Source organism: Chionomys nivalis, chromosome 12 (genome assembly GCF_950005125.1).
Source record: "Chionomys nivalis chromosome 12, mChiNiv1.1, whole genome shotgun sequence".
NCBI classification, from domain to species: Eukaryota; Metazoa; Chordata; class Mammalia; order Rodentia; family Cricetidae; genus Chionomys; species Chionomys nivalis.
The window spans coordinates 26921327-27065505 of record NC_080097.1 but is presented as its reverse complement, the minus strand read 5'-3'; positions in this window follow the sequence as shown (position 1 = coordinate 27065505).

Sequence of the window (144179 nt, the reverse complement as noted above, 5' to 3'; positions counted from 1 at the left end):
CTCTGATATACACATCAAAATCCAACAAGGGATTTGACATAAATTAAATTAATAATATGTACAATTAAACTTTATATTTTCTTTTTGCTGTAGAAAATATGTGGCATAGAAAACTACCTTCAGAGCACCAATAAACCTTAATTTACCAAACCAGAGTGTCATATTTTTTAGATAAATGACACATGATAGCAAATTAATGTCAAAAATATGAGATTTGTAGGAATATATGAATATTTAGAACAAACACAGTATGAATTTATGATATAATGTTCAAACACAAACAATGATCAAGAATTAAACAAAGGAAAATATCTGAATATATGACAAATATATATATATATATATGAATGGTATTTTATCAAAATTTAACAATAACAATATATGATATCATTAAATTATTTGAGATTTTTAAAGATAATAAAATAGAGTATTTGGGGTATTATGTACTGGCATATTTATGAATGCAATAAAAAATAATCAATCATGAATGGGAGAAGGTAGAAAGGGAGGGGAATGGAGAAAAATATAGCTCAATAAAAACAATAAAAAAAGAAAGTCATAAAAAATGCTAATAAGCATCTTTACGTCATTGCCTGTGCTTCAGTTCTTGTCTACAAGTAGTCTTTCTGACATAATTTCCCTGCATGATTGATTCTGAGACATATGATAAAAAATCTTTTTTTTTCATATGTAGTTTTAGTCATGATATTTATCATAGCAATAGAAAGCCAAATAGCATACAAATGATAATAGCAATAAAATAGATTGTTTTTAAAAAATTGATGAAAATATACAATTATTTAATAACTTTCAAGGGCAAATCATGTCAGAGTTAGTAAATTTTATTCCTTGATGTATGTGGGTTGTTAAATTAATAGATCTTTAATAAAATAAAATCATTTCACAATATGTTTCATAACTCATATGGAAGAAATACTTTCTAAACTGAAAAATGATGAAAATTGTGACTGTGTCCAGCTATCTTAAATGACAAGTACAATTTATTGTTGTCTGTTCTTTTATTTTAATTTTATAAACTTTTTAATTGAAAGAATACCTCCTCTATATATTCCCTGTCAAGTACTCTATCACAGACCATAAGCACAGAATGATGAATGAGGGACAAAAAAACAAGCAAAGAACAATCATTGAAGATACTTGATAAAATCTGAAAGGACTATACTATTTTATATTTATATATAAATACAGTTCCTATAATTTTTAATGAAGTTATAGTATTTTGTCTGAGAATGCTACTCGCAAGAGCGACACACTAGCTTACAAAAAAAATCACAATACCATGAAGTCAAATCTTCACGTACATTGTCTTTCAGAGAAGCAAAAGTGACTTTCAAAACAATCTAGACTCTTGCTCCTGATTTGGTTAAATTTCAGAATTTTGAGCTGAGTCTGTATTGACAAAGACACTCTTAGTATACATAGTACAGGACACTCAAATGAGCAAACCAAGATCTAAGCCTAAAATCTCCTTCTTGTAGCCTAACTTGAATAGTAGAAGAAAGTACTAAGGAAGCTGTCAACACAGAGAAGCAATCAATAATCCTACCCAACTTAGACATCATTAGACCTAACACCGAAGAGTACAACAGTATATACCTAAATGTATTTAGTAGCACTAATATTTTTGGTAAGAATCAACAAACTTCTAATAGTATTTAAGACCCTCTTGTCAGGTAAAATAAAATGGTTTCTAGCATTAGAAAATTTGACAACAACCTGGAGGTAGTGAATTGGTGGATTTCAGAAGACAATCTACTACTATCACTTTATTAGATCGCCATAATTTCCATGTATATTTTAAAGAAAAATTTACATTTATAGAAAAGTATATCTCTTATTTTTTGCCAAACGAGTTTCTCTTCACATTAAATAAAGACTATTTCAAAAGCCACAAGCGTACACAGTAAAATCAACAGAATTTTCCACTTCACGTTTATTAGATACATCTTGAACACATTTACAGCACATAAGGTTCAGGGGCCATAGACAAAGAGGACTATAAGAGTCAGAGGACCAGTAAGTCTGAGGTAGACAGTGTCTTTTACAAATGTATTCCTTAATAAAATCTGAAAACTAACATTACTATTATTAGACTTACTAAGATGGAAATGAGGAAATCTCAGGAAGATCCAATCATAGACAGTGGATGGCAGACAAGTCAAGACTGCTGAGTGGTTAAAATTTACCCTGTTCTAGTGATACATATCTGGCTGAGTGTCTGATATAAAGTGTTTAGGTCTGAAATCATATACATACAAACAATAAATATGGATTTATTGATTTATATTTAGATTTTTATATACATAATGCTGAATATATTATCAAAACATATATTTAAATTCTAATGTAATTACTACATTTTTCTCTACCATACCCTTTCCACCATCTATATCATATATACTTCAATTGAATGATCACATATATGCATACATAGACACACATACACGTATATATATATATATATCAGTTCTTCCATATGAATTCAAAGATATGACATTTTCCCCTTTAATTTACACATTTAAAGCATACCTAAAAAGCGTATGATTTTATTTTTGTTATGGGGATGAATCACTTAAAATTTTATTTTAACAGGAAGCAAATAAATAAATACTCATGATATTCTCTTTTGTTTGGCCAGCAATTCTGAATATCTATGATTCTACCCAAATTTTCAATGAATAATAAAAATGATGCATTATTCATCTTTGTAACCTCTGAAGCATTCACTGAAGAATCTTCATAACCACAATTCCACTTGCTTAAAACAGAAACATGTCACAGACAGTTTTATGATATATGACAGTCATCAAAATAATAACCAGAGTAATAGCAGCAGAGGAAGCAGAGAAACAAAGGGAAGCCTTGTGAATCCTATTTCTACAGATGTAGAAAGTTAGTTGTTCTAAAGAATGGAAATGTGTTCTCTAAAATAAACATAAAATTTTGTTATAAATTATACTTTTACTTTTTTTTTTTTTTTTTTTTTTTTTGGTTTTTCGAGACAGGGTTTCTCTGTGGTTTTGGAGCCTGTCTTGGAACTAGCTCTTGTAGACCAGGCTGGTCTCGAACTCACAGAGATCTGCCTGCCTCTGCCTCCCGAGTGCTGGGATTAAAGGCGTGCGCCACCACCGCCCGGCTTAAATTATACTTTTAGGTAACTTCTTTTGTTTTACATTATATATATGTTTGGGTTTTTATTATTCCTACTTTTGAATTTCTGTTCACCTATTTATATTTTATTAAAACTTGGCAATTTCATTTATCTCCCTTTTCTCCTCTGAGACTCTTTCCCCATTTTCATATTAGTTTAACTTTGAGCTGTCTTTTATATTTCCAAATTTATTTGTTCTATTTTTTGAGATTATTATGTATTTGCTACTTTTCTACTTCCCTTTTCTTCTCCAAACCCCAATTAGCTCAAATTTCTTGCTTTGAAATTCATGACCTCATTTTTCATTAAACATTTGTTTTCTTGATTTATTTTATTTTATTTATTTTGTGTTTCTGTGTGTATTCCAAATCACATAAGTACAACCCTATCAGTCTGAATGATGCTACTCAACTCACCAGTCCAATAAATGCAGCTAGTATACTCTCGGGTGCATGGCCATCCACTGGACCATTTTAGAATGCTCTTAAAGAAAATAATCTCCCAGAAAGTACCAGTTACCTCTAAGTCCTTGCCTAAGGCTGGTATTTCATTATATATGATAGTATATATTGTATTGAATGGGCTTTGTAATAATGTTTAGTGCCAGTTAAATAGAATCATCTTCTTAAGAGTTTAGTTGAATTTAATTGTTTTCATATAGTCCTTTGAAGAAAATTTAATAAATTATTAATTCACATTCCATTTTGCCACAGTGGGTCTTATAAATAAAACAGAAAAAATGAACAAATGGCAGTGGATTGCTCAAACCAACTGGTAATGAAAAAAAAAATTAAGAAGCAAAGTTTGATAGCACAAATGCAATTTCCCCACTAACTTAAGGCTTTACCACTGTACTAATAAAAAGCTTGATAGAATGCTGCACATAAACCTTATGAAGCCCTAAATCTATCCACTATACCACTCTAATTGAAAACAATACTCAGCAATGCCATTAAGACAATTAGAATCTCCATTGTAAATGAATAACTTTTAAAAAACTCATTTCCCAGAGAGGACTGCAAGATGATGCAGGCGAATATGTAGCTAATCATTGCAATTTTGAAAGTATGCTTATTCTCCGAAGAAGCATTTAAGATGCAACATTTTCTAATCGTTCCTAACTTTCAATTAACTTTTTCAATAGGTGAGGATTCTTTCCCTCTTAATAAAATCACACCGACATGAGAAGACCTAATTATTCTTTTGGTAAGTTTCTAATTTTATCATTGATTTTAAAAAAGGCTGTTATGTTTTGAGTTTGACATATTTTTTATATTTCACATACTAGACCCAGCTCCCCCTTGCTCCTGTTCTTCTACCTTCTCCCATCCACGTCTCAGAGAAGGTAGGGCCTCCCTTGGGAAGTTAACAAAATTTGGTATATCGAGTTGAGCCAGGACCAAGCCACACCCTCGTATCAATGCTGAGCAACTTATCTCACCATATGGAATGGGATACAAATACCAAGTTCATGCACCCAGGATATTTTATGGTGAAATGAAATCACAAATATAAAGGAAAGAAAGGATCCATAATTAATAGTTTAAGAAATATATTCATGAAACAAATTTATACAGTCTAGAAGCAGTGTTTAATTGACAATTCAAGTAATATATCAGAGGGTAAACCTTGGATCTTAATAGTCAGAATTTGCAATGTTTTATTTACAATGTTACCATGCTCTTTTTTGTCATATTTTATCAAGTACAAATAAGAATATTTTGGGTTATTTACTGTTAATGTACAATTCATGAAAATTAAAATGGGATATGTAAATTTTGCTTTTATATACATTTGCATGTAGCATCAATCACTATTTTCTCTTAAAATAAAAAATATGCTGGAACATGTGATATAGAAGAAAAAAATGATTTTAAAGTTCAAATAGACCTTGCCATCCTCTCCTGCATTGTTCCATATGGTTCCTCAGATAGAACCCCCAATAAATACATTCATAACTAATCAGCAACTTCTGTTATGGTCGGTATGTCTTCATTTACACTGATAAGTTCTGCCTTATGGACAAATATATCTGACCCATTTAACAGTAATTTGCACATGATACAAAATAATACACATGGTGCATTCAGGTACAAATATGTGTGGATGTATATAAACAGACTCACAGAATTTATATTTATTCATTCATATAGCTAGTCTGATTTGATACACTGAGGATTTTATATGAAAATTTTACATGTTCTTGTAATTCCTTAAAAATTACTTAATATGAAGAGAAAGTCAGGCATAAGGACACAAGTCAGGAATCCCACATGGAGAAATGACTCAAAATCATGGTGATTACAAAGTAAGTTTGGGGCTGACAAAAGAAAATAAAAGAGATAATCCATATACATACCCATAAATAAAGAATCACAAATTTTTATTTCTTTGCCAATGCACCTGAAAGAACAGCTTAGAAGGGTATTTCCACAGTGTAGCTCATTGTTTAAGCAGGTACAAAACATCAGTGTGGGGAAAGCATCTCAGGTGTGTTTAAAGTAGAAAGTAGAGAAAGGGGAAAGATGATACTCAGAAATTTTTATAATAATCAAAATGCTCTTTTTACATTTAGGTGAATGAAATCTTTTCTAGGTTGTTATAAACAAAAGTTCAAAGCAAGTGAAAATGAGCAAACTATATTTTCATCCTACTTGAGAAAATATACCATAAATAATCAAAATATGGGATGCTTTTTTTTTTTTTTTTTTTTTTTTTTTTTTTTTGATTTTTCGAGACAGGGTTTCTCTGTGGTTTTGGAGCCTGTCCTGGAACTAGCTCTTGTAGACCAGGCTGGTCTCGAACTCACAGAGATCCGCCTGCCTCTGCCTCCCAAGTGCTGGGATTAAAGGCGTGCGCCACCACCGCCCGGCAAAATATGGGATGCTTAAAATTTTTGCTACCTATCTACTGTCACATTACCAACCAATTTATGAATTTTCTATCATTTATCAGTGTGCATAAAGAAAATATATCTTCTCCTAATTCTTGAAATTTTTATATATTTTATTTTTTAAAAGCTATCTTTTTTTATTTTACGTACCTATCACAGTTCCCACTCCCTCCCCTCTTCCTGTTCCCTCCATTTTTCTTCTCCCACCCCCAATCCACTCCTCTGAGAGGTTAAGGCACACAGGTCCTCCCAACTATATCTAGGCTGAGCAAGGAATTCCTCCAAAGAGAATGGGTTCCAAAAACTATTATGAGCAGCAGGGATAAATGCTGGTTCAACTGCCTGTAGTCCTGTAGTCTGCTCCAGCCGTACAGCTGTCCTCCCCATTCAGAGGGTCTAGTTTGGTCTTTTGCTGGTTCCTTTCTTGTCCCGCTGGAGTTGGTGGGCTCCCAGTAAACTGTTCCAGTGTGTATTCCCATCATGATCTTGACCTCTTTGTTCATTCTTCGACTGGGCTTGGGTAGTGCTCTGCTGTGGATCTCTGCCTCTATTGCTTAATAAAGATTCTATGGTGACATTTAAGATAGGCATCAATCTGATTACAGGGCAAGGCCTGTTCCAACATCTCCATTATTACGTAACATCTTAGTTGGGGTCATCCTTGTGGATTCCTGGAAATTTCTGTAGTTCCACGTTTCTTACTAGCCCCGTAATGGCTCCCTCAATCAAGATATCGGCTTCCTTGCTCTCTGTCTCTGTCCTTTCCCCATCTCGACTATGCTGTTTTCCTCAAGTTCTCTTCCCCCTTCACCGGTCATCCTTCTCTTCCACCCTCTCTTCTCCCCTCAACCTCATGCTTCAAATTTTCTCAAGAGTTCTTATCTATTGCCCCTTTCCAGGGACTTCTATATATATCTGTTTCTCTCAGGGTTCATCTTGTTACTTAGCTTCTTTGGCGTCGTGGACTATAGGCCTGCTATCCTTTTCTTTCCAGCTAGTATCCACTTATGAGTGAGTACACACCATGCTCATTTTTCTGGGACTGGGTTTTCACACTCAGGGTGGGTTTTTCTAGTTCCATGTATCTGCATGCAAATTTCAAGATATTGTTTTTGTTTTTGTTTTTTCCTGATGAGAAGTACTCCACTGTGTAAATGTACTACATTTTCTTTATTCATTCTTCAGCTGAGTGGCATTTAACCAAAGCATGCTCAATCATACTACAAGGACATTTGTTCAACTATGTTCATAGCAGCATTATTTGTAACAGCCAGATCCTGGAAATCAGTAGAGCGGTTTCACAGAAAATTGAGATTTGACCTACTTCAACATCCAGTGTTCAGGAAGGACATTGGTCTGTAATTTTTCTTTTTTGGTTGATTCTTTGCATTTATTCAGTATCAGAGTAAGTGTAAAAAGGAGTTTTGCAATGTTCCTTCTGTTTCTATTATGTGGAACAATTTGAGGAGTATAGATATTAGCTCTTCTTTGAAGTTCTAGTAGATTTCTGCACTAAAACCATCCAGCCCTGGGCTTCCTTTGATTGTGAGGTTTTTGATGACTGCTTCTATTTCATTGCAGGTTATAGGTCTATTTAAATTGTTCTCCTGGTCTTAACTTAATTTTGATATGTTGTACCTATCCAGAAAATTGTTCATTTTTTTTACATTTTCCAATTTTGTTGAGTACATGTTTTTGTAGTATGACCTAATGATTCTCCTGATTTCTTATTTCTTTGCTATATTTTTGTTATATCTCTATATCTCCACTTTCTTTTTTTTTTTTTTTTTTTTTTTTTTACAGGGTTTCTCTGTAGCTTTGGTGCCCGTCCCGGAACTAGCTCTTGTAAACCAGGTTGGCCTCGAACTCCCAGAGATCTGCTTGCCTCTGCCTCCCGAGTGCTGGGATTAAAGGCATGCGCCACCACCGCCCGGTTCATTTCTGATTTTGTTAATTTTAATGTTCTCTCTGTGTCTTTTGGTTAGTTTAGGTAAGGGTGTGTCTATCTTGTTGATTTTCTCAAAGAACCAGATCTTTGTATTTTTCTATTCTTTTTATTGTTTTTATTTTATTAATTTCAGCCCTCAATTTGATTATTTCTTGTCATCTACTCTTCCTGTCTGAGTCTGTTTCTTTTTGTTCTAGAGCTTTCAAGTGTGCTGTAAAATTATTAGTGTGAACTTTATCCACTTTATTTATGTATGCACTTAGTGCTATGTACTTTCCTCTTATACTGCTTTCAAACAAGAATTTGGTCTTTAATATACAAAACCATCCATAAAACTTAGAATTGGACATATTTTATACTCATTGACTTTTCTCATAGTTATGCAAGTTTGATATCTATTATAATGTAAGGTAATAATTTTAGTTTTAGTACAACCACTAAATTACTTTGGTTTTCATTGTTAGCCAAAATCATATATTATAACTTTAATTTTTTGTACGATGGTTGATTTGATGTCAGGCTAACTTAACTTTGAAAGAAAATTCAATGACCTTATAAGAAAAAAGGATGGAGAATACTTTTAAAATGTATGTATGATGATTGAAAGTGTGTGTGTGTGTGTGTGTGTGTATGTATTGTTTTCTGACATGGAATGACTTTGTTTTATTGATTTAGAATGTAGTAAAAGTACATGCACAAATGAGAACAAGTTTTTTAGCTGGAACAAAAGATGTCTCAGCAGTTAATGTAACATGCCGTTTTACCAAAAGATCATAGTTGAATTCCTAACACTAACTTCAGGTGGCACATAGCAACCTGTCACTCTGGGGATCATGAGATACCTCGGGCTTCTGTGGCAATCTAAACTCATGTTGATAGAAAACAAACACAGACACAGACATAAACATAAATACATACACACACACACACACACACAGGAAGAGAGAGAAAGAATGAGAGGCAGAGAGAGAGATCAACAGATAGAAAGACAGTACTACTATATTTATTTAATAGAATAACACTTCATCAAGTGTAACATAAAACATACTACCACCACCATCCTTGTAACATCTGGGTCCAGTTAATACTTAATTGTTACAGAGCACAACTATTTACTTATGAAATGAAGATGAATATTTCAGTGATCAATTTCTATGGCTTTAGTCTCTGTTTGTTTTTGATTAAATACATTTATCCACATTATTGGAGCCTTAGAATACACATAAATCCCATCAGGTCAATGTATTAGAAATTAAAATTTTAATAGCCCTGCTATATTCTCTGTTCATCTCTGTACAACTTGTAGCATCATTATATATCTCCTGTATAATTTATAAATTTCTTTAGCAATTATACGTCTATTTAATTTGCTTATCTAGTTTTGATTTAATTTTGGTAAGTAATATTTATCCAGAAAATTTTTCATTTCCTTTAAGTTTTCCAATTTTGTGAAGCACAGGTTTTTGAAACATGACCTGATGATTTTGTAGATTTCCTGTGTGTCTGTTATGTCCCCCTTTTCATTTCTGATTTTGTCAATTTGGATATTCTCTGTCTGCCTTTTAGTTAGTTTGGATACAGGTTTGTCTATTTTATTGATTTTTCTCAATGAATCAACGCTTTGTCCCATTTAAAAAAAAAAAAGATATAGTAATTTAAGTAATGCAACATGAATCCAAAATGAGAGTGAAAGTAAAAAATAATGAAATTTAAAATAAAATATTTCTTTCATAACATGTAAAGTCATAATTCCTAGGCATACCTCACAAATAACAACAATCATTGACATTACCGGTACCCAGAGATCTGAGACATTCTTTCTTAGTGCCCTTGTTCACAATTATCCTGGGTTTCTCTCCTGTGTTTCCAGGACTTACATTCTAATTATTTCTCTTCTCTGGAACAGTTTTCTCTTGGGACACAACAGCAGAATATAGAATAGAGCTGTTGCCTCAGATGTAGACAGAGATGTGAATATAAATCATAGTAAGAATGAGGCCTTGTGTCCAAGAGTCATGCTCCTCTCTGATGAATGATTACGAATCCTCAAGAGTATGTTAACTTTTTTGCCACACATTAGAAAAGCCATGGCTTGTCACTGATTTATAAAACTCTATAGCCTCAACATGCTTTGAATTACCAATGACCCTGAACATGTTCAAGAGGCATTACATACCACTGTGACCTGCTATGAACTCATTGACTAAATTAGAATTAATTACTCAAAGTTGTTTTCCCCAGAAGATAAATTCTGTTAAAGTACATGCAGTAGTGCACTGACTGATAAGCAAATCTTTTGGAATTATGTGAATATCTTTTATCAGACAAAGATAAATTGATTAGGACACTGAATACAGTATGCTAGACCCAAACTTAGAAGATCTGGTAGGTTTATGTGTCATTTTAAATACAATGATACTGCAATAGAAACTAATTTTTTCTCTTGAAACTTAGTGAACTTAGGTGCTTTATTGTTTCATAGACTTTTAAAAAAAATTTTAATAGTAATTTGAAGTGATTGGAACATCTCAGAAGCTGATTCTAACAGCTAAAGGACAAATTGGCAAAATTGGAATGTTATTGTTAAGAACTAGTTCCAATAAGAATAAATAATCTAAATAAATCATACATAAATTTTCACATTTCATATTTAGATATTGGGGATGCCAATGTAGATTGTTTAAAAATAAGGAAAGGTTTGCAGATGAAATATAGCTTGGTGGTAGAAAAATGTCTTACTATGTAAAAGTTTTTTCCTTAGGATAAAAAAAAAAATAACTGTGCAGGAGGAAAAATAGAAGGCAACAGAGGCTTGATATAAAGAGGAAACAATCAAATACATTGTCTGGCATTTTCTTTTCTTTCCAGAGTATGTCATCCATTGTAAAATTCTCCATGTTCATAGACACTTCAACAGCACACTTTTTCTATTCCCATGTGAAAGTATGTATTTAGATTTGCTTCATAATGTGTTTATTATACTTCTGATAATCAGAATAATAAGATTACCTACAGAGGCGGTAAGTTCAATAATACCTCAACTCACAGTCTTGACTTACTGGTAATTTCTTGGTGTGTTTTACATAAAGATAAATGATTTTATCTGATCATGACAAAACAAAACTTAGAGTTTCATTAAAAATCAAACTATGTAACAATGAGTTATATAAGTTGGATTGGATAATAATAAAAATATTTGAAATGATGAGAGGCTATAAACTACATGATTTTACACAAATAATATAACAATGATTTTATGTATTAAATCATATTCATTGCTAAACAATTTGGAAAACTGAGATAATGTAAGAAGCTGGTTTTAGAATGTTTATAATACATTAATCTAAAATTTCCTCAAAAGACCAAAAAGAAAAAAGAAAAATTTTCAAGACATGGATTCTTTCAATGTCCTCATCAGACAAACAACCATCAATAAGCACTGGATTTTTTTTCTTTTATTAAACACAAATTTTATTCTCATACAATATATTCTCAATACAATCAGGATAACAAAAATTGAAGAAACAATCTTAGTATGCAGTAAAATAAACATTATAAATGAGAAATACATCCTATAGTAGCAGTTGTGTGTATATGCAATGATTATACCCTTAGGGTAGCATTCTGGGAAAGATATGAGAGCATACATAAAAGCATGTAAAAGCAGCTTATCCCATCCAATCCATTAGTAAAAAATCACATACTAGTATAAGAATGTATTAAATTAAAGGTCATTAAGAATAATCACATACACTACAACTATTTCAGATTCAGGTTCTAAAATAAATAATAAAGTTTCAAAGTTCTATTTGAATACAGGTTTAAAATAATTGGAATTTTTGAATAATTAGCAATTTTATCAAAGTATTAAATTTAGAAATCCGAAATTAAATCTTTGAGACATGATTTCTATAATGAACATAATGGTGTTACTATTAACTCCACTGAACCATCAAGTGATCATAAAATATGTAAATATTATTTACTTACTTTGAATTTTCAAGAAATTGTTTCAAGTGACAGCTTAACAAAACTCTTGAGATATTCTACAAATGTTCTATTTATTTTATAGTTCTATAAAGTTACCTAATGATTTTGTAGAAAGAAGTATTCAAATATGTTTGAAAAATAGAGAATTTTTTTAAAAAACATATTTTGTACAAAACTGCTTATTGTAATGAATATAAGTTTAAATCAGAAAAATATTGTCTAACCCCCAAATACCATATATTTAAACCTTAATGTTTTAATGTACTTATCTACTCTAACCGATAATACTTATAATCATCCCTGATCGCTACGACAATTACTTTAGATCCATTGTTTGGAACTATGGAAATTTATTCCTCAACTTTAAAACTAGGAATTCAAGTTATTGATCATCTCTTGCTGCATTATACTATGTGGTAATTATTTCCACGGCTTAACCAAAGTATAATATCTCATTTGCCTTAAGTACCCACAAATTCCATCATTGGGTTTCCAGCATCTTCAATTAATTTAAATGCAATGATCACAGGGAACTATCTCCAATACTACCATTTTGCTTGTTAATGCTTTAACGTTTTAATCTTGTAAGTAGAAAACTTATTTTGTAACAATACCAACTTTCTTTATTTACAACGTTTTATTTCATTTTTTTAAAAAAGAAAAAAAACTATATTTTTCCATTTTCCGCACTAGTCCCAGTTCTCACTACCTCCTCTCCTTCCATTCCTTCCACACACACACACACACCCCGCCCCGCCCAATCCACTCCTCAGAGTAAGGTACAATGCTTTAGGGAAGGTTCAAGGCCCTCTCTACTATTTCTAGGCTGAGCAAGAAATCTATCCAAAGAGAATGGGTTCCAAAAATCCCGTAGAAGCTGTAGGGATAATTCCTGGTGCTACTGTCAGTGGCCCTGTAGTCTGACCCAGCCATACATCTGTCACTCACGTTCAGAGGGTCTAGTTTGGTCCTATGCCGGTTCCTTTGTTGTTCAGTTGGAGTTGGTGAGCTCCCATTAGCTCAGGTAAACTGGAGGGAAAGAGGAAGGGAGAAGGGGAGTGGGAAGGAGAACTTGATGGAACGGGGTTGTCGAGATGGAAGAAGGATAAACATGAGAGCAAGGGAAGAGATATTTTGATTGAAGGAGCCATTTTGGGGCCAGCAAGAAATCTGAAACTAGATATCCCCTAGGGGGAATGGCTGAGTGGTGACTCTCATCATCCCATTCAGGGAGAGTCTGGTGGTTCTGCCTCTGCCCTGGCTCTTTCTGACAGACAATCTGGTAACTGCATTCTCAATTTATTCAGGGGATCTTGCCTTTTGTAGATTATACTTTTATACAAGTGTTCGAGCATGTGAATAATTAAGCAAAGGGGTATTGCATTCCAGTTGTGAAAAATAGGTCATTAAAAGAAATCAAAGTCCAAGTCTGTTAAAAACTAATCTCATCTACATAGTACCAACATTATGTATTCTCTGAAAACTTTCTCTTTATTTAAAGGTTTTGAGAATTTCATACATGATTATCCAATTTCAGTATTTTACTCCCATATCATACACTAAGTTTATAACTTTCATTTATTTGTTATTACATGTGTGTTTCTGTTTGTGTGTGTGGTAGGGGGTGAATACAAGCCACTGAGGCCATTCATTGTTTGCACTTATATATTTAGTGTTGGACTTTTGTATACCCATTTAGGGTTCACTGCTTAGGATTGTAAAATGCACCAGGTAGTTACCTTGGATTTAGCTGACTCCTGCTCCCTTAGCAGATATTTATTTTCTGTAGCTTTTTTATCTATGGGAGAATCCTCGTGAAATTTCTCTTGTGTTGGTATTTACACTGGTGCTATTCTTATGTATATCATAGATGCAATGTTGCTGAGATATTATGGTTGCAGCTTCTCTGGCGCATTTGAAAGTCACTATCTCACAAAGGAGACCTGGTCCTCTGAATCTTCCAGCTTCTCTGTCTCTTCTTCCACAATGTTCTTAGAAATATAAGTAACATGGTTGTGTTGGAGATTTATCAATCAGGCTGTGCCCCATGAGTCACTTGATCTCTGTGTTTTTAAAGCTATATCCTTTGTTTATTTTAATATTATATTATAGTCACAGCAGTTCTTATTTGCTTTCCTTCTGTAAACCTATCCATATGCTAATCCTTACTCCCTTGTTCTCTGCATCTGGATGAGTTATTCATTTTGACAGTACTCTACTTCAGTTGCTCAGGAAGAAGCTTCTTGTTGAGGCATAAAAGGTACAGTTATCTGGGGTATACAAATATGCATTTAGAATAAAGATAGAAAGTATGTTGGCTTAGAAATATGACATTAATAGATTCTGAAGGATCTATTTCCTTTTTCATTGCTCATATTATGTTGGACAGAATTACAGTATCAGATATGTGTTTATTCCTATTACGTAGAATTGCAAAATTGTAAAGTCATGGTGGAAATCAGTACAGATAATTCTACAAAAAGTTAAAAGTAGGTCTTTCACCATAGCTTCAAATAATACAGAATATCTTAAATTAATGCTCACCAATCAAGCCAAAGGCCTATATTATAAAATTTAAAGTCTTTGAAGGAAAAAACAAACAATAACAGAAGAATAAAAGATCTCCCATACTAATAGATCAGAAGGCATAAAATATTAAAAGTGACTATCCTAACAAAAATCAATCATGTTATTATGTAGAAGAATCAAGTATATCTACGTGCATTAACCTGCATAAACCTAAGTCAAAGTTGATAAAAAAAAAAAAACTCAACATAAAACCGTACACACTGAACCTGATAATAAGGCAACTGGGGAATAACCTTTAACACATTAGCACAGGAGATGACTTTCTGAACTAAAAACCAATTACATAGCCACTAAAACCAACAATACTGAGATTTCATCTTATATGTCTCAGACTGTCTAATAGCACATGTAACAGTTTATGCTGGTGAGGATGTGGATAGAGCAAAGAGAAAATTTATCAATTGCTGTTTGGAGTGTAAACCTGTATAGCCACTATGGAAATCAATATGATCTTTCCCTTTACAAATTAGAATCAATCTACTCATCAATAATATTCTTGGATATATACACAAATGATATTCTATCCTACCACAAGGACACTTGTGCAAGTATGTTCATTGAAGATTTATTTACCATAGCAAAACAAAATGGAACGAACCTAGATATTCCTCAGCAGATGAATGGGTAAAGATATTGGGGTACATTTACATATTTACTAAGATGTTAAAATATGAAATAATGTAATTCTCAGGGAAATGGGTGGAAACAGAAAAAAAATGAATAAGAAAGATAAAAATGATATGTTTTCACTTATAGGTGGACATTAGTCATTAAGTAATTGATAACTAATGTACAATCTGTAGACCCAGAGAAGTTAGGTAAGGAGGGGGTATCTTGAGAGAAAATAGGGATGTCCTTGGGTGGGAGAAATAGAATAAATTTTGTAGGTTAACTGGAAAAAGGGACAGGAGTTGGAAGAATCAAGAGAGGGGTAGCAGTTGAGATAAAGGGAGAGAGCAAGAAGAGACAAAATTGGCAGACATTTAAATAGTGGTGTGGAAAAGCATATAGTGGCAATCTACTGGAATCTATGTAGTTCATCCTATTGAGAACTTCTAATAATGAGGATAATATGACTCAATTGGCATTCTCTTTTAGACAATCATCTTATATTTTGTCATGCTTGGTTGTTCTCTCTCTTTCTCTCTCTCTCTCTCTCTCTCTCTCTCTCTCTCTCTCTCTCTCTCTCCAAGATTTCTTTGAAACTTTGTTGCTTATCCTGGAACTAGCTTATGTAGATCAGACTGGCCTCAAACTCACAGAGATCCACCTGGATCTGTCTCCTGAATTCTGGGATTAAAAGCATGCACCACCCCCACTTGGCCTGTAAATTCATATGAGTATTCCTTATAAATAGTCCGCAGTTGTTTAATAGGGTCTTGTTCTGGTGACTTCCATCCCATCTGTCTCCACAACTCCTTCTGTCTTTTCTGCTGGGTTCCTTAAACTTTGAGTGGAGGAATTTGACATAGCCTTCTCATTTAATACTTTATGTTCCAAGGTCTCTCTCTCTCTCTCTCTCTCTCTCTCTCTGTGTGTGTGTGTGTGTGTGTGTGTGTGTGTGTGTAATGTCTGACTATTGTTTTGTGTATTTATTTCCATCAGAGTGGAAGCCTCTCTGGTGTTGGCAGAATGAGTCACCAATCTATGAGTATAGCAGAATATCATTAGGAGTATATTCATTGTTTCCTTTTAAACAATTAGTATTTAATTTTACCATATGTCTCTGGGTTATATAGCCTTTGGTTTTTGGCCAATCAGGTAATGTCAGGCATGGATTCTTCTCATGGAGTGTACTTTGAGTCAAAACAGATGTTGGTTGGTTATTACCCCAGTGTTTGTGTTACCATTGTCTGAGCAGAATTTTCAACTGGTACATCTGGTAGAACAAAAGGTTTATGTTAGATTGTGTGGTGATTTGAAAGAAAATGTCCCCATAAGAAGTGGCATTATTATGAGATGTGCCTTTGATGGAAGAAATATGGCCTTCTTAGAGGAAGAATGTTCATGAGTGGGCAGGCTTTGAGGTCTTATATTCTCAAGCTACATCAAGTATGGTGGTACACAGTTTACTTCAAGTTGCCTGTGGATCAAGATGTAGAACTCTCAGGTACCTCTCCATCACCATACCTGCATGCATGCTGGCATGCTTCTTGCCATGATAATGATGGACTAAACTTCTGAAATATAAACCATTCAGAATTATTTTTCTTTATAAAGGATCCAGTAGTCATGGTGTCTCCTCCCAGTAAGAGAAACCCTAAAGAGACAGTTGGTGCTTACATATTTTTAGTAGCCTACAGAGTAACTTTGCATGTCAAAGAATCTATAGCATGGAATTAAAGTTTCTATGTAGGTACCAGATGAACATCTCTATTTTCAGTTAGTTGTTTGCATGTTTCCTTCGGCAATGGGTGTTTGTCATCAGTTTGTGGAAAGCAGCCTACTTTTTTGGCCACAGTATGTGTTTTTTGGAGACTTCTTGGTACTCCTCCTAGAACTCAGTTGTATGAAACCTAGTCCCAGTGGTGATGTTTCTTTTGGTGACAAAAGATGGCCATTTGGGGCTCTGTTTTCTCCATTATGTGGCATTTCATTATACCTCGTTCTGGCAAGGATGTAAGCAAAGGGTATATTTATAGCTAGTATTCACTTATGAGTGAGTACATACCATATTCATCTTTTGGGTCTGAGTTACCTCAATGAGACAATGAAGAAAGAGGTCAAGATTATGATGGGTATACCTACTGAAACAGTCTACCTGAGCTAACAGGAGCTCACAAACTCCAGCCGGACTGGGAAGGAACAAGCATAGGACCAAACTTGTCCCTCTGATTGTGACTTACTGTTGCATGGCTGGGACAGACTGGGGGAAAATGGCAGTTGCATCAGGATTTATCCCTATTGCACGTACTGGCTTTTGGGGAACCTATTCTCTTTGAATCAATACCTTGATCCACCTAGATAAAGTAGGGAGGGACTTGGACCTTCCTCAAAGCAATGTTCCTTACCCTCTCTGAGGATTGGATGGGGGTGGGGTGGAAAAGTATGTGGTGAGGAAGGGAGGAGGGGAAGGAGTGGGAACTTAGGCTGGTATGTTAAAGAAAAAAAGAGGTAGTTTGTTTTCTTCTAAAACAAATAAAAAAAGGAAAAAAAGGAAAAAGCAGCAAAACTTCCATAGAACTGTCAAGATATGTAAAGGTTGCCAACAGAGAATTTACAATATACCTTCACATAAAGCAATAGATAAGTCCAATTATGATATATAGATTTAATATGGGAACTTTAGAGGCAGGTAAGCCTGTTCTAGCACATTCCAGCACTGGCAAAAAAATATATTAAGAGCCTGCCACAAATATTAAGTTAATAAATAAGTATAAATAAATAAGTAAATATTGAAATATATTATAAATAAAACAAAAATATATAAATCTGATCCCTCAATAATGTGTAGCAGATGAAGCTATGTAAGACTGGAGAATGATTATATGTCAGAGTAATTATGGTAAGTAATAATTTCAAATGTAATGGTCTTGAAAATTCAAGTGCAGTATTTGATATGTTTTGCTACTTTAGGTGAACATGTATGTGTATTTTATTTACACACCTACTTCCTTTGTAAAAGAAATCTTGAACAATAATGCAGCTTCATAATTTTGTATATAATAGAATCATTCCTTTTAATTATAATTTAAGCATTTGTTACATTTCTCTTTAGTCTTAGAAGTTTTAATATCTGATTTCATGCGTATATTCTTAAATGTTTTATTTATTTAAAATTAATAATACTGAGTGAGGATATGACTTCGTTCCTAGATCTCATTTGTGTCTTTTTAATTTGCTTAAATAGTACATGAAGTAAATAAATAATATTCAAGAATATGATCACAAACTATGATTCACATATTTTATATATTAGAGAATAAGACTGAAAAATTTAGATGCCTTAATGCTACTGAAAATATTTTATTATGGACCAAAGAATAAGAGGAGGAGAAAAGTGAGAAAATCAATATTTTTAACCTCATTTTATATTTTATTTGATCTTCTTTTTAATTTCAAATACCAATTTCAATTTCCCTTCCCTCCTCTTCTGCCTTACCTTACCTATATTCTTTAAATGCTTACCAGGTGATCTGCATTAGATTGTAAATTATTATGTCTCATTGGGGTTTAAAAGGTTGGAATTTTGGAAATTATGATTTTTAATATTCACAAAGCTAAACAGCTATTGAAAAAGGCAATTTATTATTGCCAACTCAAAAATAAATGATAGAATTTAAAAATTTTCTATATACTTGCTGCTACTACTAAATTTTATAATGAACTTTCTATATACAATAAATATGTTTATTTCAATAAATACAAAATGAACCACATTTATTTGTAATATTTAACTTCATAATGCCTCTAGAAAATCAATTTACTTCTATTCTTATATCGAAAATTTAAAGAAATGCTTTGTTATTTTTATTACTGAGTTAATTTAAGTAGGGCAATTTTTTTTTTTTTTTTTTTTTTTTTTTTTTTTTTTTTTTGGTTTTTCGAGACAGGAGTTCTCTGTGGTTTTGGAGCCTGTCCTGGAACTAGCTCTTGTAGACCAGGCTGGTCTCGAACTCACAGAGATCCGCCTGCCTCCGCCTCCCAAGTGCTGGCATTAAAGGCGTGTGCCACCACCGCCCGGCCTAAGTAGGGCATTTTAAAGCAGGAAAATTTAATACTGATTTTGTATAGATTATTGAATATATACCTCATAATTTATTACTCAGAAAAACATAGTAATAGAATTTCTATAAAATCCAATTATCTGAACTTATTGTTTTTGTACCAGGAATAGTCTAATGCAGACTATCTTTATGTATTTTATACTGATAGCATGGAAATTTTATATACCCATCATAGAAGGCTCATGAATCATGAGCAAAGTGGTTAAGTTCTTGAAAGCAGGAAGTAGAAGATTTGCACATCCTCTTTCACATGTCAAGTCAAATACAATTTCCACTAGATTACAGCTGTCTTGGTGATGATAGTTTTTTTCTCTATATATGAAACAAAAAATATGTGACTGAGCAATATTTTCAGTGCACTCCCGGTCTCGCGTTTCATCTTTGATCCATTGTAAAACTGCTCTTCACACTGATTTACTATCCACTAGGTTTGACTGGTTGGAAGCAGATGCAGATGAAAATATGGAAATAGCAGTTCCCTTCGGGGATTAAGGCTAGAGCTACTTAAAGAGACAGCTTAGGAGGGAGAAGAAATAATGTACCTCAGAAATTTTCGTAAAGAAAATGATTTGTATTGTTCTTTTATAAGTAATGTGTTATGGCAAATATTTTAAAAAACATAAGCTTAAAACATATTTTATACAATATTTATACAATAAACACTTGACATCAGAAAAAATGACATAGTTGAATCCTTTCATAAAGTTTAAGTAAAGTCCTTGCCAGCTGGAATATCTAGAAATATAGGAACTATATAGTCACTCAATGTGTTTTTTATTTTTGGTTAGGAACGAAGCATTTGTAAATACACTACCACTAATAAATGATAAAATAAATATATGCAAAACTTTCAGAAATATTTGAATATTTTTATATATTTTATTTATTTTTATTACAAATTTCTACCTCCTCCCCACCTCCCATTTTCCTCCCCCTCCCTCACTCCCCTCCCCCTCCCTCTCCAGTCCAAAGAGCAGCCAGGGTTCCCTGCCCTATGGGAAGTCCAAGGTCCTCCCCCCTCCATCCAGGTCTAGGAAGGTGAGCATCCAAACAGCCTAGGCTCCAACAAAGTCAGTACATGCAGTAGGATCAAAATCTAATGCCATTTTCCTTGGCTTCTCAGTCAGTCCTTATTGACCGGCTAGTTCAGAGAGTCCGTTTTGATCCCATGTTTTTCAGACCCAGTCGAGCTGGCCTTGGAGAGCCCCATTAGATCAGCCCCACTGTCTCAGTGGGTGGGTGCACCCCTAGTGGTCCTGACTTCCTTGCTCATGTTCTCCCTCCTTCTGCTCCTCATTTGGACCTTGGGAGCTCAGTACAGTGCTCCAATGTGGGTCTCTGTCTCTATCTGCATCCATCACCAGATGAAAGTTCTATGGTGATATGCAAGATATTTATCAGTATGGCTATAGGATCGGGCCATTTCAGGCTCCCTCTCCTCAGCTGCCCAAGGAACTATCTGGGGACATCTCCATGGATACCTGGGAACCCCTCTAGAGTCAAGTCTCTTGCCAACCCTCAAATGGCTCCCTTAATTAAGATATATACTTCCCTGCTCCCATATCCACTCTTCCTTTATCCAAATCATCCCATTCCCCCAAGCTCTCCCCATCCTCCCCTTCTCACTTTTTTCTCCCCATCTCCCCTTACCCCCATCTTACCCCCACCCCCAAGTTCCCAATTTTTGCCCGGCAATCTTGTCTACTTCCAATATCCAGGAGGATAACTATATGTTTTTCTTTGGGTTCACCTTCATATTTAGCTTCTCTAGGATCAAAATTATAGGCTCAATGTCCTTTATTTATGGCTAGAAACCAATTATGAGTGAGTATATCCCATGTTCATCTTTTTGGGTCTGGGTTACCTCATTCAGGATAGTGTTTTCTATTTCCATCCATTTGCATGCAAAATTCAAGATATTATTGTTTTTTACCGCTGAGTAGTACTCTAATATGTATATATTCCACACTTTCTTTATCCATTCTTCCATTGAAGGACATCTAGCTTGTTTCCAGGTTCTGGCTATTAACATAGTTGAACAAATGCTTTTGTAATATGATAGGACATCTCTTGGGTATATTCCCAGGAGTGGTATTGCTGGATCCAGGGGTAGGTTGATCCCGAATTTCCTGAGAAACTGCCACATTGAATTCCAAAGTGGTTACACAAGTTTGCATTCCCACCAGTAATGGATGAGTGTACCCCTTACTCCACATCCTCTCCAGCAAAGACTATCATAGGTGTTTTTTTTTTTTTTTTCCTAATATTTTATCATAGGTGTTTTTTATTTTAGCCATTCTGACAGGCATAAGATGGTATCTCAAAGTTGTTTTGATTTGCATTTCCCTGATCGCTAAGGAGGTTGAGCATGACCTTAAGTGTCTATTTTTTTATTTTATTCTCTTTATTTTATTCTTTTTTAATTAAGATTCCGCCTCCTCCCCGTTTCCCATTTCCCTCGCCCTCCACCCACACATCGCCCCCTCCCCCTACTCCCCTCCCCCTCCCCCATTCCATTCCCCCTCCCTCCAGAGACTGAAGAGCAGTCCAAATTCCCTGTCCTGTGGGAAGATCGAAGTCCTCCCACTTCTATCTAGGTCCAGGAAGGTGAGCATCCAAACAGGCTAGGCTCCCATAAAGCCAGTTCATGTATTAGGATGGAAACCTAGTGCCATTGTCCTTGGCTTCTCATCAGCCTTCATTGTCCACCATGTTCAGAGAGTCCGGTTCATCCCATGCTTATTCAGTCCCAGTCCAGCTGGCCTTGGTGAGCTCCTAATTGATCAATTCCACTGTTACAGTGGGTGGGGGCACCCCTCGTGGTCCTGACTTCCTTGCTCATGTTCTCCCTCCTTCTGCTCCTCATTTGGACCTTAAGAGCTCAGTCCGTTGCTCCAATTTGGGTCTCTGTCTCTATCTAGATCCATCGCCAGATGAAGGTTCTAAGGTGATATGCAAGATATTCATCAGTATGGCTATAGGATAGGGTCATTTCAGGTTCCCTCTCCTCAGTTGCCCAAGGTACTAGCTGGGAACATCTCCCTGGATACCTGTGAGCCCCTCTAAAGTCAAGTCTCTTGCTAACCCTAAGATGGCTCCCTTAATTAGGATATATATTTCTCTGCTCCCGTATCAACCCTTCCTTTGCCAAATTCCTTTTATGAAGCTGCAGTTACTCTGATACCAAAACCACACAAAGACTCAACCAAGAAAGAGAACTACAGGCCAATCTCACTCATGAACATCAATGTGAAAATCCTCAATAAAATACTGACAAACCGAATCCAAGAACACATTAGAAAAATTATCCATTATGATCAAGTAGGCTTCATCCCAGAGATGCAGGGCTGGATCAACATATGAAAATCTATCAATGTAATCAATCATATAAATAAACTGAGAGAAAAAAACCATATGATCATTTCATTAGATGCTGAAAAAGCATTTGACAAAATTCAACATCCCTTTATGATAAAGTTCTTAGAGAGATTAGGGATACAAGGGTCATACCTAACTATAATAAAAACTATTGATAGCAAGCTGACAGCTAACATCAAATTAAATGGAGAGAAATTCAAAGCTATCCCACTAAAATCAGGAACATGACAAGGCTGTCCACTCTCCCCATTCCTCTTCAATATTAAGACCTTAAGTGTCTTTTGGTCATTTGAACTTCTTCTGTTGAGAGTTCTATGTTCAGTTCAGTGCCCCATTTTTTAATTGGGTTCATTAGCATTTTAAAGTCTAGTTTCTTGAGTTCTTTATATATTTTCAAGATCAGACCTTTGTCTGTTGCAGGGTTGGTGAAGATCTTCTCCCAGTCAGTAGGTTGCCTTTTTGTCTTAGTGACAGTGTCCTTTGCTTTACAGAAGCTTCTCAGTTTCAGCATGTCCCATTTATTCAATGTTGCCCTTAATGTCTGTGCTGCTGGGGTTATATGTAGGAAGTGGTCTCCTGTGCCCATGTGTTGTAGAGTACTTCCCACTTTCTCTTCTATCAGTGTCAATGTGTTCAGATTGATATTGAGGTCTTTAATCCATTCGGACTTGAGTTTTGTGCATGGTGATAGATATGGATCTATTTTCATTCTTCTACAGGATGACAACCAGTTCTGTCAACACCAGTTGTTTAAGATGCTTTCTTTCTTCTATTGTATACTTTTAGCTCCTTTATCAAAAATCAGGTGTTCATAGGTTTGTGGGTTAAAATCCGGGTCTTCTATTCAATTCCATTGGTCAACTTCTCTGTTTTTATGTCAATACCAAGCTGTTTTCAATACTGTAGCTCTGTAATAGAGTTTGAAGTCAGGGATGGTAAATACCTCCAGAAGTTCCTTTATTATATATGATTGTTTTGGCTATCCTGGGTTTTTTGTTTTTCCATATAAAGTTGATTATTTTTCTCTCAAGGTCTGTGAAGAATTTTGATGGGATTTTGATGGGGATTGCATTGAATCTATAGATTGCTTTTGGTAGAATTGCCATTTTTACTATGTTCATCTTCCCAATCCAAGAGCAAGGGAGATCCTTCCATTTTCTGGTATCTTCTTCAATTTCTTTCTTCAAAGACTTAAAGTTCTTGTCAAATAGATCTTTCACTTCCTTGGTTAGAGTTACCCCAAGATATTTCATGCTATTTTTAGCTCTCGTGAAAGGTGATGCTTCTCTGATTTCCCTCTCTGCTTCCTTATCCTTTGTTTATAGGAGGGCAACTGATTTTTTTAGAGTTGATCTTGTATCCTGCCACATTACTAAATGTGTTTATCAGCTGTAGGATTTTTTTTGGTAGCGTTTTTGAGACAGGGTTTCTCTGTATCTTTGGAGCCTGTCCTGGGACTAGCTCTTGTAGACCAGTTTGGCCTCCAACTCACAGTGATCTGCATGCCTCTGCCTCCCAAGTGTTGGGATTAAAGGCATGCAACACCACAGCCCAGCTATAAGAAGATATTTAAAACATAAAATTTCTTGAATTTACTTTATGATTATACAAAAAATATTTTAAATTGCATGATATTTTTAGAGAGAAAAATGTAGATAGAGATAGACAGATGATAGAGAGATAGAGATAGACAGATAGACAGACAGACAGACTAGATAGATAGATAGATAGATAGATAGATAGATAGATAGATAGATAGATAGATAGATAATATGAAGTATACAGATGATGGAGAGTCAATGTTTGGGTTATGCATGGATGTATCCATATATATATATATATATATATATATATATATATATATATATATATATGTGTGTGTGTGTGTGTACCAACATAGGTAACCTTAGATGTATTCCTCTAGCACTCTTCATTTCAGTTTATCAAAAACTGCTCCTTCTTCAGCCCAGAGCACTTCAATGGACACCGAATGTTTGTCTCATTAGGAGGGGGATTGCTGTTGACAACGAAGCCTATCAGCTTTCTCCTTGTGTTCTGGGCACCTGATTTCTAACAACCATGTGATAAGGGTTTCCCCTCTGATTGCTGTAAATAACATTGGTTAATAAAGAAGCTGTCTTGGGCGTGCACAGGGACTAGAGTTAGGCAGGAGAAACTGGACTGAATGCTGGAAGAAAGAAGGAGGCATTAGAGAAGAAACCATGTACCTCCGCCAGGAGACAGTTACCAGAACTTTGTTGGTAAGCCACTGCCAAGTGGTGATGCACAGATTAATAGAGATTGGTTAAATTAATATGTAAGAATTAGCCAATTAGAAGCTAGAGCTAATGGACCAAGCAGTGATTTTAATAATATAGTTTCTGTGTGATTATTTCGGGACTGAGCAGCAGGGAACCAACAGGCAGCCTCCTTACAATAAGCATGTTTGTCTAGCACATGTTTATTTGTTTTTTTTTTTTTGCAGTGCTTGTTGTATTTGTGTGTGTGTTTTTAAAGAAAATGTACAGGATAATTTTTATCATAGTTAATTGCTCTAAATTTAAGAAATTTTTTCACTCAAATTTATTGATATTAGCTATATTAATCTTCAGTAAATCATTCTCATGCATTTCTAACCACTAAGTTTAAGAATAGAATAACCGGCCGGGTGATAGTGGTACATGCCTTGAATCCCAGAACTAAAGAGGCAGAGGCAGGCAGATCTCTGTGAGTTCGAGGCCAGCCTGGTCTACAAGAGTTAGTTCCAGGACAGCCTCCAAAGATACAGAGAAACCCTGTCTCAAAAAACTAACTAACTAACTAACTAACTAACTAACTAACTAACTAACTAACTAACCAAATAAATGAATATCTACTTATAATTGTTGTGAAAACATATAAGCATTGTGGAACCAAATGTTTATATATTATTATTTTCTTAATGGAAATGACATGTGCATGCTGCTCTTGTACCTTATGCATGACATTTAGAAGAATAAAATCTAGATATAGCCCTGCACAATGTGTTTTGTATTTCCTGTCAAGATTATCACATGAATATTTTTACTAACATGTATGAGAGAAATAGCTATATCTCCTTGACATCTAAAAATCATTTGAAATAGAATGGCAAATATCTTTTCTTATAATACCTACTTTTTATATAAATACAGTGCTCCAAGAGAAAGATTACAGAATTACCAACTTTGCAATCTTGGAATATATCTCATCACTTCTTCAATATCTCAGAAGAGATAAATGTCTCAGGAGTTTACACATTGTTTGCAATCATTAATCACTTTCCAACTCTTATTTTATGGTAAGTCTCAAGTTTCAATAGGAAGCATCTAGAAAGTTCTAATGAAGAGATGAATGAAACTAATTTTCCTTATAATTACAAAGCACAATTAAAGCACTATTGCCTACAGCGAAGAATGTATGCTTCTGAATAATATTTAATATAATATTATAGGTGAAAATGATCTTAGCAATGCAAGCATTTTATAATGAACATGAACTGAAGATAAAAATAATAGCGATAATATATTCTTATCATAATTAAGAAAATTTATCAATGTTTTCAATTTTGCCCAATGAGAACAGTATTGGTATCTGATGAGACATATGTAAAATATATCACTGACATTTAATTCATCATATACAGGTAAATTAACCCATGAAAATAAAGTGTGAAATGTAAGGCTTAACCTCAATCAGTCAGTGTTCTTTTCTAAGCAAGCAGCTTCTATAAATCTATTAATCAATATAGTCTTCTAGTAGATCCATTGAATTTTAAAGATTATATTAAAAACTGCTTTAAGTAGAAAATAGAGGAGTCACAGAGAGAAAGATAGGTTTGAAAATGTTTAGGAAAGGGAGGGGCAAGAATGGGAGGATCAAGTATGGGACAGGGGGGAAAAGGAGCTGTGGGAACAAATAGAAGGAGAACAACAAAAATTATACTCTCTTTGAGTGTAGTATATAAACTGTATTATAGTAGAAACTTCCTAAAATATATACATATCGGATGACAATTTAATTGGGGAGACTGATTCCCAACTTCTCATCTTTTTTCACTAAATTAAGTTTCCAATAATTATATTAGGCTCTATCTTACTAAGTTATTAGCCAAAAGGGTCTAATGAGAATTCTCAAACAACTAAGACTGTTGGCAAGACTATAGATTGTTCTCTATAAACTGGCAACAAAGCCTCATTGCTGAAATCAAAACACACACCCCATTGAACGTGGAGATGCCTCAGACAGTACCTATACTGAACTTTCACCCCTATGTTCCAGTGATTTTGGAACATAAAAGTATTGTGCATATTAAAAAAAGGAGAAATATAAACACCAAAAAACAGCCATAAAACCTTCATATCATTGTTGTGATAACTACAAGATATGCTAGGACTATGATGGAGCCAAGCTTATTGGAGTAACTAGTCAATAAGTGGTTTGATTAAGGTCAATTCAAGAAAACAAGGCCCTCTAATTCAACATGAGCAAAGCTAGTATGAACTGACAGAGACTGACACGGCAACCTGCTGAAAGGGTTCTGTACTAGGTCTTCAAAGTTTTTATTTTGGGGTACAGACTAGTGGATTTTTGTGGGATTCCTGAGTGTGTGAACAAGTGGGTATCTAATTTCTTTGCCTTGTTTTGGACTCTTTTCTTTCCGTTAGTTTACCTTGTCCAAATTTGAAATGATATTTTGTTTTAAAGACAGAGAAATCTCAGTTACCTAGAGATTTGAAAGGCAAAGAACTCTTCAACTCATAAATAGCTAAGCAAGTAGAATACAGTATATATAAGCATCAAAAATATTTCTTATTAAAAAGAATTGACTGCTCAGTTTGTCACCCATCGTTCATTCCAACTGATGTAACAATGGAGCTAAAGTGTATGCTAATAGTCATTATTCAAAGGAATGCAAGCTTGTCATGTGTTTTTGTCAAAAGGCTACCTTTAAAAGTAAACAAGGTCCCACAAAACTAGAGTCTTAAACTCTCACAGAATCTAGGGAACTTAGTTCTTTAATAATTGCATTTATTTGGAGGAAATGAGTCTTCAATCCTTGAAAAATATTTGCTAGCTTGAAAATTGGAATAATTCAAATCAAGACATATCAAATATGGCTGGGTGACAATAGTTAGCTTTTTTTTTTCCACTCTGACCAGTTATGGTTTTCTGCAATGTTTTTTCAAGCATTAATAAAGAAGCATCTTAGTTTAGGGGTGAGAGTTATGCTTGCATATAAATATAAGAGTTTGCATTTAGAAAGTGGTTATGAATTATACTGGTTTATAAAGTAACAATAGCATATTTTACACTGAGATCCATGACCTCACTAACTATGACAAGTTGATTATATTTACAGTATTATGTATGATTTCTTTCATTTGAACAGATCTTAATTCTGATTGGTTGGTTACTGCAAATACATAAAAACTATAGTTACACATCTATAGCACAATACCTACACTTAAATCTTAGGCACTAGAGTTGAAAATTTCAGAGAAGTACTTTAAGTACCAGAAGACCAGGAATTCTGGTGAAAGATTGGCTCTTCTCAACATAATAGGCAATATATACCAACCAAATATCATAAAAGTGTCTCAGGAATGACAAAAAGTGTTGACGTTCCAGTATGGATATCAGCAACTTAATAAAGAGCTACAGATAATTTATGACTTCTGAGAGGGGGTGAGTTGGTTATGCACAGTGAAGAGACCCAGAAATGATTGTCCAATACCAAACTACCTAAGGTCATTTGCATACAAGCCACACTAAACACACTTAGTAGGCTGAATTTATATATTATTCACAGAGATAGTTAGAGAGGTGACAAAAAAAGATGCCATAAATTTGAGAGTGTTAGGTGGGTCATGGAAGGTACTGGAGGTGAGAAAGAAAGGTTAGACTGGTGTAATTATACTTTAATTAAAATAAAAGAATGTGAGGCATATCGTGGTTCAAAAGGAATAGAAAACATTGTATTTTAATATTGTGTTTTTATATTTTTCACTTATAGCGAAACAATTTAAGAACTAAGAAATCTGTACTTCCTCAATTAAATAAATAAACACATTATTGTTTTATGAACAGATATGATTATATTCTTAATTTTATTTACATGTATTCTAAACTAAACGACCATTAATTTGATCTAAATTCTCTAGGTTCTACTAAATTAAAGAGGTATAATTTTTACCACTTAAAGACACTTTTAAATTATGCGTATACTCTGTTTGTATGAAGATCAGAGCATGTGCCTGTGAGACCGGAATTTCCTGGAGAACACGAGTAGTTCGATACCCAGGAGCAGCGTTATAGGAAGCTGTAAGCCTCCTGACTTAAGTTCCGGGACTGAACTCCGGTCCTTTTCAGGAGCAGGCCTCATTCTCACCAATAGTCATCTCTCTAATTTCTCTGCAGTTTTCTATTAAAAAATTATATTAGTGTATTTCTAACATAAAATTGATCATTATAATTTCCTAATCTTTTAAATGCCAGAATAATAGAGGCATTCTAACACAGCATTAAATCTTCAATCTTGTTCTGTTCCTTAATTTTATATAGATTATCCTGTAATGATTATAATGGACAATGATAGTATTAATTCCTTTTGGGTGTTTATATTGAAATTTCATATTCATTATCAGTAAACAAATGAAAAATGACACTCATATTTCCTGAATCATATATTTTTTGAAAAGTTAACCATAATTATGTATATCTCAGGTTTATGATTTTCACAACTTAGAGATTCTGAACTACTGTATCACATATGAGATGCTGTAAACCTAGCTGCTGCTTACTTTTGGTTCATGAGCTTAAAATATGAATGTCATTATCTATCTGCTTTGTACAATAACTACCACTAATACGAAATTCATTTTAATACAATTTACTTCTGTAATTATATCTAAAATGAAATGATAGCAAGTTTACTATGTATAATACAAATAAATATTTTGGCATTGTAAATAAAACTTATTTGAAAATTAATAGATGCAATGTATTTTATAACAAGAGCCATTTCTCAATGCAATATGTTATATGAATATACAGAAAATGGGAAAATAGAAATGGAAAGTCTTTGAGCTGTCTTTGACCCCTTGCCCTCTTTGGGGATCATTTTCTTCCTTCTTGGTTAGCTTGTTCACCCATGATGAGTGGAGGTATATAATCTTATTTCAAGTTAATATGCCATGCTTGCTTCATATTCCTGGAAGGTATTCCATTTCCTAAAAAGGAGCAGTAATGGCCCTACGGGAGAGGGGAGTAGGGGCACTGGGCAGAAAGGAGGGAAGGAAAACTGTGTTTGGGACACAACATATGAGATAGAAATAAACTAAAACAATACAATTTAATACATAGAATACTGAGTAGTAAATATATTCAGAAGTATATTGTTGAAAATCACTAGCAATACTAGAAACAGACATTTTCAATGAATTACTTTTTAGGTTTATTTTTGCACACAGTATATGTCCAAGATTCAAGAAACTCCAGTTGGATATGGATTCTTCACTGCTGAAGTCATGAAGTTTTTCAGTCTTTATATGCATCAGTATTAAGGTTTTGCTGGAAACTAAATCTAGATATTCACATTTTGTGTATGTATTTGTGTGTAGGGGGGGATAACCAGAAAGAGCCCTCAGTCAGCGTAGCAAAAAATACCTGTGCACCCTTCCTTATTTCAGTACTATTTATAATAGCTAGCCAATAGTTTCTGCCTAAATGTCTATAAATAAGTATGCAAATAAGAGAAAATTTGATCCATATACACAATGGGGTTTAAACATTTACAAAGAATAGAATTGGGTCATCTTAAGGAAAACAGGTGTACTTGAAGAATTATTATTTATAATATAATATGTTATATCATTTATAATATACATATATTTATAATATATAGGTATATGTACATATCAAAATATATAAAGAAATTGAAAACACCACTGTATATCCACTACTATTAAAAATCATTTCTATTAAGAAGTAAAGTGAATATTTGGAATTATATTAGTTAAACAAGTTTCATATTAAAAGATAAATAAAATACTTTAAGGCAGGTCTTTGGTAGGCAAGTGTATGATAAGGGCAGAACCCTTAAAATAGGATTATGTGTTATAAAATTAAGGATTGGGAAGTGCACTTTGTCTGTACTGCTATGCACTGATATAATCAGAAGGTGGTCATTTGAGAAAAATCGTCTGCCCCAAGAACCTGCCCAAGCTGAACTTTCATCTTGGATCTGTAGATGTATCCTTCAGAATTGTGGGTAACACATAATTGTTTATTTTGTTGCAACTTGACTCACAACTTTTGTGTAGCCCTGCTCCTTTTCATGGACCAAAATAGATAATTAATGAAATAATTTTTGCTTACAAGATAACCATATCTGAGGACTTTAAAAGATAAAATAGTAAATTATACTGGTCAAAATCAAGATATTATACCTGTCAAAACTTTATAATACATCAAGTAAAATTGTGTGTGTGTTTGCATTTCTAAAATGATTTGTTATTTTTTAAACAACTAAGTAAGAGAATTTAAAAAGGTGTTTATGCACATATAGATAAACAAGAACTCCATTTGACTTATATGTCAGGTCTCAAAATTATCTAGATCAGTGCTGCAGAAAAACAGCAAACCACAGGGAGAGAGGCAAGGTGCACCCATTGAACCGAGCAGTACGGGAAGTGATGAGTAGAAGCTGATTAGCCGGCTTCAGAAATCTTAGCAAAGCACACCATGGAAATTGTGAAGAGAGCAGATGTTAAAGTTAATGCAGTGCTTCACCTAATGTGTAACTAAACTGATGATTAATCTCTCAGTCTCCCATCTGCTGGTGAATGTGGCTGCTGATTATAATAGTAATGGACAGGAAGGACACTGTGTCCTACACAGAAGGTAACAGAGATGATGTTTAAACACAGTTTTTCCATAGTTGTGATTTGAAATGAAGTACTGAAAACGGAATCTTGTGAACAAGTTTCCTTGCTACAATATCATCACTTAAAAGGTAGTGTTGATCATATGTCTGTGTTATTAAGGGTAGCCTGACCTTTCTGAAGGATCTGTGAAGTGATCAAGTTCCCTTGACAAATTGTCAATACCTAAAATCATGTCACATAGATTATGTCCATTATACTTTTTCTAAAGAGTCCCAATTCTATACCTGTGATGGCACGTCACACATCAACAGATATAAGAGAGTCCAGGACTCCTTGAAGAAAGCAAAATAAAGTCTCTTACACCTGTATCCAAAAGCTAATCAGACTTGAAGAATGAGAATGTAATAAATGTCTGAGAATTGATTATGATAAAGAAAATGTAATCGCTGTTAAAGATACAGAAAAATGATGGAAGAAAAGCATAGGATTAGAAGAGATACACGAAAAACAAAATTGAATTGATTTTCATGACTTAATTCTTACAACTATATCCAGTGTAAGGTTAACTCTATGGTTGTAAGAAATAAGTATTTGTGATGCATTGTATGCATTTGAAATTATTATTGTGAACTCATTAGCAATTGTGGGTATCTATAAATTCTGCCACATTTTGAAAAAAAGAGCAAATGAAATAGCACCCACATACATACACATATACAAACCTAAGTTATTGTGCATTAAATATTTATGAATTTTACAACAAAATTATTATCTCATAAGAGCACACAATAGAAAGAATACACATACACTTAATTATATAGTTCCAAAATGCTAAGATACTAACTGGCAATGCCATAGTTCAACACTAATCTGAATTTGAAATGGGTTTGAGATGAAGAAGTTTTTTTTATTAGCACCATGAACTTATATGCAATAATACTTACTGGATCATAGGGTTAACTCTTCCTCTAATCTTTCATGCTCTTGGAGTCTTATGTGCACATCTGTGTGCATTTGAAAAATCACCATAGTATAAGGCATATATTCCAAAAGTGTATCATTTAATATTTAGTTCCAGGACTGGTGTCAGTCATTGCTTTTAAAAAAAAAAGCCTTGCCAATGATATTTCCTAACATGGATGAGAAGATTTGAATATTTTTTTCAGGATATGATTCATTAATTTTATTGTGTTCTTCAAGTTTTAAAGAAAGAATATAGTGGAAATTGTCATTGTCAAAGGAAATTATCATTGTCAAAGGAAGGACTATTAGGAGATATCCTGAGAAAATGTTGGCAGAGTATTAGAAAGAGTTTCATAACAAAGGCTCACAAAATCTCTGATAAGTATGGTGAATACAATTAATGTTGTTTTACATTGTTCTTGGAAAATGCTGCAAGATGGTTTAAGTATTCTAAATCCCAAAATGATGAATAGATGAGATACTTTTAATCATGTTAATTACTTTACTCTTGCTGTTTTACATTGGTTATATACTCAATGTATCATTCTAGATAAAATACATCTTAAGAAATATGAAGAAAGAAAAAAAAGGATAAAAGTGAACAATGGAGATATAATTGTGATCAAAGTACCTTATTATAAAAATGTCATGATGAACCATACTATTATTATTAATACACCTTAATTATAAAAATTTCATTAGACTAAAAAGGATCTTACATTAACTCATCCTGTCTTTACTGTTCATTGGAGAAATGGACTATAAACTTTATTGTTGAGAAATACCTTTCTGTTAATGTGCTCTTCCTACTTGCTGGGTTTAACATTTAGGTCTTTTCTGATGCTTAAAAATGAGATTAATATTCTAGCTTAAAAAACAAGCTTATGAAAGTTCAGTCAATGATAATGACATCAATCCCTAATATGTTTACACATGAAAAATACCATTATCACGATGCAGTACCACATATTTCAACTTTAAAAAACAAAGAATGAATGACTTTTGCTTTAAATGTGGGTTAGAAATTTTAGACTAATTTAAATATGTCTCCTAATAAAACCATTATTATATTTGCAATTTATAAATCAAAACTATTTAGGAAGAAAGCTAACCGTTATAGAACCAACGAACTTAGTTTGTCTACATTAAAGTAACTATCAAAATAATATTTTATTCAAAAACAATTAGTTATGAAATTACTACTATACCTATAAATTATTTAATTAAAGCATATACAAACATGACATTCATATGATTTGGAAGGAATTTTTGTCTAATAGTTGAAGAAACATCATAGAATGTTGTACTCAAGTTCGAATATTTTGAACATCATTTATTTAATGTTAAGATGAGAGAATGGTAATACACATCTTAATCTTTCTGTATTTTTATAGTTTTATAACATTTCTTGTAAGCTTAAGAACAATTACACTGTGACTTTATATCACATAAAATTTGTATTTGAAATGAAAGACATAGTAAATATATTACTAGAAAAACAAGTAAACAGAAAAGGTTTTGAATTTTGTGTAATTCCTATACAACCCTATATTTACATATTTATACTTAGAAAAAGGTAAAACAAACAAAAGTATGAACAGTTTTTCTCTGTTCCCTCCACAACCATGATTTCATGCTATTTTTCAAGGAAACCTGGTCTTAAATATGTGCTAATTTTCTGTTGGTCATTTATAGCCAACAAAAATTTACACATACTGATGTTTTCCAGTAAATATCATTTTTGTAAGATTTAAAAGGGCAGTTCTAAATTATATGAACTTCATCAAACCTTGAGGTTGGTAAGCAAATTAGACATTCTTGTTCAATATCAGGAAAAACCTTCGAAAATGGCTCAAATTACCTTCAACATTAAATATTCTTACCAGCTGGAAAATTTAAAACAGGCAAGCAACTTATAATCAAAACTAAAATTTGCAAGTTCTCGGCTGTCTTTTTTTCTTCTATAAATGATGAGTAAGATGTTCTTCTGAAAAATTGTTATGCACCTATTGATTTTAACAAGATGTTATTATATGTTAAAGTGGTGACAAAATTCATTGAAAATATATATAGGCAAGTTTTAAGATTCTCTGTAAACTCATGTATAGTGTGATGTCACTGCCAGTAAAAATATGTAGAAAAGGTGATGTCTTCAACAATTGTATTACCATGAATCTGTAAAAGGACACAAGTAGCCTGGCGGTGATGGCGCACGCCTTTAATCCCAGCACTTGGGAGGCAGAGGCAGGCGGATCTCGGTGAGTTCGAGACCAGCCTGGTCTACTAGAGCAAGTTCCAGGACAGGCTCCAAAACCACAGAGAACTCCTGTCTCGAAAAACCAAAAAAAAAAAAAAAAAAAAAAGACACAAGAAGTAACCTTTGCAAGTTTCTGTCATTGCAAATTTCATTTTGTAGCAACGGATAGCCGATTACAGCTTTTCCTCATTGTTTGGTGACTTTAATTTTATGCGAATAAGTGTTTTGCCTTCATGTATGCTTGTGCAATATATATATATGCAATGACCTCAAAGGCAAGAAGAGGGCATCAGATCCTCTGTAACTGGAATTATAGAAAGCTATGAGCTGCCTTGTAAACATTGGGAACTGAACCCAGGTCCTGTGAAAAAGTAACAATTTCTCTTAACCACTGATGATGCCTCCAACCCCTGGTTACTTCATTTAGTCCACCCTTCAGGTATGTATATATTACAGGAAACTTCACTTTCTCTCCCATGCTCCTCAATTTCTTTCCTCTCTATGTGTTGCTCTCACATTTACACCTCCCCTCATAAACAACTCTTCTATTCACCGTCCAAGGATATCCATAATAATCCCACAACTCATCAGTGAAATTGAACTGGTGTACACTGCAGCGCACAACGCCTGTCTGTGCGCTATGTGCTACCATACAGTTCCCGAGCTTCAGGCAAGGGGCTGGAGGTTGAAACACACAAACACACACAGACAGAGAGACAGAGACAGGGACCTCTAGTCACTGGTAAGAAGCCCCTTATTCAATAGCACCATGGAAGCTTATATACCCAACTGTCAAGTGGGCCAACAGGTGAAAACCTTATCCCCTGATCCTCAGGGCCAAGGCAACACGTGCTCGTGAAGCAGAGCTGGTAAACAACTTTGACATGGCTTTCAGTAACTCAAATCAGAAGGAAAGTAAAGATCTCTAGCAGGGAAGAGCAGCTGGAGGCCAGGACTCCAAGTGGTCCCAACAGTACACCTAGAAACCTCATCCATACAGATAAGTGTTTAAGGTCCTGGAAGACACTCTGCATGATACCAAAGGAGAAAGGTAAATAACAACTCATCTACAAACCTTTGAATCTATAAGAGTGATCTGCCTGTAAATATGCAGGCTCAATAGTGGCACACAAAAAAAAATGTGAGTCACCAACCAATATCTTATTTGAGATTTGACCCACTCCATGGAATGTGACCCAGACGAATTGCTGTTTCAGTGGCCAAACACTTGGTAATATATAAGCCAGCACCTAGGGGAAAGTTAAATACTGTTCTGCTAAATGATTATAGCAATATAGAATTAGATTATACCAATAAATTATAGCATTCTGCTTTACTCAGATCAGTGTGATGCTTAGCTATCATCAGAGAAGATTCCGTCTCTAACTAATGGGAAAAAATACAAAGACTCACAACCCAGCAAGAGTCAGACAATGAGAGAATTTGGACCACTAAGAGCTGAAATGGATGTCTCTACAAGGTCTCTTTCTCGGAGTCCAGGGAATTCTGTGGAATGAACAGAAAAATAACTGTAAGAACAAGAGGCGGGTAGAGAACCGAAAGGACACAATTGGGCCCATGAGCATATGAACTCACAGAGACTGTGCCATCATTCTTAGTGTTTGCAAGACTGTGCACCAGGTGGGGTCCTAGAGATGAAAGAAGTGGAATCATGCCCTCACTCCTAAGCCAGAAGTTATTTCCAATTGAAAACCACATTCAGATGAAAAATTAGTTTTCTCAGAAGGATCCCACAGCGAAACAAACGTCTTCCACAGGTAGGCCTGATTGATGATCAGCAATTGATGGGCAACACAAGATGAACTCAATGGCATTTTCAGGGGTTATTTGTCTTGTTTTGCTAAATGTTCTAAAAGTTTAGTCAGGGGTTTAGTTTAAATTCCTACCTTCCAGGCCCGTTGTAAAAATCTGTCTTCCAGAGTTGCGTGTTTTTATAATAGATAACAGTTTGTGCAAACTATATGTGTCTCTTTGTTTATATGTGTTTCTTGCATTTTTCTTTGACCCTTTTACTTCTCTAAGTGTTTTGTACTATTCTGGCTTGCTTTTTTATTTTTATTGTTGTATTAAATTGTACTGCATTATTTTTCCTCTGGTGCCTGTGTGTTTTCTAAGAAGACAGGAGGGAGGAGCAGGATGGAAGGAAAGTGAGGAGAAAGGTGGTGAGGGGAAACTGCAAACAGAATATATTTTATGTTAATTTAATAAGAAAGTATGCTTAAATAGAAATAACTTTGAAATATGAATGCATTTTTTTCTTTTGAAATTGTTAAGTGTCTTATTGCAATAAAAGAACTGCAGCAAATAAAAGAAAAATGTTGATTACTAAGAATAATAATTTTATCAGTTTCAATTAAACAAATTTATTCTTTAGTCTATAAATAGCAATATGCTGCCAGAATCATTTTTTTTAGCATTTTGGAGATTAAATTTTCTGGTACTTTTTGCCATATTTAAAAGTAAAAACTACTATGACACTTAGGGATCAAACAACAAAACTAATTATCTTTTCTAAATCCAAAATTATTAAATGTACCTTACATGTTTAAATCAATGCATCAACACATTTGTAACAGGGCTAATTCTCCCAGGTATTTTCAGCCATGGAGGTTTACTGAACACCTTGGAATTTGCCCATCTACACCTTTTAAAATTGTCAAAGTCAGTAACTTTATGTTGCTCATTCTTGCTTCAATCATGGCATCTCTCTGGTTCATCACTCTTGCGTTGTGGAAGAAAACTGGCGATTAAACTATGATTTCCCAGATAGGTCAAGATCATATTTGCTTGGTAATAAGCTCAATACAATTACATAGTTTTATTATCTTTTTTTGTTAATGCTTCCAGAATAAAATGTCACAGATAGGTTAAATTAAACAATATTAATAAGTTAATTTCATCATTCTGGGGGTTAGAAATTCTAGTCAAAATTTCAGAAAACTTGATTTAATTTAGGTCCTCCATGATTGGCTTGCAGATAGCCACTTTCTCTTTTGGGGCTCACTTACCATTCATCGTCTGTCTCTGTGTGTGTGTGTGTTCCTCATTCTTTCTGTTTGTCTGTCTTTGTCTATTTCTCTCTCTTTCTCTCTGTCTCTGCATATCTCACTATGTGTATCTATCTCTCATCTTTATGCAAATGAAATCCTCTATTATATTAATTGACATATAATAAATAGATTGTGTTAGAGTATGTTATAGTTGTGCTCTTACATTCCTGTAAATGGATATGAATATACTGTACATTTACGGACTAGTGCTCAATTTTAATATTGGCTGATGGAACTTTGAGGAGATTGAGACAAATAAAAATATGTTAAGTAATAGAGAATTTAGTCTTGAAGATATTATCTGGATTCCAGGACTAGTTTTCTTTCTTTACTCTTCAGTTGACCTGACTTGTACAACTTAATTTTCCATTTACAACTTCAATGACAAACTGTCCTAAGAAAGACCTCCAAATCACTGGAACTAAAAGAACATGGATTGAAATTATTGAAATTATGAATCAAAATTAATTACTTTTTTCTATATACTTTATTCACTTCAAATATATATTTACATATAACAATAGCTATCTAACACAGTTCTATGTAACTCTCCTATATCCAATGAAAGCCCTATTCTAAAGCACCGAGAATAAGAGAGCCAGCATTGTTTTTTTCTTAGTGAAGGGCAATATTGAGCTCATAAGAAAGCTCCTGTGTATAAAGGGAGGGGACTCATGCATTTGTGTGAGCACAGTCACACAGAAATTTCCAATCAAATGTGATTGATGTGTGTGCTGTTCATGTTGAGTTTGTTATTGTTTTGAGACATGGACTCTCACCATTCCCAAACTGCTTTATCACATCTAGAATGACTGGCCATCTAGCCTCAGGAACTACTTGGCTCTATCTCCTTAGTGCTGGGATTATGAGTGTGACACTCTGCTCAGGTTCTTTTCTTTTCTTTTTCTTAACATGAGTTTAGAATATAAGACTCAAGTAAGTCCTCAGGATTTCCAGGCAAGCTTTATACCAGCTAGCTATTTCCCTGGGCCTGTCTGTCAGCTATTTTTCCACATAACCATATATTCTAGTGAAAGACCTATAGATACACCTCTGTATGTATATTTCAAGAAAAATGGAGACTTAGAAAATATCTTGATACCTGTTACTTGATAATCCTTCTAAAAGAAGCATACAGTCATTGTGCATTTGAAGCATATTTTATCAAAGAGACTATGCAGCTCGTAGTCAGTTAATTATTTTTTACAACGATTCCAGGATTGAATTCCTAATTGTATCTAGGTTTCTAATTGTTTGATCTCTTCAGTTTGCACTGAGTCATTTTAATTATTATATTATAAATAACCTAGGGGCACAATATAATTTTAAATATTTTAAAAATGAGGACAATTGGATGTAATATTTTTCACATTCATTAACACACAAAGCTCATCAAAATATTGAAATGAATATTTTGTTTATATGACCTTTGGTTTGTAGATGGATTTGTGTTGATATTCAAAGTTGCCTTATTCTTACCTATTTCAACAATTGAAATTAACATATTATCCTTGATTACTCTTTAATTACAACTATATTTCAAGAAATAAGCAATATTTATCACTGCTCTCGATTGTAGCTCTTCTTAATAACATTCAAGTCCAAGTCATTAAATTAATTGTCTTATTTTGTAATCTAATGTAAACACATTGTTACAATAATAAAACAAATATAAATTCTTGTTAATTGTTGAAAATATCTTTCATGAGATGTAGCCACAATAGAATGTGGCTAGATTTTTCTTATTTTTTCTTCCTTCAACATTTTACAATTTCTTTTGAAAGAACACCACACAAAAACTAATGATGAAGATACACTTTAACTCCTGTAAGGACATGGAAAAATTTAAAAACCTTTCAAGAATAAGAACTGGTTAGGACACTGGGTTTGAGTAAAAACCAAATCTTGTCCTAAGATGTTTTTAGCAGTTAACCACATGTTGACACCCAGCTTTGTGCTCTAGACAGAAGCAGAAGCACCTGGTCGGGGAGAGGGCAGGGGGCATGCACAAGAGCAGAAGTAGCGGCTTAAAGGAGAAAGGGTGTATGCAGAAGTGGTCCGTGCCCTGCGTTTAGCAAAACCATTGACCCTAAATGAACCTGGCTTGCAGGTTTTGCCTATATATATCAACCCCAAATGAGAAATGGGAGCTTCCATCTTTCCTGAAAGAATAAGCCTTGCTTTTGTATTCTACACTTGATTGGATTCTAGTGGTCTCTCAGTGGGTCTCAACTTGAGCACAACACTCCATAATAAAACTTCAGTGCATTTCATGGGGATAATGGAATGCCTTTAGATGTTTAAATTTCACATTTCTTGGAAAATGACCATGTCTTATGAGCATCATCTCCAAAAGTATTTCAACTAAATACTTTGCAATTTCTTCTAAAATTTTCATATTAGTTTATTTTTCTTTGCTATTGTGAAACGTTGGGACAAAAAAAGCAACTTATGGAAGCATTTGTTTTGAATTATGGCTACAAAATAAAATGGCATGGTAGATAAGCATAGAAAACTTGCAGGCAGGTCAAAAGGAGTAGTGAGTTGTAAGCTCACTTCTTAAATATAACGTGAAACGAGAGGCAGATAACATGAAGGGCAAGAGACTTTTATCTCCAAGCTGGCCTCCAGTTAATATTTCATCCAGCATGGATGAACATCCTAAAACTCCTTAGACTGGAATTGAAACTGAGGACCCAGTGTTAAAACATCTGAACCTATGGGTGCCATTATCATTCAAACCACTACATTTTAAAAACACATTAGCTTGCTTACATAAATAAATTCAAATACAAGTATGCAATATAATAATAAAGTATAAATCTTCCCAATATTTGTTTTCTCTTTTTCTTTATAATTTTTAAAAATATACATAATTTCATAGTAATTGAAAATGTTATAAAATGCCATTTTCTATTGTGATTCATTTTTGGAAATAGTACTAGAGATCTTTTTCATTTCTTTAAACATGAAATTACCCAGTAATATGTAACAGTTTATAGATTCCTATATTTAAAACCACCTTGAGTTTCCACATTTGTATCATAAGAAGGTAATCCCACAAACGACTCTTGCACTGCTATTGCTCTTACGTTGTCTTTAATTCAAAACCTAGTGTTTTGCAGACTATAAACCAAACCTGCTGATAAAGAGCATAAGCTTTTTCATCGCTTTATGATGGGGTGTTACAACTGAATCAATTGAAATTATCTGGCAGTCTATCATGATTATTATGGATAACAATGTGAGCCAGCAAGCTCTTTTAATATGATTGCTTGTAATAATGAAGAAACAGTAGGTGCCATGGCAGCTATAAGGTTAAGGTAACGTTGCTTCTGGTGTTATACATTTTAGTTCTAAAGTTTACCTTATAAGATAAAATCATTTGAATTGATTATGTTTATATTTTTCCAATGAAATTTCTCTCATAAGTTGAATTATAAATATAACATTAACTAAAATTTCAGTCAGTGTATAACATTTCCAATATTTACTCTTTAAAAATAGTAAAATGGTATTCAATTTCAAATGAAAAAATTGATTTTTTTGATGAAGTCTTACTGGACAAACACATTGTTCTTAAGGGTCAACCACATGTCCAGTTGATGGTCAATAGAAAACTAACTCAGCATTATTTCTGCAGGTTTTTTGTCTCTTACTTTTTTTATTTATTTTTATTCTTTTTTAATTAAAATTTCCACCTGCTCCCCATTTCCCATTTCCCTCCCCTCCTCCCAAATATTGCCCCCTCCCCCCACTCCCCTCCCCCTATCCCCACTCCTCTTCTCCTCCCCCCACACCATTCCCTCCCTCTTGATACTGAAGAGCAGTCCAAATTCTCTGCCCTGTGGGAAGACGAAGGTCTTCTATCTATGTCCAGGAAGGTGAGCGTCTAAACAGGCTAAGCTCCCACAAAGCCAGTTCATGTATTAGGATCGAAACCTAGTGCCATTGTCCTTGGCTTCTCATCAGCCTTCATTGTCCGCCATGCTTAGAGAGTCCAGTTTCAACCCATGCTTATTCAGTCCCAGACCAGCTGGCCTTGGAGAGCTCCCAATAAATCAGATCCACTGTCACAGTGGGTGGGTGCATCCCTCGTGGTCCTGATTTCCTTGCTCATGTTCTCCCTCCTTCTGCTCCTCATTTAGACCTTAAGAGCTCAGACCGTTGCTCCAAATTGAGACTCTGTCTCTACCTCGATCCATCGCCAGATGAAGGTTCTAAGGTGATATGCAAGATATTCATCAGTATAGGATTGGGTCATTTCAGGTTCCCTCTCCTTTGTTGCCCAAGGTACCAGCTGGGGACATCTCCCTGGACACCTGCGAACCCCTCTTGCCAACCCTAAGATGGCTCCCTTAGTTAGGATATATACTTCGCTGCTCCCATATCCTCCCTTCCTATATCCCAACCATCCCAATCCCCCGAGCTCCTCCCATCCTCCCCTTCTCATGTTTCTCATCCCATTTCCCCTTTGCCCCATGCCACCTCACCCGCAGGTTCCGTTTTTGCCCTGCAATCTTGTCTACTTCCCCTCTCCAGGCGGATGACTATATGATTTTCTTTGGGTTGACTTTCTTATTTAGCTTCTCTAGGATCACAAATTATATGCTCAATGTCCTTTATTTATGGCTAGAAACCGATTATGAGTGAGTACATCCTATGTTCCTCTTTTTTGGGTCTGGGATACCTCACTCAGGATAGTGTTTTCAATTTCCATCCATTTGCACGCAAAATTCGAGAAGTCATTGTTTTTTACCGCTGAGTAGTACTCTAATATGTATATATTCCACACTTTCTTCATCCATTCCTCCATTGAAGGGCATCTAGGTTGTTTCCAGGTTTTGGCTATTACAAACAATGCTGCTATGAACATAGTTGAACAGATACTTTTGTCATTTGATGGGGCATCTCTTGGGTATATTCCCAATAGTGGTATTACTGGATCTTGGGGTAGGTTGATCCCAAATTTCCTGAGAAATCGCCACACTGATTTCCAAAGTGGTTGCACAAGTTTGCATTCCCACCAGCAATGAATGAGTGTGCCCCTTTCTCCACAACCTCTCCAGCAAAGGCTATCATTGGTGTTTTTGATTTTAGCCATTCTGACAGGTGTAAGATGGTATCTCAAAGTTGTTTTCATTTGCATTTCCCTTTATCGCTAAGGAGGTTGAGCATGACCTTAAGTGTCTTTTGGCCATTTGAATTTCTTCTGTTGAGAATTCTCTGTTCAGATCAGTGCCCCATTTTTTTTATTGGGTTCATTAGCATTTTAAAGTCTAGTTTCTTGAGTTCTTTATATATTTTGGAGATCAGACCTTTGTCTGTTGCAGGGTTGGTGAAGATCTTCTCCCAGTCAGTGGGTTGCCTTTTTGTCTTAGTGACAGTGTCCTTTGCTTTACAGAAGCTACTCAGTTTCAGGAGGTCCCATTTATTCAATGTTGTCCTTAATGTCTGTGCTGCTGGGGATAAACGTAGGAAGTGATCTCCTGTACCCATATGTTGTAGAGTACTTCCCACTTTTTCTTCTATCAGGTTCAGTGTGTTCAGACTGATATTGAGGTCTTTAATCCATTTGGACTTGAGTTTTGTGCATGGTGATAGATATGGATCTATTTTCATTCTTCTACATGTTGACAACCAGTTCTGCCAGCTGCATTTGTTGAAGATGCTCTCTTTTTTCCATTGAATACTTTTAGCTCCTTTATCAAAAATTAGGTGTTCATATGTTTGTGGGTTAAAATCGGGGTCTTCTACTCGGTTCCATTGATCGACTTCTCTGTTTTTATGCCAATACCAAGCTGTTTTCAATACTGAGGCTCTGTAATAGAGTTTGAGGTCAGGGATGGTAATGCCTCCAGACGATCCTTTATTATATAAGATTGTTTTGGCTATCCTGGGTTTTTTGTTTTTCCATATAAAGTTGATTATTGTCCTCTCAAGATCTGTGAAGAATGTTGATGGGATTTTAATGGGCATTGCATTGAATCTATAAATTGCCCTTGGTAGAATTGCCATTTTTACTATGTTGATCCTCCCAATCCAAGAGCAAGGGAGATCCTTCCATTTTCTGGTATCCTCCTCAATTTCTTTCTTCATAGACTTAAAGTTCTTGTTAAATAGATCCTTTACTTCCTTGGTTAGAGTTACCCCAAGATATTTTATGCATTTGTGGCTATCGTGAAGGGTGATGCTTCTCTGATTTCCATCTCTGCTTCCTTATCCTTTGTGTATAGGAGGGCAACTGATTTTTTGGAATTGATCTTGTATCCTGCAATGCTACTAAAGGTGTTTATCAGCTGAAGGAGTTCTTTGCTGGAGTTTTTGGGGTTGCTTATGTACACTATCATATCGTCTGCAAATAATGAAAGTTTAACTTCTTCCTTTCCAATTTGAATCCCTTTGATCCCCTTATGTTGTCTTATTGCTATTGCAAAAAAAATCTAATGATCTAATTACACAGTTCAGCATCTAAGATTTTACTGGTTTTAAAGAAAACTTTTTGGATTGCAATACATTCTAAACCACTTTTATAATGTGTGTTTTATATAAGTGCAAATCATTTAGTTAATTAAAATTTGCATACTCTCCATATTTCTGAACTAAATCATGAGTTGTTATTTATTTAAAGTTTAAATTCTATTTATCCTGTATTTTTGAGGTCTATATTCTTTTCATTTTTTAAACAGTTGTGTTTTAGATTATTTTTGTTATATTTTAACTATTATTTTTCTTTTATTCGAAATAGTTTTTGTATAACATATTATGATTATAGTTTATTCTCCCCAAAAACTTTCCAATTAGTTCCCCTCCATCTCCCTTCCCCAAGATCCATGTGGATTCTGTCTCTGTTTAGAAAATAAACAAGTATCTATGTACTAATAATATTATAAAATAAACTACAGTAACACTACAATCAGATGAACAAATTGGAAGACAAAACTAATAAAGAATAGTCCAAGAAAAAGCACAAGAATTATATGTATATATAAAGAAACACATATACACATGGGAATTCCATAAAAACCAAAAATAACAAAAACTTGAAGCCAATATATCTACAAAATGGGCTGCAAGTTTAAATAAATATGTCTTAAAAGTAAGTATATGTGAGGCGACCAGGTAGAAAGTAGAGGTAGAACAAGGAGAATTCTAGAAAGAAGAAAAATTAAGTCTGCAGTCGTGACCCAGGCAGAGAGAAAGCAAGATAGCAATATGTGACTGCCTCGCTGAAAAAGGTATGAAGCCATGTGAATAGCATAGACAAGAATTATGTGCTAATATAAGTTAAAAGCTTTAATAAGAAGCCTGAGCTAACATATCAATTTATAATCAATAGATCTATGTGTGTTATTGTTTTGGGACAGAAACCTGAGTCAACACAGAGTGGCTTGAACTAACAGAGATCCATATGTCTCTGTCTCTCGAATCGTGGGATTAAAGGTGGGTGCCACCACTACCTGGCCCCTACTGGCTTAGTTCTGCAGTTTGATGTTCAGGCATGTTTATTTGTTAAAACACAAACAGAATACTACCACATTTGAACAATAGCATACAACACTTGTAGTGTCTGCACTAAGGGACAGTATACAACCCAGAAACTAAGCTGGAGACTTAAACATACACACACACACACAGAAAGAGAGAGAGAGACAGAGAGACAGAGAGACAGAGACAGAGACACAGGGTTATGACTCATCCTTTCTCCAGGAATGCCAAGAATGTCAACTTTATTGTGCTCAGGGGCAGCTTATATAGGGCTTTGGCCACAACCCAGATCTTGGGATCTTTCAGTCACAGACCCACCAGAAACCACTCTCCTGCATGGAGATCTTGTGCTCAGAGCAGCTGCAGGCGCAGGTAAATATGTTGTTTTGCTCAGTTCACTCCAGCAGGCAAACGATCTGAGGCAGGGAAAGTCAAGGATCCAGAGGTCTGCAGCCATATAACAGCTGCCCCATTTCTATATAATTAGACCAGGCCTGTCTTGGATTGCAGAAGTTCGTGACATCTCTGGCTCCCTGGTCTTTCTGTAGCCTGCTAACCCATACTGTTCTCAGAGCCCCACTTTCCTGGGCAAATAGAGATATTACATCACTGCTTCTGCTTCTGTTGCTGCTGCTGCCTGTTGGAGAGGCAGAGCAACAGAAACCCTCCAGCTACAGGAGTTCCTAGCTCTTCAGCAAGCCTAGGCCATATGGGAGTGGCTGAACTGGCATGGACATAGCACAAGCATATAATGAAAGGAAAGGGAGCAGACAACCACATGCTCTGGATTGTTAGTTCAAACTGAAAAATGTCCTGGTGAAAATTATATAGGGAATTCTGGATCTCTAAGGCATTGGCAACCTGTCTGGCTAGGGGATCAACAGTGCTAGCTACGGAAGTTGTCTGACTGGTGGCTATTCCAGTTGTCTCAGAGGCTGCAGCAGTGACAATAGTAACCACCTGCAGTGATCCCAAAGTCTCTCTCAGCCCAGATGGCTCCCTCCATCAGGCCAGCACCAAAAGTGCCAGGGTGGCATGCCTCCTGCTGCTGCTTGGAGAAAGTCTGCCACTCACACCGCAAACACCTGGGTGTGGACTCCTGCCTTCTCACACCGTGCACATACGGGCAGCTCGGGCAGAATATGGGCAGCTCCTGCTTACCTCAGATCCAGCTCTTGTTGCAGCAGTTTCTGATGAGCCTCGCTCCCCGCTGAGGCTCCTGGCACCACCACCACCACTCTCAGGGGCTCCAGAAAGTGGGCTCATGCTCAGAAATCAGGGAAAGAGTACAAGCTCACAGCCTACATTATGATTGTCCCTGGTCATGGCGCCCACAATGGCATACTCCCGAGTCCCACTTTCTCCAGTAAACAATTATTTAGGGAATTTGGGTATAGTTCTCTAGACTACTTTCTGCTGACTGGGGGCGCTGTATATTTGGGGGCTTTTCACAGTGACATTTTAGAGGCTCTTGGTCTATCAAACCACATTAGTCTAGAATAAACCCACAGGCTCTCATCCTCAGTGGAATCAAAAGCAGAACCTCTTTTCCAAAGCAACAAACCTTTAAACCTGTATTTTAAAGTCAAAACATCTTTCTTCACAGTTCCCAGAACCAAATGTTTTTCTCTAGTCAACCAACCTAAAGACAAAACAATAATATCATAATCCAATTTCTCTGTGCACATTCCTTCTTTACTCCTTTTAATCTGTCTATACTCTGTCTCTTTAATAACTTACTCTTTTTCTTTCGTTCTCACTCTGTCTCTTTAAAAACTTAAGTTTACTGTCTCTTTAAAAACTTTAATTCTGGTGCCCTACTTCTCCAAAAGAACCAACAATTGACTGGTCAATGCCTAAGCAGAATTACTGGCATCCATCTTCAATCCATCCTTACCCTCAATCTCTTGCTTGCTTGGCCAGCCTTCTGAGGGCAATCTCCCAATGTCTTCCCAATTCCCAATCTTGCTGGGGGCCTCCATCTATAGTCCCCATACCACTACCACTACAGGTCAGTACACAACACATACACACAGAAAGAGACACAGATATATGGGTCATTCTTTATTCAAGAATGCGAAGAATGTCAACTTTATTGTGTCAACTTTAAACTGCATTTAGGGGCAGTTTAAATAGGATTCTGGCCATGCCCCAGTTCTCAGTATCTTTTAGTCACACCCACCAGACTCCACTCTCCTGCCATCAAGGTCTCATGCTCAGAGCAGCTGCAGACTGAGGTAAGCAAGTTGTTTTTCTCAGTTCACTCCAGCAGGTAAAGAGTATGAAGCAGGCAAAGAAAGTCAAAGGACCAGAGGTCTGCAGCCCCAAACAAACATGCATTCTTTTAATATTCCATAAAACCTTCTATAAATTGAAAACTAAAGAAAAGATAACAAAATATGACTTTTCATTTTAAATATTATACTCCAGACCTTCTCAAAATGTCATTTATCTTCAACTTTCTTTCTTCTCGTCACATAGCAAAATATTGACCTAAGAACAGAGAGCATTATCATAAATGTTATTGTAGACAATACATAGGCATTTATAGCGGTTGAAGAGTCTTGCATGAATATAGCTTCAGGAAAGAGACTTCTGTAATAAAATTTCAATATTCATACTTATGAAACATATGCTATGCCTTGAGATTTGATGGCCAAAGGGAGAATTAAATATTATGGAAATATTTCTCATTATGAAGAACTTTGGTCCATTTAAATGGGATTGGTTTGTTGCTATCGGAAAGAACTAAACAAAATAGTACTATAAATCTTTCTTTTAAATTGGGTCTAAAATTGGAAACGCTTTCAAATGTTTGCCATCTGTCCTGTGTTTCTATTCAAGTTCTGTCTTTTGAAATTTTCTAGACAATGAAAATTTTCTGAAAAGTTAACTCAATTTTTGTTTTTATGGAAATTTTGACTTCTCTTTAGCCCAGTTAAAGAGGGTCGAAATTTGCAGAGTTTTATCTTTTAGGTTCACCATTATATATTTGTACTCACCCAATTATAAATCTTATGGCTTAATATTTTTTTGTTTGTTTTTTTTTTTTTTTTTTTTTTTTTTTTTTTTCGAGACACGGTTTCTCTGTAGCTTTGGAGCCTGTCCTCGAACTCCCTTTGTAGACCAGGCTGGCCTCGAACTCACAGAGATCCGCCTGCCTCTGCCTCCCGAGTGCTGGGATTAAAGGCGTGCGCCACCAACGCCCGGCTTTATGGCTTAATATTAATTACCAAGTAAGACAAATGCTTTTCTCTAAAATTTTCTTTAAGGGAATAACTGCTAGTGGGTTTAGATTTATTATGAAGCATTACTCTGAATTTCTATTGATTTAATCTTATTCAAAGTGGGAATGTGTTTAGTCAAGATTAAAATCAATGACTTCTGAGTTATAATTTTCTTGGTAGGCAATGATAAATCTATTTAAAGGCAAAGCCATAACTCAAAATTAAAAATAAGTAAAAATGAAAAAAATCTGCAATTAAAAGTAGTAGAAAACTAAAAAGAAAATGAAACAAAACTGGAAGGCCATTTAAAAGACAACTATTAATTGGGTGTGTTGAGAAATTCTCAATTTGCATGTAGTTCTCAATTTATAAAGTTACTACTCCTTTTTCAAGACTCTAAGTCTTAATAGTGTTCACCACAATTGAACCATCAAAAAATGGAGGAAAAAGTTAATTTCCCCTTTTGTTCATTTTATTAGATAACCATAACTAGTGTTGTAACATGTAAGTTTCTCTAAGATCATCCCAACTTCCTCTATTACTACCTTGACTATTATGACCTTTTATATCTTTCCGTTACAGTGACCCACGTGTGGTAAAAAATAAATATATATAGTATTACAATAGGGTGGGGACATTGGAATAAGTGCTTAATGAAGAAAGATTTGCTCTACCGGGTACACCGAGAAAAAGTGAAAGCAATGCTATCCAGCAAGAAAAGCCAAGACTTCTTTGAATTCTGGTCTGAGAATTGAATGCTGTGATAGAATAGTGTCATATCTCATGTCTCCTACCCTAAAATGTCTCTCTTTCTTTAATAAGCAGTATGGGGTAAAGAACTGCTAGGGCATTAGTGCTGCTTGTCTGAACAGCACCTCTACGTCTGGTGACTAATACTGTTGGCCATAAGGCACTTCTTGTGTATCTATCTTGTTTCTGCCAGCCATAACACCACCAAAGCATAACTGTGGTATGACTTCAGCAATTTTACCAGGGGACTAATGAAGTGCTACAAAATAACTTAGAATAGCTATATTCATGGCAGACTAACACATGGCTATATTAATTATATATTACTAATTTAGTTGATTAGTTTTTGCTTATTTGTTTAATTTTGGGGGGCTTTTCAAGACAGGGTTTCTCTGTTGCTTTGGAGCCTGTTCTGAAACTAGCTCTTGTAGTCCAGGCTGGTCTCAAACTCAGAGATCCACCTACCTCTCCCTCCCAAGTGCTGAGATTAAAGGCATGCCCCACCACCACCCAGCTATTTATTTGAATTTTAATAGCTCTTTATTCTTAGAAAAAAATGGTTTAAATTACTCCATTCAATTTGAATTACCATATACCTTCCTATATTATTATAAGAATCAATGCTTATACTATGTAATGGATTCTGTGCTACAAGGCTACAGTTATGATTGCTTTTCATTTGTCCTGAAGCAAGATCAATTTCTTTATTCAGTGATTTACAGAGCTATGAAGAATTTTCATTGTATGATGTAAATCTAAATGGTAATAATAACTTTTGCTAAATTAAATAATTTCAGTGCTCTGTGCTTTGAGCCTTTCTGATGTGGGTGAATTGCTTGCTGAGCAAGCATAAGGACCTGAGTTAGGGTCAATAGCACCCACATAAAAAACCCGATATATGTTTTTTTATGGTGATGCTAGCCTTTAATCCCAGCACTTGGGGGGCGGAGGCAGGCAGATAAACTATGAGTCTTGCTGCCAGCATGATTTAAAAAGTGAGTTCCAGGACAGCTAGGGCTAAAAAGTAAAACCCTGACTTAAAAAAAAAACAAACAAAACCTGATATATCCAGATCATCTGCATTAGGTCGTATGTATTCATTTTTGTTTGATTGGTTGTAGTTTTCAGTAACAGTCTCTACCTATTGAAAAAATAAGTTACCTTGAAGAAGGCTAGAACCTACTCACATTTGTGAGTCAAACCTCAGTGTAAGGACAGTCTTTTGGGTCCAGTTCACAGACTCTCAAGTTTCAGAAGGAAAGCAACAACCAGTAAAGAAATTTAGGATTTCTGAGAGTGAATGAACTCTCTCAGAAGTGCTTTTCTGAATCAGTCTCTTCATTGTTCTGCTTCTACTCTAATTCTCCTGTCCACTTCTAATTCCTCCAAGCTTCTCCATTAGCCTAAAAACTCTTTCTCCCAGGAGCCTTGAAGGGATAAAAAATTTACAAGTCTTACCTCTCACTGATCAAAACCCATTCCTAGAGTAAGTGACAAGGAGTTGAGCCATTTTCTTGGCAACAAATGGGTTTCAAAGTTTAAGAGTAAAACTTTAACCAGACATGGGGGCCAAGAGCCAGTGGCAAATTTTGAGACATAGGTTTATAGTTAGCAGACTGGAAAGTGAAAAGCTGTCATCCTTTTCTTTTGTGTATTAACCTTGTTTTGATATCTGAAACTCTGACATTTAGCATAGCTCTATGGCTATTTAGATTTAAGATTTATTTACAAAAATTGTTTAATGTAGTTTGAAATTGCTTTGAGGTGAAAATGAACGAAATCTGTGTAGCTAGTCTAAACAAAAGAATGAAGCATGCACGTAAGTGTCAGTTATTATGGGACAAATAGATCTAGTTATGAAGTGTATGATAATATATAATGTATATATCAAAATTATAGAGTCAAATGAAAAGTCATATTCCTGAACACCCATAAATCTATGTGCTTATACATTTGAGATGTAATCATAAGATTACAAATATGCATTACACAAAAACGCATGGTAATGGGGAGATCACAGCTGTTTTTGCACATGTGAAATTATTGATGAATACAAGAGTTTACAGATTCAGTGGTCCACAAGCCTTGCTGATGGAGTGTTCCATCAGGGAATACTTCTGTTGATGAGTTGACATTTCAATTATCAATTGTTATAAGCTGTAATTGCATTCTGGTCTTCAATAGCTCATGACATCCAATCGTGACATTTGCTACACCCTACTCCATGAACATCATACCTATTTAAGGTATGTTGTTTTTGATAATACACATAGCTAATACTTTTAACCCCTTAGAGTAATATGGAAATAATTGAAAAGACATTGATTTCCAAAAACTACAGGGATAGACATACATTTATATTACAGTGTTTGCCTTTAAGGATAAATAAGAAGTGTTCCACTATAGAAAAAGCCAGTGAGAAAGAATAACAATGAGAAATAAGAGAAGGGGAAAGTTCTGTAAGTATCAAACTTGAAAATTACAAAAGCAAACATGTTTTTACGGTGTTTGTGTATTGAAAGCATAACACTCCAGTTCATATTTTGCCATTTGCAACATCAACAAAACATTGTGTCACAAATGGCTTTCGAAAGAATGTAAAACAGATGTCAAGAAACTTTTCATTATACAGAGATCCATAAACATATGGGATGACCCACCAAACAAATTGTGAATTGAAAAACATGGGAGCCCTATGGGAAGCTATTACAACATACACTTAGAGATCAAAAGTTTTACAAAGAAAGTAGTTTGATGAATAGTATGACATTTAGCTTTTTTTAACCATCATTTTCTCATTTTATGATTGTCTCCCTGTGGCTTTGAAGAAAGATATATTTCTTCCATCTGTTTTTGTCCCATTTTGGATACTGTAAAGAATTAAATCAAAAAAAAATTCACAGAACAAATTTACTCAGCACAGAAGAAATTTCAAATTTAATTGTATATAAACACATAAATCTAGAGTTAGTGTGTACTTAATTTATAAAGTAAATAAATTATACAGATTTTCTCTTTTTTCACAACATAAAATAATGACTTGTTTGCTATGCAAAGACAGTAAAAATTGTGGTGAGTTTAATTGCATTTTTAACTTAGTTTGTAGTCAGAAACTCTGTTATTTTCAAAACATATTTTATTGTTTGTGTGCATATTACTTTATCTATGTTGGGTAAATGTGTCATACAGTATGGTGGCTAAGACTTAATATGGATAATTAGCATTATAACTAGATATTGTATTTATGTATCCTTATTTAATGAATCTATTAAAACTGAATCAAATGCTATCTATGTAAGTCACCATATTTAATCAGGCATAAATTTATGAAACAATGAGTATTATCAGATGATATAAAATTTATTAACCAAAAGAGTAGTATTTTTGATAATTATATTACTAAAATATACATTTTGTGAGTTTTCTTTGTATATTATTTGTGAATTTGTACAAACTATTCAAAGTGAATATGTTATAATATTGTTTACATGTAGGAATGATTTAATCTGTTTTTATAGAAACATAGGGGTTAGAGGCTTTTCACATGTACTACATTTTAAAATGAAACTTATTTTCTTTAAAATAAGGCAACTCAACTTCAGTTCCGGATTTCAAAACATACACCAATTACATAAAAAAATTGACAAATTACCCACTTGTATTTGATAAATATTAGGATTATTTTCAACAATAGTTCCTATAAGTTGTGCTGTTAAATGTTACTTTAAAATTTTTTATGTGGACTTAACATTTTATGCACAAATTGTATAAAATTAAATGGTTTCTTGTGTCATTCCAAGAGGAAAAACTTAAATTGCATGCATTACTTTAGTGAAAAAAATAAGAAAACAAAACAGAGTAAAACTGACCTGTGAACATGATTATTCAGTATTTAGATAAAAAAATTTCACATCCTGGCTAACATTTCATAAAATGTTCATAAATTTAATTATTTTTTGCTGTGTTAATAATAGCCTTCTATGTGATTCATTTGCATTCTTTTTTTAACTTGGTTTATATGGTATCATTTGCATTCCTTAATGCTTGGTTTAGATATGATCACTATTCCATCTGGTAAGAAAATGCAATTATATATATATATATATATATATAATTTTTCCAATAAATAGAAATTTTGTTAAATTATTAATTTAATATTTTATTAGATTTTTAATTTGTGTATGTGTGAGCATATGAGCACGTCTCATGGCAAACATGTGGGCATCAGAAGTTGTGTGAATTGATTTTCTCCTTACACAACATGTGTCCTAGCAACCAAACTCAGGTAATCAGGAATAGAAACAAGCAGGTACTTTGTCAACCTAGTATCTATATAAAGATTGCCCACTGTAAAATTTTTGAACAGTTTGTTTTAAAGAACATATAACATCAGCAAGGCCTGCTGTATAATTTAAATTCTATGTTTAAGCTGACATTAAAATGTTACTTTTCAGCCAGGCAGTGGTGGCACACACCTTGACCCAGCACTTGGGAATCGTAGACAGGTGGATCTCTGCGAATTCAAGGCCAGTCTGGTCTACAGGAGCTAGTTCAAGGACAGCTAGGACTGTCACACAGAGAAATCCAGTCCTGCTAAAACAAAAATAAAATTCAATTTTTTTTTGCTTTTTTCATCTTATTTATTTGATACAAGATTTATATTTTGTTGTGTAATCTGAAGACCTTAATTCTGAAATGTTTTCTAAAATGTGTGCACAAACAAAAGGACTTGGGGGGCTGTGAACACCATAAAATGCTTTGAAAATAGACAAAGTTCATAGCTAATATAAGTAGAAATGGGAAAAGCAGAAGCCAATATTAGATGATACTCTTGCATTCTAAAATTGCATTTCACAGTGAAATCAATTCATAACACACTGAAAACAAAAAATCAAATCAAAATTTCTTTATAAAACACACGTTTGTGTTCACACACACAAACACACACAATTTTAACAAACCAAACACACAAATATATAAATATGAATGATAGATAGATGATAGATAGATAGATGACAGATAGATAGATAGATAGATGATAGATAGATAGATAGATAGATGACAGAAAGATAGATAGATGACAGATAGATAGATAAAACATTTTGAGGTCATTGTCTTCATTTTCTAAAGACTATTTATTATATATTTGAAGCTTTAGTCTTTAAGATATATAGGTATTAAAATTTACAAGCCAATAGTCACCCATGTTTGTCATACTTATAGTTAGGCTAGTTATTTTTTCTAAATTCACAGAGATAATCTTCAAAAGAAAAACTGTAGAATATTCCATTTAAATAAATCAGGACCCTGTTGACATGAGAGATGACTGTTCTTGGCTTTCCTTATATATTCCTGAGAGAATGTTGAACATCAAAACATCAAAAACACTCCACTTGGAGTTGTTTTTTTTTTTTTTTTTTTTTTAAAGCTAGACTTGCCTCAACTAGTGACAATATGTATGTTGTCCAAACTTGACAAATAGAATACAAGCAAAAATGCCTACCAAACCTTGCCAAGACAGGATAGAAGAGTCTTTTGAATTTTTCTGCCTCAGAAAATAGTTTGTCAGATACTTTAGGGTTTACCCCACCCAAGTTGATTGCCCAATTTTGCAAATGGCATTTTGTGTGATTGCTCAGGCAGCCAGCTGTCTCTGTCATCTCTTGTACCTTTTGGAAGCCACTTGTTTGTACTTCCTGCTTGCTTAGACAATATTATTCTCCTTCTCAGGTTTTTGATAGTGTTTCAGACTAGATAGTCATAGCTACTTTCCTCTCATAACTTAGCTAATATAATTTAATATAAAACTTAGACTCCTCAGGATAGGACAGCTATTGAAATAATTTCTGTTATTTGCTAATTACCTTAGATTGGGCATTTACCATATGTTTCTTGCTTGATGTTGCTCATGTTGGCTGTACTTCCATTTTGCATAACTTTTTGCCTTTTTTATGGAAAATATTTGATATTTCTTCTTGTTGTATATAGCTTTGAACTTAGAACTCTCTTATTTAGACGAAAAACAGCAGATGTTATGGGAATCTATTCAGATAATAAACTTTGGGTATCAACCCATTAGGGTGTGGTCTGAGATACTAAAAGTGCAGATTAAAAAATGCTCCCTTTCTCTTTTCCTGTTGGTGATGGGATTTTTATTTTCAGCTTCCAGAATCCACAGAAGACTGTGGTTCTTTACCCGTATTATTTTTCCCTTAAATAAAGAAATACTAGTTATCCTTTATTCTGGGCTCTTGAGAACTTCGATAATTATACCTAAAGTGTGTTTGCATTTTATTCAATTATATTGTATTTTCATGATTTAAATTTTTATTTTTTCCTATGGTAACATGTACAACTGGTTATATTCCATTTTAATGTTAAACTGAATCAAGGATGTATTCTATCAAATGAAATAAAGCCTCTTTGAATATATTTATGCCAAAAATTAATGTAAGTCTTCATATAATCTCCAATTCTACCTTCATTTTTTTTAAGTTGAAAGTGCAATAAGGAGTTTTATTTTCTAATTTTGGAGGATTTTATGTTATTTTCTTGTCACTAAGTCTTTAAAAATGCATGTTTATTGAAGGTGTTGTTGAAATCAGCTTTTGCATCAATTCTGAAGTTATATGTAGTCAGAAGAAATCAGTGTCTCAGTTGTTCCTTCCTAGAGTTCAAAGTGATGTATTAGAAAAATCAAAGTAGACGTTCAGTGAATAAAACTTCTATTCATTTTCAGTGAGATCAATATTGTGAAGGCAATTACATAAAATCACAATTACCCCTTTATGTTATTAGCAGTTGCCAAGTTAATCAGAGTCAAAGTTTTCCCACATTGTTCAATAATAGATATTAATATACTGGTCAAAGTTAAACATTTGCCATAAAATACATGTTTATTGTTGGAAGAGGTGAAACAGGCAAGCCTATGAATGAGTTAAATATTTGTCCCAGAGAGTCTATTAAAAGAAGTAGATCATGATTTTTTTCTAGTCAATTATCAGTTTTGCATAAAACAGAATAGCACTTATTCAAGCAAAAGGATACGATTTCTCAACCCTCATGTGAGGAATGGACTGCTCAAATAAAGGCAAATCTTGAGAAAAATAGGAAAGTATCTGTCTCTAGTTTATCATAAAAATTCAATATGTTTCTTTTTTTAAAAAAGTGACATGATAAAATTTAGACAGATCCATAATAATACTTGATATATTTATGAAATATTTTCAGGTTGCTTATCAAACATCTTACCAGCACGATATTGATAAGGAAGTCACTTATTTAATATCATATTTACTTGCTTTTAAAACAAACTAAATGATATGCTAATAAGGTGATTTTTGAAAAATAGTCAGGGTTCCCTGCCCTGTGGGAAGTCCAAAATCCTCCCCCCTCCATCCAGGTCTTGGAAGGTGAGCCTCCAAACAGACTAGGCTCCCATATCTTCTCTATGAGATGTTATTGCCTACCAGAACATTAGTGGCATAACTGTTTATAGTATAAGAAAACCACTTTCTTATTTAAACAATTTGTAAAAGTTTTATGTATGCCTATGTGCTTCTTGATTATATTTCAAGTCTGCTCCATAGGAGAAAACACTTGCCATGGGATTAAAGGTGTGCACCACTACCACCCAGTTTCTATGGAAAACTAGTGTGTCTACTGGAATTAAAGATGTGTGTCACAACTGTCTGGTTTATAAGTTGAATAGTGGGGCTGTTTTATTCTATGACCTTCAGGCAAGCTTCATTTATTAAAATACAAATGAAATATCACTGCATAGAAAGAATGTAAGACTAAAAGAATAAAGAGAAGTACATGACATAGCTATTGCATGCATGGGTTCACAGAAACTGTGGCTACATTCACATATTCACACCAGTTCAAAATTCTGGCATGCATTTAAGACTTGAATCCTATCCTAAAAGTTTTTTTTTTTTTAATTGCTGCATTTGGTATTTAGTATCTAAATTGGTGATCTGGGAAAGGGAAGGCTACAAGAATCATACTCTCCAAGCAAACACAATCATACAGAGCTTTTTAATCCTCTGGGTGATGATCATACCTCCTTTAAGTAAACCTATATGTCTACACTGAAGCTAATTTGAATATGTATGTGTTTACATGTGTACGTTCTTAGAAGTGTCCCCATGTATGTGTTTGTTGTAGGTCATAGATTGACATTAGGTGTTTTCTTTTAAAACAGTTCTCTAATTATTATTATTTAAAAGATCTTATGTAACAGGGAGATCACCAAATGTCTTGCAAATAGTTCTCAAGTTTTCTTCATATTCCTACATCTTAACACTGGGTCTATTGTCACCAGCCTCCATATCTGGCTTTTCTGTGAGTAATGAGGTTCTAGTGTTTGTATATCAAGTCTTTTATCCACCTATCCACCTCTTCAGGCCAAGATCTCAATATTTTTGACGATTTCTCTATTTTTGCCCTCCCTCTTCATGAATAATTTCAGTAATACAAATTCTGTGACTAGTAAACCTTATAAAATGTTTTATTACAATATTGTCCTTATGTATAAAGATCTAACAAATAAAATAATTTTAGCTGATGAAACTGTTTAATAAATGAAATAATATAGTTATTTACTTTGAATTATCCTTAGCTGAAAAAGTGCATTTAGTTATTTGAAAAACCTTTGAGAATTTGTAATTTATAGTTTTATGTCCATAACTATAATTTATATTTCCATATTTATAAACTAATACACACAGATGTTTGAATTTAGACACTCTAATGATAAAATTATGGAAGATATGTGTTAAGAGAAGATTTCTAAAACCAACTATCCAAAAATTCTATTACCATCTGTTTACTTTTTGAAAATTCAGTATTTCACATCATAGAGTGGTCACAGATATATATTATTATAAACTTTAGGCTTGAATTCCTTTACCTGTTTTCCACAGGAGATTTTATTCTCTATTTTCTAGCAAAGTCAGTTACCAACTGTGGTAATTTGAAAGTAATTGGCCCCTAATTTCATAGCGAATGGTACTAATAGAAGATGTGTTCTTATTAAAATAGGTGTGGATTTGTTGGACCAAGTGTGTCGCTGTGGTTACAGGCTTTGAGGTTTCTTAGGCTCAAGATATGCTCAGTGTCTAAGACAACTTCCTTTTGCCTATAGGTCAAGATGTAAGATCTCTCAGTATCACATATTTTCCATTACCACAACTGCCTGCATGCTTCCTTGCTTCCCACAATGAAGATAATGAACTAAATCTCTGAAATATAAGTGAGCTATCTCAATTAAATATTTTTCTTTATAAGATTTTTATGGTCATTGTTTCTCTTCACAGCATTAGAAACACTCAGACAGAAGCTGGTGCCAAGAGTGTGGTATTACTATAAAAGGCCAGACCATGTTTTTCTTTGAAGTAATATTGTCTTTGGAAGTTTGAGCTAAGAAACCACTAATTGGAATGTTTTGAGTACTGCTTCAAGGGCCCTAGTAGTATGAGAATGGAAGACAGAGTTATTTGAACTTTGGATGTTTGACTCAAGAGGATTCAGAAAAGAATATTAATATATAAGAGATCATTGTTATAATATTTTGGTGAGGAATATTGCTGCATTTTTGCCATTGTCTGTTGACAGAGGTTTCTGTCCTACCCAGTCCCATAGCCATTCAGACCCAAAGAAACTCACGGAGGTTTACATTAATTATAAACTGGTTGAACTTTTAGCTCAGGCTTTCTTATTAATTAATTCTTTCATCTTACATTAACCCATAATTCTTGTCTCTGTTAGCCATGTGGCTTGGTACTTTGATCAGTCAGGCATTTTCATCTTGCTATCTCTATGTCTGGGTGATGACTCCAGACTGAACTTTTTCTCTTCCCCTGCCTATACTTCCTGCATGGCTACTGGCCAATCAGCATTTTATTAAACCAGTACAAGTGACAAATCTTTACAGAGTACAAGACCATTGTCCCACAACACTTTCCTTTCCCTGTTTTTTTTTTCAAAACAAAAACTCTGAATATAATCTTTTTTTGTTTTTGTTTTTGCTTTCTTTCTGACCATTATCTATAACAACTTGTAACCAATACACTAAACAAAGACAGACATCCATAATCCATTTTTGGGAATATGGGCTTAGCTTTCTAGGTTACTTCCTGCTGATTGGGGCCACTGATAATCTTATGTAAATATAAAGAAAATTTAGGATTATGGTCAAGTCCTAACTGGAATATTATGTGAGGCTTGATCATCTTAGCCAGCATTCTTGTGGCTGTTCTAGATGTAGAACTCAGAGGAAAGTCCAACAGTGGTCCTTTAAAATGAGCCATCCACTCGTATTGGAGATTTTTCAGGGAGTCTGACTTGATAAAACATGATTTTTCTTAGCCCAGAATAAACCCTCAGCCTCTCATTTCCTGTGGAAAGAAAAGCAAAGCCTATTCTCTAAAGTAACATATAATTTGACTTAAATTTTGAAGTCAAGGCATTTTTAAAATATATAAGTTGGATTAATACAACAGAGCATTTATAATCAAATGTCTTTTAGCAGCTGTTGCTTTTTCCTCAGCCATCAAACAATTCAAAGATAACACAATAGCATACAGTATCCAGATTCTCTGTGTATATTCCATCTTTACACAACTTTATTTTAAACTCTATTTCCTTTATTTTTAATTTTTGTTTTATTTTTTGAGACAGGGTTTCTCTGTATATATTTGACTGTCCTGTAACTTACTCTATAAACACTAAGACCTATTCTTGTAATATTTTGGTGAAGAATATGGCTACATTTTTGCCCTTGCTCAAAGAGTAGGCCTGAGGATAAAATGAAGAGATTTGGAAATCTCAAAACAGCCTAGTAAATGACTCTATTGAGTGGTTTCTAGTGTTAGCTCTAATAAAAATACATAATGAAAAGGAGCAAACCTAGCAAAGAAAAACACAAAATGTTAAATTTGAGAAGAATAGAAGCACAAAGAAGTGAAATGGAGGAAAGTCCTGTGTTCAATGAAATAAACAGATGAAAAAATGGAATAAAGGAACTGGTGACCTCAGGGTAAGATCACACCCAGCTGTTTCCCATTTGTGAAAAGCATTAAAGAAAAATTTAAACCCAGGTGTGATGGTACATACCTTTAATCACAACAAACTGGAGAGAGAGCCAAGCTATCTTTAAATTCAAGTCTATCCTGGTTTACAGATTTTTTTTCCAGGACAGTCAAGCTTAGGCAGTGAGGAAAACAATGGAAAACAGAAAGCTGGTGAAAATATATTTGAACAAGGAGGCATGTAACTTCAAAAATCACTATAATTTGACTCGATCTATAAATACATGTTTTCTCCATTTCCCTTGAGAAATCCTCATCTACACTTGGTTGCTTCCATTCATTCTTTTTCTGAGAAAGTCTTTTTCTTTTTCTTTTTTTTTTTTTTTTTTTTTTTTTGGTTTTTCGAGACAGGGTTTCTCTGTGGTTTTGGAGCCTGTCCTGGAACTAGCTCCTAGCTCTGTAGACCAGGCTGGAGAAAGTCTTTTTCAAATAGCTTTATATTTCATTCTATATTAAAATGACTCCTAATAAATTACAAGTCTGATTTTTATGAAAACACTCTTTAGTTACTTTCTGAAAAAAAAAAACTAGAATAGATTCTTTAACTTAGTGGTCTATAAAAGAGTTCATAATGCTATAAACAACTGCACAAATATATGTATCTAAGCCATAGCTCACTGACACTGTCAGAGACAGTATAACATGAGACTTGCTTTCTTGTTAGAGAATTACAGTGTTTTAATTCTAACCACAACGTGACCTCTACCTTTATGAAAAGGAGAGTAGCTTGACAAAGTATCCATGGCAAATAATTCTGTAGGGTAATACAGAGATATCTGTGTGTATTTTAACAGCAATGAAAAAGAGACTTCATAAAATACTCACCTGGGATTATAGCCATCGTTCTCTCTTTCCCTTCTCAAGAGGAAATGATTTTAGGAGATACTAAAGTATTTATGTAGGAATTATAATGTTTCCTAAAGGGAAATCTCATGTTGCAACTTCTATGAGATCATCACCCATGGTGTGCTATGTTTTTTCAGCAATACACTTAATTTTGGATTCATCTATAGTACCCTAAATAACCACCCCAACACCAATGGTCTATAACAAAATCAAATGAGTTCACTAAATCACTAAGGTTTTCTTTTTTCTTACTATTTTTTTTGAAATTATAGTTCTTTTTTTCCACTGGTAATCAAAGTGGGGTAAATAAGCGTTTGTTCTCATGTACTAAGAAAAATGTAAGACAATAGCTGTTAAATCTAGAATGAAATATTCTTAATGATAATGCAGTGACCTCTACTGACTAATACAATATCATTTAAAACTCAATTAAGTTCAGTAACAAACAAATCCAGGCTACTTTCCACCATCTTGTTTACTTATGGCTCCTATTGCCTTTATTTATCCCATTATGACACCCATCTTTAACTTTATAGTTGGTATGGTATTCTTGTGCCTTGTGATGACAAATAGAGATTCTCTTTATAAAAATGAATTATAAGTAATTAATAAACTGGATTTCTATGCAAAGTCTCCTTTGCTTTGTAAGTGCATATCTTCAAAGTAAACGCATTTAAAAAGAGTTTGACTCAATCAGGATGCTAGACAGTTTTATTAACAGATACACCATAAGAACTTTCTAAGGCCGGGCGGTGGTGGCGCACGCCTTTAATCCCAGCACTTGGGAGGCAGAGGCAGGCGGATCTCTGTGAGTTCGAGACCAGCCTGGTCTACAGAGCTAGTTCCAGGACAGGCTCCAAAACCACAGAGAAACCCTGTCTCGAAAAACCAAAAAAAAAAAAAAAAAAAAAAAAAAAAAAAAAAAAAAGAACTTTCTAAGAAGAGAGGTCTGCACCAAATGCAGATCTTATGTGAAATTGTTACGTTTGGATCAAGAATTTTATTGGAATATTAATTTGATTTTTCTCCTTACTGTAACTTTATTCTTAAGCTCCTACAAAGCTACAGGGCTCCACAATATTAAGATCATCTTTCAGTTATAACTAGTGATTTAATATATTGCTCTGAACTTTTCATTCTGCACCAGATGAGTAATGTGAGCTGCCCAAGGCAATGATTCAACTTCCTTGCTCTAGATCTCTAATTCATTTCTTTTGAAAATATACTGAACTAAAAGCTAAACATCTTTTTTAAAAAATTCATTTCACACACACACACACACACACACTCCCCCGCCCCCACATGCACTCACAAATTAAAATTAATCATGCCTGTCTATGGTTGTCAACAAGTTCAAGCAGGGTTTAGTGGCATGGATTTAGAATTGTGGCTCCTCCAGAGACTAAAACCGGGAACCCACAAAGTAAAATCTTGCCAGAATTACAGCATAAGTTCAAACACAATATGATTACTTGAAACAATTCTTGGGGATGCAATACAATGATAAAACAATTGCCTAATCAGCACAGTATCCTTTATTAACTCAAAATACTGGAAAGAAAATCCATTTGTTTCCAAGAGAGTATTTCCATCTTAGAATGCAAGCTTAACATGAGCAGATCTGATTTTCAGAATAGGATTGAGAAAGTAAAGAATAAAAGGACAAAGATAGGTAATTAATAGCTAGCTAGCTAGCTAGCTAGATAGATAGATAGATAGATAGATAGATAGATAGATAGATAGATAGATGGGAGAGATAGATTGCTGAATAGATACGTAGACAGATAGAGAGCCAGAAAAATAGATAATAGATAATAATCAGAGAGCTAGGTTGGCAGATAGATAAAATATGATATCAGATGAGTACATTAGTTCTTAATTTAACTGACTTTTTTATTTACATGTACAAGTATATAAAATTTAAAAGCTTGTGTACCGGCGTAAATGAAAGGCGGGACGGAAATTATAATAAAATATTCAGCTTTAATTAGGGAAAGACTCACAGAACCGAAGTTCCAGCGGAGAACAGGAAAGCAGAAGAAGGGGCGGCTGGGAGCATGCCCGCAATCTTTATAAGTAAAAAATATCCTCGGGAGGACCCCGCCCTCTACTAGCAAGGTGATTGGCTGAATCTCCACTACAAGCTTGCATTAAGATTTCCTGAAATAGCCACCCTGTGGTAGCACAAGCCCTTAATCCCAGCACTCTGAAGGCAGAGGTATGCAGATCTCTATGAGTTCAAGGCCATCCTTGTCTATAAGAGCCAGTTTCAGGACAGCTAGGGCTGTTGCACAAAGAAACCCAGTCTCCAAAAACAAAGAACAACAACAAAAAATAACAACAAAAACATGAGTTCTTACATAGAAAGAAGGAGGAGAGGTCCCACTGAGACAATGGGACTGATCTAATGGGAACTCACCAAGGCCAGCTGGACTGGGACTGATGGAGCATGTGATCAAACCAGACTCTCTGAATGTGGCTGATAATGAGGGCTGACTGAGTGCCAAGGACAATGGCACTGAGTTTTGATTTTACTGCATGGAGTGGCCTTGTGGGAGCCTAGTCTGTTTGGATGCTCACCTTTTTAGACATGGATGGATGGGGGAGAGGACCTTGGACTTCTCACAGGGCAGAAAACCCCCTGACTGCTCTTAGGACTGGAGAGGGAGTGGGAGGAGTGGGAGGCAAATGGGAGGAGGGGAGGAGGTAGAAAATTTTAATAAATAAATACATAAATGATTTCCTGATTATTTTATTTTTAGAGACAGGGTTTCTCTGTAGCTTTTTTGATTCCTGTTCTGGAACTAGCTCTTGTAGACCAAGCTGGTAATATGAGCTTTTAATGTGCAATTTGTATTTACATAATAGTCATCTTATATTTTTGAATAAAAGATAATGATATTACATTTACAATGTTCAATAAACCTCTCTTCAGTAAATATTCTTATCAGTATGAAGACTTAAAATTTACATGTTCCTGTAGTTGTAGCTAGCCTGTTTCTTTTTTTCCCCCTTTGATTTTTTTGAGACAGGGTTTCTCTGTGTAGCTGTGGAGCTTGTTCTGGAACTCGCTCTATCTACCAGATTGGCCTCAAACTCAAATACACCTGCCTCTCTGTATCCCAAGTGCAAGGATTAAGGCCTGTTCCACTATTGTACAGCTGTTGCTAGTTGTGTTAGGTCATACTTTGCAAACTGTGGAGTTCTAATTGTCATGAATCTCTTTACTTCCTGGCACACCTATGAACTTATAAAATACAATCAGTTTATATTACATGCATTTTAACAGATTTACTTAATTAACAACTTTTAAAACATCACCTTTGTAATGTGTACAACTCATTAGTTTTTATTAGGCAAACAGAGGTAAATGATCATCATTATCATCTGACTTTAAAAACATGTATTATTCTTCCAAAAGTTCCATATAAACTAGCATTAATTTCCCTCTCCTCTTTTTCAAATCAACTCCAGGATCCTTGCTATACTTTTTCTTTCTGCGACTTTTGAAACTTCATCCTTAAAGAATCATACTTGTCTGTGAAGTCTAAAACAACAGTAAATGTTATTATTATTTTTTTTAGTTTTCCAAATATTTAAAAATAGAATGTCAAGTAGTCATTTTTTTGTTTGAAGGATAATTATGAAATTATTTGGCAATTATTTTATGCAACAATACAGTTTTACAAGAAGAATTCCAGATCAAAAAATTTTTTTCACTTTAAAGAGAATATATAAAGAGTGAGTTTTAGATTTACTATAGGCTCAGTCATAACACCTAACAGCACTGGGTTAAGAATTTAATAAAAATTTTAACACAACTGATTTCCTAAACTTGAAAATTAATGCTAGTTAATAGTGGGAGAATGTATTTGACAATTATGAGTTAATATATTTTGTATCATCAAAAATTATTATGTAATTGTTGATTAACATAATTGATATTTAATAGTAAAATATCATTTTTACACTTAATTAACTGATATTTTGAAATTAACAGGATTACTTTAAATCTTTTCATAAGGATAATATTTAGATTTGAACCTGACAATCAATATATGATTTAAAACATAAGAATTATTTGTTTTATATTTAATTTATTTAAATTGATTTTTGTATTAAGTCAGTAGTGAAGTGATATAACAGATAACTTACCATGTCAAATTTAATGTTGCCTGATTTATAGCAACTATCATTAGACTTGATCATTTGATAAGCAGAAAGGAAGTTAATACAGATTTCCTGTAGTAAATCAAGAAATATAGAAAAAAATCTTGATTTAATAAGTGATATAAGCAATATGAAAAAAAATTATTTAACTTTACCCTAGTTTAAAAAAGTTTGATTTTTCAAACAAAGAAATTAGTAGGTTTTTGCTTGCCTGAACTGGTCAAAGTAAGATGAATTTTAATATAGTAAGTTAATTAGGCACATAATGATGAATATGTTACAAATATTTCTAATTCAAACAAATAGAAAAATAGCCTAGATCCAGAAAGAATGAATATCATCCATCATATGCATACTTTAAATTAAGCTTATTGGAAAATACAAATGGCAACAAATCTAATAGAACATGTTAGATGAATTGTATGGCTGACATTATTTTACCAAATTACATTTCCCTTTGACCCTCATTTGTAACTTTCTGTAGAGTTAATCTCAGGACATTACTCATTTTTGAAAGTGTTAATGTACCATAAAGGATTTGTATTATCATTAGCCATACTGGCTAAGCCAGGTGTTACGTGATCTCTACATCTGCCCTAAGTTCATTTAGCAGCTTATAAATCTTTATCACCAAATTATGAGCTTCTGTGATGAACTACGTCCTTAAACTTTACTGAAATGCATAGTATAGAGAAAACCAAGTTACTTTTTAACATTTTAAATAATATGAAACTAACATGCTAATATTAAATCTACTTTTTTATCATATTTATTTTTGCTATTAAGCAATTTGATTACATTATACATATATGAAATCATAAGACTGTATTGTGTATAATGACTCTTTGCCTATTATTCAGCTCTTGGAAGACAGAGCCTTTCAGACTTCTTCAACACACCTCCTTGTGTACAAAATATTGGACTGACTGGATTATTAAACAACAGTAACATTTTTGTTGTTTATGATCATTTCTATGCTTTAGACAATACATAGTTGTGATGATTAGATTATTAAATCATAAGCTAAATACATTGCTTATAAAACTGAGCTAAAATATATAAAAATGTTTTATTATTATTAACTTATTTCAGTAATATCTAAGATGCAATCTATAGGCCCACAAATCTTGCATGCTCTTCTATTGCTGAGCTATATTCTAAAGCTTAATTTCATTATATTCATGACAATATGCTAATGTACATCCTTAATATTAGATGACTAGAACTTGTTTTAAGATATAAATCATAAGAAAATGTCAAATAGATTATAACTCAACAGGGAAACAATAATTTGGGGAATTAGGAGACTAGAGAAATAGCTCGTGTTTGAGAGCTGGTATAGATAGGCAGGTCCTTTATCTGATACACATCACAGTTTGCAATGTTTTATCTACTAATAATTCCACATATATAAATAGAGTAAATTCCATTTGATAATGAGACATTGATACCGAATTTAGAACATATGTTTTCTAACTTCTCAATGATATTGTAAAATCTGAGATATGAATTATTATGTCAGTTTTTATTTTAGCATAATGTATTTTGTGCTTGACAAGTTTATTTAAGACACATCTTTTTGTATCAGTATATTGAATTAACACATCAAAATCTTATCAAAAATAATATCTCTTAAGCAATTTCTGAGTCTCTCTTGCTCTCATTTTCTCTTTCACCCTTTCTTTTTCTGTCTTTATTGGGACTATCCCAGTGTCCCAGTGTTTCTTGTCAAACACAGTTTATAGAAAATCACATCATATCATTCATTGTAATATTCAGAGTTAGTTAATATTGCATTGTTGTTCTATAGTAAATTTAATTATGGAAGAAGTTTTATGTACACTAAATTTAAAACTTATATATTTGAAAATATTAGCTCAGAATGGATGTGGGATTTCTATCTGTGTGCTGAGACTTCCATTAATGTATAAAGAACTGCTTTGAGCCTATAGCAGAGCAGGGCAGGGTGGAGCAGAGCTAGGCAGAGAGGACTGGACTGAATTCTGGGAGAAAGAAGGTTGGAGTCAGAGCAAAGCCATGGAGCCACCGAAGATAGACGCTGGGACCTCTACCTGGTAAGCCATAGCCATGTGGCTATATACAGGCTAATAGAAAAGGATTAAATCAATATAAGAGTTGGCCCATAAGAAACTAGAGCTAATGGGCCAAGCAGTGATTAAATAATACAATATCTGTGTGATTATTTTGGTTCTGGGCGGTCAGGACAAACAAGCGTCTCTCTCCTTCTACACAATATATATACACACTTAGAGATTCTATACTCTAAACATGGTTATTACTAGTATATTGAAAGATTAATAATACATCTATCTATAGTTTTCTTAAAATATGGCATATATTATAGCAATCATTAATATTTAAATTGATTTAATGTTTAGATTATTCAGCACTTATATTCTAGCACCTAGAAAATCATGTTTTCTTTTAAATTATACTTTAATAAAATTTCTTTTGAAATTTTCTTTTCTAAACTGTTAATAGAAATAGACATAATGCCATCTGTCTACTAGGTAAATTACAATCTTAGATTATAATTATGATCTGCCATGTTTATCCATCTAAAGTTTGATTGCAAAAATTAAATAATAGACAAAGATTCAGGCTGAACAAGGGATCAAACTGGACCCTCTGATCATTGGGACAGACTGAGGGGCCAATGATAATGGCACTGGGATTTGCCTTTACTACATATACTAGCTTTTGGGGATCCTATTCTCTTTGGTTGCATACCTTCCTAAGCCTGGATGTAGGGTGGAAAGCCTTGGACTTCCCACAGGGCAGGGTGCCTTTCATCTCTTAGGACTGGAGGGGGTGGGGCAGGAGCTGTGTAGGAAAATGGGAGGGAAGTGGGAGGAGGAGAGTAACTGGGAATTTTGATTTGTATTATTTATAATGTAATAAAAACTTTTCAGTATCATGGGTTATTATATTTTAAGTTTTATAGTTTCCACTTACTTCTATTTTTAACACCTAGTAAATTTGGAAGAGTGAATAAGAATTTTTTGAACATTAGTGGTAGTTCTGACACTCCAGTATAGTTATTTCTCTCTTAAATTCTTTTTTTCTTTATACCTTAAACATAGGAGAGAGATGAAGGAGCAGGAGAGAGGAAAATGCTCTGTTCAGTAATAGGACAAACCTAGTAGGGAAATGATTTAATTCAGGTTCTTATAGAAATATGTGAAACATATGCGATTAGACTGCATAGATAGCATATTTTGCTATGATGGAAAGATTCAGAATAACACTAATTTCCAAACTAGCTCATTCATAACTCTATTTCCTCTCTTTTCAAGAGTAAACATTAGGTTTAGCACAAGATTCATGAATAAAGACTTTCTACAACCCTCCAAATTACTTCCTCTTTCCACAAGCTTCACAAAATCATTTCTCAAATTACTCTAGTATGTAAAGGAGACAATTCCAAAACTACAATGTAATATTTATCTTCAGAAATGTAGATGATCAGAAACTTCAATTGTTTTGTTGAGTTTTACTATGAGTTGGAATTCAGAATAATTTTCTCAAATGATAGAAAGTTGTACAATGTGCATTATAGAAATCTGGCTAATTCATCACTATTATTAAAATTCACAATTATGAGTTATTACATGGATAATTTGAAGAAAATCAATTTAAAAAATTATTTTCATTAGCACCAAATTGTTAAAATAGCTGACATACAATTCTGCAATACGTGGTGTTTCTTTTTGAAGCTGAGTCTTTGTTCAAACGAGAATCACAATGTTGTTGATTCATTTAAATTATTTTTTAATAGAATATAGATTCTTTTCTCACTCAACACACTTCAACAATAGTTTCCTGTTCCTCCATTCCTTTGGAAGCCCCATCACCTTTTCTCTCCACCAAATCTCCTTCCCTTCCTTTTTCCTTCAGAAAAAAAAAAAAAAAAAAAAAAAAAAAAAAAAAAAAAAAAAAGATTCCAGGATACAACAACAAAATATGACAAAAAGATGCAATTAAACAACCACTCTTGATGAAGCCAGACATGATCACACAATAGGACCAAACAAAAGAATGACAGACACACCTTCTTCTACTTCTAGGAGTTACAGAAATGCATCAAGCTAAGAGCCAAGACATGCAAATGACCTAGTGCAGACCTATGCAGGCCCTATGATTGCTCCTGCAATCTATGTTAGCCCTACTTAGAAGGGTTATGTTATCCTGGTGTCTTGAATTCCCTTTGACCCCTGCAATCTTTTCTCCATTTTCTGCAGGGTCCCTCAAACTCTGAGAAAGGGACCTAATGGAGAGCTCCAATTTAGGTATTTATGCATTATTGGGTAAAGGTTTTAGTAAATATTAGCAATGATGCAATTCTAGGGAACTCACAGTTGTAATATCATTTAAAAGAAAGAGGAGAGTAATTATAAAATCCTAAAAAAAGGAACTCAGGACCACGAGGGGTGCACCCACACACTGAGACAATGGGGATGTTCTATCAGGAACTCACCAAGGCCAGCTGGCCTGGGTCTGAAAAAGCATGGGATAAAACCGGACTCGCTTAACATAGCAGACAACGAGGGCTACTGAGAACTCAAGAACAATGGCAATGGGTTTTTTATCCTACTGCACGTACTGGCTTTGTGGGAGCCTAGGCAGTTTGGATGCTTACCTTACTAGACCTGGATGGAGGTGGGTGGTCCTTGGACTTCCCACAGGGCAGGGAACCCTGATTGCTCTTAGGGCTGACGAGGGAGGGGGACTTTATTGGGGGAGGGGGGGGAAATGGGAGGCGGTGGTGGGGAGGAGGCAGAAATCTTTAATAAAAAAATAAATTAATTAATTAAAAAAAAACAATAGACAGAGGCTGCCTTTAGGAGAATGATGCCTTTCAATTATGTTTTCCAGTCAAAATAGGATAATCTCAAAAAGAAGTGATTGTACTTGTTATTCTCTTAATATTATTCTGGAAACAAATTTGTTAGTGAATTTATTAAAGTACTTTTAATAAATTATAATATCATTGAGAGCATATTGGAGAAATTTTGGAAAAAGAAGTATAAGGAGTAGATCTAAGGGAGTCAACGAAAGATATCCAAAGCGTAGGTTTGATATAGAACAAAAGTTTACAAGACTAATATTCCGACAAAAGAGCAGGATAATAATAAAATATGTTGCATATTTAGGCATAGTCTCAAAATAATAAACTTCACCTTTAGATAGATCAGTGGATAGAGATACTTTTGTACTGACATGTTAACCTGAGATTGAACTCTGGATCCCACAGCATGATAGGACAGAGAGGACACCTATGAACTGCTCAACAGAGGGCCACAATGATGGCCTCTTCCCTCACTAAAATTTTGTAACTCTCAGGAGTAATGAGACAGAGATGACTCCTATTAGCTGTTCAACACATGCTCAGAACTACCGCTTCTTCTCTGACTATAATTTTGTAATTCTCAGCAGCAATGTGACAGAAGTGACTCCTGTGACGTGTTCTACAGAGATTTTGAACTGCTGCTTCTTCTCTGATTTCAGCTTTGCAAATCTCTTCCTCCCCATCCCTCCTAGCCAGATGCTGGCTACTACTGCCATAATTCCTTAAAATGTATTCCGTGCTCTATGGTTTTATGTAGTGATAGCATGAACCTTTACCCATTCTATGCCAGGCTTTCTTTGCATTTCTTGTGTTTTACTTCATGTAGGCATATACTGTTGATGAGGTATTATTTACTGCTAACACTCAGGAGTATACAGTTTTATATGTGGATACTGTTTTTTAAAGCAGATTAACTGTTAATGAAAACTACCTTTAGACTTTTGACTTTATATAAAGTATATAAAAGTGGACTATACTATAAAATCGAGGGAAATTAACAAAAATTTTGTATATCATGGTTAATGTACTTGATTTCGTTTATCATTATCTATATGAAACAACAATCATATTTTGTGTTTCCTAAGTCCATTCATCCAAAATAAGCAATAAATACGGTTCTGGTCATTTAAATAATTTCCTTTAGTAATGCTCTTGCCAGTATCTCTCAGAAGAAATTTAAACTGCTGTACCTTGTATGATATTAGAAACAGAATCTAGAAATGTACAACTATTATGCTTTCTTTCTTTTTTTTTAACCCTTGGGTGTTTGAGACAGGGTTTTTCTGTGTAATAGCTGTTGCTCTCCTGGAACTACCTCTTCTAGACCATACTGGCCTCAAACTCACAAAGATCTACCTGCCTCTGCCTCCCAAATGCTGGAATTAAAGATGTGTTCCACCACATACCAGCACTTATGCTTTCTAACTGTAAGCAGCAGTTTAGCTAATCACACTGACAGAAGTCACAGGATATGACAAAGAACATAATACATATTTACAAACATTCCATGAAAAATTCTAGTCATTGAATTAACTTGTATTCAAGGAACAAGAGATTCTGTCTTTTAGATGAACACATTTGATTGCATTCCTACAAACCTTACTCATGCCTAACAGAAATATACACATCTCTGTCATACAGGGCTTTTGCTCAACATTTTAGGTGGTACTCTTAAATTAATTAGTGAGATTAATTGGAAGGTTTGAGTCAAGATTGTCATCCAAAAAGAGACTAATGTGAACTAAGAACAAAATCAGTGTTCACAAGATTAGAACATTCACTGTTGGTATGTGCATATTTAGGAAGAAAACTCCTCTCTGTTTATTGTCCTAGGTTGAGTGAGTTACTGTAACTAGATACCTTTAAAAATAATTTATGAATTACATTATAACATTTTCTCTTTTAATAACATGCAAAATTAAACATAATAGGAAAATCAAGACTTGTTTATTTTTAAACCATAAATGGCATTTACTGTTAATATTATACTAACTTTTAATAATGAATTTGATTTCCTCAAATTGACGAGGAAATTGCTGATTATGTGAGGTTTCCTTATTTAGTAAAATGAATATTAATATAGTAAAATGATGAATTGCTAATATGGGACATTGAGCATGCAATCAACTATAAAATATCCTTCCTATAAAAGACAAGAATTTATAGCAATAATTTTGAGCTCTATTCCATTTCTAATACCATCTACTGCAAAGATATGGGAAATTAAATAGCACTTCACAGTGGGCAATGATTATTTCTTAAAAACATGCTCATTTCATTGTTTTTGGAAAATAATTGAACTATGTTAACATTATCAGTATTTTACTTTAAAATATATTTTAGCAAGAGATCAAAGTTACAGCAGTTTATATTCATGGGAAAAGGCTGTTGAACATATATAATTTAATTAAGCTTTAGAGAATCCTGTTTTCAAACTCCAATACTCAGGAATTACATTACTTTCGGCTGTATTCTGAAAAAACTGTATTGATGTTTTGTAGTATTTGATATTTTACAGCAAGCATGTGCGCAATAAAATTCTGTTTGTAATAGAAGTACAACCATAATAAGCAAAGTCTTAAGATGGAAACTAAGCAACTGTTCTAGTTAGGGCTAACTGTTTACATATGGTTTGGAAAACTATTAACAAGTCTTAGAATGGCAAATCTTTAAAAACAGGGGCAGGAAAGCAAAATGGAAACAACAAAGCTGATGTTGTAATTACATATTGAGATAACATAAGCAATATTGCTGAGCTCAACCTGGCATGGTTTCTTGATTGCCTGGTTTTTAGGAAAACAGATCATCCTAGAGTTGACCGTCCCACAGTGGGCTTCTGCAGACATGTGAATTCTGGAAAGAAAGGTAGAGAGAACAGAGATAGAAAATGTTTGAGTATTGTGTCAGAATAGAAATTAGTAGTGTTTACATGTTTATGTTTTATCTGGTGAGAGAAACAATTTCTAAAGAAAGTGTCAGATAAAGATCCTAGGTGGAGAAGTCTCTCAATGAAAATATTTATGGTAAAATGTCAAAGAAACATGTGAAAATGCCTGGCTATGGGTGCCTCATTCTCTAACTTCAACTCCCATTTCTTGTTCATTATTTAGATGTGTCAAGTATAGGTGCAGGTGACAATTTGCTGCATGAAATTTTCCCAAGAAGACTTTTATTATTGTGTATGGTCAAGCCTGAAAATGCCATTTATTTTCTTATTCTATTTAAGTCAGAATACGGAAACAGTGACTCATCTTGCTCCCTTCAAATATTATTTGTTTTACCCAAACATTTGTAGCTACATCCAGCAGTATATTTTCAGAAGATGACAGGTAGTGCTCTTTAAAGTAAAGGAGAAAGAACTCATCATACGAACATAACTCTTTGCCCATAAGTGATATGTCCAACATGCCTGATTCCACTCTTAATTTCTCTTGTGACCCTCACTAATTGTTCACATCTATTCTACTTGGATCTAACTCTAGTTTTCATAGAGCTCACTCAGTAATATTTGTTTGTTTTTCCAAGTTACATCTTGCTTTATATTAAGTTTATTGTTTAGAAATGTTTCAATTTATCTCTTAAAATTGTAATAAAATCAATTTCCCTCATCTAAGTTGACTTATCTCAAAATTTCCTCTTCTTCCACTTTGCTGGCCTTTTAAGTTTAAAAATAATTCTATATTTGATATATATCATTCTGTACTCACAGTAAACGGTAACTGATATTAACACTAAACCAATCTTAACAAGCATATCGAGGTCATGATGAATTTTTTTCAACCAAGTTGTCTCATGTTTTCTATAACAGTTTGATTTTGCTAATTATTTTTGACAAATTCCATTTTAACACCATTCTGTCTACTTCCATGAACTCTGAACACATTTTTTCTTCTCAGATGATTCCATTATTTGTTTTTTGTGTTTTATTTTTCACTTTGTCTTTTCTATGTTCTTTTTCAAACAAAAATAACCTAGCCATAGTCTTAATTTACAAACTGATAGCTCAATTTCCAATATGAAATTGAATATCCCATATACTAACCTCAAACCACTCCTCTATTGCATATCTCAGTATATGATATCATGGCTACATACAGCTACTTTTACACTTTTCTCTCTCTCTCTCTGAGCTGTGGTTTTTTTTTTAAATAAATAAATATCTTTTGGTGGTATAATCTATAGGGAAAACATTACTTACCACAATTATGGAGGTTAGACTGTCTATGGTCAAAAAATTAGTGGTCAATGTGGATCAATAGATTGACTAAAAAACCTTGGCTTTGTGTCCATTCATGTCTGTTTCCTGAATGTCCATTAATTCAGCATGTTAAATGTCTTATTGGTACCAATTTGTTGCTAGAATCTCAAATTTCCTGCAAAGCTTCTGATCTCCAGGTTACATTATTATCTTAAAATTTATATTTTTATACCAGCAAAAAAATGCCTCATCTATAGAACTAATGAACTTACCAGAGAGAGTGAGGGCTATAAGTGACCTTGCTTACTTGCCAGACTAAGGTCACCTGATAATGGCCACAAGGAATTAAACAAATGTGGTTGAAGGACCACAGCAAGACTGAGGCTGTGACAATGTGTTGAGGGCAATCAGATTTTTTATACCCTTTTCAGAAATAGAAAACACTGGTGATTGACAAAATCAATACATTTGTAGTTCCCAGAAGACAATGATGTTTGGAATCTTTACAAAGTTGACAATGTTAATGTCTAAGAACAATTGTTCTATCAAGTTTCCATGTTGTCTTGACTTCTATGGGACATATACAGAAAGACAAAGTGACCCCAATACTTCATTGCCTGAGGGAGTACATCAGTTTCTCAAGAACGTAAAAGCACATAGTTCCCCAGGAGCCTTGGATTCTAAACTGCAAAACCTATGATGCATACCTCGTAGTGAAGCTAGACCAGGTCAACTGTAAAATGCCTAACAGAGGTCAAGAAGGAACAAAGCAGAAGTTTCATTTCTCCATCTTCTTTTATGTGGGCCATCACCTGAAGATGAGACCTAATATTATGGTTGACCACCCTGCATCAAAGTACACATTAAGAAAATGTGAGCAGGCACTGACTGATCAGCAGTGAGGTAACAATTGACTCCAGATGTAGTGAAGTGATAGGCAAGATTAACCCTCACTTTACCCTAAAATGAAATGCAATTTTTTCATTTGAAATTTGCTTAATGTATCATATTTAATATAACTAATACATTTTTGCAAGTTAAATGAAATATTCTAAACAAAAATTCAAGCCAATATTTTTCCTCATTTGAAATCAAATTTGACTGTGTCTTTCCCTACTTCACTTGAGAGTAAAGTTAACATTTTATAACAAAAACAGGCAAACAAAAATCAAACAAACAAGCCAAAAATAAAATCGGTAAATGTTTCTGTTCTGTTCAGACAAATATTTCTTAACTGAGGACCATATATTTTATTCTACAGCAATGCACAATCTACATTTAAGAACGTTGCCCTTTTGATGTAGTATTTTACTTGAAAATGTGGAATAGACAAGTTTTATAACTCTAGTACATACCTATAAGCCAATATTACAACAATGTTTCAGGAGATAATTTTATTCCATTTACTGCCCACTTGAAGGTCAAAAATCAGTGCTACATTTTCTCACTAATTTTTCTCATAGTGTTAAGGTGCATGAGTTACTGACAACTATTGAAACACACAAGTTTTGGAGTCTAGTTGTTTTCGGTCAAATATACCTACAGACATGGCCAATTTCCTGAATAATTGGCCATAAGTATGTCTTAAAGGCCCTTTCAAAGTCAAACCAATATTGTATGTCCCAAAGACATAGCATATATTACACCTTTAACATGAGTCAGTCACAGAATCTATGGCCAAGTAAATAAATTCCTTCTTAATGACTATGTAAGGTAAGATATAAAATTATGTAATCTCATCAAAGGCTGATTTTATTTTGAAGTATTCACAATTTTAAAACCCAGTATCACTGCACAGTAGTTTCTTGACTTTCATATATTTTGTCACTCAATATCGTTTTTTTCAATCCTCTAAAATAGTGTTTCTCAACCTGTGGGTTATGACCTTTTTGGGGATGGATTGAACCTTTCACTGAGATCTCAGGTCAAATATCCTACATATTAGATATTTACATTAGGATTCATAACTACAATTATGAATTGTCAATAAAATTACACAAATGATTCAACAAGAAAAATAATTTTCTGGTTGAGGTCAGAACAATATGAGGAACTTTGTTAAATGATGACAGGTTAAGAAGGTTGGGACCACTGCTCTTAAGGAAATTTAGATATTACTTTAAACTGCTTTTCAGCATTGGTTTTTCTCTAACCATTTAATAGTACAATTGATTTAATAATTGACAACATATTGTAAAATGAAAGGAAATGTTAAAATAACTGAAGAGAATTAATTAAAATTTTTATTACTAGTTTTTTCCAATAAAAATATTTTGGAGAACTTCTTTTGTGAGTATTGTATTTATATAATTTTCATTCTTCTACTTTATGAAGCCAACTTTTCCTATATTCCCCCAACTCCTGAAATTTCTGACGTGCTTTTTAATTATATATGCAGGTATCTATTTAGCTATGTACAAACAAAGAAATATATACATATATACTCACATACATACATATTAATATACAAATACAACATGTCGAGCCTATTAACTATTGTAACTACCAACATCATGGACTATAGCTGTGAAAGACCTGACCATGTTATTTGGGAGAGAACTATGAAAGAGTTTTGGAAATTTTGGCTAAGAAAGTCATTAAATGTTGAGAGTTCATTGGGGTTTTCTGTGGGAGCTTGGTAGATAATCATGGTCAGAGCAATACAGACAATGGAGGCCTGTCTTGTGAAATTTTAGAGGGAAACAAAGACTCCCGTAGGCCATTTGTGTGAATAATTCGTGATGTCTGTCAGCTGAAGCTGAAGAATCAGCTGTTATTAATAAGGAACCAGAAACAGTAAAGTTAAAACTTGGCTTTGTAGGAACAAAGGATGCTATGCTGTTGGAGCTGAAGATTCAGCAGTGACTAAAATTTAACCAGCATCACAAATTGAATAAGTGAAGTCTTTTGGGAAGTGTTTCTTCTGAGTCAGGACACAGATGCTGTGTTCCTGAAACAACCAACATTGTTCCTCACACTGGCTACCAAACCCAGGGGTGTATAGAGTCACCCAGGTGGTGCTGGCTTTGAAGCTGTGTAAAGGTCATGGAGAGGAACTGAGGCTAGACACTGTCTAATTAGGTTGATTCTAAATTTAATTTAGCAAATTCTGTTAGTTCTCAAGACGTAATTGGAACTTTCGCACCCTTGAGACTATATTGCTGCACTGGTCACTGCTGTCATTCATACACTCTACAACTAGCTATAAGCAATGCTTGTTATTTTCCCTACTCAACTTGCTTAGCAATATCTGATACTAGGAGAGTTTCTCCTTGGGGAGAATCTTCTGTTTCATATCTAATTTGATTCTTCCAAACTCTATGCCCAAAATATATTATATCATCCACAATAGGGTTTTAGGTACAAGCCCATGAGTTATTGAAGGGCAGCATCGAAAGCCTATATTGATTTCCTCGTCTCTTATCCTTAGTGTTGTTACTATTAACACCAAGGAGTGCAATCTAAAACTTTTTCATATGTTTAGATGAGATATTCTGTGGTTCATGGTGGGAACATTATCATCCAGAGATGGGTGCATGTTTACATGCAAATATACATACACATTCAAACAGTTACAATAAAATAATGTTTCTCTTCATCTATTTAGTGTTATTTATTCATATTATCCCTGCCTCTTTGCTCTCTGGTTTGTTCTCCATCACTTTACAGTAAAAATCCATCAGAGTTTTCCACATATTTTATTTATAGCACCCATATTCTACTATTCCTCTCTTTAGAACTCCTTCCCTAACCACCATTGTCTCTTTCTACATTTTTTACTTTTTTCAATTATTCAGGTTATGTTCTTACATCTAAACATTAGGAGTTAGGATCCACATATAAGGGAAAGAGTGTTGCATTTGATTAATAGTTTTAGGAAACATTAGAATATAACCCTATTCAAATAACACTCTATCAGTATCCTCAATAATTCCACATTAATTAGATCATATACACATAATGGAAAGAAACATGTTGACCTGTCAAGAAGAAATGAATAAACATTAAGGGAGGAAGATAAAATGTCATTAAGAAGAAAGAGAAAAATTTATTTGGGTGACTTTAAAATATTATTTTAACAAGTTTCACATGGTTTTATAGACTAGTTTTAGAACAAAAGAACTTTAACCTCTTTTGTAAGAATATTTTTTATTGAAAAAATTACACTCGATCATTCACATATTTTCCCTAATCACTTATGTGATTAGAGTTGCAGGACGGTGTTGGAGAATATTGGTCAATAGGGAGGCAGGAGAAAGAATAGTTGAGGCTATCAGGCAGAGAGAATAAAAAGAAGGAGAAATCTGGGAAGAGTAACCGGGTAACAAAAGGAAGAAAAAAAGAGAGGAAAACTCCAGGGGCCAATCACTGAGTCACACAGCAAGCCACAGAATAAAAATTAAAGAAAGGTATAGAGAATAGAGAAAGACAGAACCCATAGGTAATAGGTAGATGGGATAATTACTTAAGAAAATCTGGCTAAGCCGGGCGGTGGTGGCGCACGCCTTTAATCCCAGCACTTGGGAGGCAGAGGCAAGTGGATCTCGGTGAGTTCGAGGCCAGCCTGGTCTACAGAGCTAGTTCCAGGACAGGCATCAAAGCTACAGAGAAACCCTGTCTCGAAAAACCAAAAAAAAAAAAAAAAAAAAAAAAAGAAAAGAAAAGAAAATCTGGCTAGAAAGAAGTCAAGTTAAGGTCAGGTGTTTATAAGTAAACGACTCTGTCTGTTTATTTGGGGTTAGATCGTAAGCCGTCACAGAGCCAAATGAGAGAAAATAACAGGAGTGAGGGGAGTAGCCAAGAGATATTGCGGCACTCTTCTATATACAACAGAAACTACTTTCTTATAGGCTCTTTTTTTGACATGATATTGTGACAATATCATGGTAGATACAAAATTTAAAAATTAAATATACTTTTGAAAGAAAAATGCATAGTGTTTTATATGATTGGATTTACTTCTAAAGTAATCATGTTTAGTGTTTTTCAGTATTAAAGTAAAAATTTTAAGCTACTGAGAGTTTCAACTATTTGATTCTTAAATCAAGAAGTTTGAAGTTACTGGCATCATTTTTTCATTACTTTTAAAGAAGTAAATGTATAACTATATTTTGTACATTTGTCTATAGGTAGTGAAAATATCAACCATTACTTATAAAACCTAAAGTGACAAAATTACAAATTTATACTATTAAGTTTATGTCAATTTCAGTTAGATACGATAATAGGATAATTTGGTATCAAGTACATTAATATCAGCTTTTACCCCTGTAGCCAAAATTCTAGGCAATGACTGACAAATACTTTACAATTATTTTAACTCTGTTAGAAAAAACGTTCTCCACAGTATTCGTTCTTTCATTTTAAGTAGAATTTATTTGACTGTGTCAAGGAGAACTTTCCTAAGCCTTTTGAAACGCTCACAAGTACCAGGCTGCTTATTCACAAGCAGACTGCACAGCTGTTGTTTTCAAGAGGAAGAACAAATGTCCAAAGAACATGAGCCAGTGACAGAGAAGTTAGCACTTTGTTGTAACTGTAAAGGATGAATAGAGTTATAATATACAAATATTTGCAGAGAATATGAAGTCATATTTTATGAGAGAATGTTTTGTTATTTAATTATGTTGGAAGCATGATAAAGATAAAACCTATATGTAGTTTAAAATAAAGCAGAGGCTTCAGACTCTGTGATTGTTCATGCTTACTCCCAACATCATTAAATATAGAATCACCTAGGTGGACAGTGGTGGTGTACGCCTTTAATCCCAGCACTCAGGGTGACAGAGGCAGATGGATCTCTGTGAGATTGAGGCCAACTTGGTCTACAAGGTGAGTTCCACGACAGCCAGAGATACACAAAGAAACCCTGTCTCAAAAACAAAAAGAAAGAAAGAAAGAAAGAAAGAAAGAAAGAAAGAAGGAAGGAAGGAAGGAAGGAAGGAAGGAAGGAAGGAAGGAAGGAAGGAAGGAAGGAAGGAAGAAAGAATCACCTATATATATTTGAATATGTTTGTGGAGAATTATATTTGTAGTTTTTGGTGGGAAGAAGTACCCACTGCAGGTGATGTAATTCATTAGATAATGAGTTCTGAACTTTGTAATAATGAAAGGATAATCAGAAATGATGAATCATTTTTTACTATTGGTGTCATATGACCAGCTACCTTAAGCCCCTCCCACAGTGACTCCCCTCTTATTATAGACCATAACTTTTAATTGGGAGATAGAATAAATCTTATTTTTTCCTTAACTGTCCTTTTTTTCTCAGGGAAGTTTATGGCAGTGCCATAAAAGAAACTAAGGCTTTCTTTGGTTCATACATAATAAATGAACAACTCAATGATTTTGCTTTTATATACATCATGTAATCTTGCTTTCACAATTGTGTTTTAATATATTTTTCCTCTAGAGTAGTAGTACTCAGCCCCTTTGGTTTCCAATGACCATTTCAGAGGGGTCTGCTAAGGCCATCTGAAAACATAGCTATTTACATTATCAAATATAACAATAGTATGAATATAGTCATGTAGTTGCAAGGGAAATAGTTTTATGGTTGTGATCACCACAATAAGAGAATCTATATTAAAGGGTCACAGCATTGGGAAGGATAAGAATCATTTCACTAGAGAATGTCGGAACTTGACTCCCATTCTTAGTTTGGCTTCGCTTTGTATATTCTACTTGCATTTGGGAATAAAAGATGTGTAATGCCATGACCTAACAAAAATAAAAAAAATAGAACTATGTCAGCTAAAATTAATGACGTGAATAATACTGTGACAACAGAAAAGAAATTAGCTGTAGAAGATTGCTAGAGTAAACACTAAGTGATTTCTGTAAAAATGTTATCACTACAATATGCTGTTGCTTGGAGATATAAATGCTGAAATAAGCATAAACTAGGCAAGGCATATTAGAAAAATATTGACTGTACACAAGATGAAGTAATAGCCCAGAAAGAATTGTTATTAATAAATTATTAGAAAAATATTTATTTACATTTTAAACTTTTATTTATTTATTTATTTATTTTAGTTTATTTTAACTTCTTTAAAACAATCTTTACTCATTTTTCATACCACTCCCTCCTTTCCTCCTACTTTCCCATCTTCCTCCCATCCCACCCCATCCACTCCTTGAGAGAGTAAGACATTTTTCATGGGGAGTCAACAAAGTCTGACACATCACTTTGAGGCAGGACCAAGCTCCCGCTCTTTCCTTGCCTTCCCTGTCTATCCTTCACCCATCTCAGCCATCTTGTTTCCTCGTGTTTTCCTCTCTCTTCTCCTTCTCTCCTCCCCATCCCCTTCTGCCCTCCCTTCTCCCACCCTTGTTCCAAGCCCCCAAGAGATATCTCAGGAGATTGTGTTTATTTCACCTTCCCAGGGGGATCCATGTTTGTCTCGCTTAGGATTTTCCTTGATATCTAGCTTCTCTGGGGACATAGACTATAGTATGGTTATCCTTTTCTTTACATATAACATAAACTTATAAGTGAATACGTACCGTGTTTGTATTTCTGGGTCTGAATTAACTCACTCCGGATGTATTTTTTTTTAATTCTATCCATTTTCCTGCAAATTTCAAGATGCCATTATTATTTTTTTTTACCACTGCTTAGTAATTGATTCCATAAATGTACCACATTTTCTTTATCTATTATTCACTTAACCTGAATCTAGGGTGTTTTTAGGTCCTGGCTGTTATGAATATTGCTGCTATGAACACATGAGCAAATGTCCAGGTGGTTTGAGTGTACATCTTTATGTACATATCCAAGGGTAGGATTTCTCACCCTTGAGGTAGATTGATCCCCGATTTTATGAGAAACTTCCATACTGATTTCCAAAGCAGCTGTACAAGTTTGCACTCCCACCAACAATGAAGTAGTGTTCCCCCTTACTTTCCATCCTTTCCAGCATAATCTATCATTGGTGTTTTTTATAAACACTTGGTCAATATCTTAGACCTCTTTTACTCCTATAACTTAAATCAACCCATTTCTATTCATCTATTGTTGCCCTTACACTTGTTTGTCTCATCTACATACTTCCCATTCTGCTTTCTCTGCTTCTTATGACGTCTCCTCTTGACTCCTCAGACTCTGTTCTTCCCAGTGTCCTCCTTAGTCTGGTTCTTCCACCTACACATCCTGCCTAGCTATAAGCCAGTCAGTTCTTTTAATAGAGCAATCAGAAGGCACCTTGGAAAAGACTCATCTTCACAATGAACCAAAAGATGATTCATAACTCTGTTTCTGTCTTCTTTAAATCACTACATCCTTTATATTTAAGAGGATGTTCTTCCAACATACATCAGAATAAATCAAAGGATATTGGTCTACAAACAGAGGTTAGAAAGATAAAATTTCCCTAAATATTGATGTAGTAAGAGTCTTTCAATCTAACAAATCCATTCTTGTTCATCTCTCAATGCACTATTCAGCGCAACCGTCTGTATTATCAGCTGGAGTTCTAAGGTAAAATAGGCAAGTCATAGATATGTGATATTCAGTCAATAAAAAATGAAATTACTACTCATTAGATAAAATGTATAAAAATATAAGGAGAAATGCACTCTGAAATTAAAGTATTTATTAATATAAGATACTTTGTATATCACTAGTTTCACCAAATATGGAATATGGTTTTAACTTAGATGTTATGTAATTATATAGCAAATAATCACTAATATAAAAATATCCACATATATGTCTCCAACATTTTAATATATTGTATACATTTTTAAAATACTGTTACTAGCTATTATTTTTAAGTATGGAAAAACTACATTTCTGCTTAAGGGGCTAATAGAAATACAATTATACCTAAGGACATTTAGAAGAGCGTAAAAGGCAAAGTGAAAAACATTATTTCAAATGTCTCCTAAGGGTGGTGTCTTAGTAAATCACAAAAACAAATGTGGAAAATGAGAAATTACTCTTCTTTTTCCAAGAACTAATCCCCTAAGGAATATGTGTGTGTGTGTGTGTGTGTGTGTATTAAATCTACAGCAGAAATTTAAAAATAATGTAAAGCGACATATATGAATATATATGTCCATGACATTTAGGAGTAATTTATTGTTATTATTTTGTGATTTTACATTTAATTTATAGATGTTAATCATCAAAATCAAAATCATAGAGCATACTGTTCTTACTGTGATATATAATTAGTTGTTGTTAGCCTGTTTTAGAATGAACACAAACAATGTGTATGTAACTCAACCTATTTAATTAAAAAATTTTCTTGAGTGTTTTTTGCCTTTTTGCTTTACACAATTATCACTTTCCATTAAATTGAAAATTCTATTTTGGTGAAGTTAAAAAGGGAGAAATTTACAATAGTATTACATAATATGTGTCACATGGTGATACTTTAAGTTTAATTGAGCATTCAGCAAAGATTTTTGAGATGCAACATTAAATGACAAAGTGATAAAATACTGTACATTTAAATTACATAAAATTTTCAAAAAGTATCCTTCATTAGCAAATTTACTTTACACCTTTGTATGTGCTTAATTCCAGATCTAACAAGTTTTCTCTTGGACTCAGAGTCAAAATTTATGTTTAAGTTCATTCCTTTCCTATACTATGTAAAACCAACTGCTTTTTGTACATGGATATAGATGGATGGTTTGCTGGTTAGAAATCAAAGAACTTCTGCATCCTCTCTTTCATTCCTGTTAGTTATTGTTGAAGGAAGGCCGCTTCTTGGTTCCCAGCTGCTCAGCCCCGAAATAATTACACATAAACTATATTATTTAAATCACATCTTGGTCTGTTAGCTCCAGCTTCATATTGGTTAACTGTTACATATTAATTTAATCCATTTCTATTAATCTGTGTATCGCCACAAAGCTGTAACTTAATAGCTAAAGTTCTGGTGTCTGTCTTTAGCAGGGCTACATGGCTTCTCTCTGATTCTTCCCTTCTTCCTCCCAGCATTCAGGTTAGTTTTCCCTGCCTATCTCTGTTAATAAGCAGCCCCTTATTAACCAATAGTATTCACAGCATACAGAGGGGAATGTCACACCACCTCTCCTTTTCTGTTTAAATAAAAAAGAAAGATTTTAACTTTAACATAGTAAAATTACATATAACAAAACAGTTATCAAGCAAGAATTACAGTTACAATATTTATATCCACTTTATCTTTTATGATAACTAAAAAACTATAACTATAAATTCTTAAACTCCATCAAAGACTCCAGAAGGAAATACTATTACCTAAGTTATCAGGAAGTGCATTGTCAGCAACTTGCAAAACGCTAGAAATGACAGAGACATCTCGCTGCCTGGACAGTCACCCAAAGTTCTTCCGTACCATCGTGGCATCCATCGTCAGCTTTCAGACCCATAGTGTCAAGCAACCTTTTCCATGAAGCAGGAAATTTCAAAGACAGTTCCACCTATATTGGCAGTTTGTCAGTCATTTTCTTCTTTGTTCTGCAGAATCTCTAACAAACTCTTACATTAAGTAGAAACCCCAAAGAATTGTCCTTCCTTTAGGCAAGTTTAGCAGTTATCTCTCTGTGTGTCTTGCATATCCTGTTCACACAGCATGCCATAAAACAGTCCGGGCAAGAACTTATTGATCACTGAATTGATTTTTCTGTTTTCTCCATATCTGTCCCTTCAGACTACTTTGCACCATTGGCAACATATTAAGTTTATATTTTATTCTGCTTCTCAGTACTGTTGAAGGAGGTCACTTGTTGGTTCCCAGCTGCTCAGCCCCCAAATAATCACACAAAACTATGTTATTTAAAACATTGCTTGACCCATTAGCTTTAGCTTCTTATTGGCTAACACTTACATATTAATTTAACGCATTTTTATTAATCTGTGTATCGCCACATGGCTGTGGCTAACCAGCTGAAATTCCAGCATCTGTCTCCAGCAGAGCTGTATGGCTTCTCCCTGACTCTGCCTCCTTTCTCACAACATCCTTTTTAGTTTTTTCCACCCAGCTCTGTTCTGTCCAGCTATAGGTCCAAAGCAGTCCTTTATTAACCAATGGTATTCATAGGGGAATCCCACATCACAATACTACCTTTAAAACTAAGCATTGAAATAAAGTAAATGCATATGATTAAAAGCAAACATTTGAAAATTCTTCATTCCATACTTTTCATGCTATTCAAAACTGAATAAAATGTATTTGGCTGTGATATTTCAAGTGATTGTTACTTTTCATAATTACGCCAGGACATCTATTTACAAATTATAAGGAAATAATGACATGACTATTTATTTCTATATAATTCTTTCTCTTTATTGCTACATTAGTAAATTGGATTCCTGATTTTTTTAATTAAATAGTTGTGTTAGTGTTCTCCCCCTAACTAGGATCACATAATTGCTTATTCTCATTGGCCTTTCTCATTTACTATTTCAATGGATTTCCTAATAATCATGCTAATTTATTCACTGTATTGTCTTACTTTAAAGGTCACCTTTTTGGCATTTGATCAATTAGATCATCCTTAACATTTGGATATCACTATTATACTACTGTTTTTCATTTTGTGATTATCAGCATCTTCCATCTTAATAAACTACATTTTCAAAATATGTAAAAAAATCTTCTTTCATGAAAATGTGTCAGTGATTGGTAAGGTGGAAAACCCTAACATTTCAAACTTGTAGCTTCATTAACTAGAATAGTGGAGGTAATCATCATGTAATTTTCAAGATCAGAACAAAAAAAACTATTGATTTTCATTTTGTACTGGGATATTCAGTCTAAGGAAATCTATTATCATTAAGTAACAAGTTTATATATCTTAATATTATCATACTAAAGAGGGCAATGTATAGCATTACTGTCTGTGCCCTGCTTTTATTTATTTATTTATTTATTTATTTATTTATTTATATATCCATTCAAAAATTTACACTTCCTCCCCTCCCATTCCCCTCCTGCTCCCCCACTCCTCCTCCTCCCTTCCCCTCCCTCCTTAAGAGAGGGCAGGGAACCCTGCCCTGTGGGAAGTCCAAGTCCCCCCCCCCATCCAGTCCTAGGAAGCTTTGCATCCAAATAGACAAATAGACTAGGGTCCCAAAAAGCCAGTACATGTAGTAGAAACAGGTCCCAGTGCCTTTATCAACAGCTTCTCAGTCAGCCCAAATTTTCAGCCACATTCAGAGATCCGGTTTGATGGCATGCTCATTCAGTCCTGGTCCGGGTGGATTTGGTTAGCTCCCATTAGAACAGGCTCAGTTGGTGGATCAACCCCTCTCAGTCCAGACTTCCTTGCTCATCTTCTCCCTCCTTCTGCTCTTCAACTAGACCTTGGGGGCTCAGTCCGTTGCTCTTATGAGGGACTTTGTCTCTATCTCCATTAGTTGCCGGAGGAAGGCTCTATGGTGATATTCGAGATAATCATCAGTGTGATAGTGGGACAACCTGGAGAGTGCTTGGGGGAGTGGGAGGGTGGAGATGGAGGAAGGGCGGATATAGGAGCAGGGAAGAAAATATCTACATTAAGGGAGCCATTTTAGGGTTGGCAAGAGAATTTGCTCTAGAGGGGATCCCAGGTGTACACAGGGTTGTCCCCAGCTAGGTCCTTGAGCACCAGAGTAGAGGGTGCCTGAACTGGCCTTGCCCCACTATCACTTTGTGTCCTGTTTTACACACATCTCTTCTTCACCAAGACAAATCTCTGTAGAGAGTGTTGCAACCATTAACTTACCAGCACTGACTAACCACAAGCATAGATGAAAAAGACATTTATTAATCTTCCATTATTACTTAAATTAAAATGCTCTCATCTCCAATTCTACCCAAATTTTTAGCTGTAAAATTTTGAAAATAATGGAATGGTAATATTTAGTTCACAAAATTGGAAGTCTGTTGTATGCATATATTGTAATATTTTCTTTGACAAACTTCTAATAACTTACTAGCCATGTAATTATATTTGTGGGTATGAATCTCAAGGGCTGTCATTGGAACTTGCATGATCTTATGTCACTTTACAAAAGTGTATTAAGTGACACATGCTCAGTAAAATGAAAAGAGGTAGTTTATTAAGGGAGAGGTCCAGAAAAACTTAGATGTGTGTCAAGCTTCACCTGTGGCAGAACTCCTAACAAGCAAAAATGGGAGAAAGAATAGAGTAAGTTCAGAGTTGCCTTTTATGGGTTAATAATATAGTACCCAAGTCTTCTAAGTAGGTATAATGCAGACTCCTAATTATGCTACGTAATTAAATGGACTGAGGGGAGAATAAGAGCAGACTCTTTTTGGTGTTTTTGTTTTTCTGTTGCTGCCTTTTGTATGTTAAAGGCAGCATCTCGCACTCTACTGATCATGTTTCTTCTTCCTCACTATCCCATTCTCTTTTGATTTACTTATTATGAAATTGAATCAAGGTTAGTATACCCATTAAATACCAGCTATTTACACATCTCTTATTACTTTTTAGAGAATAGCCAAGAAGTCGACCACCTCACCACATATATTGGGGTTTCGAAATAAACCAAAAGATATGATAGATGATAGCAGCCATAATACATGCTTAATTAGAAGAATCACTAAAGGTTTGATTGAACAAGTTTCACTGTGTTGACAAGATTCAGAGTACACCTCTGCAAGAAATCTGTGTTTTTGTGTCCTCTCCTAGAACAATGAAACAGAGAGAAACAATTCAGTAAAAAGTAGAACAATATGATTTTTATGAATGATATGCTTCCAAAAGAAGAAACAGGAAGAACAGAGAGGAAGCTTAGCACATCAACTATATCACTCACAAAGTTCTTTGAGCTCTTCTGTCACCTATCATGAGCTGCTTTTGCAAGTCTTTTGTAAATGCTGTATTGTATGTTCTTCCATATACAATTTCATGCGTCACATGTCTAACAAAAATATACATAAAAGTTTGTGTCTAATATTTTAATGAACCATAGGTTAGTTATTTGTAGAACCTGGGAACATGCTCTTTTCTTGGCCAAATTTTAATATGTTAATTGTGTAAGGCTTTTCATTTGACCTTACAGAACCCATGTTCCACCCTATTAACCTGCTTCAAGTGCATGAATATTGAGTTGAATAAGTCAATTACATTAGCGTGGGTTTAGACAATTAGAGATAAGATGTTCAAATTACAAAGAATTGCACAAATGTTACAGGTTCACATAAGAAATTCTCAAAGACTTACGTTACAAATGTATAATGAAATATGTTTCATAAAACTGTCACAAAATATCACAGTAGAAAATCATAAAGACTAGCTTCTGTGAGAGCAACTAGATTATAGTTCTATACACATATACAATTATACTACTATATTAGTCTTCATTATCATCCAGTGCTTCCAATCTTTTTGCTTCAAATGCCTCATAACTAGTGTCCCAGGTGCTATACCATTAGAGAAAATGACATCCCATTTCCAATAATGATTAATAGTCATTAGCTTCTAAGGATAAGTTGGAGCCTTCTTAGGACCTGTGTTTTATGTATCAGGTTGACTTGATTTTATTAAGTGGTAAAAGGTATAAGAATAGGAGAATGTTACCGATAAGTAAAAAAAAAAATGGAAATAATGGTGAGGAAATATTAACTGTTGATAAAAATGAGAAAGTTATGTAGGACAATGGTTGGTGGACCATAGCTCACATTAAGGATATTTTAAAAATCAAACTCAAAAATATTTTATAAGCTTCATACATACACACACACAGAGGGGGTTCTCATTGAATTACCCTTCATTGGTCATTATATTCATTCCAGGAACACAGGTTGACAAAAAAAAACAAACAAAAACGAGTGTTTCAGGTGTCTGATACCTTACCTACAGCTGTGTGTGTGAGATGTCCTAGTGACACAAAACACAATACAGGCTATAGCTGTTGCTTTTGGTTACAACCATAAGTACAAAATAAGTACATATTGTTGAAGACACATACACATACTTCTGCTCATGAAGCTATCAATCTGACCTGAGCACAAAGCTTTCTCCCTGTTGGCTATCTCTCAAATTGCTAATAAGGTTACAGGGCTAATGGTAGCAAAAAAGAGTCATGAACAATTGTACCTATCTCTGAACCTTGTGAAATACAATAAAGATAAGCATGGCAAGATATGCTTGTGAAACAATAATAACATGAGGTTAAGATTTTTTTCTGATTTGATTTAGGTCTGATTCAAAGAAGGTAACACAAGTGTGTTATTTCAAATCTTTTCAAAATCACATAGCTGAGAAGCCCGCAAGTCACATGTGTAAGCAAACTAATTTATTTTACTGAATCAACATAACATTCAACTGCTGCCTAATTTTTTATGTAGTGATCCATTGATTTGTGAAGTTCTCATATCTCACCAGTGAAGTTTCTTTGTACACTAGTGATAGTTAACACAGAAATTCACAATTGGTCAAAGTACAAATAATAAATTGCATGTGGGTCTTAGCCACAAATCGAATATCTATGTTGCATTTCTTTCCCAAAGCTCAGAGACCAACGCAGAAGGGAAGAGAAAAAATTAGGAAAATCATAGCAATTGTGAACAATCATCAGCTGTGGTTGCTTGCGCAAGAACCAGACAAGATTAAGGCAATCCATACATTCTACATTAAAGCCTGATGTTGGAAGAGAGACCAATGCTCCGAATCCTAAGTGAGTAGCTATGGAACATCGGTGGAGTCTGAAGGAGAGTCAGTTTTCTTTAAAGGTGTGATTCTCTTAAGTGGACTGTGCACCACCGGATAAAACACAGCAAATAACTTATACGCTCCCAAATATTAAATGATTTATTTGAAAAGAGGTAACACAAAGTTTAGTGGATACAGAAATGGAAGGTGTATCTGGGAAGACTTATGGGAAATAATTGGGCATCAATAGAAGCAGAACATATTTTATGGCAGCTGAAGAGATTACCCAGTGGTTAAACACACTAGTTGATCTTTCAAAATGCAGATTTAATTCCCAGCAGGAATATGCTGCTTCGCAAAAATCCAGTTCCAGGAATCTAACACCCCTTCTGGCCTTCTTTGGCATGAGGTCTGCCATTGTACTCAGAAATATAGGCAGGCAAAACAGCTATACACGTAAAAATTAAAATTAAAAAGTAAACTATTGTATTACCTGGTTTTGTGTGTCAACTTGATGTGAGGTAGAATCATCAGAGAGGAAGAACCTCAGTTAAGGATATGCCTCCATGAGATCCATCTGTAAGGCATTCTCTCAATTAGTATTCAGTGGGGGAGAGCCAGTCCCTGGTGGGTGGTGTCATCCCTGGGCTGGTGGTCCTGGATACTTTAAGAAAGAGGTCTGAACAAGTCATGGGAAGCAAACCAGTAAGCAACTCCCTTCCAGGGCCTCTACATCAGGTCTTGCCTCCAGAATCCTGGTTTGGTTTGAGTTCCTGTTCTGATTTCTTAAGTGAGGAGCAGCAAAGTTGAAATGTAAGCCAAATAAGCCCTAACCTCACCAAGTTGCTCTTTGGTTATGAGGTTTCATCACAGCAATAGGTACCCTAACTAAGACAACTAAAAAATTCTCAAAATATTCATGAAATTCTTAGAAATAATAAAATTGACAGCATTGAAATTACAAATGTTTAATTTTTCAATTGTTAATGATAGTTTAACAGTTATGCTCTGAAATTACCCTGAAACTTTGGGTCTAATACCTTATTGATGTTTTGGCAACAATACATTTCTCAACAAGTATGTTAATTAAATAACTATTTAATTACTATTTCAATAAGACCTTTCAATATGGTTTATCCAAAACATGATTCAGAAACATTCCTCAACAAGTTTAAACTTTTAATATGAATTTTAAGACGTCATGTAATTATTCATATGTGACCAAACACTATTAGATGAGTATATATTTCAAATGAGAAGAATATATTTGTGTTGCTTCTCCATAACACAGTGACACAGACCCTAAGTATTGCTTTACAATTCAGATGTTTGGTGAACATGTAACTAAAGGTAGGGAAAAGTCTAATTCATGAAACTTTGTCCTTTTATATGGACATTTACCATCTGTCACATCTTCCTCAGTAAATACCACAGAAAGGAAGGAAATGCTTCCCAGTTACTAAAATGCTGCAATAAGGGAGATTCTTCTGGGTGGAGAGAAAGGCATTTCTGGGGTCATTAATCTTACAATATAAATGAATGGCTCCAAGGAGCACAAGTTTGTAAATATGTTTAAAGTAGTATTTCTATCTTCAAGGGAATGTTTGCCATTTAATATACTTTGTGAGCCATAAAGTACATGAAAAAATTTATGAAGCATTGTCTCCCAGCAAAGTCAATAAAAACATTATTAACAAAACAAAGTCACATTTGCTGAGTGCTTACTATGGTAATGTATTCTGATTTAAATTTTCAAATATTTATTTAGAAAGCAAATAAAGTACTATTTTTCATACAGTAAGTATGAAAATGGAACTAACAATGTTTCTGGTATTTCTTCAATGTAATATATAAATAATTTCAGATGTTAGATTGAGTTTTATCAACACCAGCACCTATGATGTCAAGAGTTATGGTATATTGTCTTTAACTCTTAGGACAGTGGAAGATCAAATTCTATAGTGAAACGAAGCTCTAAGGAATGCTAAAATAAAATGATACAAAGTTCAGAGAAATATAGTTTCATTTTTTAAAATATCATACTTCTTTTTGGAGAAATGTATTTATGTGACCAGGCAATGACATTCAGTTAGGAATTATTAATTTATGTATGTATGTTTGTATGTGTGTATGCATGTGTGTGTTTATTTTATTAAATCCAGTAATGTGAAAAATATAAAGCGCTATATTTTAGCTGCTAATTTTATGTCAATCATTATTTTCCATGCGAATACGTAATAACTGACCTTATCTGATTAACAGAAATAGTACTGGCTTGCAAAAAGTCATAATGAAAGGAGACCACTTTGACAAATCATGTGAGAAATATAAAAGCATATACAACAATCCACTTTAGTTTTTATTTTAAAAATTATATTTTATATTTTATTTCATTTTAATGTAATTTATTTCTAAACAATGTTATATTCTTTCCTGTATCTATAATATTAAAATAGAATAAAAGACACAACTAATCTCTTTACTTAATTATCAAGCCAATTCACTATTTCCCGAAGTAGAACACTCTAAGGCCTGAGTTACTTAGAGTTAATTCATGCTTAGGTAATTCACTGTCTCAGAGCTTTTAGCATAATGCATAGCAACAACCTAGGTATAACATATTATAACACAATTCATGATCTGTTGTGTATTATGGCTTAATTAGGGATGTTTATGATCATGTTATTCATATTCTTTCAGGAACTGATGTCTTTACAAAAAGATACAAGGAACAATTATATGCAGAATAACATCACTATTGTTATGTAAATTGGAAGCTCAAACTGCCAATATATTCTGGAATAACAAAAATAATGAAAACAAATATTATGCTAAGAGATAAATAATATATATATATGTTCTTAAAATAATTATTTTATACTTAAATACGTGAAAGCATTTTCTTAGCTGAGAAAGGTTGTTTCCAATCTCAGAAAAGTTTATATATAAAAAAGATGGTAATTCAAGTTATCTTTCAAAGCAACATAGAACTTTGGACCTCACTAACATTAAACTAAGTTAATATTTGATATAGTACTACAAAGATAAGATTACTAAAATTTGTTAGTGCTAATGATTATGTAATCAAATTAAGTAATGTCAGTACTATGAGAAACATATTAATAGTAGCATTTTATTTTAAAACTTATGCACTATTTAAGCTTAAATGTTGCTTTTTCACTTTCCTATTCTACATAAAAAAGTTACCACCGTTTAAGGTCTTAGGTAATGCATTACATTTTACCCTTCTTCCGGTTCAATTTTCCAGGCTAGCCATGGCTGAACAGTTTTCTACTTAGTCTCTAAAAACTACAATCAGGCTGTTTGCCAAATTGGCCTTGTCTGGAGGCTCTTTTTCTGCTCAGCACACTGATTCAGTGGGCCACTCGGACACTGTGTGACAGAAGTCCTTAGTTATTATTGATAGCTAACCAATGAGGCCCTCAGATACTCTAGATGCTGCTATCACCTAGTGTCTGTAATAAGCTTATTCTGATTTCGAGGATTATTAAAATGAATTCTTATATAACTTATAAAAAACTGAGGTTGATATAATGTTATAATTCCTAGAACTGCATCAATCAACATAAATTTACTTATTTAAAGCAAGCCAAAATTTCTACCAGTGTTCAAGAATGTGTAGTGATCAAATTGTTCAGAAGCCAAGAGAAATTACCAGTGATCACCCATTCTTTGTTTCATATATTGCCCTATGTTAATTTTTTTTCAAACTTTAGGGAACAGACATTATAACTCACCTTTACAAGTTAGATAATTAAAATTCAGAGGGCTTTTTATTTTATTTTTTTTATCTTAGTTGGATAATTTGCTGCCTAACTAGTATTTCTGGAGTTTTATAATCGAGTTAATATGCATCAGAAGAGTGGGGTGAACCACATATAATGAACCACATTATATGGTTTTATGAATTTTTCCAAAAAGTAGCATATATTAAGAATCAACATTCAGTTGACTATGTACATAATTTGAAAAAGTACTCTACAAATTTTAGGGTGATTAAAAATATCACTATGCCTATTGACAAAATTTTAATACCTATTATCAAATTTGATTAAATTTGTTTTTATTTTAAATTTTACAAGTGGTCTACCTAGATAATGTAAGTAAAAGACTTCCTTTAGACTATGAAGGATGATGATATTTATTCTCTAACATTTATTCATTTTTATTTTATATTCATGAGTGTTTTGACTACATGTATGTAACTTCACTGCCATCATTCCTGGTATATGCAGTCATCAGAAGAGGGTGCCAAGTCTCCTGAAATTGTAATTAAAGATGATTGTAAGCCACTAAGTAGGTGGAGAACTAAGCCCAAATACACTGCCAAAGTAGTAAGTGTTCTTATCTACTGAGCAATAATTCTAGGCCTTGACAAGAGTGTCTAAAAAACACCTGATCATAGCTTATTTCTTCAAGTTGAATAACCATCATGACACTTATGATTGCCATAGATCTTCCTAAGGCTTGGTGAAATTTAAGCTAGATTCCCCCAAATTAAAGTAAGCTTGATTTTTATAAATGAGTATAGTTGTGCTATTGGAGTCCTCATTTCTAATACAAAATTAGGTTAATGCTTTAGATGGAGAGATGGTGTAAAATTACTTGGCTTAAGAGCATAAATGAGATATTGTCTAAATCAGACTTGTCTCTATACAGGTCTGTCAATTTTTTTTTTGATTATCTTAAAGTGTGAAATCTTAGCCTACTCAGGATGTCACCATTACTTAAGTTTGGGTCCTAGTCTATACAAGAGAGGAGAAAGTTTCATGTACATTTATTTCTCTCTGCCTTGATTTTGGGTGAGTCTAGCTCTTTGAAATTCCTATCCCCTTGAATTCTCTGTTATAAAGGGTATAATTTTGAAATATCTATAAAAATATATTCTATCTCCTCTAAGTTTTTTTTTAGGGCAAAGTCATTGGTATTGCTGCATAATACACAACAGAAAAGGAAGTTACTGATGGATAGAGTTGTTTATTTATTTATTTGGTGTGCATGAATGTGACACTATGTATATTCCATGCATGTGTGAGTGCATATATGCAGAGGTCAAAAGTTGGCATACAAATTCTCCTCTATCACTATCCTGATTATTTAAATGGGCCTGTCTTTTGAGCTGGGACTCCTGTATTCAGATAGACAAGTGGCCATTGAACTTTCGAATCATCTTGCTATTCTGATGCTCCCTCCTGAATTACAGAAGAGCATGCCGCTGATTCTGGCTTCTATGTGGGTGCTAGAAATCCCAATTCAGGTCTATTGCTTAAAAGGCAATTTTTTTTTACTAATTGAGTCAGCTTCCCTTCCCAAGTTCATTTCTTTAAGTAGCTTTCTAATTTTATAAAGAAACCCGAAACATTAAAACATAAAGTGTCTTATTCACTCATAAAAATTCAAGAAAGATACTGAGAAAACTTGTCTCATAGAAGCTGAATTGGTAGTTTGTCATTTTTTTTATTGTGATAGAACATGATCATGAAAGCAACTTATAAAAGAAAGAATTTAATTGGGTTTGCAGTTCTAGATGTTTAGCATCTACAGGGACAGAGTAAAAACATGACATAAACTGTGACAAGTTTACATGTAAAGCTTTAGTAAGAGGCAGAAAGCACACTCTTACTGGCTCAGTCCTTTAACGGCAATCCCCTCTCCAAGGGACACAGCTCTTCCAGCAAGGACAAATGTCCTAGTCTTTCCCAAACAACTCTACCAAATATTCAAACGTAAGTTCATCTGTGGGAGCAATGCTCTTTCTGAAGCACTACAACTTCTTGCTTATGCTATGACATATACATTTTACGTATCTGTTAGGATGTTGAAGTTTGCAGAACTGAATTCTGGGGAGATTATCAGGAAAGATTAGGCTACATGATGAGATACGTACCAGTGAGTTCCAGACTGTGTACTTGCTCAATTGCTGCAGTTATCCACTACATTACTGAAGAAAGAAATAATAAGTAAGGCCCTTGGCATTTTGTCTTCCCTCACATTCCTAGTATTTTCATTAATATTTTAGCATATTTTCAAGGTTTAACTCATAAAAAAATCTTCAGTAACAAAGCCAATATGAAATTTTATGTATTTTTAAACAATATAAAATATTTAATATTTCATTGAAATAAATTTTTATTTTTCTTCAATATCATAAATTATTTTTTTTATTTTAACCAAGGTAACCTGAAAACTAAATTGATTATTTTGTAAATCAAAAAGATTAATTACTGTTTGAAAATAATTATAAATATGTACATTGTATAAATAGTAACTAGCTATTCATATACTGATTGTTCTATAGACAGTACTTTAAATTTCTATTCATTTAAAATTTCTAGTTTAAAAAATTTAATTTTCTTAGTCACATGAGTTCACTCAATATATCTTTATGCTTCCCTAAGGATTATAGTAAGCTATGCTCTGTATATGATGGTGAATAAATCACTTTCTCTGGTTTCAGATCCACATTATTCCTCTTAAAATGATTCATTGTCTTTCTGTTCTTAATAATTTGTCACAGTTTAAAATTTTTTCACTTTTTCCAATTCATGAGACTGGAAATACTAACTGTATATTTTTGCTTCCACTTCTGCTGCTATGCTACAAGAGAGCCTAGGTACATTTTGAATTGTGTTATTTTAGCTTAGACTGTGTTTCATCAAATGTCTCATTGCTGTGCCTCTATCTGGTAGTAAATTCAGAGCCTTAACGCCTTGTTTTAAGTTGGAATTAATGGTATTTGTTTTATTGGTCTAAGCAATAACCAAGATCAATTTTCAAGGAGATTTAGACAAAAATAATGGTTCCTCTATACTGAAAATTTGAGGACAATTAAAATATTTTCTTGACTTGAATCAATATAAATATTATTTAAGATGATTAAAAAAAAGTAATGTTTTCAATCTACCATTCACAGAAAATTTTTATTTGAGTTAAGTTGGAAAATTTGTGATACATGCAATATAGGTAGAAACACTATAGAAACTCAAGAAAAAAGTATGAGTATAAATAAAAGTATAAGTTTCCCATCAACAGTTTCTTCACTTTATAGCTTATTCTAATTAAATAACAATATATATATATATATTATTTAGGATGTTGTAAATAAAAACATACAAGAGTAATTCCTTTGGTATAGATATTTTGATTATACTTTACAGAAGGAGTGAAAATGAGAAGAAATCTAATTCATCAAGTTTCAATCAACTTCTCTGAAAGTATCTATGAAATCAATACAACATTGACATTTCAATTTAATAATTCATTAGGCAAGCTTCTTAACCTCTTGTCATTTCTCACTTGTCATGTATGTCTGCCTGAATAAATCACATTATGTAATCTGATTACAATCAATTTTATTATTGACTTAGATTAAAGTTAAATGGTCTTGAAATAAAATTGAGATTATTTTCTAATTTTATTTATAATTTTTTTTCAAAAAATACTTTTTCATTCTATATTTATATATTTTCTCATTTAGTTATGGCAATAAATTAAGTTTATGATTCAGGTTACTAGACATAAAATATAGGATAATTTAAATTATTTTTATCAGTTTCTAATCAGAATTGTCAACCAGTCACACAATTTATATTACCCTAAAACACTTTCTTCTATCAGTTCATTTAGTAAGTTTTCTGAACTCATGCCTATATACATGTGTGTAACTATGTGTGTGTATGTATTTAATGTGTATGTATTTGTGTACCCATGTATATGACGCACAAAGGAAATTATCAAGGATAAATTCTCAGGAACTATCTCAAAAGAAAAGGTCTCTTATTGATGAGATACACAGTCCTCGGATTATACTCGCTGCCCAGTTTTCTTCAATGACCTGCATTATCTTCACCTACCCCCACTGATAGAACAAGTTCAATGCCTCTCACCTGGATCTCACTTTAGCAATAATTAAGATTAAATCTCTTCTTCTTTTATTTTATTCTTTCCACTTTAATGGTACTTTATTTTTTGTGAAAGTGTCAGTCTGTGACATATACCATGCCATACATGTGAAAATAGGAAGTTAGTTTGGCATGGCCGTGGTGGTACATCACTCTTGAGGCAAAGGCAGGTGGAGCTCTGAGTTAAAGTGTGTGTGTGTGTGCATTAATTAAAGGTATAGAAAAAAAAATGAAGAAGTTAGTTTGCTAAAGTCTATTCTTGGTTCTGTCCTTTTAACACATCGGTCCTGTAGAGGAAACATGGATCATCATTAATGAAAGTTGAATGTATTCTTTTGCTAAGCCACAAGATATATTCTATGATATCCAACTAGCAAGTACCTTTTAACCCTGTATTTCTATAAAATTTTACTTGCTCATCCTTTAAACATTTTTAAAATATCAGTTTGCTAGTCTTATATGAATGAACAGTAACCTTTTTATTAATATAAAATAATAGTTATTATACTGCAAGAAGTATTATACATTTCAGTTTTTAATTAGATAAATGCCAACATTTCAATTTTCCAATGGAGAGCTCAATAGAAATAACAGATTTTAGAAAGTGTGGAGCAATATGAATAGACATATTTCAGCATCTCCAATAAGACAAATTAAAGTTATTTCCACTCTCATGCATACCATGCAAAACTCTATTCACTATTAAGTTCATAAAGTTCATTAACATTATATTTAGTCTCATTGTCTATTTTTATGTACTGTAATGTTTTCTGAGTTTCTAAAACCTTTGGGAAATGATCTATGAGGGTTAGAAAACCTCTAATGCCATCATAATCTCTAGAGACATGAAATATTAATATTATATTAAAGAGTAGAGATGGTTAAACTTTTAGAATACTGCATAATATTTTTGGAAGTTTTTACTTGAAGCCTTTGATAAAAAAAACTTTAAGAGCATTTAACTCAAATTATATTCCAAGTTTAATATATTATGTAATCATATTAAAATATTAAAATTAGTATCAAAGTTTAAATCATCATTCTATTCATGATGTTTATTTATTCAAGTATGTTAGTAGACTACTCCAAATAAATCCATGTAAAGTTTTTGTTTTAAAGTGTGTGTGCTTATGCATGTGGAGACCTATGTTTAACTGGGAAAATATTCCTGGTTTCTCTTGATTTAGTGTTACAGGGTATTCTACATCAGACTCAAAGCATTCAGATATGCCTGGTGTTTTTATACAGCTTGCTGCAACAATACTCTTTCTCTACTTCCTTGGTTTTAATTACAAGCTTGCTGCCCAAACCAGTTGACATTTGTTATCCAAAATGGTCCATAATTTTGCTGGGCAAGTATTTTAACCACAGATACTCCTGCCCAGTCGACATCCTGGGTAGCTGCCTATTTTACCTAGCTGTTTCACTTAGTTTCCCTAGGATAATGAACTATGGGCTAAATATCTTTTTGTTTTTAACTGGTATCCATTTATGAGTACATACCATATTCATCTTTCTAGGTTTGGGATACCTCACTCAGGATGGTGTTTTCTAGTTCCATTCATTTGCATGAAAAATTCAAGATGCAGATTAGTAGTGTAAAGTGTATTTGTGCCACAATATTTTATCCATTTTTCAGTTGAGGGACATCTAGGTTGTTTCCAGTTTCTGGCTATTACAAATAATGCTGCTATGACCGTCGATGAACAAATGCTCTTGTAGTATGATTGAGCATGTTTTGTGCATATGCCCAAGAGTGGTATTGCTGTATCCTGAGGTAGGTTGATTCACAATTTTCTGAGAAACAGCCCACCATACTGATTTCCAAAGTGACTGCAGAAGTTTACATTTCCACTGACAATGAATGTTTTTTTTTTTCCCCTTACTCTACACCCTCTCCAGCATAAGCTGTCATTGGTGCTTTTGATCTTAACCATTATGACAGGCATAAGATGGTATCTCAGTGTTGGTTTGATTTGCAAATTTCCAATGACTAAGGATGTTGAACATATCCTTAAGTGTCTTTTGGCCATTTGAAATTCTTCTGTTGGGAATTTTCACTTTAGTTCTGTACCTCATTTTTAATTCAGTTATTTAGAATTTTGATGTTTAATTTCTTGAGTCATTTATATATTTGGAAATCAGTCCTTTGTCAGATGTCGGTTTCGTGAAGATCTTTTCCCATTCAGTATGCTGCCTTTTTGTCTTATTGACTGTGTCCTTATAAAACTTGACATAGCTAAATTTTAAAACTATCCAGAAGTGGTTTTGCCAATGTTTTATGAATGGTAGATTACAAGAGTTTTGATTCCTATTTTCAGCCTATATATATACATATATATATATTATTAAAATTTTTTATTAAAAATTTCTGCCTCCTTGCCGCTGCCCTTTTCCCTCCCCCTACTCCCCACTCCCCTCACCCTCACCCTCCAGTCCAAAGAGTTTTTAATGATGATATATAAGGAAGGTTGAGCTGATTTTCTCTCTGTTTCCTTAGACTCCATAGACCCACTTCAGCAAACATATTTCACAAACACTAACACTGTGTATCAAACTATGGAAGCCCAATCTCATGAAGCTTTGGATTTTATGTGACCTACTAGTAAGCCTCCATTTTATGATAAATGAAAATAATTTATTGATTTTTCTTCAAGAATTAGGTTTAACTTTTACCTTCAAGGCTATTTTGTATGTAAGCATTCTGGAAAAATCAACTATCTCTGAAAGTCTTGAGAAATCATCGAAATTCCCAGGAATCCACAGGAAGGATCCCAGCTAAGATCCTAAGCAATAGAGGAGAGGGTGTCTGAACTGACCTTCCCCTGTAATCAGACTGATGACTACCTCAATTTTCATCACAGAACCTTCATCTAGTACTGAAGAAAACAGATGCAGAGATCCACAGCTAAGCACTGGACCAGGCTTCTAGAAAACAGTCCAAGAGAGGGAGAAGAAATAATATGAGCAAAGGGGTTATGGCCATATGGGGATATCCACAGAAAAAGCTGACCTTAGTGAGAGCTCACTGACTCTGTACTGATAGCATGGGAACCTGCATAGGAACAAACCAGACCCACTGAATGTGGGTGACAGTTGTGTGACTTGGGCAAACTGTGGGGACACTGGCAGTGGGACTAGTGTTTTAGAACTCATTCTTTTTGGAGTTATTCCTTGCTGAGCCTAGATACACGGGGACGGACCTCAGACCTGCCTCAAAGTGATGTGTCTGACACTGTTGACACCACTTCAAAAGTCTTACCCTTTCTGAGCTGTAGATAGGTGTCGTGGGTGAAGGGAAGGTAGGGGAATCAGGAGTAGTGGAGATAGTGGCAATTGGGACAGGTATGTAAAATGAAAAAAGATTGCTTTAAAAGAATAAATTTATTTTTGTTCTGAAAAGAAAAACCAAACTCATAAATTTTAAAACATCCAAAACTTAATGTGTCGATAATAAATGAAGAAAGAGGTCATGTAATTCAAATAGAGCAAGGAGACTTGGAGAAGAAAGGGAAGAACAGAATGATGTGTTTATATTGTAAATTCAAAATTATTTAAAATTATGACAACAATATAATTTCAGTAATATGTAACCTTACCCTATGATGTTTCAAAAGATAGAAACTGAGAAGTTCTAGAGAGGATATAGGGTAAATGGCATATTTGCATTTGGTCAGAAGATTGCATATTAATATAGACAGTACAAAAATCAGAAGGAAAGTTCCTTGAAACCCTATAAATACAACTCCAACATGATCTGCATAGTTCTTCTGAGTATACTTCTAAATGAATTTAAATTACTGTGTCCAAAATGCATTAGGACTCTCTTGTTCTAGAGCTATACACTATAGTCAGACAAGGAAAATAAATATCCATCTGAAGAACTAAGAAAAATGTGAAACACACACAATGGGAAAATATAGATGCATAAGAAGAATGAAATGTTATCATTAACAAAGGATGGATTCCAGTTCTCACTGTTTTAAGGAAAGAAGGTAAGCCACAGAGAGCCTAGAATTTCTTGATATCACTGATGTGTCCATTCAAAAATAGTTGAGCATATAGAAGATGAAACAAGAGAAAAACATGCCTAGAAAGAGAATTCATCAATATTTGGAATGTTTGATCAGTGATTAAAAATCCTAGCACAGCCTAAAATAACCATTGTCTCAGCTGAAAGGAGGGTTTTGAGACTCATTTTGAATACAATTAGACTTTCTTCTTATTTATATACAGCTGATACAAACAGCTAGCTTTAAGTAGTTCTGGGTAGGGTAGGGTAACTATGTATAACAATAACTTTCTGCAAGTCTAAAAGTTTAAAAAGAAGATTTTATTATTTTCCAAAAATGGTCATGATAAATTTGTATGGGTTTGTGCTAAATTTGATTTAAAAACTACAGAATACATATAGCTATTAAAATCCCTTATTCTGGCATTAATTTTTATAATGTTTATGAAACTGTCAATATGTATATAAAGCATACTTGAATTATCGTCTCCCTCATAGTAAGAGTAAATACTTTAAACGTTAGATACATAAAATTATTTTTTTACATTAATAACATTTCTCTTTGTGTACTTTACCTAGAAATAAAGAAGGAAGCCTAATTGTACTAAAAATTAATTCACAAAACACTTTTCCATCTGAGACAGTGCTGATTTTAGGCTGGGGCAGGTTTTTAATCACAAAATGATATCATTCTAAAATGTTCTACCTAAATATTTACTGTATGGTGATTCTGTTCTCTTTGCCTTCTTAGTGCTGGAATTGATTGAGATCACAGGATTCTGCTGCTATCCCCATTTTCATTGGTATTTCCTTGTTGCTTATTTTTAAAAAAAAAAAAAATAATGTAAGCCGGGTGAATTGTAACATTTGGCAGCTGTCATGTATTCCTCTCTACCCAATAATGTTCACTATGTGCTGACATGTACTCCATTGAAAGGAAAAATATATGGACACTAATTACAAAGATATTGATAGTAAGACAAGAATAAGAAGAAAAGAAAGCGCACACTTAAAAGTTTCAGGAAGGATTCTTCATGAAGGACCTTCTGCTGTATAACTTAGGACAAAGACCATGCACCCAGCTTCCCTGAAACTCCAGGAGACTGAAATTCTCCAAGGTGACAGTAGCAATGACTTCTGCATAGAACACAATAGTTTCATGTTGGAATATGCCTCAGGCATTTGCTGTCTACTGAGCTGAGAGGGTTGCTTTGGTTAGCAAGGCTCTATGGAGATAGTGCCTCTTCACATTTAAAAACCTTTCAATTTCACACCATTTTCATGAGGGCATACCCAAACTAATGTTTATTCCGGGCTACACCAACCTTATCTCACAAGGCTTTTCTCTCTGTTTCTGCCCAAGATATATTAAACATTCCACAGTACCTGGCAAAAATGTTTTCTGAATTTCAGAATTTTATTCTTTGTAGACTTTATGATACAAAATAAACCAATTCCTGTCTCAGATAGCTTGTAAACTGTTTCTAAGACAGTCTTTTATCTCCTATTTTTTTTGGCATCTTCAATATTTACTATATAGGAACAGTAATAAGTATTAACTGTTTTGTTGTACTTATATCCAAATTAATAAGGTTAAACATTCTGCATCAGTAGTCTTTCTCATATACCTGTATTTTTTAATCAAAATAGTTATAGTAATTGCTCAACCAACAACAAGAATCTGAGGCCTTTATTAAAACATAAATCTTTATATTTGACCTACTTACTATGGATTTAATGAAAGGACTACTTTGTGTTCATAGCAAAGAGCTTTTGCTGAAAATGCACATGATTTTCAGTTAGATTAAAAGCAGAAAAAATACATTAATTTTATATAGTAATATAATCTAAAGTACCAATTATTTAATTTTATTTAAATATTAGATGTTTTAAATGACTGTGTTTCTATTCTGTAGTAAGTAGTGTTATAAATTTGTATGCTTTAGCAAATTCTTATAGGCAAAATTATTAAAATTAAGAACTCAATTGTAGAATTCATGTAAATTCTTAGATAATATAGTAGATATTTTCTTATTGCTATTATAAAACAGCATGGTCAGGCAACTTTTAAAAGAGAAAGTTTTATTTGAGGCTTGTAGTTGTAGAGGGATAAAATTCCATTGTGGCAGGGAATTCTGGCAGCAGGAGGTAAACATGGCATCAGATAAAATTGAGAGCTCACTCCTCAAATCACAAAATAAAAAAACAAAGAAGTAGGAGAAAATGACCTGAGTATTTTGAGTGCTAAAATCTGTCTCCTACATGGAACCAGTGTCGAATTATTCCTAAAGAGTCACCAACTGGGGATCAATTATTCAAATACTTCAGAATGATGTGGAACATCTCACTAAGAACACCAGAGTCCACCAGTGGGTAAACACTCCCACCATTACCTCTATAGTTGGGTACTCCAAGAAAAACTCACAGCTTTCTCTTCTAATTGTATCTCATTAGAGAATTCTTTCATATTATTAGTTACAGAATTTTAAAGTTTTTATATTGCTTAGAAAAGAATGATAATGCCCATATGATTTTTCTCAAGCATATTAATAATGGGAGATAAAAGTATTAAAAGCCTCTGTGAATAAATATTTTATGTAAAATATATTTAGCACAACAATATGACACATATTAAGATAACAAGTGTGACAATGAGACAAAATATTCAGAAATAATATTATATCAATATTACATGAATAGCTTCAGTTACATTATTGATTGTACAATAAAATTGATCAAGAACATTAATCCCAGATATGTACTTGTAATGATTACACACAACTTCAGATCAAGATGTCTAATAATGATCTTCTAAATTTTAAAAAGCATTACTGACTGAAATTATTTTTAAGAATAGCTGATATAAAACTAGAAAACCTTTTAGAGTTAATTAAAGTACAATAGACATTCAAATTAAACTGTTCAAACTATCTTCATTTTATTTCATTTATATAGATTTGTTTATTTGATTTATTTTATCTGTTTGTCTTGTTTTGTGCTTTAAGTCCATGATCTTTCCATATTGGCCACTTTTGATTGCTACTAAGTCAGTATCTAGATCTAAGAATGATATTTCTGCTCAACAGTACACTACACACACCAGGCAGAATAGTATTTGACAAGTACTATAGATTCCTCATACCTGCAAAAGAAATGGGCAGAGGTTATACATTCATATATTTTTTCTGTAAAAATATCTAGTCTTCACCACATGATTATAACTTCAGAATTTACAGCTGTGCCAGAATATGGGCTTCCTTCCCAACAATGGAGACCCATCTCTTGACATACAGGGAGTGTGTTCATTTGGGAATTGAGAAATAATCTAATATTCTACATTCAAAGAACAGGATGTGCAGAGTGATTAGCAAAAGTGACACGTTATACCTACTCTAAAAATTAAACTGGATGTATGAAAAATAAAATGAATTATATAAAATATACAGAAGACATATTTGTCATTGAATAATTTTTGTTCTGGTTTTAGAAATAGATTAATTTTAATTTATAATATAGGGCAAAATAAGGCTCCAAAGGACCACTGACTTTTTATTTTTATATTTATGTTATTTTGATTTTTTAAATATGTCATGACAAATTACTGGAGGTATATTTTTCTATTCCACAATGCACCACATTTAAGTAAACAAAATGACTAACATGAAAATTGAGATGAATTTCTCCATGGATACTGAGAATTCTGACATTTATGTAACTAAATTATGAGAATTCAGGTCTGCTGAAAACGTTTTTTAAAAGAAAAAGTTGATGATTATCATACAATGTATTCTCCCCCCAAACTCCTCCCTGACACTTCTACCTTCCCAATTCCACAATGATCATTAAATATAGTTTGTGATTTTAAATTCCATACTAAGTATTAATATAGTTTGTGATCATTTAATAAAATTCAATCTATTAAACTTCCGCTTTCCATTTGCATGTGACTTTATTTATAATTTCTAGATAAGTTAATTATTGTCTATACTGTATATTGTCTTTGTCACAATGTTGCAAATATGTCCTCATGTTGAACAATTTCACAGTAACACTTACATGGGTTTATCTTCAAAATTCTTTCTAATGAATAATCTACTATACTCGTAGATCAATGTAGCAAATGAGAATGTATTTAGAAACCCTTAGCAACCAGATATGCAGAATCAAAGACTTTAAAATGCTCAGCCCCAAATTAGTTGTCTACATCACACTCCTTACTTCAGTGCTCAGGGAACCTCACAGAAGTGGAGGAAGAAGGAACATAAAAGCCAGGGGGGGATGAAGGACACCGAGAAAACAAGGCCTTTAAATCAACCTGCTAATATGAACTCAGAGAGACTGTAATAGCACACAAAGGACAAGGCTGGGTGGGTCTTTACCAGATCCTCTGCATATATCTTATGGCTCGCAGTTTAGGAGTTGTAGTGGGATTCCTGAATCAGAGTTACAAAATCTGATATATGCTTTAAATGATGCTCACACCTAGACGAAAAGTGGACACACAACTTCAAAATGGTAAACTAAATGGCCATTTGCTGGCTATTGTGCATTCAAGAAAAGAGTCTCTTCCTCTCTCAAGAGCCAGCATGCCAGAAATTGTAAGGCATACAATGGTACAGGAATGCAGCTTAGAATATGGTTTTCAGGAACTTATGTGCTGTCATTGATGGAAAATGTTAAAGTGGATGAGTGATGGACTGGAAGGAAATAAGATGATATTTCTTTACTAAAAAGCTTCTCTGGTTGACCTCACAGGAAATTACAGTAGTGTTCAATCGGTGAAATTCAGAATACAACAAAACAAATAACATCAAAATCCATTGAAACACTTTGGAAAGAACTGTCATTTTTACCAACTTTCTATTTCTTTAAACAACACTTTTTGTACACGCACTACCAAGTTGGGAATAATTTGAGAAGCTGTGCCTCTTTTTATCAACTGAAGTAAGATGTATAGATGCTTCATCTGAACATTAATGCTCGGAGACTATCACTCCTTATACTTTTATATATAAAAAATTGTATATAAAACTATTTAAAAACAATAAAATGTTCTGTAATGACATTATTCTTGTTTTGGTTGGTTGAAAGTGAAACTTTTACAATTAGTTTATGTAAGAAGTTAAGTATGAGGCAACAAATACTGTACACAGGATTTTAAAATAACAAAAAATTGCATGAGAAATAAAACAGTATTTGTTGCGCTCTTAATATTCACTGAGCATTTTCCAAAATAATCTGTAATAGCACCTATTGTGTATACATAATCATGTAAACATTTTTTTTATGGCACAGGGTATTTTTGGGCAATAGAGGCTTGAATTCCCTGGAACTTGCTCTGTAGATAATGCTGGCCTCAAACTCACAGAGGTCAATCTGAGTTTGCCTCCTATATGCTGAGTCATGGTTCACCACTGTCCAGATGTTTCTGTAATTTGAAAATATGCCTTCCTTGTCAGGATCAGAGATGTGACTCAGAGTAGCATGCAAGATGATGAAGTCCTTATCTACATGAATCTAACACTTTAGCCTTTCCTCAAGTCATAAAAAAATCAGGGACCAAAAAAGGGGATCTGGTTCCTAATCTTACTCGCTATTTCATTACTTTGTTCCGATCATCAAAGGGTGTTTTTGTACAAATACCAAAGTCTTTAGTTTACTCTAGTTCAAGAGTATAAATTGAAGTGAAGTATGCACTATCTTTGCCATTACTCTCTTATGCTACATGAAATGTTTATTATAACATCATTCAAAATTTTTAAACTCTGGAAATAACCTTCTTATAACAGAATGATGAAGAAAAAAGGTATATGTACACAAAATGATTTTTCTCCCATAAAGTTGTGGCAGAAAATAAATGTGACTAGAGATAATCATAGCAAGTGGATATCTTCTCTCATTTGTTGATTATAAATCGATTCACTTCAACAATGAACCAATGATTATTTACTTTGTTTTACCTACTGATTTTTCCTTAGCCATTGTCTATAATACTCATTGTTACAGGAAAAGCCTCACATCATGGGTTTCCAGTTTTTAATTGCTGTAGAAAATTTCACTTCCGTGTATTTAAGATCTTGAAAATGCTCAAATGCCCACTATGTTTTAATTTTATGGATCGTGTATAAAATTACCAGATTTATGGTTGAGCTAATTGAAGAAATATATTGTGTCCAAGCCATTTCAAGGAAAAATAATTTTACCTACTGCAACTGGACATAACTAATTTTATTTTTCTTTAATTAAAAAATATTGATGTTCACCTCTAGTTACCCATATGAAAAATGTCATAGATTCCAGATGTCATAACAATTTTGATTGAAGCTGCAATGAAGTTTGCAGGATGTGTAAATGGCTTGAATTTATATATGATAACCAATGCTTTTATGAAGCAAAGAGTTCATGAGCAATCTAAAAGAAAAATTATTGGCAAATTTATGTAAAACATATTTATATGTACATCATCTCTTCCAATATTTTGCCTATAAAATGTGTATACAGAAATCTTTCTCAGTGCATGACAATTGTCCCTATCTTTTCCTCGATATCGTTCTTGTCAGCTTCTAGCAGCGAAGTCATGCTTGGCAGCCTCAGTGCATTGACAGGCATTTATAGACATCTCATTTGTAGTTAAAAGTAGTTCTGATGCACTTTGAGTCACTGACAGCCTCCGGGATTCATGTTTTAACTGGTTATCAAAAGCCAGAGTTATCACTCTGAACAACATCAAAATCTGAATGACTCAAGCAAATACAATCACCCTGCTAACTGTTTTGAAAGACCTTTTCTAAGAAGTGTTTAAAAGGTAATGATTTTCCAAATATAAACAGAAAAGAAATGCATGAAGTTTTAAAGATAGCTCATATCTGTTCAGCATATTGTAAAAAGATTGGAACAAAATGAAATAAAATTCACAAGTAAGAAAAAGTTGGTTTTATTTAAAACTGACTAATATAAACTGAATTCTGAGAAGTGATTTCCTTAGCTTTTCCTACTAAAGGTATACTATGTACAAGAAGATAGTTGAAACCTTTCTAAATAAAATCCTATCCTGGGACAGAGATTTAAGAACTCCTTCACCAACTTGAGCCTGACAATGTTTTTTTGTTTTGTTTTGTTTTTTTGTTTTTCAAGACAGGGATTCTCTCTAGATTTGGAGCCTGCCTGTTACAGAACTAGCTCTTGTAGATGAGCTCATTTAATGATTATAAATAACAAAAGTTTGTTGGTGAATAATCATATTTTTGTTTCCTAATTATTGTCAAACTGGCCCTTAAATCATTTCTGTTTTTGTAATTGAGCTGATAATCAGATTCACCTTTGACACACTTTTTTCATTTATTTTGAATTTATACTGAACAGTGGGATAGGTAGATGATATTTTAATTCTATTTTCCCCCTAATATCTATACTAATTTATGCTTTCACCAAAAGAGAGAGTAAAATCATACCATTTTAGCAACATATATTAACATAGAGGACAACTTATCAGGTGAATTGAACAGACAATCAAAAGCTAGGGTTAATATTAATTGATTATATAATTTAAAGCAGCATCTGTTGAAATGTTTTCAGAAAAAACAAATTAAAATTACATGAGACAATATATATTTAAATTACTTTAATTTATTTATGCATGACATTTATATATTCAAGTCCTAATTAATCATAGCTACTTTAGATTGTGGCAGTATTGTGGGGCCCCTAGTTTTGGGATCAGCACCTGTCCCTTGTGCATGAGTTGAGGTTTTGGAATATATTTTCCATGCTGGGATGCAATAGTCTTTGCTGTTGGACCTCCCTTAGCCAATAGTGGTTAAGATACTGGCTCACTCAAGGCATGGACACATGTACTATATATACAGATGTAAAAAATGTTTGAAGCCACTTGACTGCTGGTTTCAGTTCCTGTTTCCCTGCTCATGAAGAAGATTGCTGATCTGTGAGTCTATCACTAAATTAAGGGACCTTTATTATACTAGTGAGCTAGTGTGGGATGATTTTATTGTAATCAGAAATAAGCCTTGATTCAGGAGGAGATGCTTGGTCCTGCCTCAACTTGATATGCCATGCTTTGTTGACCCTCATGAAAAAAAGAGAGAGTGCATGGAGAGTTAAATGGGAGATAAGGGGAGAGAATGGGAAGAGAGGAACCAGAGGAAAGTGTTCTGTAAGTCAAAAATGAAAAAAATCAATAAAAAAGAAAAAAAATAATAAAACGTGTTTGTGAAAACTCATTATTGTGGTGGATTGTGTGCTTCTAAGAAAAGAGAACTTGAATTAACAAACCCCGAAAGTAAACTATTTAAAGACCCAGAATAATAATTACTTTTCTTATCACTGTGGCAAAATGGTTTACCAAAGTGTCTTAATAGAAAAAGTATTCAGCTACAGAGAAACCCTGTCTCAAAACACAAGAGAGAGAGAGAGACAGAGAGAGAGAGAGAGAGACAGAGAGAGAGAGAGACAGAGAGACAGAGAGAGACAGAGAGAGAGAGAGACAGAGAGAGAGAGGGAGAGAGAGAGAGAGAGAGAGAGAGAGAGAGAGAGAGAGAGAGAGAGAGAGTTCACTGTGACTTGAAGGATAAAATTATCTCATCTATCATATTGAGGAAATAATGATAGCCTGAGTGGGGGCTGCTGGAAGGTGAGACAGCCAGTACCGCCAAAGCAGAAAGAGGCAGCAAACATGGAGCAATGAACTTAGAACAGAATGAGGCTAGGATATAAACCTCAAATGCCATCTCTTCAATGACAAAACACTGCCAGTTTTGCCTTCCATTCCAGTTTCCCAAACAACTCCACCAGTTGAAGGAAAAGTATCAAACCTATAAGCTTATTGTGCTGAGTATGTCTTATTGGAGTCATAATAATTAGCAGCAAGCCAAAGAGTAAGATTAGATCAAGTTTTTCTCTCATGACTCTCAGAAGGTAAGAACATAAATGGCATGCTGACTTTAGTTCGAGTATCCAGAACTATTAATATAAGACAATATGCCTTTTTGCTCATTAAGACACCTATTCCCTTGCAAAGTGTAATAGAATTGTTAAAGGTTATATATAAAGATTTTATATAACTTTATAATCCTTCTAACCATCACTCACAGATAAATCAGTGAAACAAAACATCTAAATTAAAGTTATTTTGTGTTCAGAAAATAATAATTCTTAAAGCCATCATCCACAATTAAACAAATGAAATGCGACAGCTAAGTGGATATACTGAAGGTACAGAAAGTCACAGGCATAACTGTCAATGGATAAATCTGTTTCTACATAAAATAGAAATCATTTTCTCAAACTTAAGTGTGGCTTTTTCTTCCATCTACAAACACCCGTTCAAAGAAAATCTTCCCCAAATATCTTCTTTCAGCACTTAGAGCGCATTTCAGAACATCCCAAATATTATGTTCAATTTTCTTTCCATTCTGCCACGTTACTCCATCTCGTTATACTGACAACATGATTTGAAACCAAACTGTGTCCTTGTGTTTGTTACTGTACTTTTGAGAAGAGTGGATCAGTGAGTTCTTGAAGACAGTATCAATGACACATGCTGTTCTCTCTCTCCATCATGTGTGGAAGGTTTGTAAATTCTCTCTGTTCTGCCAGTTTCCCAATTTTCATGAATATTTTACTGAAGAAATTGATTTGTTATCTAGATAAACTTTCTCATAGGTTGTACTCTGTATCTTTTTCTATTTCATAAAGGTATAATAAATGTGTGCACACTGTATATATATATATGTGTTTGTGTGTGTATGACTATTGTTTTATAGACAAAATATGCATGATGATCTGATGAACATGTGCCTGGGAAAAGAAAAGGCCAGTCATAATTTAATCATCACACTGATCACCTCACTGGCACATTGTACATCAAATTATTCAGATGTCTGCTGGAGAGGGGACTTCTTTCGGTGCAAACTCATTGGCTGTATCCAGGACTCTGGTCATTGTAACTTTTATTCAGATAAGAGTGTTTTCAAATTCTGCTCAGAATATAGTTATTACGAAGTTTCTATCCCTGCCTAGTTCCTTGGAAACTTTTTTGATTGAGCATGAAATCTTCTGTAAAAAAGTTAACTGGTCTCAAGATGGGGCTTAAAACCATAATATGGCTACGTCATTACTATTGCAGAAACAAAGTGTAGAAACCTGCTTTTCAGGACACACAAAACTGTTTCTTCACTTGGCTAGACAACGTTATTACTGCATTATTATATGTGGGGTTAATAGGAAAAAACATGTTTTATTAGTATTCATTTAAAGAGAAAATTGTTGAGTTTCCTTTATTGAGTTTATTTATTTCATTTATTGAGTACCTAGGAAGAAGGAGCTTCTCTCAGGCCATATCTGAGAAGGGCTGGAATTCTGCTTCATGGTTGTTGCAGTGTCTTCAATCAGACTAAATTAGTGACACTACCTCCATAGAAATATAGGCTTTATCGCTCAATATGTGTATGCAGGCAAGACTTATGGAGGCTGCTATCAGGTGAACTGAAGCAGGAATGCACGTTAACTCAGTCCTGAGTTTGTTAACATTTTAAAGTCTTTGGGCTTTTTAAAGTAAATCACAGATGTGTAGAAATAATCTGTTGGACCTGTTAGGTGTTGCTGGCCTCAGAGCCAAACTTAAAGAATGCTATATCTGAAACACAGTGGAAAGACTGTTTCTGGAATCAGAACTAGAGTCATTGAGTTTAACTCTCACCTGAGGGCCAACCTCCACAAGTAACTGCATTATGGAGTGAGAAGTTACTACTGAATTCAGAAAGATCTTCCAATTAACTTTGTTGTTGGAGAGTGGAAACTTAGTATTATTTGTGTGGAAATACTAGCAGGATATATTTTTATATGTTGTTTAAAGTAGGTTTTATATTTATAATCTCTCTCTTACTGTAACTTAGAATAAAATACACATAGAAAAGATTTCACATTAACTAATTCTGAGTCCATCTACCTCGTTATTTATGTCCATTTCCATTATCAATTCTCCTTTCCTTTGTAAAGCTTCCATGCTATAGATCTGGATGTCTAAATAGAAAGTTTCAAGAGGCATAATATACTCTTTTATCTATTTGTAGACCAATGCTCGTTCATTTCGCAGCCATTCAGACTCAAATAATCACATAGAAACTATATAAATTACAGCACTGTTGAGCAAAAAAAAACTTAGGTGTATTTCTACCTATCTCTTATATCTTAAATTAACCCATTTCTACTATTTTATACTTTACCATGAGACTTGTGGTTTGTTAGCTCTTGCTCTTGAGCAGCTACATGGTGTCTCCCTACTCCACCTACTCTCTCTTCCTCCCTATCTATCTATCTATCTATCTATCTATCTATCTATCTATCTAATCTGTTTTAATTTCCCACTTGGCTGTACTCTCCTAAACCATTAGTAGAAACAGCTTTATTCATCAACCAATAAATGCAACACAGATAAATACAAGACCCACCCCGCTGCTCCTATTACAACACAACACATATACAGAAGGAAATCCCACAACACCTGTTGCTCTTTTCATTTGTCTAATAAGAACTAACTTTGCTTCTAAGGAAATTAATTAGAAATTGGGAAGGCTGTGCGTGAAGAGATATCCCAGTGCATTCAAATCTGAAGGGTATTCCAAAAATTCTAGCACTGGAACAAAATTACATGATGCATAACAGTACCCACTGTCACTAAGACAAATAAAGAAGCGATGAAGAGCTAGGAAATACAGAGGAGTAAAGTGGTTCTTTGGGGTTTGTTTTTTCCTTTTGTTTTTGTTTGCTTGTTTAACTGTTTTCAAATTAATGTTTTTATTTTTTATTTTTATCTTATTATTATTTCTTTTTTAGTTAGTTTGGGAAGGGCACATTGCAAAGGTGAATGGTGAATACAGACAGACTGGGAAATGAGTGGAATTGGAGTGCATGTTGTAAAATTTATAGAGTCAATAAAAAATCAAGATATCAGAATATAGAAAGATTTCCCATACACATAGAACAGTAGTATTAATATAGTAAAAGTGGACTAATTAAAAGTAATTGAGGACACGTATACATGTCTGCATGCCTAGGGACATCTGGTGTTTGATGAAAAGCTGGACATATACATTGATAAAAGGATGACATTTTTAACAAATGGTGCTAGACAAACTGGATAGCTGCTTATATAAGAACTCAAATAGATCAATACTTATCATCCTGCACTAAACTCAACTTCAAATGAACCCAAAACTTCAATGTAAAATTATAAAACTTGAACTTGATAAAAAAAGATAGTGGGGAATAACTTGAAATTCTTTGGTACAGGAGAAGACTTTCTGAGCAGAACACTGTTAACATAGAAAATATGATAAGAGTTAATGAATGAGACCTATGAAACTGAAAAATTGATACACAGCAAAGACAACATCATTTGGATCAAGTAGCAGCCTATAAAATGGGAAACAATTTTACCAACTGAACGTTTGATAGAGATGTAATATTCAAAATACATAAGGAATTCAAAAAACTAGACATCAAGAAAACAAATAACGCAATTTAAAATGGAGTCGAAATCTAAACAGAGACTCAAACGAGGATCACCAAATCACTGAGACACCTAAATAAATGCTTAGCATTTTTATCCAACAGGGGAAAACCAAATCAAAACCAATCTGAGATTTCATCTTATACCTGTCAGAATTGCTAAGATCAATAAAACAGGTGATAGTGAATGCTGTCAAAGATATGGAATAAGGGAACGCTCATCCATTACTCTTGGGAATGCAAACTTGTACAACCACAATGGAAAATAGTGTGGCAGTTTCTCAGGAATATTGGAACTGATCTACTTCAAGATCATGAATTTTGGGCATATATCCAAAGACGACTTTATTCTACCAAAGAAACAATTGTTCAAACATATTCATTGCTGCTCTATTTATAATATCCAAATTTTTAAAGAATCTACATGTCTAACAACAGAAAACTGGATGAAGTATATGTGATGCATTTACATAAAGAAATATTATTTAGCTGTTCAAGTAAATAAAATCATGAATTTTGAGATAAATAAATGGTACAAGAAAAATTTATTCTGTTTGAAGTATTCCTGAACCAGAAAGAAAAAATATGATATGTATTTGCTTATATGTAGATATGAGCTCTTAAGTCAGTGACAACCAAGAAATCATCTAAAGAATCACAGAGGTAAAAAAAAAAAAAATCACAGAGGTTATATAACACAGTTAGTGACTGGGGTGACCTAATAGATCTTGTTAGAAAAGAGAAATGGAACAAAAAATTAAGGGTGAATTGAGTGTGAAATAAGAGGATCAAGTGAAGAAAGAGAAGAGAGATTCGAATGAGAGAAAATTGGAAAAGACAGCTAAATTAAGGCAAATTTGAGGGATGGTAGTGAAACCTATGCAATACAGTATAACTTTCTAAAATACATGTACATTTAGATTATCAAAATGAGATCACCATATAATGGGAGAGCCAGAGTCCCAATCAGCCATCTCTTGTCTCAAAAAGAAGATGCCAGAACTAGCATGAGGTTATGTCTAATTGAGTTGTGGGTCAAAGTGTCTAATGGAAATCCCCAAACTATCCATGCTGTTGTTGAGGATAGCTTGCTCTTGACAAACTGACAGCATAATCCTTTTATTGCAGACATCAAATACACAGCTCATTGATCGCGAAAATTTTGGTTTGGCGCTTAAATAGATATTTTAGTCATAACTTTCCGTTTCTTTTTCACACTAAGGTACTATATATGCTACCAAAAGATAAGTGCTAACACTAAACCATCTATAAACCTTCTGATGGACAATGGTGTCCTCCTTTCAAGATAAGTTGCTCTGGAACAATGGTTTTTTTGTTAATAAAACACTGATTGGCAAGTAGCCAGGCAGTAAGTATTTAAGAGTTGAAGGACATGGGGGATACCAAGGAAACAAGATCCTCTGTATCCACATGATACAAACTCATGTGAACTCTTAGAGACCAAGTTTACATGCAGAGAGCCTACATGGTTCCTCCTGTACAAGATCCTTTTCCTACATATTGTAGATTCTAGCTGAGAGTTTTTTGAGACTCCTCATTGTGGGAACAAATAGTTTTCTTGTGCATTATCTAGGGCTAATTTCTATTTGTTTATTTTTTTGTGCAGGTCTTAGGTGTAAATTTTTGTTATATTTTACTATACCATATTTTATTTTTGTTTTAATATTGCTTATAAGCATGTTTGTTATCTAACTAGAGATGGATAGGGATTGTATCTGAACAGTAGGGTACTTGGCGAGAAATTGTGAAGAAGAGAGGCAGAGAGAACTCCAATAAAGATGTATAATAAGCGAAAAAGGCTATTTTTAATAAAACGAAAAATATGATTTGATAAAAATGTGAACTCTGAAAAAACAAGTCACACATAATACACATAATACACAGCAGGATGATATTAAGAATTCTATACTATAATGAGATATGAGTAGGTTACAAATGTAGGTTAAGGTCTTAGCCACTCTTCTATTTTTATGAAGGAAAGCAGCGGCAGCCCTTGAAAGGAAAGAGTTTAAATTGGGGCTGCCTTATAGTTTCAGAGACTTAGTTCTTTATCATGGTAGTTGGGAGCAATGTGACCGACAAGGTGGGCAATTTCCTAGAGGTTTAATTGAGAGTTAAATTCTAATATACAGGCAGAGAATGTTTAGGCCTGGTATGGTCTTTGAAACCTCAAAATTTACCCCAAGTAACATACTTTTTTTTTTTTTTTTTTTTTTTTTTTTTTTTTTTTTTTTTGGAGCAGCGTTTTCAAGACAGGGTTTCTCTGAGGCTTTAGAGTCTGTCCTGGAACTAGCTCTTGTAGACCAGGCTGACCTCGAAATCACAGAGATCCGCCTGCCTCTGCCTCCCGAGTGCTGGGATTAAAGGCTTGTGCCACCACCGCCAGGTGAATAACACACTTTCTGCATAAAGGTCACACCTATTTACACAAGGCATCGCCTCCTAATCCTTCTCAAGTAGCAACACTCCCCACTGAATAAATATTAAAATATATGAGCCTCTTAGTGCCCCTTTAATTGAAATGGTCACAGAAAGTATATTCAGTTGGTAAATAAAAATGCCTAAAATAACAATCCATTCCGGATGTAAGACACATAGATTATTTAAGTTATATTTTTCCTGATGTAGTAAAAAGAAATCAGCACTTAAGTTGTAACAAAATTATAGTTGTGATTTAAATAAAGTATAGCTTTATTTGTACACATGCTTCTCTTTTATAAGCATGGATATATAAGAAAGCATTGACTTTTAATTGTAATATTATTTAACTTTTGAGGTAAAAATAATCAAGGTTTCTAGATAAGATCTACAATACGAGGGTAGACAGATGAAGTGTTTATTTATGAGGAGCCAACAGGCATAAATCAAACAAGATGTTAAATCTGAGAATCCTTTACCCACATGATGTGCCTCTTTTTTCATGGCTACTTTTGTCTCAGCATCCTGTTTTAGTATGCTTATTGTGTAAAATCTTGACAGATTTATGGCACATTAACTCAGCTTCACTCCTATAAATTTTTAGTACTTTCATTTATCTTGATTCAGATTGTTGTTCATTATGTTGATTAGCTGAAACATATCCTTCTGTGTGAACTAGGGTGTGCTTGGAATCATTATCAAATTGTCATACACAAAAGAGAAATATCATAAAATGAAAAAAAATCTTTTCCTTAAATGAAAATATAAGCAGAATCATCTTTGTATTGTCTTGAACTACATTATTTATGAGTTTATTATTTTTAAAATGACATTTTTTTCTGAAGGAAAATCAGTAAAATGTGTCTAAGATTATGCTTATCGCACAACTGTCTGAAAAGCAAATGAGACTTTATTGTCTGATTGATCTATCACCCTCATTACTATAAATGCTAGTATGTTTTAAGATATAACAACTGTTGATTACTAAAAAAATGGTAATTTAAAATATTTAAAACAATTTTTGCCTTTAGTCTTCCATGTAAAACAAGTAATGTATTTTTATTATAATGATATGGTTAATATTTAATCATATGCCTTACAATTTATTTAGCAAAATAATTATTTGACCGAGATCAGTGTTATCTTTATTTTAGACAATATATTTTAATTAAGAAACCAGTGGTTTAAAGTCTTGACATCAAACATTTAAAGTATAATGGCACATCCATTATAGTATATTATTCAACCATTTCCTCTAGTATATATTGAAGAAAAGTTAACAGTATCATTCATTTTACAGCAAATACAAAGGAGAACCTTTTGAATCACATTATAAATTATCATGTGCCACTAGAAAGTACATATTTTGAAGTTTATTCAACTGTCATTTTTTTCACAAACTCATGTATAGTGAAGAGTAATTAAGGAAACTTCTAAAATTGAATACAAAGAATTTAAATGATGTCAAAGGTACAGACTAAATCCCACAGTTACAAATTAAGGAATCAATTTAAACCTGCATCTCCTAAGCTCACTCTGTGAAAATGACAAAGTCAATTAATAGAAATATTTTTGTTCCAAGGTGTTTACTAAATACAGTTTGATCTATTTAGTGTGAAACTTTCAAAAAACGTGATATGTATTAAGAAGTAAAGAAGCGGGGCTGGAGAGATGGCTCAGAGGTTAAGAGCATTGCCTGCTCTTCCAAAGGTTCTGAGTTCAATTCCCAGCAACCACATGGTGGCTCACAACCATCTGTAATGAGATCTGGTGCCCTCTTATGGCCTGCAGGCATACACACAGACAGAATATTGTATACATAATAAATAAATATATAAAAAAAGAAGTAAAGAAGCAAACAAGACTAAGTGTATTGGTTTATTTCTTTAAAAAGCAGAGAAAATCATTTTGAATGAAGTTGTGCTTTTGTATTGCTTTATCTCCTCCCCCACTTGGTGATCCAAATCTTGAATTGTTTACCACCAATTATTTGTGTGTTTCTTATTATATAGATGCCTGTCAACAGGAAAATCCATTGTAAAATTATGATTTCAAAATGAGTACCTGCACATACTGACCATCTAAGTCCTCCACAGTCTCACGACTCACTGAATGTTGAGTCATGCAGCAACTCTCTGGCTTGTTCTGAGTGTATTGCATTGCAAACTGAGAGTCCAGGTTAGTGAAACTACAAAACTCAGTTCCCAGTCTATACAGAATGAAAGTCTCTGTTTTAGCACTAAAAAGGTTAGCAAATTATCTCTCACATCAACTGTAAGATAAAGCCCCTCTGTATCTCAGTCTTGTAATGCAGTCAAGAGTGTGGTGATGCCATGAATCAAGAAAAAGGTATTAATATTCTGTGCTCAGGGCATCCAAGTAAATAAAATATGTTGTTATTGTCTTAATCAGGGTTCCTATTGTTGTGAAAAAAATACTATGAACAAACAAAAAAAAATAGTTTGGAGGGGGAAGGGATTATTTGGCCTATATGTCCACTGTGTTATTTATCACTGAAGGATGTCAGGACAGGAACACAAGAAGGGCAGTGCCCTGGAGGCAGGAGCTGATGCAGAGACCACGGATGGAGTGCTGCTTATTTGCTTGTCTCAAATGACTGCTCAGACTTCTTTCTTACAGATCCCAGGTGTACCATTCATAGAATGACAGCATCTACCAAGGGCTGGGTCCTCCCCCATTGATCCCAATTGGAGAAAATGCATAACAGGTGGATCTCATGGAGCTATCTCATCAACTGAGGCTCTTTGCTCTCTGATGACTCTAGCTTGTGCCAAGTCACACACAAAACCATTCAGAATAGCTGTAATTTCACGTTGCTAGTCACATCAAAGAACTATTTTGTCATAATTTTTATAAATAAGAATTTTAAAACTGATATTACTTTGACAGAGCTACATTTTAGCACATATAGTTGCAACATCTGATGAAGAATATGATTGTGTAGAAATAGACCATCATTTTAGGGAGTGTGAATGGATCCATACAATTTCAAGTTATATTTTCAGCATAATTTTAATGCATTCTACTAATGGCATGTTTTACAATAATGGAACAAATTTTATAATTCAAGCTTGTATCTAGAATATTTTGTTGTCGAATAACTATTAATTCCACATTTCAAATGTGTGTGTTATTTATAATAGGTATCAAGCTAAAGGTAATAAGAGCTCATTTATATTTATAGATTAAGAGGGGCTTAAGAGACAGAATAGACTAAAATATGTTTTGGGTATGCTAACTAATAATATTGAAAGAGTGAGTGCATGTTTCCCATTGCTTCTAACACATAACCTGACAGAGAGCACACAGAAGAAGTACTCAGCTAGTGTAGGAACTTATTGTTTTGTGTGAAATGTCTTTTAATAGGAGAGGCATAATTTGGAAGTGATGATAACATGATGGCAGAGATATCAAGTGTAGGTTTAGTGTACTTAAAGAAAAGTCCCAGTGATATATGTTTCTTTCCAGATTTCACAAACCCAGTAGAATCATAGGAGTCACATTCTATGCCTCAAAAATGGGATCTCTTCAGACTAATTCAAGTTAATTTTTATCTACAAATTTCCCTTAAACTGAAATCAAAAGTAATAAAATCTATTTTTTACAAAGCTACTTGTCAATTTTATTTTGGTATAGCATCTTTGAAAACATTTTTAAAAAAATTGATGTCCTGATTATGAATATAAATGGGCACTGTAATATTTAAGTTTCAAAACTCAATTATTTAAACTATGTACACTTGTAAGATTGTATTTGTACCAGGCAGTCGTGACCTTAATCCCAGTCCTCAGGAGGCAGAGGCAGGCAGATATCTGTGAGTTTGAGGCCAGCCTTGTTTATTTTTTTGTTTGTTTTTGTCTTAGTTAGTTTTTTTAAATTGATTTTTATTGAGCTCTACATTTTTCTCTGTTCTCCTCCCCCCCTCCCTTTCCTCTTTCAACCTTCCCCCAAGATTCCAATGCTCCCAATTTAGTCAGGAGATCTTGGCTTTTTCTACTTTTCATGTAGATTAGATCTATGTAAGTCTCTCTTAGTGTCCTCATTGTTCTCTAAATTCTCTGGTATTGTGGTTTGTAGGCTGGTTTTCTGATGGAGGAAGGACATTGGTTAAAAAATAAAGAAACTGCTTGGCCCTCATAGGTTACAACATAGGTGGGTGGAGTAAGCAGAACAGAATGTTGGGAGGAAGAGGAAGTGAGCTCAGATGCAGGGCAGCTCCTCTCAGAGACAGATGCCATGCAGCTCATCGCCAGAGCAGATGCGATGAAGCTCCGACCCAGGATGGACGTAGGCTAGAATCTTCCCGGTAAGCGCACCTTGGGGTGCTACACACATTATTAGAAATGGGCTAGTCCAGGTGCGAGAGTTAGCCAAGAAGAGGAAAGATATAATGGGCCAAGCAGTGTTTAAAAGAATACAGTTTGTATGTTGTTATTTAGGGGTATAAGCTAGCCAGGCGACCGGGAGCTGAGTGGCAGGAACGCAGCCAGCAGCTCCTACTACAGTTTTCTTTGCTTTATGGTTAAAAGCCACCTATGAGTGAGTACATGTGATAATTGTCTTTCTGTGTCTGGTTAACCTCACTCAAAATGATGTTTCCTAGCTCCATCCATTTTTCTGCAAAATTCAAGATGTCATTATTTTTTTCTTCTGTGTAGTACCTCATTGTGTAAATGTATCACATTTTCCTTATCCAGTCTTTAGGTAAGGGGCATTTAGGTTGTTTCCAGGTTCTGACTATAACAAACAATGCTGCTATGAACATAGTTGAGCAAATGTCCTTGTGGCACGATTGAGCATCCTTTGGTTATATACCCAAAAGTGGTATTACTGGCCCATTCTGTAGGCTGTCGTTTTGTCTTGCTGACCATGTCCTTAACTTTATATAAGCTTATCAGTTTCAGGAGGTCCCATTTATTGTTTCTCTCAGTGTCTGTACTGCTGGGGTTATATTTAGGAAGTGGTCTCCTGTGCCAATGTGTTCAAGTGTACTTCCCACTTTCTCTTCTATAAGCTTCAGTGTGGCTGGCTTTATGTTGAGGTCTTTGATCCATTTGAACTTGAGTTTTGTGCATGATGATAGATTTCGGTCTATTTTCATTCTTCTACATATTGATATCATTATGACAGCACCATTTCTTAAATAAGCTTTTTCCATTTGATAATTTTTTGCTTCTTTGTTAAAAATCAGGTGTTCGAATGTGTGTGAATTAATGTCTGGGTCTTCTATTCAGTTCCATTGGTCCTCCTGTATGTTCTTAATGTCAATACCAGGCTTTTTTCAATACTGTAGCTCTGTAGTAGAGTTTGAAGTCAGGGATTGTGTTGCCTCCAAAAGTTCTTTAATTGTACAGGAATGTTTTGGCTATCCTGGGCCTTTTGCTTTTCCATATGAAGTTGAGTGGGGATTTAAAAATAAGTACAAGGGTTAAAAGAAAGAATTTCAGTCATTAAAGATAATATAAAGAAATTAATACATTTGTGAAAGAAAATGTTAAGGTACAAAATTTCCTGACACAAACCATCTGAGAAATCTGGCACACTATGAAAATAACAAACCTACGAATAATAGAAATAAAGAAAGGAGAAGCACATCAGTTCAAATGCCCAGAAAACATTTTCTTTTTTTTTTGTTTATTTATTTATTATATATACAATATTCTGTCTGTGTGTCTGCCTGTAGGCCAGAAGAGGGCACCAGACCTCATTACAGATGGTTTTGAGCCACCATGTGGTTGCTGGGAATTGAACTCAGGACCTTTGGAAGAGCAGACAATGCTCTTAACCTCTGAGCCATCTCTCCAGCCCCCCCAGAAAACATTTTCAACAAAATCAAAGAAAATTTTCCTAATCTAAAGAAAGAGACACCTGCAAGTTATGAGTATACAGTGTCGTTGGTTTTTGTTTGTTTTTCCACTTTTGTTTTCATTGGGTGTGCACCACCTAACTCTCAAATTAATCACACAAGGAGGCTGACTCCTTCCTATAAATACCTGGCCTTAGCTTGACTTGTTTCTAACCAGCTTTTCTTAATTTAAATCATCCCATCTATCTTTGCCTTTGTTCCTGTACCTTTTTCTATTTCTGTATATCTTTTCTGTCCTTTTTATTCACTTTAAGGTTGTGGTCTGAGTGACTGGTTACTAGAGTCCTCCTCTCCTCATTTTTTTTCTCTCGATCATCCTCAGTCCCCCTTTTTCTAATTCTTTCTGCCTGCCAGCCCTGACTATCTTTTTTTCTGCGCAGCTATCAGCCATTTGGTTCTTTATTAAATCAATCAGTTTTTAAACAGGCAAAGTAACACAGCATCACACATTTAAAACAGATGTCACGTAAAAGGATGCAACACATCTTTGCGTCATTAAAACAAATGTTTGATAGCAAAAATACATGTATCACATTACAAAATAATATTCTACAACAATACAGAACATCCAATGGAACCTGTAAATAAAGTCACCTCTCCACATTATAACCAAAACACTAAACATACCGAATAAAGAAAGACTGTAAGGGAAAAATACAAAGTAATATGTGATACTAGACCTTTTTGAATTACAACTGACTTGTAATTCTAAACTCAATGGAGACACTAAGGTCAAGAATGGCTTAAATATAAGTGTTGGAGGTCCAAAGAGACCACAGATGCCAGCCTAGATTACTATGCACGAATAACATTCAGTCACCATACATGGAGAAAATAGAATACTACATACATGAAAGCATGTTAAAAAATCTCACATCACTAAAACAAAGGAAGGAAACCACTGAAGTACACACACACACACACACGCACGCACACACACAAAATATACACACACATACAAAATCACCATCACCACCAATATCAAATTAACAGGAAATAACAAATGTTATTTGTTAATGTCTACCATATCAATCTCATAAATTTCATGATAAGAAGACACAGATTAAAAGAATTGATACAGAACAGGACCCATCTTTCTACTGCATATTAGAACACACCAGAATATAAAGGACAGATATTTCCTTTGAGTAAAGGCTTTGAAAATGTTACTCAAAACAGAGGGACCTAAGATGAAAGCTGCTGCAGCCATTTTAATATGTAACAAAACAGACTTCAAACAAAAACTAATCAAAAGAATGGGGAAGGACATTACACATTCATCAAGGCAAAATTCCACCAAAACATGTTAACTCTTAACATTAGTCTCCAAACACAAAAGTACTTACCTTTATTAAAAAAAAATCTACTACAGCTGAATTACAAACTCTTACACACTTATAGGAAGAAACTTCAGTACACCCATTCTCAACAATGAACATGTCATCCAGACAAATACTAAATAAAAAAAAATGTTGGTGCTAACTATCTTTTTAAGCAAAAAGGAAATAAGACATACTTGCACAACATTCTCCCAAAACACAAAAGAATATACTTTCTTTTCACAACCTCATGAAACTTTTTTCAAGTTTACACAAAAATTTGAATACAAAGCAAGCCTCAACAGTGTCTTAGGGTTACTATTGCTATGTAGAGAAACCATGACAACATGAACTCTTATAAAGGAAATTATTTTAATTAGGTGGCTTGCAGTTCAGAGGTCCAGTTTATTTTCATCACAGTGGGCCATGTAGGCATACAGACAGACATGATGCTCAACAAGGAGGTGAGAATTCTACTTTTTTGATTTACAGGCAACAGGAAGTTTACTGGGACACTGGGCATGGCTTGAGCATATATGAAACCTCAAAGCTCATATATTTTGCAGATCAGTCCTCTGTCTCATGTGGGGTTGTTGAATATCTTTTCCCATTCAGTAGGCTGCCTTTTTGTCTTATTGACTTCATTTATAAATTTTAAGGGATTTGTTTCATTTCCCTTTCAAAGACTACTATCTTCATAATGGCAATTTTGATATCTTTTTCTTGTGTTTCAGCTATGATTGTTATTTTAATATGGCTGGGCTCTGGTCATGTCATTTTGCCTTTTCTGTTATTGTGTTCTTGTACTGGCATTTATGTATTAGAATTTGGAATGATGATAGGTCTATGTGTTAATTCCTGCACTGGACTTTGTTGAATGTGTATTTATTTCCTTAGTTTCTCCTTCCTTGTTTGTCTTCTTGCCACTGCCTTATTCTAAATTTATAGATCAGGATATGGAATGGGGGAGGAAAAGGGAGGTGTGAGTGGTTAGGGATGAGAAGGTAGGAGAGTGGGAGGGTTAGGGATGCAGTCTATGGTCCTTAGATCTGTTCTGGCCTCTGTGATCCCAAGGACCAGCCTGGCCTCCTGTACAGCTGCCAGGACTGAGGTCCCTAGATCTGACCCTGTGTTCTGGTAAAGCTGATGTCTGCTTCTGAAGTTGTAGGCCTGGGTATGGAGCCCTGAGGAAGAGGTGAAGGCATTTGTGTGTATGTAAATGGGTTGTTGGGCAAGCTTAAAGGACTCTGGTAGGTAGTGGACAGTGTCTTATCTAGGGTTAATAGTACCTGGAAAACTGTAGGGGCTAGTTGCCCTATTTTAGAGCATAGGGATGGGGTCTATTCTAGGGTTATTGAGTGGATTTTATGGATTCTTTGCTGGCAGAAGATGGTGGCTTACCTTGAGTCCCTACATCCTGCCTTGTTTCTCATAAAGTCGAAAGATGTCTTCTAAAGTAATAGGATGGGTTATGGAGCAAGCGGCAGTGGTGCAGTTTAGTTTTATTGTAGAAACTTAACATCTTTTAGCGGGCAGTGGGAGATATTACCCTGAGGTTTCTAGCACCACCTGGCCTCCAGTAAAGTTGCCAGGGCTGTGGGTCCTAATATGGAGCCCAGGGAAGGAATGAAATCTGGGGTTGCTAAGTAGGCACCAAGGAATATTAGTGGACTGTGGTCAGTGTCTTACCTGGGCTCCAAATGTCATTTCTAGTCTCTGATAAAACAAAAGTCTTCTTCTGAAGCTTTCAAGATATGAAGCATGGGCAGGAGGGGGGGAAGGAGGGAAGCAGGGTTGAGAAAAGGGACGTGCAGTCTGTGGTTGTTAGGATAGTTGTAAAGGTTTTGGTGGTCACTGGTGTCTTCCCTCAGATTTCCTAAAATTACTGTCAGAATTGAAAATTTAATGCAACATTATCAGTACTATTTCTGTAGCCACTATATGAGTATATTGCAATCATAATGATATTTTCTATAAAAGAATCAAAATGATAATAAACTTTACTAAGGAAAATAAATCTTTTCATTTTCGACCTCAAGGAAATGTATTTTTTGAACAAAGATGATAAAATAGCTAGGTAGTTTTTTGCAGTTTGACCAAATATTGATTCTACAATTAACTGTTACCTGCAAGATACGCAATAGCCCAAATTGTTATTATTCAATGTTTGTTTGGCCTTTTAAGAGGTTGAATGAAAATCGGAAGAGTAAGAATTTATTTAAAGGGAAATAGTCACTAAAAAATTTATCGTGATTGTGCCTTTCCATACTCACTTTAATTGAAGATTTATTCAAATTAGAAGGTAGTAATAAAATAAATTAGACAATAAAATCTTAGAAAAAAATTGGGTTCTCAGATTCCAAGGATTTTATAACCTTTATTACTTTTTCATTATTTTAAGGGTTTCTAATACTTTTTAAATAATTTCATGAGTCTAAAAGAACACATAATGAAAGAACACAAATGCCATTTGCAAACAGAAAAGTAATTATAAATTATACAAATTAATATTAAGTTAATTGTTAAGAATTTTCAATCCTCTTTTTTAGTTTGTACTTATCAGCGAGGATTTATTTCTCTGAGGTTTCAACAGATTCAGGTGTTGTTTCGTATATATGAGCATTAAACTCATGATGATAATGCAGATGATTTTAAGTATCACTACAAACTAAAACTCCATTTTAAAGTTCTGTTAATTATTACAAAGTCATTTTTCAATTTAAAACGACTTTATGGTTTTAAAATTTAATAATATTTCATCACAAAATTTACTGATATTGTTAAATAATAATATTATGTATGTATATAAATGTACACATATATGTTAGATTGCATATTATTCAGTCATAATCACCATAGCTAACAATTTCAAAGATTCATAGGTATTGTCATCCAAATAACATTAATAATTTTGCCTGACTATTACTGGAAAATATCAATAGCATCAGGCATAGCTCAGTCTTTACCTGTGTCTGTATAGATGTTTGCTTCCTCTTAGAGCTAGTGTTGATTATTTTACTTTCTGAGAGATATAACAATCAAGAGAATAAATGTATGACTAAATTATTTAATGTATTATAATTAATATTGAAATATATTTTAAAACTGGAAGCTCATTTAAATACCTCAATTTAATTTAATATTTTTACAGCTTGTGCAGTTGTATCGTGATTGATTTCATTTTGTTAGTGGTTTCTGTATTAGTTGTACTTCGTAAACCTGGAACCCAAGAAGAATATTCTTATGCATGTGACTTGTAGGTTAAAACCTTATAGGAGATAGCTGAAGACAGCAAATCAAACATCATAAGGTCTTCGAGTAAGCAAACACCTAAATAGACCCAGCTGAACACTGTCCTTTGCTAATTCCAGGAGGATTTCGACAGTATTTATGGTGCCAGATTTTTCTTATCATGAAACATGAGGGCTAGAATTTGTACTGCTGTATCAGTAATTGGCAGTAAAAGTCCTTGAAATTCCCACTAGAGAACATAATCTCCCAAGTGGAGTGATTACAGTTACTAAAGCCAATTCCGTAGAAATTCTCTAAGTTGTTGTAAATTGTAAGCAGTTAGCCAACCAAGCTCACAAAAGTAGGCATCCATTTTTCTGAGTGCCAAAAGTAATTTCAGAGTAATATCTAAAAGATGAATAAGCACAAAAACTCCATTAGGGATAAAGAAATACATTCTACTGCACAGCACGAGAATCTGTCTGTATTTTAACTGTGTAATGAGATTTCGGTTTTGTTCTTATTTGGCAAGGAACATCTCAAAATTTTGTACACACTTAAAATTGTAAATAAGTCATATTGAGAAAATTAAACATTTTGCAAATAGGTGTTGAGAACAGTAGAACCCAGGGGTTTCTGTTATGTTGCTTTTTTATTAGTAGTCATTAATGTGTCTTCCAGAATGAAGACTGGGTGATGTTAAAACTCAATTTTCTCCATAAAATTTGCCAGTCAGCACCAAGTTGTCAGCCCTAAAACACACACACACACACACACACACACGTAACATTATACAGACAGAGCAAGCTTTATTTTTGTATTTAGGAGCGTGTGTGTGTGTGTGTGTGTCTGTGTGTGTGTGTGTGTAAAAATAAATAATTTTAAAATAAGTCATGAATTTGAAAGAGAGTAAGAGGGGCAATATAAGAGGTTTTGAAGGTAAGTAAAGAAAGGGAGAAATGTTGCAATATTGGTATGATCTCAAAAACTAAATTAAATATTTTTGAAACATATCAAAATTTTAACACAATTCTTCACATAAACTTATAAAATTCATATACATGGGCTAAATAACTAAGTATAGCTAAAACAATTCTAGTGAATAAAAGAATGGCTAGAGGTATCACCATCATAGATTTCAAGTTGTTCTACAGCCATGTAGTAATAAAAACAGAATGGCATTAACATAAAAAGAGTTTCAAAGATAGAATGAAAAGAGATCCACACTTCCTATCTGGCTCAGAAATAATCCCCAAATGAACCAAGGATCTCAATATTGAACTTGATTGTTACCCTGAATATCATAATAGAGAAATTGTTGAAATAATTGATATAAAAAACATAACTTTCTGAACAGAAACTTGATAAAGTAGCCACTAAAAAAAACAACTAGTGGATGAGATTTCATGAAGCTATAAAGTTTTTGCACAGCAAAGCACACCATCAGTTAGGCGAAGGTACAGCCTAGAGATTGTAAAAAATACTTCTCAATTATATTTCTGATGGAGGGGTAGTCTCTAGAATACACAGAAATTTAAAAATAAAACCTATTATCAAGAAAACAACTCAATTCTAAAATGTGGTTTAGATTAACTAGAGTTCTCAAAAGATGAAATAATGGCTCCCTTAATTAAGGTATCTTCTTCCCTGCTCCCATATCCACTCTTCTTCAATCTCAACCATCCCACTCCCCAAAGATCTTCCCAACCCTCCCCTTCTCTTTCCCCCTCTCCCCTTCTTCCATCCCACCCCCACTCCCATGCTCCCCACTTTTGCCTGGCGATTTTGTCTGCTTCCAATTTTCAGTAGGATGTATATATGTTTTTCTTTGGGGTTACCTTATGACTTAGGTTATCTACGATCGCAAACCATAGGCTCAATGTCCTTTGTTTATGGCTAGAATCCATTAATGAGTGAGCACATACCATATTCATATTTTTTGGGTCTGGGTTATCTCACTTAGGATAGTGTTTTCTACTTCCATCCATTTGCAAGCAAAATTCAAGATGTCATTGTTTTTTACCACTGAGTAGTACTGTAATGTGTAGATGTGCCACACTTTCTTTATCCATTCTTCTATTGAGGGGCATCTAAGTTGTTTCCAGGTTCTGGCTATTACAAATAATGCTGCTATGAATATAGTTGAACAAATGCTTTTGTAGTATGATTGGGCATCTCTTGGATATATTCCCAAGAGAGGTATTGCTGGATTCTGAGGTAGGCTGATTCCCAATTTTCTGAGAAATCGCTACACTGATCTCCAAAGTGGTTCTACAAGTTTGCATTCCCACGAGCAATGGATGAGTGTTCCCCTTACTCTACATCCTCTACAGCATAGGTTATCATTGGTGTTTTTGATTTTAGTCATTCTGACAGGTGTAAGATGGTATCTCAAATTTGTTTTGATTTGCATTTCCCTGATAGCTAAGGAAGTTGAACATGTCCTTAAATATCTTTTGGCCATTTTGAAATTCTTCTGTTCAGAATTCTCTGCTCAGTAGAGGCTTGACTCTAGATGGGGTCCCAGATGTCCACAGGGATGTCCCCAGCTAGGACCCTAGGCAGTGGAGGAGAGGGTGCCTGAACTGGCCTTGTCCCATAGTCAGACTGATAAAATATCTTGAATATCACCATAGAATCTTTGTTCAGAGACAGATGGAGATAGGGACAGAGACCTACATGTGAATACTGGACTGAGATAGTGAGGTCCAGTTGAAGAACAGAAGGAGGTAGGATATGCCCAAGGAAGTCAGGACCATGACTAACGGGAGCTCACCAAAGCCAGCAGAAATGGGACTGAACAAGCATGGGATCATTCTGGAACGCCTGGCTGACAATTGGGGCAGACTGAGAAGCCAATGATAATGGCACTGGGATTTGTCTCTATGGCATGTACTAGCTTTTTGGGATCCTAGTCTATTTGGATGCATACCTTCCTAAGTCTGGATGGAGGGGGGTAGGGTCTTGGACTTCCCACAGGGCAGGGAATCCTGCCCTCTCTTAGGACTGGACAGGGAGGGGGAGGAGAGAGCTGGAGAGAAGTTGGAGGAGGGGAGGAAGAGGAAATTTTGATTCTTGGTATTAATAAAGTAAAAAAAAAAAAAGAGGAAAAAAGAGCTAGCTAGGAATGTGCCTAAGTCATTCGCCAAATGGTGTTGTAATTTATTTCATTTGTGTGCTTATTCGTGTCTGGGCAGCTGGGAAACTTACGAGTGGACTTTAGTTACATCAGATTGACAAGGTGTGTATTGTGAAGGTTAGACTTCTTTGTACTTTAACTAATTTGGAAAAATCTAGGAGACGCACATTTAAGGTGTTTGAGTGGGCACTTCCAGTAAGTTCTAAAATCATGAGAAACTCTGTCTGAAAGTGAGTGACAACAGACTACAGGCTGGCAGCCCTGGGTTATTACATGGGAGACGTGGGGGCACAGGGAGAAGAAGAGAGTGGAGCTAAGCTTGGTAAGAAAATGAAAGCATCAGGTGATGAATGGTGATGCTTCCTTTAAATGCAATATGAAAGATTAATAATATGCCTCTTACATTACTTCCTATCTTCATGAACTAGATTCTATATTAACCCAAGTGGCAAAGTTCTTGATTTAATTTTGTAAGGCAATTTGTCACAACAATGAACAATTTTTTTTTTTTTAAAAAAAATCATGGTAAGAGGCCAAGTAGCTATAGAAAAAAAAAAAAACAAAAAAACAAAAAAACAAAAAAAAACTGGAGTGGTGCTCTTATGATTGAGTGTTCTTACAGACAGGTATACCAGGAAAAAGTAAGAAAGAAGAAACCAGTGTCTAGTGCTTATCATTATGTAAATAATATTTCAGTTTTACAAAGGGGCTTTAAGCAAGACAAACAAAGTAAGTCTGAAACTTGTACACATACAATGACTTTAAGTGTATTCTGATTTAAAAAAAAAGATTTCAGATACTTAGAAATTAGAAGCAGTATCAACCCTATTCATTGTGCTGTGTTTTTGTTTTTTCATGAATACATAGCAATTATTGAGATAGATTATCTAAATATCATACATAAAATTATCAAAAGCATAGAAAGATTATTGGTATTCTAGAAGGTTTCTCTCCAGGTTTAGGTTTAATATAATTACTGAGTTTAGTTTAAAATATATATTGTCTCTATATATTTATATATGAATATCCAGTAATGTTATAAAAGATGAGATATATTATTAAAGTTTTTTTATTTTTTTAATGGTACATTAATGTTAAGGTGCTGGTACTTATTCTGCTAAGTAAAATGTGTATTTATTTGAATGTGTTAATTGGATATAACAATTTCTGATGTTAAAGTTATTTTTATGTCCCAGAAAACTGGTCATTAAAATCCATTTCCTATATATTTTCTCATTATTTAAATAAGAAAAAATAATAGGTGTCTCCTCATTTCTTTTCATGTATTTTGAATATATGTGCCAAATAGTTAAAAAACTTAATAGCAATATTACTTGTGCTTTCATTACTGGTTTACCTTAGTCATTTTCTACTTTTCTATGACTTTGAAAATGATCTTGTACAGTAGTGGATTCTTATTATCCAGAAATGTACTAGGAATAGGTGTAATCTCATTATACTCACAGCCACTCAGTAGAAAATATGTAATATTCATTTGAATATCTCTGAGAGAGCTGAGTACAGTTGAATGGCTTCATTTTTTCTGTTAGAAAATGGTACAATTACATTTATTTTTTAAATGAATATTTCATAAAATTATGCAGTAACAACCAGTTCAAATGCAGTTGCCATTTGCTTAGGAGAAATCTGTGATGAGATAAACCTCCAATTTAGAGAATGGAAATTTAAGGTGCAGCTCATACCAAAGTGAAATCAGGCACAATGGTGTTAGTTATCTCAATTTTATAATCACATTTTTATTGCTGTTTCACCCAATTGAACTCAAATATAAATATGTCATTAGATTTTAATAACTTAGGTAAGGGTTTTAAAATATATCAAATTTCACAAACTAAGATAAAAATTTTGTATTTAATAACTCTGAAACATATATATTTGAAATTATAAGTTCTAATGATAGTTTCAACTGTAAATATTTGGAAACCTCATAGCATTATATTAAATCTATACTTACTATTTACTTTCTAAAACATGATTTGTTTTCTTACAGAAAGAGAAATAAAGAATAATTGTAAAAATGTCTTTTGTTAGGACAATATGCACATATTGTGCAATTATAATTATTAACATTAAAGTAATGTTTCAACATATGAAGTAGTTATATAATAAAATAATTACTGAAAATATTAACACATTAAATTACTAAATAAATAACATTTCCAAAATATGTGAAACTTTAGAATAATCAAATTTGTTGATTATTGTCAGATCTGGGAACTTACACTTTTGTTTACAATTTTAAAGTATTTATGGCAACCATGGCAATAACATGATGAGAATCTACATACCCCTTTAAAAATCAAATTTGAGGAACTTATTTTTTTAATCGAATTCCTTAAAACTTCAAAGGAACTGATGGGTCAATAATAGGTAGGCTTAAAAAAAATAATAGGTAGGCTTACTGTCATTGCTATTCTAGGAATTATTACAGTGAATACATGATGTATACTGGGTAAATTTAACCATTTGTCACAATCTTAGCTTTGTATTTACTAATGTTGCCTACCCATTAAAGCTTAGAAACCACTTCTCCAAATTTCAGAGTGTGTTTCATTGCAAAGGTAACTGGATCCTTTCACTTATCAGAATCAAGAGAACTCAATTATGCTTCTGTTCAATGTTTTCATGAGACAGTGATTTCACATAGTTTTATAATAGAATACATTTTAAAAGAATATGAGCTACCATGTAATCCATTTAGAAACAATCATACTATTTGCTTTAATTATGAAGTCAAACCTGTTGCAAGGAAGATATCTTTTTTTAAATACATAGATCCTTCAGTTTTTTTCTCAATGCTACTGAGTTGTATTTACTTATATACCCAGGTTTTCATTTTGTATATAAATATAAATACCTATATATACATGTGTTTCTGTATTTCCTAACATTTTAGTTTCTCACTAAAGAGTCAATATTTTTTTTTTTTTTTTTTTTTTTGGTTTTTCGAGACAGGGTTTCTCTGTAGCTTTGGTGCCTGTCCTGGAACTAGCTCTTGTAGACCAGGCTGGCCTCGAACTCACAGAGATCCGCCTGCCTCTGCCTCCCAAGTGCTGGGATTAAAGGCGTGCGCCACCACCGCCCGGCCTAAAGAGTCAATATTAAGAGCTCAATAATGATCTCAGTTTTTTGAAATGTGACAATCCTAAAATCAAAACAATCTTAACTTACCTCTTGAGTTGATCATTGTGGTAGAAAATAATTTTTTGTTATCAGTTGTCACCAACAATATTGAAAGTTATATGAAGTTTCAGTTCTTGGGAAATTTTAACTACTCTTCTCTGTTCTCAAAGGGACTTATTTTGGGACATGACATTCTACCTTCTACCTAATAGATCACTGTAGATGATCATTTTAATTAGCTAAAGGGGCATACATATTCACCCAAAGTGTGATTATTTTTATAAATCTGCCATTGAACAATTCTCCTACCCCAGTGCAGTACTCAATATAAATAAAATGCTTAGTGGGCAGGATTTGTGTAATATTTTCTCATTTTCTAAGTCCCCAAAATTTTGTCATACTTCAGTTCAAGTCATATATAGCTATCCCTTAAAATAAAAATAATCCCATACATAAAGAGGCAAGCCCCAAAGCAAACTGTGCTTTGATTTACTGTCCCACCACACAACTGTTCATTTCAGTGTCTTTGTGGGGTTTTTATACTGTTGTTCGCTGTTTTCTCTAAAATAGAATCATTTTGAATGATTTGACACATGAGCTATAGGAAAATATTTTTCTCAGCTGCAGAACACTGTTCAGTCCACCTTCAAAATCAATCTTTCTAAGAAAATCTGTCCTAACTAACATTGCACATTAGATATGTGGTATTGTTCATGTTTAAAATAAGGACAAGCCATTTTACTTGGTGTGTTAAAAACTGAAAAACTTCAATGATTTAGCAAATGATTACCAACTAATGAGAGGTCTGAGACTATAATCTGCTTGGGACATTGTGGCCTGTCCGTACCGTAAGCTTACTAGCAATTCTCAAAAGTTATTGGATATCTCTTATATTTGTTCGTCCTTGTCTTTATTCACTAATTTGATCTCCCATATTCTGTTTGAAAAATCTATTCTCTAATCGAATTCTTATATAACTTTCCCAGCTTGGTGGAAACAAACTACTTGTTTGGTCTTGACTTAAGTATCTAATTTATAATATGACTATTGTCACATACCCCACTCTTCTAAAGATAACTTTTACATTTATCACAAATATCACAGCACATTGCTTTTATTTTTCGGCTTTCTGAAAATTTCTATTCAGATAAAAAGTTTGGCTCCAAATTTATAGTGTAAATTTATAGTGAAAATTGTCACACTTATACAAGAACTTCTGAGAAATGAAATCATGTCTCATCCTTATATCTGCTCACTCACTAATTTTTGCTTCCTTTGTAAGAAATTAGATGCTAGGTTGTTTTATCTCATTTTTCATGAAAATGACATAAAACTTAATTACCCTGGCTACCATCAATTTTATTGTCTAATTGTCAACTCTATGTGTCAATAGATGCTTCTTGTTGGTCATACTATGTTTCAAAAATGTGTTTTATCTTTTGTCCTTTTAAGTTATTGCTTTATCCTTCTTATCTTCCATCAAATGGTAGAGTCACTCATAAATTTCTGCTCAAATAGCAAGTTTGACTCCAAATTTATAGAGAAAATTGTCACACTCACAAGAGTGAGAATTTCTCAAAAATGGCATCATGTCTCATCCTTATATCTTCAATTCAACTAATTTTTCCTTCCTTTGTAAAAAATTAGATGCTTGTCTACTAATATCATCTATTATGCTCACATACTACATTATACTCACCTTGATTTTTCAGTACATTATTAAAAATTATTTTTCTAACCACAATCAATAATAACATCCATACAATACATAATCTATTTAGGCCAACAATTGTAAAATTCTTCTCTTATACCACGTATAACCTTCTCCTTTTATGCTATAGATATAATGGCTATTTGTACAAATGTCTCTATTTGTACATTCATTTTATTTTCAACTTTCTAAAAATTTCTTTATCTGTAAAACCACTAGAATACCACTTCATAATTATAATATTGTTTGTTAATGTGCCATCACTCCTGTTCTTTATAAATCAATTTAGCTATCTTTCATTTTACTCTAACTTGGTTATCAGCAGTTTTTCTCATTATCACTCTCTCATTTTTGTAGAAGATTCCTTGTATTCTGATATCAAACATTTTCCTGCTTACCTCTCTGAATCCCTCCCTGCCAGTTTCTGCTCACTCCATGCCTTCACAGTGGAATGTTCTAGTACTCTGTCTTTGAATTTCTTCCCTTTTATGACTGTATCCACTAGCTTCTGCCTATTGGCTTTAAATAAATAATTGTATTTTTATGACTTCCAAGTTCATACCTATAACCTGACCTGTGGATTTCCTATATCACTGCTTATTCTGAATTTCAACATGGACACATTTCAGATCTATGGTATTCATACTAGTACAATTTTACCCTCAGGCTAACTTAAAGTTCTGTGTTTGTATTATTTAATTCTTACTGGTCTCTATGCTCCTATCCACTCATTCCAACCACTGCCTTTGTATAAAACATTGAGGCATCACTATCACTTTTTGCTGTCATTTGCATTATATTCACTGGAAAATATACTGATTCTTAATTCAAACTAAAAATTGACTTGTAAAACTATACAAAGTCTGTTCACATGATAAAAGAATTGTTTTGTTTTTTTGTTTGCTTGCTTGTAAGTGTGTGTGGGAATGTCCATGTGGTCAAATGTGCATACAAGTTTGTGTTTGTATATATAGTTTTTATCTATATATATGTAGGAGAGCCTCAGATTTTACTTCAGAAACTTTCTATATACTTTGAGATTGTATGTGATAGTCATCTGGGGTTACCAGTTATGCTAGAGGTGCTAGGCAAAAAAATTCACCACTGCTATAAATTTTATGCATTGATCTTAGGTTCTTATGCTTTTATGACAAGTAATTTACCAACAGTGACAAGTATTTTACCTTACCACAAAAGGGCATTTAGATGACTCCCATAAATGATGGCAAACTACATCTAATATGCCTTAAAAGATTTAACATGGTTGTAGACCTGAGATAATATCAAATATAATTTTAAATATAATTTTTAATATATTTTATTTATTGTTCCTGGTACAGAGTCTCATGGGGACATTTTCATACAAATGTTTAATGCATTTTGAGATTTGTTTTTTTTTTTCTGTATATCATGAACGGAATTAACCCCAGTGTCTTGTAGAAACAAGTGAAAATGCATTCCAAAGAGTATAATATATGTGACTGTAAACAGTTACAAATGAAACCTTTTGAACATCAGCTAAAACAAGCAGGGAATATAAACAATAGAAGTTGCATGCATTGCAGAATCAACAATCATGGTATGAGCACTGAAGTATATTTATATATATGGTAGAATATTTAGATGGTAGAAACCCTTTGATTTTACAATAAAGACTACAAATGTAACAATGGCATATTTTCTGCTTTGACCCATGAAGACTTTTTTATCTAGGATGTGAGAGACCCTGGGTTTGATCCCCAGTACTACCAAGAAATGTAAAAATCAATCAAACAAAAAAAAAAACTTGCTTATTCTAAAAATCAATTAGAATGTGGGAGTGGAAAAAAAGAAAACATGTTTAAATAAATAAAAGTGACATAAAAAAATATGGTCTGAATCCCAAATTTGTCTATTCAAAAACTGAATTAGAATGTGGGAGTGGCAAAAAACACGTTGAAATAAGAAAAAGAGATGTATATAATATGGTCTGAATCCCTCAGCCATCATTACATATGATTTGCCAAGATATGAAAGGCCACTCTTTATCTTATTCCTCCTGGACATTGCCTGAATTACTTAGCTTATGAATATTCCCATTTAGAATAATCCAGTGAATTAGCAATAAGTTTGTAACTTCTATAACGTCAAATATGAAATTATTCTGTAGGAACTCCTTATGATTCCCCACATAAAAATTTAGTTGTTGACCTGTGAGCCCTATACATGTAGTTCTGATGTGAGTAAAATTGCAAACTTTCAAAAACTATGTCATATACTTTCCATTATAAGTAGTCCGGTGTTTACTAATTTGGGGTTCATCTGGGAAACTCATCTCCCCTGAACTATTATTCTTTGTTGCTTCATTATACACTTACAAAATTTTTTCCAGATTGTCTTTTTATACAATTGTCCTTTTATCATATCTGAGCTGAGATTTTTGAGCAAAACCCACTAAACTCAACACTTCTAGAACTGAAGACACAACAGAAAGAACAAGAGAATCAAGAATACAGCAGATTAATTCTGCATTCTAACCAGGACCTGAAGGGCCCTCCCTGAAACTCACAAGCTGTTGGAGCAAGGAAGAGATAAGTCTTCCCAAGAGCCACTTAGTAAAAGTACCACAATATGTGTAGTTGATATGTGGCAGATTCTTCAAGAAGCTAAGATTATGAGGGTCAGCAAAAGTATTATGAGGTTGAAAAGTAGTATAAAGTCTAAGAATGCACAGCTGTAGAAATTGTGAAGAGCTAAATGTATGATCTAGGGCTGATGATGTGGAGAATATGGTAAACCTGAATACTCTATATTCTAAGATTCTGTTTGTACTGTACTTCATTTGGTAGAGATACATGACTATTTTATACTCTGTATTAAAAGAGCATATTTATACTTCATTTTATAGGAAAAAATCTATGAAAACAGTACATAAATATTTATATTAACACAAATTGATAAAAAAAATTTCAGAAATAATTTTAAATCTAGATTCAAAACAAAGTTGTAGTTTAGGAGAAAGGGAATACCCAAAGAACCTGGTCATTATGAATGTTTCATTTGTAACACAAATGCTAAAGAGATACATAGGGGGATAATGAGAAGAAATTCAGAATCTCAGCGATAAGATGAAACTTTTTGTTTTGTCTTTTTATGGCTTTCTAAAATGGATGGTATCAAAAGATCAAAAACCACTACAGACAGAAAGAAATGTATTAAATGTGATACTTTATAACTTAGAAATGAAAACTTTGAGGATTATGCGATTCATGTTTTACTTTTTATTTTTTTGAATTTTGAGACAGGGTTTCTCCATAGCTCTTTTGGTTCCTGTCCTGGAACTAGCACTTGTAGACCAGGCTGGTCTCGAACTCACAGAGATCCGCCTGCCTCTGCCTCCCAAGTGCTGGGATTAAAGGCGTGCGCCACCACTCCTCGGCTCATGTTTTATTTTGAAGGGATTACATGCTTATCTTTTTCTGTGAAGTGATATTCTCTTTCTTTCATCCTTCTTTACTTCTCTCTTTCTTTGTCATTTTGAGAAAACAATTGAATGTTCATATTGTGCTAGCTGCAAACTTGCTATGTATTCCATACTGAATAAAGAACAATCTGCCTTTACCTCTCCTTGGCTGGGATAAGATGAAAATGCTACCACACCCAAATCACTAAACCTTATTTTAAGTAATTATAAAGTTTTTATCAGAATATAATATCAACATACTGTGATTATATAACAACACTTATATGCTTAGGAGAGCACTTCAATATCATGCCCATGACCTATTTAGGCAGTAAATTTACCAATTAAGAAAAACATAAATGTCATTCTAAAGAGATTAAGTTTTTAAAGACACGTGATTAGAATAATAGCTGAGACAAAAAGACAAAGCTTGGGCCATGCAGGGAATACATGTACTGAGTGTTTCATGCTACTGAAGCTCTACTCAGGAAACAGAAGACTATAAAAGCAAAAGATCATGGCTGACTATTAGTAAAATTAGGCAGGGAAATATGCTTGTAAATATGGACTTAAAATAGCAAGAATCAATTATATTTATAGTGTGGGGATGTTATAATTTTATGTACATAAAGCACAGCTATGATGTTTAAGCATGTGGCTTTATAATACACACATGATTAGAATTTTCTTCTTTCTGTGATACTATAACTCCCATTTATCAATAAAGACAACAAAGCATTAACATAATGAATATGTATTAATACTACTAACATGATTATTGACATTGCCATGCAGTTTTTTTTTTGCTTCTATCAATATGCTGTTTATACTATGAGGAAAACCTTTTGTTTCTCTGCCATCATCCTGTATGAGTCCAATAATAAAATGCCTGAAAGCTAAAAGGAGTCAATTTGGAAGTGAAAGGAGACGTGGAAGCATTTTAATTTTGAATAGCTTTACAATGTGAGTTGGCATTGTTCAGCGACTCTATTATTAACAGGTCACACTCTATTCACCTTTTAACTTACGGGTAGACAACTGAAAAAGAGAGATTAATCTACCAATTACATAGTAGAAAGGTATATCACAATGTTGTATAATACTATTTACAGTAAGTTATTAGATAATACTAGGATATTAGAGTGATTAGAAAGGAAAAATGCCACATATGTGTATACTTGTATTTACACAATGGGTGATGAATTATCATGGGAAAATAATTTGAAATTAATGCAATAATGAAAGTATCCTGTGAAAGGGTTATATTCCTGTTGTTGCTTTCATGCCTAGCAATTTTATTAAAAATCATTCAGTAATGAAATTACTTTATGGAGTACTTGAATTCAGTTTTAAAAGAATACCTTTTACCTTTGAAATATTTTCTTCGGGATTGACATGTGTGAACTGGGTGTTGTTGCGGTTGTGGAGCTGAGCTGTGTGCTCAGGACCTTAAAGCACTAGGCATGTACTACACGAGTGAAGTATATTTCAAACAAACTCTCTGTTAATTTGGCATTAAGGTATTCTTCATTTCAAAGTTCAGGTTTTTTAAATTATTTTTTAATAATTAAATATTTAAAATACAAACATGATTCTTTTAGGGGATATTTAATTTCATTATTTTTTGGTTTTGTATTTTTTACTGATTTTTATTGAGCTCTACATTTTTTTTCTGTTCCCCTTCCCCTTTCAACCCTCCCCCAAGGTTCCCATATTCAATTTACTAGGAGATTTTGTCCTTTTCTACTTTCTACTTCTCATGTAGATTAGAGCTATGTAAGTTTCTCTTACTTTGAGTATTGTGTGACTGTATAATACACACATATATACATATACATATATATATATAATATGAAGACATCAAATCATAAATACTGATTCATTCTTCACTTCAAATGTTTATCTTAAGATAAATTATTCTTAGCAGGGCAGTGGTGGTGCACGCCTTTAATCCCAGCACTCGGGAGGCAGAGGCAGGCGGATCTCTGTGAGTTTGAGGCCAGCCTGGTCTACAAAGGGAGTTCCAGGCAGGCTCCAAAGCTACAGAGAAACCCTGTCTCGAAAAACCAAAAAAAATAAATAAATAAACGATAAATTATTCTTATTGTTGTACAAACATTGTAGGTTATTATTTCTTCCCTTTCAGCTAAACAGATGTTTAATATTATTTCAACATATCATTTACTACATTTAATTTAATACATTACATTTAAACTGTGTTGTGAAATAATTAGGTGAGGAATTATGCTAAAGACAAAGAGAGACACATCCATCCATCCATCCATACATACATACATACATACATACATATATACATACACTCACAGAGAGAGAGAGAGGAGAGAGAGCTACGTCCTGATGTGTTTATCAGCAAATAGGAAGGCAGCATAGAGTAATATTTAAAGAAATTTCCAAACATATTTAAAACAGAATAAAATGAATAATAAAATGAATCCTTAGCCACAAATGAAAGAACAAAAGGACAGAAGAACAAATGCAAAGCTAAACAAAATCTTGAAAATGTGTTTGCAAAAGAGAATGTTAAGATGGTAAACAAACATAGAAAATTTGTTCAAAAAGTTAAAGGGCATCCAGGTCTCCAGACTGAATGAATGCATTTTACTTCTCCTGCCAAGGAGAAATTGAATGAGAGGCTACAAAGGGAAAAACTAGAAGGTGCAAGAAAATAAACATTGCAATGCTTTATTTCAACGTTTTGCTGTGCCCTGACAATGTAGTGCCACTATTTTACTAAAGTAAACATCAAGACCATGCATCAGTAAACAATGGCAGAAGGTTTATGGTGATGTTTTTCAAATTTGATGAGAAAGGTAACTGGGCCAGGTGTCATTTGAGAGTAGAATAGATTGTTTATTGTGGTGCAGTTACCTAATGTTATGCTACTAAGCAGTGAGAAATTCCTGTAATCCTGTATCTGGAAGATTAATGTATCAAGCATGAAGGTATTAAACAAAAGATATCAAAAGCAAAATAGTAACCAGTGGATCATTCTAATCACATAAAGTTGAGAAACAGATCTGACTGACATGTTGATAACCATCAGATTATTACCTTTGAAGAAGATAAACAGAGAAAAGTATAAAACTTGTTTGTCTTGGGTGCTGCATTTTTTATATTTAAAACTATCATAATGTAGTTATTATAAAATAAGATTCTTAATATCTTTCATTTTGTAAATTTTTACTTTCATAAATTCAATACATACTACTTAGTGAATGTGGACTTTTATACTTAGAAGGGGAGTTGATTCTTAATAGTAGCACAATTGTCTAAATTTAGATATATTTAAGGCAAGATGAATGAGCCACTGACATGCACAAAGTGCACCTTATCTCCAGACCTTCGACAAGGTATTAGTTAAATGGATTTTGAGAAGGTCATGATTGGATGAGTCTCTGAAATTTACTATTCCACACATTATTTTTCTATCAAACTGGTTATCTGTTTTATAAAACCTTCCATCCATGTGATTATATACTAAGTAGCTGGAATTATTTCAGTTAGAATTGACTACATGGTCATTGACCTGACCAGCGACCAATCACTCTTATCCATATTATGTTGTCAGGATGCTAAGTACGGAGGTCAAGCAGCTTCTTCAATGATCTCAACTACGTTGTGAGTCATACTTGGACTTCTGTTCTATGTTATAGCCTGTAGGGATTTTCTAAAATTTTTCCTTACTTTCTAATAGAGATATTAAGAAAAAACTAAAACATTTTTATTTTTTCTTAGGAACTATTCTTTAGGAAACAATAAAAGGGAAGAAAATAGCAATATATCCAGGTTAAATAGTGTAGTCTGAGATACATATCTGTATTTGGGTATGTTTCCACGTGTTTGTGTGTATGTGTGTGTGAGAAAGAAAGAATCAGAGAGAGATTCAGTCCTAGAGACACAGAGAGAAAGGCCTTGATATTTTGTGATGCTGTCTTTAATACAACAGATTAATTCCCCGTGAAATCTTCAAACATATCATTTGAATTATGTAATTTAAGGCAAAATCACACCAGTTCCAAAACCTTCATTCTATTTACTACGATTTCAATCGTATGTAAATAGTGTATTCACCCATCAAATATGCTTACTTGACTGACAAGAAGTACATTAAGGGCTTCATGACATGAAATCTGGCCTCATTTGATAAAGAAGTGATGTAAAGATGTGAAAAGTAAAATAAATCCCATTATTTCAGTGAGCAGTAACATTCATTCTTTGAATGACACATATTCTACAATCAGATACTTTGCAAATATGATGGAGAGTTATAATGTCACTTATGCTATGGTAACTAATTCCCTGATACATATCCCTTGAACCATGAGAACTGTGCTGGAAATTCAGGAGAGAAAACACACATATCAAACAGAATTGTTAATATTGTTACAGATATAGATCAACGAAGAACAAAAGACTGAAATTCATTACCAGAGAGTTCACAAGTGAAAGTCTCCAAAAGGCAGTGACCATTATGGACAACACACTGAAACAATAAGAATCACTGAGCTAAAGTATTCAACTTTAGGTTTTTTGTTTTTCCCCCCCGGGGGAGAATAGAACAGATTCTAATTGTTTCAGCTAGCTCCTCCAAACTAAGGACTTTGCAGGTCTATCACATTCTCAAATTACTATGTATAAATCCAACGTGAAAAAGAGGAGAAATAAAACCCTTCTATGGTAATACGTAAAAGTGGCCTAAAAGTAGATATTTATTCATCCATTTTAAATAATAAGGCAAAGTTCAAAGGCAGATTAATCTGCAAGCATTTTTTTAGCACCTTTGATGTACTTGTTCTGGAAGAATTATTTAAAATATAACTTCTCTTTAAACCAAATATTGTTATGAGATTTTCTTCTTCTTTTTTTCTCATTTTTCAAAAAAAAAAAAAAAACCAGTCTATTTACTTTACATACCAAACCCAGTTCTCACTACCACCCCTCCTCCCATACCCTCCGCCTTCCACTCCACCTCACCCCCATCCACTTCTCAGTGAGGGTAAGGAATATTGCTTTGAGGAAAAACCAAGGCCCTCGCTACTATATCTAGGCTGTGCAAGATATCCATCCAAAGAGAATGGGTCCCAAAGGCCAGTACAAGCAGTAAGGAATAATCCTGGTGCCACTTCCAGTAGCCCCGCAGTCTGCCCCAGCCATACACTTGTCACGCAAATTCAGAGGACCTAGTTCGGTCCTATGCTGGTGCCTTCCCTGTCCAGCTGGAGTTGGTGATATACCCTTAGCACAGGTA